A 144,179-nucleotide genomic window follows, 5' to 3' on the forward strand; every position below is an offset into this window, starting at 1 on the left:
TGGCAGAGGATTGTACGGGTTTTTATTCCATTCAAGTCTGTGGCAGAGACTTTTGTTTGTGCTGCGTACCGGTTGCTAGGTTAGTGAGAGAAACCTATCTGGGCGGGCAAAGATTCAGCTCTAAAAGGAGAGTACATTCATCTACAAGATTCCAATTCATAATACTACATCAAGAAAAGGTATTTGATCTTCCCTGCAACTCTTCTTCTACCTCTTTCCTGCTACTTCCTTCAGTTACTCTTATTAAAGCATCGGAAAAGATACTCAAGTGTCTGGTGTCTACACTGTCTGGTATTAAACTCAAGGGGACCCTAGACCCGGTTCTGATGAAATTGAGGTAACAAAGGTGACGGTAACAGCCCGCTTTAAACCAGCAGCTCCACCGTGAGTTAGTGCTACATATAGGATTAAGGTTTGAAGACTGGCTAGGCCACTCCAGGGCCTTAATGTGCTTCTTCTTAAGCCATTCCTTTGTTGTCTTGGCTGTGTGTTTTGGGTCATTGTCATGCTGGAATACCCATCCACGACCCATTTTTAATGCCCTGGCTGAGGGAAGGAGGTTCTCACCCAAGATTTGACAGTACATGGCCCCGTCCATTGTCCGTTTGATGCGGTAAAGTTGTCCTGTCCCCTTAGCAGAAAAACACCCCCAAAGCATAATGTTTCCACCTCCCTGTCTGACAGTGGGGATGGTGTTATTGGGGTCATAGGCAGCATAGGCGAGCCCTGTCTTGCAAGACGAACAGTAGAAAGATCACAGTTTCACAGTTTTAATGTAAAAAAAAATAGGAATTACACTCACAATGTACAGTATCTCACAAAAGTGAGTACACCCCTCACCTTTTTGTAAATATTTTAATATCTTTTCATGTGACAACACTGAAGAAATGACACTTTGCTACAATGTAAAGTAATGGGAGTACCGCGTGTATAACAGTGTAAATTTGCTGCCCCCTAAAAATAACTCAACACACAGCCATTAATGTCGAAACTGCTGGCAACAAAAGTGAGTACACCCCTAAGTGAAAATGTCCAAATTGGGCCCAATTAGACATTTTCCCTCCCCGGTGTTATGTGACTCGTGTTACAAGGTCTCAGGTGTGAATGGGGAGCAGGTGTGTTAAATTTTGTGTTATCGCTCTCTCTCATACTGGTCACTGGAAGTTCAATATGGCACCTCATGGCAAAGAATTGTTGCTCTACATAAATATGGCCTAGGCTATAAGAAGATTGCCAAGACCCTGAAACTCTGAGCTGCAGCACAGTGGCCAAGACCGTACAGAAGTTTAACAGGACAAGTTCCACTCAGAACAGGCCTCACCATGGTCAACCAAAGAAATTGGGTGCACCTGCTCAGCGTCATATCCAGAGGTTGTCTTTAGGAAATAGACATATGAGTGCTGCCAGCATTGCTGCAGAGGTTGAAGGGGTTGGGGTCAGCCTGTCAGTGCTCAGACTATACAAAGTACAAAGACAAGTGCATCTTGCCTACAGTCAAGCATGGTGGTGGGAGTGTCATGGCCTGGGGCTGCATGAGTGCTGCCGGCACTGGAGAGCTACAGTTAATTGAGGAAACCATGAACGCCAACATGTACTGTGACATACTGAAGCAGAGCATAATCCCCTTCCTTCGGAGACTGGACCGCAGGGCAGTATTCCAACATGATAACGACCCCAAACACACCTCCAAGATGACCACTGCCTTGCTAAAGAAGCTGAGGGTAAAGGTGATGGACTGGCCAAGCATGTCTCCAGACCTAAACCCTATTGAGCATCTGTGGGGCATCCTCGAATGGAAGGTGGATGATCGCAAGGTCTCTAACATCCACCAGCTCTGTGATGTCGTCATGGAGGAGTGGAAGAAGACTCCAGTGGCAACCTGTGAAGCTTTGGTGAACGCTATGCCCAAGAAGGTTAAGGCAGTGCTGGAAAATAATGGTGGCCACACAAAATATTGACACTTTGGGCCCAATTTGGACATTTTCACTTAGGGGTGTACTCACTTTTGGTGTCAGCAGTTTAGACAATAATGGCTGTGTGTTGAGTTATTTTGAAGGGACAGCAAATTTACACTGTTATTCAAGCTGTTCACTCACTACTTTACAATTGTAGCAAAGTGTCATTTCTTCAGTGTTCTCACATGAAAAGATATAATACACTTTTTTCAAAAATGTGATGGGTGTACTCACTTTTGTGAGATACTGTATATCCTGCATTAAGGAGTCTGGTACTCATCCATGTAAAGCCACTGGTGTATACAGTACTGTATGTGGCCAGAGGTCTGGGGGCGCTGGTGGCTCCCAGAGCTTCCTGGGGAACTCGGAAACACTCCCAGATGGGTGGGGCAGGCATAACACACATTCGGAGCACCCGGAAGTGTAAACAATCCCCAAGCATCTCCGAGTGTCTCTGAGTTCTCCAGGAAGAGCTGGGAGCCACCAGTGCCCACGGACCTCTGACCACATACAGTAATGTGTACACCAGCGGCTTTAATGTATACACCAGTGGCTTTACATGGATGAGCACCAGAATCGTTTATGCGGGATATTGTATTTAACATTGTGAGTGTAATTCCACTTTTTGCTTTACATTTAAACTTGAATCCTTCTTCTGCTCGTTTCCCCCCTGACCTTTTACAGCATACACTTTATACTGTACTGTATTTTGTATTGCCGTAATCATTTTTATATGAATAAATGGTTGTGGAACGAATCATCTGAGTTTCCATTATGGGGAATGCCGCACGTATTTGTTATTCAAAGTTTATCCTTCCCTGTTACCCTTCCCTATCCATTTTTTGCCAGGACATCCACTCTCAGGCTTGAGAGTATATGTTGTTGTTTTTTGCAGACTTCGAGGATGTAGTCTCCTTGGCAGGGGGAGAATGTAGCACCCTTGTCCTAAAACAGGACTACAGGTAAATTTAACTATGCTGGGTGGTAGTTAGCCTGGCTAATTTGAAGTTTTTATGGATCAAATGGGCTTCCTCCTAATCCTGTCTGGCTTCTCCGTTTACTCAGTAGGAAGCACTGTCGCCTCTGGCATTAGTATGATGAGCTACAGTAAAGTCAGGTTATGAATAAACATACCTTTCCCAGCCAATCAGACTGGCCGCTATGCATGCTGGGAGAAGGAATTTATTTGGAGAAAGTCAGGTGATCTAGGTCTTCTCCGCCCATACTGCGGTCTGGGTGGGTCTGTGAGGAACAGCTCCTGCTGGGTAGGCCTAAAGCCTGAGGCAAGACCATGTGTTCAAGGTTCTGCAAGGAAGAGCCTGCTTAGTACCTGGAGGAAATGCTGAGAGGGATGGAGTTCTAAGGAAGCAGCAGAGGTGACTCTTCATAAGCCAGGGACTATAAAGTGGCTGGGAGGACTTCAACAGAAAACTCATCCAAAGGAAACTGCGTATGGTGCAGTGAGTTAAGTTCAGTTGCTATAGGAGACAGCTTATGCTACAAAGTACAGATTTCTGGTTCCAGCCTAAGGGTCCTTTTCCCTGTACCGCTGTCTACCTTTCCTACATATTTTTGTCTAAGGAGTCTGCCAATCTGCTAGTTGCTGCTGCTTTTGACTAAGGGTGTCCTGTGCCCTACCCCTGTCTCCTACAATTTTCCTATGAGAAATAAAACTTCTCTTTGTTCAAGCATAAAAGTGACTGACGCCCATCTTTCTACCTTGTACATCACCCACAATGCCTAGTAACCTGCACCCTGAGGAGGAATGTCGGCCCTCCCTGTCTCTGGGGGTCACCACCAGGCCTCTGTAAATTGAGGGGGGGGGAGCTACATATAGGAGGTAAACTATAAAAGAAAAAGGGGGATTTACAGTGAAATATACAGACTGCTAATCTAATGTCAAGGTAAGTATCACAATTAGCTACAAATTACAAAATAGAGGGCTTACCATTTAATGATGTTAACGTGCACAGGAGCAGCCAAGTCTGCAGCATGTCAACATTGCAAACAAATGCTCAAGGGCTTAAAAGAAAATTGGGGGGAGTCATCTGGCTCTTCTTGTACCAATTAGAAAGCCACCAGATGGCTCCAAATCAAAAGTATCCTTGCAGAGGGAGCAGGGAGCATTATTTCCACCTCTGGTAGGGCAGGAAGACCACTACGAAGCTCCTCCTTCTCAAGGTGTCTCCTCTTCTTCTTCCAGCACATCACATCGATGCTGTCCTGCCATTTCTGGTCCTCCTGTGGCTGCACAGTAACTAGACATGAATGCTGGAAGGAAAGGGTGCCGACATGCACAAACAAACCAAAACTGATGTCATGAAGACACTAACAGTGCACACCCATAAAGGAAAGATGGAAAATTCCCTGGAGGTGCACAGAAAAATCAGGCATAAACCCCCTGCTCAACTCAAAAAGAAAGAGCATTCAGGGGCCATGGGTGCCAGGTGCCCCACAGTCAGATAATGCTGTCACATTTAAAGGGGACACACTACCCTTCTATATAGCAAAAGTGTTAACATTGCATGTAAGTACATATGTTCAATACAATCAACAAACTTGCATCCAGCTTATATCACATCAGCAGTGTAATAAATATTAGTACAAAACCATACCATAATAGCTAAAATACTCTGAGCAGCTTGCGGTGTTACTGAGCATCCATCTCGGGGCTTGACCAACATTACGCTCTATCTGAAACTTCTCTGAACAGTGTTTGATGTTTATCTTGCTTCTGATTACCAGCCACTCAATGGAACAATGATTGTGATGTAGATGATCTGCTATTTTTACAGCTATTTCTGGTGAGTGCAGTGTCAAAGGGGAGTGGTACTCACCTGGTGTGTCTTTGGTGGTTGGATTCACGGGACCAATAGTGAACATCCAGAGCCCAGTGTACCACACTAAGGACCCTAACTCTCCTAGAGACACTTCACGTATTTTATTAGTGGACTTGATTTGCTCACATGCTATCACTGAGTGTATTGATGTCATGTGAATGATAGACATTTGCATTCATTAATCTAAGACATTCATGCAATAACTCAAGAGGACGTCCCAGATAAGAAATAAGTCATCAATGTATCAAAGCCAGTTCAGGATGAGGGCACAATATACAGAAAAATCATCCAAACAAAGAAAAAGACATTCCTATACCCCCAGGTACAGATTGGCGTAGTATGGGGCACAACAAGTTCCCATAGCCACACCCTGTACCTGAAGGATGTGGGAACCATTAAACATAAAAACTTTGTGCTTCAAAATGAAAGCCAAGACATGGATAGCAAAGTCAAATACAGTCTGTGAATGTAGCGTACTTTGAGCAATAACGTTTTTAGTTACCTTAATACCCTAATTGTGGGGAATGGAATGGTATAAGGATTCCACTTCAATGGTCACCAGGATAGCATTAGAAGGAATATTCAAGTTTTCAAAAATTTGATGAAAATAATTGTGCCTTTGGTTCCATAAAATAATCAGTCTGCCAGGTAGGTTACAAATTATTTTGTGAAATTTGCAGGGTGTAGAATGATGGATTTCTGGGAGATTTATTGTATATAAACTCTCAAACTTCTTTGGTAATAATTCTATTATTGGGCGCATCCATGGTCAGGGACCAGAATTCTTGACTGAATTGAAAAATACAATCTTCTGAAATAGGGCAGTACCACTGCCTATTTTTAAGAATGTCTAAACACATTTTGTGATAGTCTTTCTGATCGATTATCACAGTATTACCATCCTTATCTGCAGCTTTTATGATTATGGATTTATTCAATTGTAATTTGTGTAAAGCCAATGATTGTTCGGGTTTTAAATTGGCATTGCATCCCAATGTACTCAAAATCTCCTCCACTGCCCTTGTGACACATTTTAAGAAAGCGGCTATATTGGAATTGGTATATACAGATGGGAATTTGTCAATTTTTTCTTGAATTTAAAGAATCAGAGACAAAAGTTTGCTCCTTAATCTGCAAGAATTCATCAAGATCAATCTGGTCAATCAAGTCGACAACATTAGATTCCTCATAAAGGAGAGAGAGGTCACTGAGAGTCTTTCTCAGAAGGGCCTTCCTCAGTGGCTCCATCATAGGACAAACTAAGAAATATCTTTCTGACAAAAAAGGTGTAGATCCTTTATTATATCAAATTTATTGATCGTTGTAGATTGGCAAAAACCTAAGCCAAGTGACAAAACCTCCAGATTTTCGGAGGATAGTGCATAGGAAGATAGATTCACTACATTTAGTTCTATTTATTGGATGGAGGTAGGGATTTCAAGTATGGTTCAATCCATTTGAGGGATTTGATAGGTTGTGTTTGATCCAAAAGAGTGTCTAGTAAAAACGAAGAAGGATAGTGAACAACCTGATGAGATTGCTTAGGTACAATGTCCAGTACTGTGGGGGTTGCACAGTCCCCGCTCATATTTGCCGTGGGAGCTGTATCTTGAGAAAGTGTGTGGGGAAAAAACATTACCTGTGTTTCCTGTCATCAAGTGAGAGGAATTAGAAGAATTCTCGGGATTTGAGGTGTTTTTTAGCAGAGTGACCAAAGCCCCAGTGATGTCATTTGCAAAGTTTTTTTTGTCTAGAGCATTTCTGTGAAATCTGTGAAGATATCGAATAGTCTGAGAGAGAAGACAGCTTTATCCAAACATGATTGTGAAACTTGTATATTTTAAACCCATCTACCTACCTGTCTACCTTTTAGTTGAACACCAACACTTTTTATCCTTCTTAACTGGGATGTTTTTTTTTTTTTAAATACCTTTAAATAATGTTTGAGTTTCTGCTCATATTCATCAAATTTAGTGTGTGAATGTAAAGGGTTTAAGGAAGACTGCATTTGTTGAATGTTCTTATCCAGATTTGCCATTTGTAACTTGTAATCATTGATTAGCAATGCCATCATATTTTTAATACAAATAGAAAGATCCTCTTCCCATTTTTAAGTTCATCTAAAACTTAAGGAATGTTTGTGAAGATTTGTATGTGTAGTCTTTTGGGATTGTATCCCTCTTTGTTATTATATTTTTCAAAGGTCTTGGGGTGCCAATGGAGGACAGATTTTTTTCTCCAAAACTTTATGTAAGCTAAAAAATAAAGAAGAAGGGGGCGGCAAATACCTGATATTTCTTTTAGGATCCAAACCCTAGAAGACCAAAATAAAACCAAAACGTCCCCAGTGATCACTGAACAATTAACCAAACTCAAATATGACCTCCGCTTAATCCTACTAGAGGACTTTGAAAAAGCTTCTAGGAGGCTAAAAATGTCCTACACTGCGAATGGTAACAAAGCAGGGAAATCACTAGCCACCCGCCCTAGAGGGCATAGACAGAAGACCAAAATTCTATATATTATCCATCCGGAGAACCAGTCTAAATTGTACCATCCCCAGGCCATCGCGGATGCTTTTAGCACCTACTATGGCTCACACTATAACTTAAAGCAAGACCCACACACCATCCAACTCACGTCCTCTATGATTACCAAATTTCTTGACAAAATTAAACTTCCACAACTTACGGAAGAACAACTAGGCACTTTAAACTCCCCATTGACAGCACTAGAAGTCTCTCAAACTATAGATTCATTGCCCAATAACAAGTCACCTGGACCAGACGGTTTCACAGGGGACTATTTCAAGACATTCAGAAACATACTGGCTCCAAATCTAACAGAGATATATAACCATGCCGCCTCCTCCTCCTTCTTCCCCTCTGAAATGCTCCAAGCAATGATTGTTGCATTGCCAAAGCCAGGGAAGGAACCTCACACACCACAAAATTTTCATCCCATCTCATTACTCAATAATGATTTGCAGATATATGCCAAATTGATCGCTGGTAGACTGGTGGATTTGCTACCATCCCTTATCCACCCAGATCAATCTGGATTTACAAATGGCCATCAAACAGCTGATGCTACTAGACGCCTGATCAATATTATTCACCTCGCCAATAAAACTAGAACGCCTTCTCTGCTCCTAGCTTTGGAGGCAGAGAAGGTGTTTGATAGAATCCATTGGGAGTACTTGGTACAGGTCATAAACGGATTTGGCTTTAAAGGCCAGATATTTCAGGCCATTATGTCACTATACACTAACATAGAATGACACTTCAACAGAGTCTGATGCAGCTGCAAACCCCAAAGTAAATATTACAAAAAAGAAAATGGAAATTCCTCGTGGGGTTTTTAAGCAGTAATTGTAAATCAAAAAGAAAATTCGTAAAAATATATTATATTTTATTAGCAAAATACTCCGAACATGATTTATATAATACAAAAGTTTAAAACATGAGCTCCGGTTTACATAATACAAGACACAATAGGTAAGTTCACAAATCAAGCGATAGATTATATCACAATGTGTTAAAGGGGGCATGCATATAACAATGCTACCTACAATATCAATTATGATTGTATTTATACTTTCCGATGTTGGAGAAAACCCCAATGCATTTCGACCTTATAGGGTCATGGTCTTCCTCAGGGGGTCCTTAAAGCTCTACAAGGACATCAAAAAGATCAAAATAATTTTTCTTAAGAGAATTTTTTAATATATCTATTATGTAGAGTTTAGAATAGTCACTTTATATTTACCCTCTATACCATAAGGGCTCGGTTATCTGGAGACATCTTTAAAAGCGTGAGAAAAAAAGCAGAAAAGCAGAAGAATCCCCCACTTGTGATCCTGGATTCTGTTAGATCGCCGTCCCTGCCTGCATCCCAGAGGGAAGACAAAGCTGACCCGTAGGGCTTGCGAATGGTCACAGATGAAGTGGCTCTCCCCCACAGACAGAGAAAGGGACGGGAGAACCAGAGCACCTGAAAATTTATCATGATAATAATTTTTTTTTTTTTAATATCTTATCTATAATTTAAGGTGTGTAAGGTTATATCAATATTCTAACCCAAGTGTACAGGTGTTGATATATAATATGTAAGAAGCAATGAGCAATCATTAGAAATATTTAAACACCAAAAAAAATGTATGTTGGTGTAATACATATTGCTGAGAATATAAATATCAATATACCTCATGAATTTATTTAAAAAGTGAGTGTCACATCATATTGTGACTGTATTTAAACCAAAACTGGAATGTGGTGCTAATAAAAGTAAGGCAAACGGTGCAAACTAGTTGGTAATGAAAGTGCAGCTTGCCAATGGTGAAAAGAAGACATGCAATATGCAGTCTTACCCCTGAAGAAAAAGGGGAAGGTTTTTACCAGGTTACAAGTAGTGGGAAAAAACAAGGCGTGCAATCCTCTTATCAAAGAGGATTGCTAAAATACAATAGTGCAAAAGCATACAGTGTGTTATAGTGAACAAATAAAAAAAATACCAAAAAATGTGTCAAAAAATATTGAGCACCACTAAATCAGTGAAGTGATCAATGATGATAGTGAAAAAATGATGGAAAAAACTAAAAAAGACACTGTGAGTGAAAGTGAAGTGAAACACTGAGCAATAGGTGCCACTCTGGGTTAATAAAGAGTGCAAGTGTAAGGTACATAATTATCATGGCAAGTGTATGAACAGCTGCCAAAAAATATTACAAAATCAATAAATTAAAAAAAATATATAAAAAAGTGAAAGTATCCCTGTGAGTCAAGTGCTAATGCTGAAAGAAAACAAGTGTGATACCTCAGCGATTCCAAAGGAAGTACTGAAGATATTTGACAATAGAGAGGTGAAACAAAGAAAAAAAACACACAAAAATCAATACCTAATGTCTGTAGTAAGAGATGTTTAAGTCACTATAGCGTCCAGCAGGGAATATCTAATATCTAATGGCCAAAATAGAAGGACATGTTCATGAAAGCCCTAAGTGAACAAAGGATAATTTGTCAAATAAATGACATGAGTTTTTCAGATAGATTAACAGTGGTGCAGCCTAACCCTCTGCTTCTATATATTCTTACCCGATAGCTTTGTTCGTTATCATGCTCGTGTCAGGGATCAGCTGAATGATCCCAGCAGAGAATATCCCTAGATATACTACCTGAGCGAGTAGGTAATTGCTAACAGGTACTCAAAGTAAACCCTGGGTCCATCCCTCCGGAGGGAGGGGCCGTGGGGAAGCATTGGTGTGTCCCCTCTGTGGCCATCCCGGAGTTCTGGTGAGCGAATTGCTCCGGACACCTCCGTCACCCCCGCCGTAAACAACGAGACTGGAGACAAAGCGCGCACCTGTGCGGTGAGAGCATCAGAGGCATCAGCCGGGAGGCCCCCCGCGCATGCGCGTGGCCTGAACTCCTAGTCCGGTGGTGGACACGGAACACCGCCGGCAGGTTTAAGAGCTCCACCTAGTGGTGGATGTTGAGACCATGGGTGTTGCTTGAAAGGGGAGATGTTGAAAAGTTCATCTCCCCACCCTGCCGGGAAGCTGCCGGATCAAAAATTGCACATCCCGAGACGCAGGGGGAGGACAACAGCAGCAATCCAGTGTCTGGGGGGAGAAAAAGAAGAAAGAAGAAAATAAAGTCACATGCATGGTTCGCCAATTGGATTTTACATCAATGTCCAAGAGTTAAACAGACTAATACAATTCTCAGTACATTTGTCATTTGTATTATATAATGAGCAAAAGAAAGAAAGAAGATACACTGTAAATACCATAACCAGAACAATGCACAAAAAACACATTCCCAAGGGTTTTTTTCAAAAGGAGGGGTTGCCAGGAGGGACAGATGAATACATGTTCATGGGGCCAAAAGGGATATTAAAATATTACAACAATGTCAGGAAAGAGGCAAGTACCAGTCTCGCCAATATCGCTGCCTTCCATCACACATGCACGGTAAAGCGGCACTCAGGCGCATCCCTGGGCACAATACAGCGAAACGGTTAATGCGCATGCGCAATTCAGCTAAACGGCCAATGTTTTGCGCAATTCAGCGAAACGGCTAATGCGCGTGTGCGCGATTCAGCATAACGGCGTACGCAATAGCGTGCACAACATGAGCCTTCCACTCTGTGCCATGACCAGATTGCTGGTTTGTCTTTCAGCTCCCCGTGTGTTTCCTGCTTTGTATCCTGATTCTTGATTACCTGTTCTGACCCGGATTGACCTTGACCTGCTCTGATCTCTACCTGCATCTCACCCTCGGCTTGCCTCTCGGACTTCTCCACTTGCTTACTGTGTTTGACCCTCGGCCTGTCTACGGATATTGCTTCCTGTCTCCAGTGATTTACCCTCAGCCTGCTCCTGGACTTTGCTATTGTCTTCAGTGCTGGACCCCTGGCTTGCTCACAGACCTTGCTTCCAGTCACCTGTGTTTGACCCTCGGCCTGCCTACGGACTTTTGCTATCAATCTTCAGTACTAGTCATCAGCCTGCTGACAGACCTGCTAACAGTCCTTTGCACTAGACTGTTTTTGCCTATCTAGAGACTCTTACTAGTCAATGGTGTTTGACCCCCAACCTGTTGTTGGATCAGCTGTTCATCCTCCTTCTTGAGCTTCAGCATCTTCCAGTCCTGCACAGCTGTCTCCCTGCCGGTGACCTTCACGCAAGACCTGCCCAGCCTGCTGGTGACTCGTGCCTCTTTGTGCCCTTCTCCCCCTGTACCATCTCCTGGATTGGAGTGCGCTTAGTCGCAAGAGGTTACCACCCTCAGCATCTCGGCCTCGGTGAGTACCCTTACCTGACAAACAATATATCATCATACTATAAACATATATATATGCATCTACATGTACCTATACCCCGCTGAATTCTTGTTACAGATTAGACAGCAAATACTATGTAGAGAAAAAGATATAGGTATCACAGACTACTTCCAATATGGGAAAATGGCAAGACAAGAGTAATATTTGGAAAGAGGGGGAGATATGTTTTCATACCATCTCTTCCTCCCCATTCCCTCCCTCAACTGTATCTTTCTAGCTAGTCTTCCCTGAATTAAAGCCCTTTAGGAAAGGAGTATATGAAATGGACTCGTTTAAGCCTGGATATGAGGTGGCCCCAAGTCTATATATCCACTTTTGCTCAATTTGTAAAAGCCTTTTGTTCCAATCGGCGCCTCTTCCCGGGATATGAATCCGGTCTAGGGGGCGAAGGCAATTTTGGGCATCCTATAATTATGTTGGGTAACCACATGTCTTCCCAGAGGGAGGTAGATATTACCTATTTACATGCTATAGACATGTTTAGATGTTCGACACCAGAATTTTTGCCTGGTTTTACCCACATAAAATGCGCCGCATTCGCAGGTCATCAAATAAACCACTGCGGGGGTCTGGCAGTTTACAAAATGTTTGGGTTTAAAGACATGAAGCTTTTTGCTTCTTACATATTATATATCAACACCTGTACACTTGGATTATGCCGCGTACACACGGTCGGACTTTTCGTCTACAAAAGTCCGACAGCCTGTCCGACAGACTTCCTGCGGACTTTCGGCGGACTTGCAGCAGACTTTCTAACGAACGGACTTGCCTACACACGACCACACAAAAGTCCGACGGATTCGTACGTGATGACGTACACCGGACTAAAATAAGGAAGTTCATAGCCAGTAGCCAATAGCTGCCCTAGCATGGGTTTTTGTCCGTCGGACTAGCACACAGACGAGCGGATTTCGGGGTCCGTCGTAGTTACGACGTAAAGATTTGAAGCATGTTTCAAATCTAAAGTCCGTCGGATTTGAGGCTGAAAAAGTCTGCTGAAAGTCCGGAGAAGCCCACACACGATCGGATTACCAGCCAGCTTTAGTCCGTCGGCGTCCGTTGGACTTTTGTAGACGAAAAGTCCGACCGTGTGTACGCGGCATTAGAATATTGATATAACCTTACAAACCTTAAATAAGATATTAAAAAAAAAAAATTATTATCATGATAAATTTTCAGGTGCTCTGGTTCTCCCATCCCTTTCTCTGTCTGTGGGGGGAGAGCCGCTGCATCTGTGACCATTCGCAAGCCCTACGTGTCAGCTTTGCCTTCCCTCTGTGACCATCCATCCACTTTTTGGGACCTCCAAACTGCCAATATATTGGCGTCATTCACCACCCCTTTTGCTGGTCTTTTATTCTCATTCCCTTTTTCTCCTTATTCCACACTGCATAGCTGGATCCTCTGAGTGGCACCATCCAGGAAACAGGCGATTCAATCCTGAGGGGACACAGACCAGGACGTGAGCGGCATAGTGTTCCATCAGCCGACAGTCTAGCGGCTCTCCTCAGCGAAGCCGAGCCCTTTCCTGCTCTGAACGGCATCTCAGCTGGGCTGCCGTCATCACCCACTGTCAGACGGAGGCTCGGCTCTCCTTCCTTGCAGCCAAGCGGCTTGTCGTTTCAATGCCGCACATGTGGAGCGGCATCCGGAGCCAGTGTGTCATCCCTTTGGGGATCGTACCCCACGTCCAGCGGGGATCCTACGGGTTGCCGGAGTGTTTCCCACACTTGGGTTCCACCACCCCCCTTCCCCTCCATCCTGTCACAGCTTGAGATGATGCAGCCTGATGGCTCTCCTGTTTTGACCCCTGTTGCTCCATGGACAGCCTGTCACTTTATCATATGTTTTTAATATTTTCCTTTCAAGTACTGTGTATCCAACGGACTGTGTTTATGAACTGCCTTTTATATGAACTGCCTTTATTAAATGATCACATCAGTTGGTTTATATCTCTGGCTGTTGCAGTCTGATTCCCTGATATCCAGAGCGCTGGACTATTTTTTGTTTTTTGTTGATTTGTGAACTTATCTATTGTGTCTCGTATTATGTAAACCGGAGCTCATGTTTTAAACTTTTGTATTATATAAATCATGTTCGGAGTATTTTGCTAATAAAATAAAATATATTTTTACAAATTTTCTTTTTGATTTACAATTGCTGCTTGAAAACCCCACAGGGAATTTCCATTTTCTTTTTTGTAATATTATGTCACTATACACTGCCCCTTTGGCCCAGGTCTATATCTCAGGTATACTTTCAACCCTTTTCAATAAAATAAATGGAACCCGCCAGGGGTGCCCACTGTCCGCACTAATTTTTAACGTACTCATGGAGCCTATTGCCGCATACATACGTCAACATCCTGAAATTTCAGGATTCTCAATTAATGGCAGGATACATACCATCAGTCTGTTCGCAGACGATATAATATTGATGCTTACTGATGTTACATCTTCTTTAGCTTTGGTACACCAAGCGTTGCAGATGTTCAATACATTATCTTACTATAAAGTTAATTAAATTAAATCATACATTCTAGGACTGGGTCTACCTAGTGAAGTAAAACATAGTATTAGCAATAAATTCCCCATAGTATTAGCAATAAATTTGGAAAGAAAAATGTATAGCATATTTAGGTATTACTCTCACTCCTCAAGTGTCTGACCTTGTCAAAGAAAACTATATACACTTCTTAAACCTCCTTTGGTTTTAAACTGGACAAATTAGGGAAATTTGAATTATCCTGGTCGGGCAGACTCGCTGCATTCAAAATGCAAGTTCTCCCACAACTCCTGTATTTATTCAGAACATTGCCCATACAAGCACTGAAATCCTTCTTACAGGCACAATCAGAACTGAATAGATTCTTATGGGTGGGGGAAAAAGCACATTGTGCCCTTAGCAGGCTTATCAAACATAAGAAAGCAGGAGGCGTAAGGCACACGAACATAAGAGACTACCATGCAGCAATCATAACTCAACTAAAAGGATGGTTTACCACACACCACAACACTCTCTGGGCTGAGCTTGAAATGTACCATAGTTACTACAGTATAGTAGTTATGGGAGGTAACTTATATAACTACCTTATAACCAACCCCTTCCGCCCATCCACAACACCCACAGTAGCCCCTACCCTACAGGCTTCTACAGAGGCCTGGCGCTACCTACACAAACCTCCAAAATTCCCGATAACAGCTATTTCACTCCTAATACCTGATATATCCTTGACTAACCGGTGCACCACCAAAGCTTTTCAATTGGAGGATTTGTTTGTAGGCCCAGCGCTTAAAACATTTAGAACACTACAACTTGAATATTCTATTCCCCCATCGGAGTTCTATAAATGTATCCGAATCTCCCACTTACTGAAACAAGCGCATCACCTACCTACCCTGGCAAGTAGCCTTATACTACACATCCACTAACACAAACACCAAAGACACGCCACTAATATATAATTATCTACAACACAGATAGGTATTCAGTAAAACATCCAATATACAAGCCTGGGAAAAGGACTTTGGGAAAGAATACACTCAGGACCAATGGAAGAAAGCCCTTAGTATAACATATTCATCTACCAGAAGTGCCAACCTGTGGGAACTGTGTCAAAAAATTATGTTGCGATGGTACCTCACCCCATATCGCATATCAAAATTCGCTCCTGGATCATCATCAGAATGCTGGAGGAACTGCAGGGGGGCTCAGGACACTACCGCACATACTATGGTCCTGTCCACATATTGAAAACTACTGGGCTTGCATCTTCACTATAACTGAGCAGGTTATAGGCATACAAGTTACACCTTCCTCGGGTATGGCACTTCTATCACTAGATATAGAGGACAATATTATCTTCTATACTTTTAGCAGCCCAACTTACCATAGTCAGACATTGGAAGGATAGCACACCTCTCAACTTGGCAGAAACCCTGCAAATAATAAGCAAACACAGTGCATATGAAATACAATTTGCATACAGTACAGGTAATCATCTGAAGATTACTGAACTTTGGTGCTCCTGGAAGAAGTGGAATCCACAGCGTATGGGGTCATCAGCTCCTAATATGAAAGCATGCATGGATAGCATGTGATAATTAAAGGATTGAAATTGTTGTTTCTTTTTGTTTCGGTTAACTGACATTTCATTTTTAATTTCTCTTACTTTTCACTGTTCATTTATCTTATGTTGAAGAAGTATATTGATTTTAACTAACAGCATGATATGGATCTAGATTATAACTGGAATTTGTGTCAACTAGCACATTATCTTCAACTGTACCCTACTGTACGTGGGACAGAGATAAGTAATATAAAAAATTGTTAACGTTTTCATATAATGAACCATGTCTGTTATGCAACAATAGTGGCTGGGACCAACCACTATAAACACAATATGTCTTGTACTTCTTACTTGTTTATGGAAAAACAATAAAAACTTAATGAAATTAAAAAATAAAGAAGAAAGGTCTGATTAAGGCTTGTCTTTTTCACCAAATAATTGCTGTTTATTAGACATCAGGTTGTACCATTCTGCTCCTTTAAAATCTGCCATTATAAAGGACTTCTGAGGGGAAAAAGCCTTGAAGTCACTAAGCTAAATTTGAATCATCCAAAGTAGGGTGATTACCACCCTAACTTTAACTAATTAATAGATTCAAATAGCAGTGACACAAAACGTGCCTTATCCCTAAACCTAAAGAACTTGTTAAGCAGAAACTATGGGGGAGATTTACAAAAACTGGTGCACACAGAATCTGGTGCAGTTGGGCATATTAACCAATTGGCTTCTAACTTTAGCTTGTTCAATTAAGCTCTGACAATAAAACCTGGAAGCTGATTGGCTACCACGCACAGCTGCAGCAGATTCTGTGTGCACCAGTTTTAGTAAATGTTCTCCTATAGGTGGGATTTTTTAGGCACTTAACATGTAACAGCAAAAATAAAATAAAAATAATAACAGTTTATTGTACAAATATTAAAATCAAAGACAGTAATAACAAAGCAGGATCTGATAAACCTAAATCAACCACCAATATATAAAGTCTGTAAATAAGCCTCAATGTGTTTTAATTCACGAAAGGTAATCTTTATAAGGGGGTTAGAAAAGGCTGAAAGCATGTTTTCCCAAATACTCTACTGTCAAGATTAAAATGTCTACAATTGATACACTAAAAAGGATGCAGCGATTATAACTTAAAAAAATATTTAGCATGCTTCTATTTAAAAAAATAAATGCAGGTTCAGAAGGCTTTCTGAAAAACGAAATAAAAAACAGTCCCGATTCCGCACATGGTTAGCAATTTTACAGTTCTTTCTTATTGCTGGGATGTAATAATATTAGCACCTCACTGTAGTTGTCCTAAAGTTAAAGATCTAAATCTTACGTTTATCAGTATTTTTACTCTCTAGCTTTATGTGGTTCTGTAGAATCCTGTAGTATGATAAAATGACAGCAAATTTTGGATAAAAAACTCAAGTGCTGCCAAGACTGTTTTACCATTTGTGATTCCTGCTGTAAGAGTTGTGATTAGGAACTTTAGGTCGATTTATTCACTTTGGTTTCAGTCTGATTTAACAGACTGTAGAAAATAGTTAGACCCATATTTTCTAAAGTATTATTAGTGAGGACACTTGTAGTTGGCTAGTGTCATATAAAGAATATAAAAAAAGTCAATTTCTTGAAGTAACAAATGTGAATGGTAACTCACATTGGCATAATGTAATCCCAGGGGAAGTCAGCTATGGAAGCATTTTTTTGTTGAGCTCTAACCAACAAAGATGCATGAAGGTGAACCATTTGGCAATGTATTTTTCTTTTGTTTGGTTTAAGGTAACATAGAAAACAAACTAAAGATAGAAATTAATGTATGTATTTAGAGATTTTATAAAAAAAACTTCTAATGTTGATTTGAATACCATTATTTTAAAGAACATCATACATTCAAATGTGGAATGTAATATAAGGAAATTACAGGGGGTCCCCGGGTTACGAACGAGATAGGGACTGTAGGTTTGTTCTTAAGTCGAATTTGTTTGTAAGTCGGAACAGTACCTTTTTTAAGTACAAATCCAGTCTCAGAGTCAGGAAGTGAGATTAAATCCATCTAATGAGGATACAGACAGTATAATTTTTTTTATTTTAATTATTCTTTACTTTTTTTAATTACTTTGTTATTTTTTTTTTAATTTAATTAATACTGTATTTCTTATTTTTTTTATTTTTTTATAAAAATTTTTTCACTTAACTTTATTGCTATCACACAGGAGAAAACAATTCCCTGTGTGATAGCAATTGGAGGTGACAGGTTCCCTTTATTGACCCTTGTCACCTCCTAGCACTGCTAGATTTTCTGTCAGAGCTGAGAGGGGAGGAGCACAGCTCTCCCCTCTCACTCTTTACATGGCGGCAGGGACAGGAGGAACAGGTACAGTACACTGCATATTAAGCATATTACAGTACTGCTCACAGGCTGTTACAGGCTGCTCACCTGATGGCACAGCAGGGAGATGGATAGATGCTGTGTCCAGGCAGGCCGGCCGCGAGGCACCTCCGCGGGGCAGCGCTCGTAGGAAAGACCGGGGATCCTGGAGGCTTCACTAGGCCGGACAAGGCCGCGGTGACGTCACTCGGGCCCCGTTCGTAAGTAGGGGTCGTTCGTAAGTCGGATGTTCGTAAGTCGGGGACCCCCTGTACATGGAAGGATCTTCAATTCTCTCTCATAAACTTTGGGCCTCCTACATTGCTTGACACAAAGAAATACAGCCATTCATATTCAGCGACTAATTTTATTTGTATGTTTGCGGTGTAAGTTAAAAACTTAAAGGGGTTGTAAACCCTTGTGTTTTTTCACCTTAATGCATCCTATGCATTAAAGTGAAAAGACACCTGGCAGTCACTAGCCCCCGTTTTACTTACCTGAGCCCCTTCATCTGTTCGGCGGGGATACGCTGTCCCTCTCTCCACTGGGTCCCGGCTCTTGATTGGATAGATTGATAGCAGAACAGCCATTGGCTCCCACTGCTGTCAATCAAATCCAATGATGCGGGCGCCGGGGCAGGGCCGAGTCCGGCATTCGTGTCTATGGACGTAAATGCTAGACTTGGGAGCGCCCCCGCACAGTAACCCCCTCAGGAGAGTGCTTCTCCTAGGGGGTTATCTGATGTGGGGAGGAGCCGAAAGAGCCGCCAGTGGGACCCCAGAAGAGGATGTTTGGGCCACTCTGTGCAAAACAAGCTGCACAGTGGAGGTATGACATGTTTGTTATTTTAAAAAAACAAAAAACAATCCTTTACAATCACTTTAGAATCCAAAGACTTCTGCTTGATAGAAATTGAAAATACATATTGTCTAGGACAAGGCCTTCCTGACCTACTCATATACTATTACACAACACATCTAGTCAGGAATATCAACTGGTGCCGCCATCAAGACTCTAAGTTGTGAATAGAGCAAACTACTTTCCAATTCCCCCTACAATGTATCCCCTCGCTAAACCCTAAGAATATTAATCCCTTCCCGCTGCCGCCACCTGGCCCTTTCAGAGCTTCCAAATCCTGGAAGGCGGAAGTGGGCTCTCGGGTCTTGTGACAGGCAATCACAGCAGTTACATGATCAGAAAGCTTATAATCAAAAGTATGTATTGGGGGCTTTTCGCTCCCCACCGGTGTCTGTGCTGGGAGCGCGCAGGGCATGCACTCTCAGCACAAAAAGTTGTTTACATAGAGCTGCATATATGCAGCCTCTCGGCGTTAAAACCCACCCACCAAGAGGCTGCATATATGCACCACATTGGTGGGAAGAGGTTAAATAACCTAATACTCATCCCACCATTGAACCCACCTTACAAGTAGTAGCAGCTTCCCATTTACTCCCTTCCATAACCTATAAAGTCATGGATATGATGCCAATATTGGTAACCCCAAATTTGAATCCAGTATGCACACTTCTCAGTAGTTCTCACTGATAAAATCCAATATGTTCCGTGTTAAAGATTTCAGAATACAGGACTAACCTAGATCTCTTGTGGAATCGAGCTTGCTCACCCAAACTCTCCTTCTTAGATGGGCTACATTACAATGATGTTACTTTTTGAACTGCTTGGAAAAGAAATACACTAAGCACACTACACCTATTTCTTTTGAGAACATATGCTCAGACAGGGGGCCACTACGCCATTCCATCTCACAAACATACCTTTTCTAGACCACACCCTCAGATTCACCTCTTTAACTGTTCCTTCAGAAATGGAAGAAAGACCTCCATGCACAGTTAACACCAGAACAAAGAGACAACATTTTATATTTCACATCTCACTCCATCTCCAATAAAACCCTGGAGTCAGATTATACACTTTCTAAACAGACTATACAAGCAAGTGTCCAACCTCTGTTGTAGATGTAAATGACAGAAGGGGAATCTCATGTATATTTTGGTCATGCTCAAAACAGAATCATTTCTGGAGCCAAGTAAAAGAGATTACTTATGAACTGACCAATATTGACTGTGGAGATAACTCCAGCACCTTTTTGCTACACCTAAATCATTTATCTAGAAAACATTGCTAACAATATCTACTGATCCACTCAGTAAATGTAGCTAGAGCATGTATACCTCTGTCTGGAGACAGGAATCACCCCTTACCATCCAACAATAGCTTTTCATTATTCCAGAAATCCACTGTATGGAAGATTTAATGTGGTATTAAACCCAAAACCAAAAATGTAATAAATTGCAGCTTATCAATTATTAGATGTGGTGGCTGAATTTGTTTTATTTTCTTAGGCTTTTCCCTCTGTTCTCGCCTGGTGATCTGGCCAGTAGCACACCTCCTGTATTATGGTGCCCCCACTATGGATGAAAGAGCACAGGGGGCATCTTTGGATAGTAGCATTGTCAATCTGAGGGAGAGGAGTGTTAGATGTACTAGTAGATTTGAATACACTAACAAATTGAAGCCAACCTCTAGCTAATACTTTAAAAGCAGCTACAGCAAACATTTTTTTCTTTTTTTGGGATAAAGGTTTTACGTAAATAAATACAAGCTGATCATGATAAGCATTCTGTCAGTGTTAAATGGTTTCTCTCATCCCTGTAACAGATACATTCTGCTGGAGAGCTTGTTCTTTTGAAAAACAACAGACTTATTGGCTGGATCACCAGATGAAAATAGAAGAAAGTGACCCTGTACCAATGTGCTAGCTGTGGCTAATCACAGCAATCACAATAGTAACCAATGAATCATGAATGAAACTGTAGCAAGCAATCACACTGTAAAAAAAAAAAAAATCCAGATCACCATTTATAATTATACCAAATTATAATTTTTTTTACACGCTGTCACCAGTCAGTGGCCCTAATCACCGACACCCAATCACAGTCTCCCTATTCACCATCATACCGCATGCCCCGGATCACTGCCACATCAGTCATATTATCTAATCGTAGCCACACAAGTCACAATGTCCCTGATTACTACCACACCGTTTACCATGTGCCTGATTACCGCCAAACCAGTCCCATTGTCCCTGATCATCACCAAACCACTTACAGTGTCCCTGATCACCACCACAGTCATCACAATGTCTTTAATCACCACAACAGCATAGTTTCACCACAAGGACTTGTTCACTTGTGTGATGCTTTCTGAAGAACCATCCATGTTTGGATCACTCTTCAGAAAGCGTCTGACAGGCAGTGAGTAGGCATTGTAGCTCCTCCTCACCACCTGCTTTAACCCCTTGGACCCCACACAAGCAACCCCATTCACTTGAATTGGTTAGGCTTAGTGGGTGTACAGAGGGTATATTACCTTCCACGGCTGCAAAGCATCACAGCCGTGGCATGTGTATGCTCTCATCCACTGCCTCTGAGGCTAAAGGGGGTAGCAGATGAGGAGGGGTAAAACCACCCCACAACCTCACTTATGAACAAGCCCTTATAACACAGCCAGTCACAGTCCTCTTATCACCACCACACCAGCAACAGTGTTCCTTATCACCCCCACACCAATGGCAGTGTCACCACACCAGTGTAAGTAAGCAATGACGTATCCGATTGCTGTTACACCAGTCCTAGTGTTACCAGATCAGTATAAGTCAGCAGAAATGTTCCTGGTTCCCACTGTCACCAGGTCAGTGTAAGCCAGCAACAGCGTTCCTAATCACCGCCACACCAGTGCAGTGTTGTCTCTGCCTGCCACCTGTACTAATCCTGGCCTGTTTATTGACATGTTTCTGCCTGTTGCCTGGACCAATCCTTTGCCTGTTTGCCTGTTTGCTGACCATGTCTCTGAACTGACACATCTGACTATGTTACTGTGAGGCACCAGTCCCAGCCATCTTCTGCGGATAACTGCACTCCTGGAACCACAAGAACTCTTTTGTTCCTCCTTTCATTAGCCTTCTGTACTTCCTGTACAATGAACATGGCATTCCTGGGGGCAGCCACATACCAGTAGGCTAGGCTTGCTTGGCTTATAGGAACAGGGACTGCTATAGATGACTTTACACTAAGCTATATTTGATGACCACCCATATAGAGGTCACCAGTTTTTATACAATTGGTTGATTTGTGTGATACACAAGATACAATGTCTGGTACATAATCAGTTCAGGCACTGAAAAAGTCTCACACATGTGGTATCTCCATACTCATAAGGAGTAGCAGAATATGTTTTGGGATGTAATTCTAAGTATGCCCATGCTGTGTGTGAGAAATATCTTATTAAACTGACAACTTTAATTTTAATTTTCATTTAGCATTTTCCAAAAACTGTGACAAAAAAATGAAGTCTTCAAAAGACTCACCATGACCATGCATCTTAATAAATACCTTGGCATGTTTACTTTCCAAAATGTGGTCATGGCCTCAGAAAATGTGAAAGGCAGTCAGGAAATTTGATAAATCAAGGCACTTAGAAGGCCTGGATGTGCTCCTTGGATTTTGGTCCCCTTTGTGTGGCTAGGCTGTAAAAAAGTCACACACATGCAGTATCCCCATACTCGGGAGGAGTAGCAGAATGTGTTTTAGGGTGTAAATCTAAGTATGCCTATGATGTGTGATAGAAATATCTTATTAATTGGCAATTTTGTGTAAGATACATTTTCATATTCTTTTCTGCATTTTTCCAAAAACTGGCAAAAATTACATTTTCAAAAGTCTCATTATGCCTCTTAAAAAATATCTTGAAGTATTTACTTTCCAAAATTGGGTAGGATTTTAATTTTAATTTTGTAGGAGTTTCCACTGTCCTGGTGTTCCAGGGCCTCCAAAAATGTGATAGGTAGTCAGGAAATTAGATGCAAAATTTACATGCAATTCATGCTCCTTGAAAGCCCAAAGGTGCTCTATGGATTTTTGGCCCCTCTACATTTAGGCTGTGAAAAAGTCTCACACATGTGGTATCCCATACTCAGGAGGCATAGCAGGAAGTGTTATGGGGTGTAATTATAAGTACGCCCACTGTGTGTAAGACATAACTTGTTAAAATGACAACATTTTTGAAAAAAAATATTAAATTTCTTAATTTTCCAAAAAATAACAAACAAACATTACAACTTCAAAAAAACTCTTACAAAAACCTCTTACTAAATACTTTGGACTATCAACTTTCCAAAACATGGTCATTTAGGAAGTATTTGTACTGCCCTGACATTTGAGGGGCTCAAGAATTTAGTCAGTCAGTCATAGTTTACAGACTCTAACCTTCACACAGACTAAATAATATACACGGATTTGGGTTATTTTTTTTTAGCATTATACGTTTTGGTCTAAATTTATGAAGAAATATGATTAATTTGCAAAAACAGAAACTAAGAAAATTGCAGCAAAAAAAACTGTAATAAAGCTCTCGCTGTCTCAAAAAAAATGGTAAATATGTATTTGGGCACAGTGTTGCATGACCGAGTGATTGTCATTTAAAGCGCGACAGCTCTGAAATCTTAAAAATGGCCTGGAAGGAAAGGGGTGTAAGTGTCCGACATTGAAGTGGTTAACAGCAGCACTACCATAGAGTTGAAAAATTTTGTAAAATGTGGTATCGTTGGACAGAATTTGTACCCTCTCAAGACTATAAGCAACCCTTAATGGATAGCCAGTGAATATTCCCCACAGAAAGCTAGTTCAGAAGGCGTGAAAAAGCTAGTTCAGAAGGCGTGTTTACCTTTAGCCCAGGTTCACACTGACAGCAGGAATAAAATCCTGCAAGTTCAGCTGAACTCGCACAATTTTATTCCCGCACTTCAGTCCCGACTTTGGGGGCGATTTCAGAGACATCTGTGCAGGTTGCTGCACAGATGTCTATGGAAATTGCTCCCCGAAGTCGCCATAAGTAGTACAGAAACTACTTTTGGGAATCGATGCGGAACCGCAAATGAGGCATCGAACTGATTCGGACGGTGCCATTGCTGGCAATTGCTGCCGATTTGGCATGCCATTTGACATGTCAAATGGCATGCAAATCGCTCCAATTTGAGCCTAGGCTAACCTGCATATTTTCCTCTATACCCTCTTTGCCTACCTCCTCCTTTTTCCTAGCACTCAGCATGGTTTGGTTAACCATAAATTGGTCCAAGTCGGCCCTGATGTTGTTGGACGGAGATCACGGGATAGTGCTCCCTGATCGCTGCCCCGTTCCTTTGGTCACTAGTTTCAAATACCTGGGCATACAAGTGGCGCCCAGGATTGGAGACTACTGCTCCCTAAACATTTATCCCTTGCTCTCTCGTTTTCGAGATAAAATAAACACCTGGAACAACCTGAAGATGTCCTTAGCAGGTAAGGCCAACTTAATTAAAATGATCCTAATGCCACAGTTGCTATACTTCTTACACAATACTCCGGTCATGGTTCCACTAAAAATTTTCAGAATAGTAAATACACTTTTCCGCCGGTTACTATGGAATAACAAAAACCCCAGAATTAAGCTAGAGCAGCTGCAGCAATCGAAGGACAACGGGGAGCTGGCAGTTCCCAACCCCTGGTTGTACTATATAGCGTCCCAATTGCAACAGCTGGTTGGCTCTATGGCTTCAGAACCAAGAGGCTCGTCGGCGCAGTTGATGTTGATAGCATCGGGGGCGGAGACCATTCCTATGGGCCTTGAGACACAGCTGTTTGCAAAGTCCAACAAACAGACCCCAACATTGTCACTTGTACAGAAAATTTGGAATAAGGTCCCACAGCTTCAGGGGGTGCAAGGCTTCACAGATTTCAGTCCAATATGGGGCAACCGCTCTTATACTGAGCTGGATAAATTACTACAAGGGCCTAGATGGCGTAAACACGGGGTAAAACTGCTATCACACATATTCGTGAACGGTAAACTACTTTCTTTTATAGAATTGCAGGTCAAATTTAACCTGCCGGATAACATGTTTTATTCCTACCTTCAGCTGCGACATGCGGTCCTTGCGCAGGGGGACGCGGGTGGATGGACACTGTCGCCCACTCCGGTGTTTCATGTGTTGCAGTCTAGTAGTGAGACCAAGGGAATTATATCTCAATGCTACCAGATGTTGTTAGCAAGACACTTGCGAGCCTACCCGTGCAATGCAATGTCTGCTTGGGAAGGGGACCTTGGCCAGATCACAGGGGAGCAGTGGGAGGAGGCCCTACAATCGGTATCCATGTGCTCCCTTAATGTTGCACAAAAGGTTTCCCAACTGTTTATAGCGTTAAGAGTGCACTATACCCCGAAAAAGTTATTTAACATGGACAGGACGGCAGACCCTCTATGTCCCCGTTGTCAGCATGATGGGGACCTTATTCACCTCCTGTGGAGATGCCCGAAGCTCCACCGATATTGGAGTGAAGTGATGGGCACGCTCAATGGGGTATTTCAGACGAAGGTTCCCATGGACCCCATGTGTTGTATACTGGGGGTCCTGGAGGAGGAGATCCCTGAGAAATCGATCAGGGTCACGTTCTCCAGAGCTTTATTCCAGGCCAGGAAACTTATACTCATGGGCTGGAAGTCTGTGGGGCCACCTACTAGTCGCTCCTGGGTGAAACACATGGGACAAACCCTCATAAGGGAAAAATATATATATCAACACAGAGGTTGCCCTAACAGGTTTGAACGAATTTGGTCCAAATGGCTAGACACACCAGGTTTAAGCCAGAGAGAGCTAGTGATGTCCAGGCTCCTAAAATCTCTTTAAACAGGACGAGGGGATGCAAGACAGTATATATAATATAAACTGTGTGGGCGGGGGGGTGGAGAAGGGGAAAAGGTGAATTTTTGTTGGCAGGAGAATTGCAATGGGCTGGATAGCTAAGTTGAAATAAATACTGTATGTATGTACATGAACAGAATATGAGATAACAATGTATCTGTAATTGCAAACCGAGTGCCGATTATTGTTGGTTAACATGTGAATGTTCAATAAAACCTTTTTTGATTTAAAAAAAAACAAAATGTAACTGACAAAAGGCCATAAAAACAATGCATGGACATGCACAGAACACGGGGTACAGCCAAGGCGTTTCAGGGCGCACCCCCTTAAAGCTAGGCTAGTCTTGTACCCCATGGGCAAGCACTTTTATAGGGAATGGTGGAATTGAAAATTGTATGTCAAAAGGAGCCATGCCCTCAAGGAGGTGGGAAAAGGAAAAAACAAACAAAAAACTTATATTAATACACATATATATATATATATATATATATATATATATATATATATATATATATACAGTATATATATATATACATATACATACACACATACATACACATATATACACATACACACATACAAATTCAGGAAGCGGATTCCCCTTGGTATTGAGCTGGTTCCCTGGGTTCTTGTAAGGTTCTTGTGTGATACTGGGTGTTCACTGATCGGCGCACTACAGCAAGGATGATCTTGCTAGCGCCTGCTGGGGTTTTTCCCCCGTTCCTGGCAATTCTGAAGCATCCCGTCGGGTGATCCTAGTGTGTGGTTTTTTGGACACCTCTGAGTGCCAAATTCTCCCCCCCCCTCCCCCCTCAGGCACTTCAGGCATGTAGAGGTGAGACTTGGATTGACCCAATTATCAATCCTGCATCCGCTTTTGTTTGTGTTCGTACACTTGTATTCATCTGACTAAATATAAATGAATGTGCAATATATCATGGATATATATGTATATATCATTATTTGTTTATTTGGGTATTCATGATGGAGTTTTTTGTTTTGTTTTTGGTTATAGGTTTTTGATATGGATTCTGTTGTTTTTTCATTAATGCAACTATTTGAATGTGTGTATGTGTATATATGTGTATGTATGTGTATGTATATGTATGTATGTATATATATATATATATATATATATATATATATACACATATATATATGTATTAATATAATTTTTTTTGTTTTGTTTTTTCCTTTTCCCACCCCCTTTTCAATTCCACCAATTTTCAATTCCACCATTCCCTACTATAAAAGTGCCCATGGTGTATGAGACTAGTCTAGCTCTGAGGAAGGGGGTGCGCCCCCGAATTATGCAGTCTTATGCAGAATTATGCTGCTCAAACATAAAATAATGAAAACAATGCTTTCATGATAATATACCATTTGTTTACACAAAAACAATTCCTAAAAAAATCTGCAAATCATCAGTTGAGCCAAACAAATGAGAAAAATGAATACAGCATGAAGAGAGAATTTCTCTGTATTTTTGGCAAATGCCCAAGTATCAGCCAAAGCTCTATAAAATGTAGGTTAGAATAATATTAAGCCTTCTCTGACAGGAAAAATACTACTGTCTTGGCTCCTGGTCTACAATCATTTAAACTGCCCTGCACATCCTGTATAGCTTCAGCAAACACATTTAAACTCTGTTCAGTGTGATTTGGAAAACAAATAACACCTGTTGGTAAGGCATCACGGTATCTAATTAAGTAGTAAATGAATTTAATGTTTAGTTACATAATTCCAAGACTAATCATTATTAAACTATTGGTTGCTTGAATTTTCTATATTTCTATTCAGCTGTATTTTCCAGTAATATGTATAAATAATGGTGATCTAGTAAAGGGCCCAATGTATATGCATGGACAAAATACAATTTAAAATAACATAATTGCAGATTGGGATCTACAAATAGTTACAGAATCCAGATCCATACCATGCAATATCACACTAGACATGTGCGGTTCATTTCATTCCCAATTAAAATTCAGCGAATTTTCATTTTTCGGAAATCCGGTTGTATCCGAACTTCCGAATGACAATAGTACTGAACTTTTCGAATTCGAATCGTTTTCAGATTCGAAAAGTTTTCAAATTCGAATAGTTTTCAAATTCTGAATTCGAAAAGTTTTCGAATTGGAATAGTTTTTGAATTTGAATCGTTTTCCAATTTCCACCTTACCTTGGGGTGTCTACTTTCCAAAAATGGTCATTTTGGGGAATTTATTTGTTCTGGCATGTCAATTTGATATGTGTTAAAATCAAAAGTAAGAGAAACAGTTTTTTGTATTTTTTCCCTTTATATAGTAAACAATAGAAAACCCAGTGGTTATGAAACAACATCAAAATGAGCTCTGTCTGTCTCAAGTAATTATATAATGTTATTTGCGTAAAGCGTGTTACATGATAAACTATTGTCAGTCAAACTATCACAGTACTGAAAGCTGAAAAATAACTTGGTAATCAAAGAGGTATTACAGGCTAGTATGGAATTATATCATCCAAGGAGACACTTATTTAAAGTAGGCATTTATAAAGAACATATATGCATTAAATAGCTAGGAAGCTTTACAAAATGAAGAGAACTGTTTTGAACAACTTTTTCAGTTGCCACCAATTCAGAGAATTATGTATTCATTTTGTATGTAAATGCCCTTTTATAAGCATTTTTGTTCTGAAAATATGGATTTTAGTTTATATTTAATACCTCAAAGTGGTTGTAAAGATAAAAGGTTTTTTACCTTAATGCATTCTCTGCATTAATGTAAAAACCTTTTAATAGTAGCTCCCCCTCTTGCCTAAATACTCACCTGAGCTTGATCTTAAACCAGCACTGTGTACATCTGCAGCAGCTCTGCTCCCCTCTCCCCTCACTCTCACAGGCTTGGTTGAGTGCAGCAGGAGTCATTGTCTTTTTCTGCTGTCAGTCAAAACCTGTGAGCAGAAAGCAGGGGGGAGGCTGAGCTGGGCACGAGTGTCTCCATAGGAAGCAGTTTCCTTTGGGGCATTCGGTAAGGGGGAGGAACCAGGAGCTCTGGCGGGGACCCCAGAATAGGAGGATCGGGGATGTTCTGTGCAAAACAATTGCACTGCGCAGGTAAGTATGACATATTTATTATTTTATTGGAAAAATGTAAACCTCTACAATCATTTCTACCATCTACAGTATTTTCTGCCCGAATGATTTTTATCATAGATCATCTAGCACAATTTAAAGCCAGACATAGATGGATGGAATCTCAACCAGTTCAGCAGGGACCAGGCCAGATTCGATCCATTTATTGGCAGGCTGAATGTACCAAAGTCGATCCATTGATCGACTTCAGTACAACCAGCCTGTCAGAATTTTTTTCATGTAATCACTGCCGCCGGCGGAACACAATAAGCGGACACTGACTGTGTTGATGGGGGAACCAAGCGACTTTATATCCTGCAAAGCATGGCTACAGGAAAGAAAATGTAATCATCTATGGCTTGTTTAAGTATACTAGAATTCTTTTTTGCTTGTTCTTAACCTATCCTAGAAAACTTTCTGCAATTAAATTAAAGTTATCTCTGCCCTCCACCTTGACCACAGGGAATAGACTGATAGATATTGTGTTATCTTTTTTCAAACGCATATGATAGGAAAGAGGGTGCACCCAAAAGTGTAACCAATTACAAATGTATATTACTGGGTATAGAATATCACATCCTAATATTGTCGTATGCCGAAATATATTCATAAATCCTATCTGATTTCCATAGATCTGTCTGGAAATAAAGGGTTGCAAGTGATATGCGATCCACCTTGGAATATGATTTTACAGTGCCTTGCAAAAGTATTCACCCTCCTTGGCTTTTTACCTATTTTGTTACATTACAGCCTTTAGTTCAATGTTTTTTTAATTTGAATTATATGTGATGGATCAGAACACAATAGTCTAAGTTGGTGAAGTAAAATTAGAAAAATATATACATAAAACTATTTTTCAGAAATAAAAAACTGATAATTGGCATGTGCGTATGTATTCACCCCCTTTGTTATGAAGCCCATAAAAAGCTCTGGTGCAACCAATTACCTTCAGAAATCACATAATTAGTGAAACGATGTCCACCTGTGTGCAATCTAAGTGTCACATGATGTGTCATTACATAAACACACCTTTTTGAAAGGTCCCAGGGGCTGCAACACCTAAGCAAGCGGCACCACTAACCAAACATGCCATGAAGACCAATGAACTCTTCAAACAAGTAAGGGACAATGTTGTTGAGAAGTACAAGTCAGGGTTAGGTTATAAAAAATATCTAAATCTTTGATGATCCCTAGGAGCACCATCAAATCTATCATAACCAAATGGAAAGAACATGGCACAACAGCAAACCTGCCAAGAGACGGCCGCACACCAAAACTCACGAACCGGGCAAGGAGGGCATTAATCAGAGAGGCAGCACAGAGACCTAAGGTAACCCTGGAGGGGCTGCAGAGTTCCACAGTGGAGACTGGAGTATCATAGGACGACAATAAGCCATACGCTTCATAGAGTTGGGCTTTATGGCAGAGTGGCCAGAAGAAAGCCATTACTTTCAGCAAAAAAACAAATGGCACGTTTTGAGTTTGCGAAAAGGCATGCAGGAAACTCCCAAAATATATGGAGGAAGGTGCTCTGGTCTGATGAGACTAAAATTGAACTTTTTGGCCATCAAAGAAAACGCTATGTCTGGCGAAACCCAACACATTACATCACCCAAAGAATACCATCCCCACAGTGAAACATGGTGGGGGCAGCATCATGCTGTGGGGATGTTTTTCAGCAGTCGGGATTGGGATGGTGCTAAATACAGGGATATTCTTGAGCAAAACCTGTACCACTCTGTGTGTGATTTGAGGCTAGGATGGAGGTTCACCTTCCAGCAGAACAATAACCCCAAACACACTGCTAAAGCAACACTTGAGTGGTTTTGAGCCCAGACCTCAATCCAATCCAAAATCTGTGGTCAGACTTAAAGATTGCTGTTCACGAGCGCAAACCATCCAACTTGAAGGGGCTGAAGTAGTTTTGCAAGGAGGAATGGGCAAAAATCCCAGTGGTAAAATGTGGCAAGCTTATAGAGACTTATCCAAAGCGACCTGGAGCTCTGATAGCCGCAAAAGGTGGTTCTACAAAGTATTGACTTTATGGGGGGTGAATAGTTATGCACATTGACTTTTTCTGTTTTTTTTTTTGCCCTATTTGTTGTTTGCTTCACAATAAATAAAAAAAAAAATCTTCAAAGTTGTGGGCATGTTCTGTAAATTAAATGATGCAAATCCTCAAACAATCCATGTTAATTCCAGGTTGTGAGGCAACAAAACACGAAAAATGCCAAGGGGTGAATACTTTTGCAAGGCACTGAATATCGCAGCCTCTATAATATACAGAGTAGGGATGAGCTTCGTGTTCGAGTCGAACCCATGTTCGACTCGAACATCGGCTGTTCGATCGTTCGTCGAATTGTGAACGATATGGGCCGTTCGCGCCAAATTCGTGTGGCGCGTCATGGCCCATAATTCACTGCGGCATCGCAGTGCATTGCTGGCTGATGATTGGCCAAGCATGCACTATGACCCGCATGCTTGGCCAATCACAGCGCCGCCTGAACAGAGAGCCATAATTGGCCAAAGCCAAGGAGGCTTTGGCCAATTATGGCTCAGGGGATTTAGTACACGCCCCACACTATATAAGGCCGCCTGCACGGCGGCCCTGTGTAGTGTGTGTTCCGGCATTCATTGAGAGAGAGAGAGAGAGAGAGAGAGAGAGACAGACAGTGACATTTGATTTGAGTTAGATAGATTAGGCAGAACAGTCAGTCAGTTAGCTGCACTTACAGTGTATTGTGTATATATATGCATCCCAGGTGTTGCATATATATATATACACTGTATTCAGTTTAGCTAGATCCGTTCTTGTTATCTTCCTACTGACAGGCAGGCTTGTCTTGTTACAGTATTTACAGCTACCTGAAGAAAATTACTGGTGTTCCTTTGATCCTATTAGTACCACAGTCAGGCAGCTAGACTATTTACAGTTAGTGCAGTGCGTCCTGCTCACAGTGTTCAGCTAGATCCGTTCCTGTTATCTTCTTACTGACAGGCAGGCTTGTCTTGTTACAGTATTTACAGCTACCTGAAGAAAATTACTGGTGTTCTTTTGATCCTATTAGTACCACAGTCAGGCAGCTAGACTATTTACAGTTAGTGCAGTGCGTCCTGCTCACAGTGTTCAGCTAAACCTACAAGTTAGTGTGGTGCGTCCACCTCACAGTGTTCAGCTAGATCCGTTCCTGTTATCTTCTTACTGACAGGCAGGCTTGTCTTGTTACAGTATGTACAGCTACCTGAAGAAAATTACTGGTGTTCTTTTGATCCTATTAGTACCACAGTCAGGCAGCTAGACTATTTACAGTTAGTGCAGTGCGTCCTGCTCACAGTGTTCAGCTAAACCTACAAGTTAGTGGGGTGCGTCCTGCTCACAGTGTTCAGCTAAACCTACAAGTTAGTGTGGTGCGTCCACCTCACAGTGTTCAGCTAAACCTACAAGTTAGTGCAGTGCGTCCTGCTCACAGTGTTCAGCTAGATCTGTTCCTGTTATCTTCTTACTGACAGGCAGGCTTGTCTTGTTACAGTATATACAGCTACCTGAAGAAAATTACTGGTGTTCTTTTGATCCTATTAGTACCACAGTCAGGCAGCTAGACTATTTACAGTTAGTGCAGTGCATCCTGCTCACAGTGTTCAGCTAAACCTACAAAAGTTAGTGGGTTGCGTCCTGCTCAGTGTTCAGATAAACCTTCAAGTTACTGCGGTGCGTCCTGCTCACAGTGTTCAGCTAGATCCGTTCCTGTTATCTTCTTACTGACAGGCAGGCTTGTCTTGTTACAGTATATACAGCTACCTGAAGAAAATTACTGGTGTTCTTTTGATCCTATTAGTACCACAGTCAGGCAGCTAGACTATTTACAGTTAGTGCAGTGCGTCCTGCTCACAGTGTTCAGCTAAACCTACAAAAGTTAGTGGGGTGCGTCCTGCTCACAGTGTTCAGCTAAACCTACAAGTTAGTGCAGTGTGTCCTGCTCACAGTGTTCAGCTAGATCCGTTCCTGTTATCTTCTTACTGACAGGCAGGCTTGTCTTGTTATAGTATATATACAGCTACCTGAAGAAAATTACTGGTGTTCTTTTGATCCTATTAGTACCACAGTCAGGCAGCTAGACTATTTACAGTTAGTGCAGTGCATCCTGCTCACAGTGTTCAGCTAAACCTACAAGTTAGTGGGGTGCATCCTGCTCACAGTGTTCAGCTAAACCTACAAGTTAGTGTGGTGCATCCACCTCACAGTGTTCAGCTAGATCCGTTCCTGTTATCTTCTTACTGACAGGCAGGCTTGTCTTGTTACAGTATATACAGCTACCTGAAGAAAATTACTGGTGTTCTTTTGATCCTATTAGTGCCACAGTCAGGCAGCTAGACTATTTACAGTTAGTGCAGTGCGTCCTGCTCACAGTGTTCAGCTAAACCTACAAGTTAGTGGGGTGCGTCCTGCTCACAGTGTTCAGCTAAACCTACAAGTTAGTGTGGTGCGTCCACCTCACAGTGTTCAGCTAAACCTACAAGTTAGTGTGGTGCGTCCTGCTCACAGTGTTCAGCTAGATCCGTTCCTGTTATCTTCCTACTGACAGGCAGGCTTGTCTTGTTACAGTATATACAGCTACCTGAAGAAAATTACTGGTGTTCTTTTGATCCTATTAGTACCACAGTCAGGCAGCTAGACTATTTACAGTTAGTGCAGTGCGTCCTGCTCACAGTGTTCAGCTAAACCTACAAGTTAGTGGGGTGCGTCCTGCTCACAGTGTTCAGCTAAACCTACAAGTTAGTGGGGTGCGTCCTGCTCACAGTGTTCAGCTAAACCTACAAGTTAGTGTGGTGCGTCCACCTCACAGTGTTCAGCTAAACCTACAAGTTAGTGTGGTGCATCCACCTCACAGTGTTCAGCTAAACCTACAAGTTAGTGGGGTGCGTCCTGCTCACAGTGTTCAGCTAAACCTACAAGTTAGTGGGGTGCGTCCACCTCACAGTGTTCAGCTAAAGCTACCTGTAGAAGGTTGGTGGTGTTCTCATACTACAGGCAGGCAGTTGATTTTGCTAGCTGCAGTATCAGTACATATATATATATATATATATATATATATATATATATATATACATATCCCAGCTTAGTGCAGCTACAGGCCTGGAAGGCCAAGAAGGAGAGGCAGACAGTCACAAGTCAATAAGAGAGGGCAAGCAGGCTCTGTGTCTAGTGCTGGTCATGGAGACGGTGCATCTTCATCAGCATGTGGCCGTGGGACACGCTTGGGCTTTTTTTCGGCAGCTGGCCGTGTTGAGCCACAACATGCGGAAGACTTGGTCGAGTGGATGACCAAGCCGTCCTCATCCTCCTCATCCTCTCTCACCCATGCCCAGGGTACTTTGTCTGGCAAAGCAGCGGCCTCTTCCCTCGGCTCAATGTCATCAGTGACTCCTTCCCTAGCCCCACCATGTCCTCCTGAGGAGTCCCTCGAACTGTTTGACCACAGTGTTGGGCACATGCTCCAGGAGGATGCCCAGCGTTTGGAAGGCTCTGATGATGATACTGAGCTCGATGAAGGCAGTAACATGAGCGCAGACAGAGGGGGTGCCCAAGAAGGACAGCAATCTGGCAGTCATGCTCCTCCTGCTGCAGCATACTGCCAGGTTTGCTCCAGTGATGAGGAGGGAGGGGATGATGAGGTCACTGACTCAACGTGGGTGCCTGATAGGAGAGAGGAGGAGGCGGCACATCACCAACGAGGCAGGATGCCCTCCAGGGGCCAGCCTAAGGGCAGCACATTGACTGCATCACATCCCAAAGCTCCACATGTGCAGGGCGCTGCAGTCTCTGCGCGTTATTCAAAAAGTTCTTTGGTGTGGGCCTTTTTTGAGACGAGTGCATCAGATCGCACCACTGCTATTTGCAACATATGTCTCAAGCGTATCTCGCGTGGCCAAAACATCTCCCGCTTGAGTACCACATGCTTGACCAGACATATGTTGACCTGCCATGCAGTTAGTTGGCAAGCGTATCTAAAAGACCCACACCAAAGAACAAAGAGGACCTCTCCTTGCTCCTCATCAGCTGAGATCTCCAACCCCACTATACCTTCAGTCCTCTCTGAGACCTGCACTGAGAGGAATGAAGGTGTAGAATTAGGTGTGTCACAGCCAAGTACTTGTGGGCAATCTGCTTTCAGTACACCGACGTCAGATTGTACCAGGCAAATTTCCCTGCCCCAGCTGCTGCACCGCTGAAAGAAGTTCACTCCCAGCCATCCACATGCCCAGCGGTTGAATGCTAGCTTGGCAAAATTGCTAGCACTTCAACTGCTGCCTTTTCAGTTGGTAGACTCTGCCCCCTTCCGTGAGTTTGTGGAATGTGCGGTTCCTCAGTGGCAGGTACCTAAACGCCACTTTTTCTCACGGAAGGCGATTCCGGCTCTCTACCAGCATGTGGAAGGCAAAGTCCATGCCTCGCTGGACAGGGCGGTCAGCGGTAAGGTGCATATTACCGCTGACTCATGGTCCAGCAGGCATGGACAGGGACGTTACTTAAGTTTCACGGCGCATTGGGTGACTCTGCTGGCAGCTGGGAAGGATGCAGGACAAGGTGCAGTAGTGTTGGAGGTTGTTCCGCCACCACACCTCCAAAATGCTAATGATTGTGACACACCTCTCTCCTCCACCCCCTCCTCTTCTTCTTCCTCCATGGCCTCTTCCTGTGCTTTGTCCTCGGAACCAGCAGTGCTCCATAGCCATTCAAGGGGCTACGCAAGTATGCAGGCCAAAAGATGCCAGGCGGTGCTTGAGCTGGTGTGCTTGGGGGACAGGAGCCACACTGGGGCAGAGGTTCTGTCAGCTCTGCAGGGGCAGGTTCAGAGGTGGTTGACGCCACGCCAACTTAAGGCAGGAATGGTGTTTTGTGACAATGGCACCAACCTCCTCTCTGCCCTCCAACAGGGACAAATGACCCATGTGCCCTGTTTGGCTCACGTCCTTAACTTGGTGGTGCAGCAGTTCTTGGGCAGGTACCCGGGCTTACAGGATGTCCTGAGGCAGGCCAGGAAAGTCTGTGTGCATTTCCGCCGGTCATATAATGCCAGTGCTCGGCTGACGGACCTCCAAAAGGAGTTTAACCTGCCCAAGAACCGCCTAATCTGTGACATGCCCACCAGGTGGAACTCAACGTTGGCCATGCTGCAGCGGCTGCACACGCAGCAGAGGGCCATCAATGAGTACCTGTGCGACTATGGCACCAGGACAGGGTCAGGGGAGCTTGTTTTTTTTCCCCATGCCAGTGGGCCATGATCAGGGATGCATGCACTGTCCTGTCACCATTTGAGGAGGCCACGAGGATGGTGAGCAGTGACAGTGCATGCATCAGTGACACTGTCCCCCTTGTCCACCTGTTGGAGCACACGCTGCGTGGAATAATGGACAGGGCACTTGAGGCAGAACAGAGGCAGGAAGAGGAGGACTTCCTTAGCTCTCAAGGCCCCCTTTATCCAGACAGTGTTTCTGCATGCCCGCCAATCACACAGGAAGAGGACAAGGAGGAGGAGGAGGAAGATTGTGTCAGTATGGAGGTGGAGCCTGGCACTCAGCATCAGCAGCAGTCTTTAAGGGATCAGTCCCAAGAAACACATGGACTTGTACGTGGCTGGGAGGAGGTGGCTGCGGACCATGTCGTCCTTAGTGACCCAGAGGACTCCGGACCGAATGCCTCAGCAAACCTACGCTGCATGGCCTCCCTGATACTGCAAAGCCTGCGTAAGGATCCTCGTATTCGTGGTATCAAGGAGAAGGACCAATACTGGCTGGCAACCCTCCTTGATCCACGTTACAAGGGTAAGGTTGCGGACCTTATCTTGCCATCGCAGATGGAGCAGAGGATGAAACATCTTCGGGAGGCCTTGCAGAAAGGTCTGTGCAACACGTTCCCAGAGACTGGGAGGTTACAAACTCCTGTGTTGCTGAGGCTTCGGTCAGTCAAAGAAGGAGCGGTGGAGAAGGTGGCCGTCTGACCGATGCGTTCAGACAATTTTTTGGTCCGCAGCCCCAAGGTATGATCGGTTCCACCAACCATCGCCAGCGTCTGTTTTACATGGTGCAGGAATACCTAGGGGCAAGATCAGACTTGGACACCTTTCCCACCGAAAATCCTCTGGGTTACTGGGTCTTGAGGATGGATCACTGGCCAGAGCTTGCACAGTATGCAATTGAGCTACTGGCCTGTCATGCATCCAGCGTTCTTTCGGAACGCACATTCAGTGCTGCTGGAGGCTTTGTAACCGATCACAGGGTGCGTCTGTCCACCGACTCGGTCGATCGACTGACCTTCATAAAAATGAATCAGTCTTGGATCACCACCAGCTACCAAGCACCTGATGCTGATGTAACCGAATAATTTTTTTTAAAATCTCAGATCCCTTCAAAGACTGCCTATGCTGATGCTGAGTGACTATCCCTGAGTAATTATCCTCTTCCTCCTCAATCATCACGCTGATAGCTTGAAAGAACATTTTTGGTTCTGGGCGCCACCACCAATGCCTAAGGCACAATTTTTCAGCCCCTGTTTAACAGTGGCGTGTGATTACAATTTTTGGTGCAATACTTTGCAGCAGGGCTCGTTCCTGCGTTCCAACTAGAGTGTCTGTGAAGGGTTGCAGTGTTGTGGCACCAGTGCCTAAGGCCCAATTTTTCTGCCCCTGTTTAACAGGGGCGTGTAATTACAATTTTTGATGCAATACTTTGCAGCAGGGCTCGTTCCTGCGTTCCAACTAGAGTGTCTGTGAGGGGTTGCAGTGTTGTAGCACCAGCACCAGTGCCTAAGGCCCAATTTTTCCGCCCCTGTTTAACAGGGGCGTCTAATTACAATTTTTGATGCAATACTTTGCAGCAGGGCTAGTTCCTGCATTCCAACTAGAGTGTCTGTGAGGGGTTGCAGTGTTGTAGCACCAGCACCAGTGCCTAAGGCCCAATTTTTCTGCCCCTGTTTAACAGGGGCGTGTAATTAGAATTTTTGATGCAATACTTTGCAGCAGGGCTCGTTCCTGCGTTCCAACTAGAGTGTCTGTGAGGGGTTGCAGTGTTGTAGCACCAGCACCAGTGCCTAAGGCACAATTTTTCTGCCCCTGTTTAACAGGGGCATGTAATTACAATTTTTGATGCAATACTTTGCAGCAGGGCTCGTTCCTGCGTTCCAACTAGAGTGTCTGTGAGGGGTTGCAGTGTTGTAGCACCAGCACCAGTGCCTAAGGCCCAATTTTTCTGCCCCTGTTTAACAGGGGCGTGTAATTACAATTTTTGATGCAATACTTTGCAGCAGGGCTTGTTCCTGCGTTCCAACTAGAGTGTCTGTGAGGGGTTGCAGTGTTGTGGCACCACCACCACCACCACCACCAAAGGCCCAATTTTTCTGCCCCTGTTCAACAGGGGCATGTAATTACAATTCTTGATCTAATATTTCACAGCAGGGCCCATTTCTGCACCCACCAAGAGCGAGTGAGGACTTACAGTGTTGTGGCACCAGCACCACCACCACCAAAGGCCCAGTTTTTCTGCCCCTGTTCAACAGGGGCATGTAAATTACAATTCTTGATCTAATATTTCACAGCAGGGCCCTGTGAGGGCTTACGTTGTTGTGGCCACAACAACACCTAAGGGCCAAATTTATGCTGAGTATATAGGGCAGACCCCTACTTTCAAACATCTAACTTACAAACGACTCCTACTTGCAAACGGAAGGAGACAACAGGAAGTGAGATGAAATCTACCCCTAGGAAGGGAAATTCTCTCCTGTAAGAGTTAATATGGGAAAAACATTTCTCCTTTCCACTGAAGCTTTCCAATCCTTGTTCCACAAAAAAACCCAAATTTTCAAAAAACATTTGTCATTGGGACAAAGAGTGAGGTGAAATCTTCTAAAGAGGAGGAAAGACAGCAAAACAAATGTCACAGGGGTGATAACCCTTCCCTATGTTTTCCAAAAAGCTTAAAAAAGATTTTTTGGCTGGAGCTAAACACGTTAAAAATGTACCCGTTCAAAATGACAAACAGATTCTACTTAACAACAAACCTACAGTCCCAGTCTTTTTTGCACCGCCTGTATACTGCTGTTCAGAGTATATAGAGCCTTGTGGCCCCACACCTTTCCTTATTTTAATTTGGGTGCAGGGTTCACCTTAATATCCATACAAGACCCAAAGGGCCTGGTAATGGACTGGGGGGTACCCATACCGTTTGTCTCACTGATTTTCATCCATATTGCCAGGACCCGACATTACATTAAACCCGCAAGCAGTTTTAAATGAGATTTTTTCCTTTAAAAATGACATTTGGTGCAGGGACTGTTCTAAACACGGGAAACACGCGCCACTTTACAGGCATACTATAGACACCCCCCAGGTACGATATTTAAAGGAATATTTCACTTTTTTTTTTTACTTTAACCATCATTAAAATCACTGCTCCCTAAAAAAACGGACGTTTTTAAAAGTTTTTTTTGCATTGATACATGTCCCCTGGGGTAGGACCCGGGTCCCCAAATCCTTTTTAGGACAATACCATGCAAATTAGCCTTTAAAATGAGCACTTTTGATTTCGAACGTTCGAGTCCCATAGACGTCAATGGGGTTCTAACGTTTGTGCGAATTTTCGGTCCGTTCGCAGGTTCTGGTGCGAACCGAATCGGGGGGTGTTCGGCTCATCCCTAATACAGAGTACAAAGACATGTGCTTTTAATGCCTGAGTGAGAAATAGAAATTCATAAGGTATAAAGTTACATTGCTTTCAGTAGATTATGCATTCAGAGTTTTTATTTTTTTTTTATAGCTTTCTATCTGTAATGGCCTTAAGTTGGTTAAGGTGAGGGAACATTTCTTTTTATGCATCAAAGTGTCTTAAAGGAGATGCACAAATAGATTTTGCTGGATTTGGGATTTACCATAACATGTTAAGATAAAATTAGGTTATTGGGATGTTTTTTTTTTGTTAGGCTATTTATGGGGTTGATACTGAAGGGATAAAGGCTGCTGATTAATCAAATGGTACAGTATATTTAATTTTCAAACTGAATGTTAGTTAATAATGTGAAAAAAAATGGATTTTGGCTAGCACAAGCAAGATTATTACATCTTCACCTTATCTAATATGTTGTACATTCATGACTGGCCAATATACATATTTAATTACAAATTACATGTAAGGGTTTTATCACAGCACAGGTCATTAAAGTGGTTTTAAAGCCTCATTATTTTTTTTACATTCAAGAATTCGATGCATGAAGATAAATTAACCTACAGTCAGGTCCATAAATATTGGTACATCAACACAATTCTAATCTTTTTGGCTATATACACCACCACAATGGGTTTGAAATGAAATGAACAAGATGCACTTTAACTGCAGACTTTCAGCTTTAATTTGAGGGTATTTACATCCAAATCAGGTGAACAGTGTAGGAATTACAACAGTTTGTATATGTGCCTCCCATTTTTTAAGGGACCAAAATAATGGCTGCTCAGCTGTTCCATGGCCAGGTGTGTGTTATTCCCTCATTATCCCATTTACAAGGAGCAGATAAAAGGTCCAGAGTTCATTTCAAGTGTGCTATTAGTGTTTGGAATCTGTTGCTGTCAACTATGAGATCCAAAGAGCTGTCACTATCAGTGAAGCAAGTCATCATTAGGCTGAAAAAACAAAACAAACCCATCAGAGAGAGAGCAAAAACATTAGGTGTGGCCAAATCAACTGTTTGGAACATCCTTAAAAAGAAAGAACGCACCAGTGAGCTCAGAAACACCAAAAGACCTGGAAGACCACGGAAAACAACTGTGGTGGATGACCGAAGAATTCTTTCCCTCGTGAAGAAAACACCCTTCACAACAGTTGGCCACATCAAGAACACTCTCCAGGAGGTAGGTGTATGTGTGTCAAAGTCAACAATCAAGAGAAGAGTTCACCAGAGTGAATACAGAGAGTTCACCACAAGATGTAAACCATTGGTGAGCCTCAAAAGCAGGAAGGCCAGATTAGAGTTTGCCAAACAACATCTAAAAAAGCCTTCACAGTTCTGGAACAACATCCTATGGACAGATGAGACCAAGATCAACTTGTACCAGAGTGATGGGAAGAGAAGAGTAGGGAGAAGGAAAGGAACTGCTCATGATCCAAAGCATACCATCTTATCAGTGAAGCATGGTGGTGGTAGTGTCATGGCGTGGGCATGTATGGCTGCCAATGGAACTGGTTCTCTTGTATTTATTGATGATGTGACTGCTGACAAAAGCAGCAGGATGAATTCTGAAGTGTTTTGGGCAATATTATCTGCTCATATTCAGCAAAATGCTTCAGAACTCATTGGACGGCGCTTCACAGTGCAGATGGACAATGACCCGAAGCATACTGCAAAAGCAACCAAAGAGTTTTTTAAGGGAAAGAAGTGGAATGTTATGCAATGGCCAAGTCAATCACCTGACCTGCATCTGACTGAGCATGCATTTCACTTGCTGAAGACAAAACTGAAAGGAAAATGCCCCAAGAACAAGCAGGAACCGAAGACAGTTGCAGTAGAGGGCTGGCAGAGCATCACCAGGGATGAAACCCAGCGTCTGGTGATGTCTATGCATTCCAGACTTCAGGCTGTAATTGACTGCAAAGGATTTGAAACCAAGTATTAAAAAGTGAAAGTTTGATGGATGATTGTTAATCTGTCCCATTACTTTTGGTCCCTTAAAAAGTGGGAGGCACATATACAAACTGCTGTAATTCCTACACTGTTCACCTGATTTGGATGTAAATGCCCTCAAATTAAAGCTGAAAGTCTGCAGTTAAAGCACATCTTGTTCGTTTCATTTCAAATCCATTGTGGTGGTGTATAGAGCCAAAAAGATTAGAATTGTGTCGATGTCCCAATATTTATGGACCTGACTGTATTACCTAACCGAGCCCCATCACGATCCACTCGCCTCTCTGGGGACTCTCACTCTCACTCTGGGGACTCTCACTCTTGATTGGCTGAGCCATTGGCTCCCGCTACTGACAAACTCAGTCAGTGAGCCAATGAGGAGACTGAGGGGATGGGGAGGGAGGGTACCTGAGAAGAGGATCTCTTTTTCAAGAGTGTGGCTAAAGACACTGAAAAAAATTATACAATCCTGTTGAAGATAAATAAATTGCAGCACCAAAAAACAATGAAACCAAACCTTATATCAATACATAATTTAAAGAATCTGTTAGTGCCAATAATAAATTTGATACGATGAGAAATCTTTCAGTGCACATAATTCAATAATGAAATCAATTTTCAAATACATATAAACTAATAAATCAATCAATCAATCAATTTAAAAAATAAAAGGTCCCCATATGTATAATCAATCAATACATATTCAGAAATGAAGTTTAAATAATGAATAAATAATGAACACAGTGTCCACAATCAATAAAGTGCATTCGTGCCTTTTACAAGTTGAAGAATTAAATGTCAGCTGTGAAGTGAATCCACAGATCCAGTGATCCCAGCACCAAAGGTAGGTAATATGCTTACAAGACCCACACCCTCTGACTGCATGTGTGTGACTGATCCCAGCATGGATGAATGCTCTCAGCACTTAAATCCCTCAACTTTATATCACAGACCCGACAATTCTTTGCTGCTCAACCCAGACACCCAACTCAGATCTCGCTCCTCACAGACAGTTCAATCATAAAGCACATAGAGGAAACAGGGAGGAGGCTCTCATAGTCTATTTAACCAGAAGATATTACTGAAGTATGAAATGTAAACAGCAACATTAGGGCTTGGTTCACACTACTGCAATGTGATTTTGACGCAATTTGCAGTGTGATTTTGTAGTGCGACTCTGATGTGACATTGGTTGCATTTTGGATATGGTTTGCATATTCTGTGGGACCATATAAAACTATAAATTGCACCAAGGTAGCACAAGACCCCTCACCAAATAGCATCACAGCTTTGCTACACTGATTTGAACAGGCACCATTGGAAGCAATGTTATTTTCATTCTCAGGCAATTTAGTGTGACCTAAGTTGCATCTAAAATCCCAACAGTGTGAACCAGGCCTAAAAAATCAAAGAATTAAAGCCAGCAAGAGCACTTACAAAGTTTCCACTGCCAAAAAGACAGCAGCATGGGGGGCTGGGCATACTGACAGACACACTCCTTTATATAACCTTGAGTCCTCCCTCAGGCAGAGTACTTATTCAACCACACTGCTGCTCAATTTTTTATCTCATATACAGTATAGGCAAAGCAGGCAGTATGTATATAAAACCAAACACAAAATGCAAACCGAGAGGAGTGTACAATAATATTAAATCAAAAGAATAACAAGTGTAATTAAAATCTATATAACTAGGGAGCGTGGCTTGCGCACGTACGAGATGGCAGCCTAAGCCTGGAGCTCTCATCAGCTGGATGGACAAAGACAGTGAAAGGGCAAAAAATCAGCCCCACCGAGACCAACAAGCAGCTCCCACACTCCCGCGAACTCCGCTGACCAGATGTCCCACAAGAGAAAGCAAGAAAGGTGCCTGCAGAAGCTCACAGCCTTCTTCCTCTGGCTTGCTATGCAGCAGGGAAGGAGACAAGATGGTGCTGCTGGAGCCATCACTGCACAGCACAGCCACCATCAGCCTACACTGACCTTCCAGACGATGATCCAGGGGAAATAGAGAGAGGCCCCATCTTCACCCTACAACTCTCCTCCGCTATCCCTGGTCTCCCAGAGCCCAGCAAAAGCAAGGATGAGAATGGATCCCTCACATCAGGCCGAGACTACAGTGAGTAAAGAACTGCATAATGAACATGTAATTTCCTCCCTGCAATCATCAATAGCTGCCATTCCTACTTCAGGACAGCCTGTACTAGATACCACAATGAAGGACATGCTCCTGTCACTGCAATCCTCTCTCATGACAAATCTATCCTCCCTGATTCATAAATTCTCTACAGATATGAGAGATAGAGTGCAGTACATGGAAAATAAAATGGAGGAATTCACTGACACAGTGAATGACCTGGTGGATGCATATATGGTACAAAAAGATGATACTATGTGGATCAAGGCAAAATTGGCGGACCTCGAAGACCGCTCTTGCCATGGGCGTAACTAGAAATCACAGGGTCCCATAGCAAAATGTTGTATGGACCCCCCCTGCAAACAGCCCCCTCCCACAAAAAAAATGAACTAATGCCATTGAACAACAGATTACCACACTCATGTGGCACCGTTCCCAGGCAACAGCTCATATTAATTTCGAACAACAAAACAAAAATTTGCCAATAAAATCTACAGGTTACATTCAGTACATTATAGTGTATGTAAAGTCAAAAAAGTTTTTTTCAAGTTTTGCACCCCCACAACTAACGCTCCAGGGCTTGTGGGGAAGAGGCCCTTGTCCTCATCTGCACGGGGACAAGGTGCTTTTCCGGGCACTGTGCAAAACAGATGACAGTCTGTCTCCCACTCCCTTTTGAAGAAGAAAGGTTTTCCGGCGCTCAGATCTTGTGATGTCAGGAATGGAATTGTATAATGATGGTTCTGATAGAACATTAATGTTAGAACAAAAAAGGGGGGGGCAGCCATCCTCAGAGGGTGTCCATAGCCTCTGTGAGCATAGTACTGAAAATGAAGGGGGGTGTGGAGGCGCCAACTCTGCTGAGACTGTTATATGGTGAAGGTGTAATACATACACTTACTGGTAAGTCAGTTCAGATGGGGTGGCGATGTCCATCAGGGGTTGTATTGTCCTGGGATGTGCTGGTGTGCAGGCTTCACTGGTGGTCCTTCACCTCAGGGGATGTTGGTTCCTGGTTGAGAGAGGCTTAACAGCAGTGTCCAGTTTGTGGAAGCTCCACGCTAACCACCCTGGAACCCGGAAGCGGACGTGATGTCAGTGGTGCACAGGAAGTGTCCAGACACAGATAGGAGATAATACAGGCTATGCGCTCGGGGCTCACAACTCCTTCTACTGGCCTGTTTGCTCTCAGGAGGAGAGTGACTTAAATGGAAGTACAGGACATCTGACTGATGGGATGAGGGCGGGAAGTCCGCGGCTGTGGAACCACAACAGCCAGTGGACCCGCATTGTGAAAACAAGGATGTAAAAAATAAACAATTAAAGATTGATAGTGGGAAAAAATATGTTCAGAATCAATAGCTTCATGTGCAAAAGAAAAAATGTTTTATTTAAAAAGGATCATTGATTTAATAAGCGACTATTATATAAAAAGAAAACTTTAATAAAAGATAGGAAAAAAAAAAAAAAAAAAGGAAAGTGTCATAAATGGGATTAAAAAATGCATAAGGATACATTGTTGGTGGACAATGGAGCACATTATGGGATAAAAGAGTAGAGGGGGATGGGGAAAAGTTTTTTATCCTCCAAGTTATGCCATATCCCAGGGTAACAGAAAATGAACCCAGTGGGAAATGTCTAAAAAAAGGGGACAAGGATTGATAGTCAAGGGTAAAAATATTGGTAAAAAAAAAAAAATATATATATATATATATATATTAGTAAAGGATATAGCGATAAAAAATATAAAATATGTAAAATATAAATATAGCGTGGGTCAAGCTACAATAAGGAGTGTGTCTCTATTTCTTCATTGAGTCCCCCCGGCGAAAGAGTGTTCAAGGAATATATCCAGTACGTTTCTTGCTGACATAAACGTTTAAAACGTTCTGCAGTCAGAAGATCTATGGGAATGGCCTCTATGACCCAGACTTTGAGGCCTTTGGTGGATTTTTGGTGTTCTTTCAGGAAATGGAGAGGGACACTATGTTTGTCACTGCCCTTTTCTATAAAGCGCCTGTGTTCGCCAAAATGTTGGCGTAAGGTGCGTATAGTCCTGCCCACATAAAACAGGCCACATGGGCAGGTCAGGCAGTATACCACGTATTCACTAGAGCAATTGTGGAATTCTTTTATTGTATATGTTTTTCCTTTGATGGTGAAGTATTTTTGCCCGTGGTTCACGAATTTACAGGTGAGGCATAATTTTTTCCGTCATTGATACATTCCCACTAGTGGAATGAGGGGAATATATGAGATTGAGGTAGATGGGGCATTTTTGATTTTACTAGGTGCTATTTTACTCTTTATGTTTTTTGCTTTGCAGTAGGATACCTTGGGTTGTTGGGTGAGAGAGGGGCCCAGGAATGGGTCTCTGAGCAGGATGCACCAATGTTTGGCTATGATGTTCTTCATTCTTTTATGACTGGTGGGTGCCCTTTGTCCTGGAATTTTTCTGAAAGGAGTATGCCTTCGTCTTTGGTGCAGTTTTGCCGAATTCTATGGAATTGACTTTTAGGTATATTTTGGATCCACCTTGGGTGGTGACAACTCTGGTAGTGGATGTAGGAATTTCCAGCAGTTGGTTTGACAAAGTTTGTGGCATGTATTTGGGATTCACTGTGGAAAAGTTCGAAGTCCAGGAAGGCTAATTTGTTAGAGTCTTGGACATGAGTGAAAGATAGCCCTAGGGAATTGTGGTTGCAATGCTCAACAAAGGGCTCCACACTCTCTTTTGGACCATCCCAGATTATTACAATATCATCGATGTAACGTCCGTAGTAGATGATATGAGCAGCAAAGGGATTGTTATATAGGACATACTGTAGTTCCCAATAGCCCATAGTCAAATTGGCATAGCTTGGAGCGAAATTGGCACCCATAGCAGTACCTTGGGATTGTAAACAAAATGTATGATCAAACTCAAAATAGTTATGTTCTACCTTCCTACCTCCTGTCCAGACTCCAGAGCCTCCTTATGCGCCAAAAATGATGTCCCTTCACAGGCGGGCTCGAGCGTTCTGCCCTGCCCACTCCGCTCCAGTTCACTCTACTCTCTGCTCCTGCTGTATGCGGCTGCGTGTGTTGGGACACTGCCGGACTCGCGGGGCCCGGGAGGCTTAACAGTAAACTTACATTCCTCATCCTCACCGGGCATAGTTGCCAACATTGTAAAAATGTATAGGGACACTTTTTTGTCTGTGGGCGGAGTCTTATTATAATTAGGGATGGGCCTAGTGAGGTTTGGCCTAGTATGGAAAGAAAAATGCGGCACTCGAAGCGCGCAGCCGGGAAAATGGGCGTGGTTTAAGTGTAATATTGGGCATGGCATAAAGGGGCGTGAATAAAAGCGGGTGTGGTTAGAGTCTGAGATGGATGAGGGATGGAGGGAGAAACAAAGGAAGAAAGAGAGAGAGAGAGGAAGGAAAAAAGAGGAATGGAGGGACAGCAGGCCCAGATCCTACACCACAATAGAAATATGTGTATTCCAAAAAGTTTAACCACTTGCTTACTGGGCACTTAAACCCCCCTGTCAGCGCGGGGAGAAAAAATAGCCGATTACCGACTCTGTTTACATCACATGATCAGCTGTCATTGGCTGACAGTTGATCATGTGGTAGGGGGTCGGAACTGACCCCTTACTCCGATCTGTGATCAGGCGAGTCTCATAGACTCGCTGATCACCGAGCGTGCTGTGCGCACCCTGCAAGGGGCGCGCAGGCCGCTAGTGCATGGGACAACGTCAATAGACGTAGTCCTGGAAATGTAGGTCTGCGGTGTTGCCGTCATTCGGCAATAGCGTGGATCTGAAGAGGTTAACAATAAGCAGATAAAGATACTCCAAACACCTGGTGTTAGAGCTTCAATCATGCCGGCACCATGGTTGTTATGGTGTCAGGATGATTGAAGCGCATTATTTCTATTACATTGTAATATAATTGTAATATAATATTTCTATTACATTGTGATATAAAATTAAATAGTTCAATTCACCATAATGCAGAATCAGAATCAGTGGGAGCTCTCAGCATGTTAGTTGCCACGTCGCCTGCCACCAGATGCCATCAGGTGTCCCCAGCGGAGTGCTTCCTTACATCTCAGGTGTCCCCAGCAGAGTACTTCCTTACATCTCAGGTATCAGGAAAGGTTCTCTCCGCTGGTAATATCGATCATTTGGCGTGCAGTACTGAGGCCCAATAGCAGGTGTCTCCTGGCAGTTTAGAGCTGTCAAAAGAGCTTTTCCCTGCTGGTATTATGTCATCTTTTGACCGCAGTACTGGCGTCCACCAGCGGAGGGATCCTGGCAGTGTAGAGCAGGTATTACCTTCACCTGACCTCGTTAGCAGTTATTGTATAAATACCCAGCAAGTGTACACACACCTTGCCCTGGTATTGTCCTTATGCCCTGACCTGCAGCCTGTTTACCTGTTATCCTGAACCCTGATCCCTGATTCCTGTATCCCGTATCCTGAACCTGTTATATCTGTTCCTGTATCCCTGGATCTTTGTCCTGCAGCCTGATCCCTTCCAACTTGTTCCCTGTCTGTTTACTCCTGGGCCCCCATCTACTGATCTCCTGTTTATGACTAGGGATGAGCGTCGTGTTCGAGTCGAACCCATGTTCGACTCGAACATCGTCTGTTCGATCACTCACTGAATTGCGAATGATATGGGCCGTTTGCGCCAAATTCGTGTGGCGTGTCACGGCCCATAATTCACTGCGGCATTGCAGTGCATTGCTGGCTGATGATTGGCCAAGCATGCACTATGACCTGCATGCTTGGCCAATCACAGCGCCATCAGTAGAGAGAGCTGTAATTGGCCAAAGCCAGGGTAGCTTTGGCAAATTATGGCTCAGGGGGTTTAAAACACGCCCCGCACTATATAAGGCCGCCTGCACAGCGGCCCTGTGTAGTGTGTTCCAGCGTGCTTAGAGAGAGTGAGAGACAGTGTCTTTTCATTTGAGTTAGCGTTAGTGTAGTTCAACCTCTGCACAGTGTTCAGCTAAAGCAACAAGTTAGTGTAGTGCGTCCTCCTCACAGTGTTCAGCTAAAGCTGCAAGTTAGTGTAGTGCATCCTCTGAACAGTGTTCAGCTAAAACTACAAGTTAGTGTAGTGTGACCTCTGCACAGTGTTCAGCTAAAGCTACAAGTTAGTGTAGTGCGTCCTCTGAACAGTGTTCAGCTAAAACTACAAGTTAGTGTAGTGTGACCTCTGCACAGCATTCAGCTAAAGCTACAAGTTAGTGTAGTGCGTCCTCTGAACAGTGTTCAGCTAAAAACTACAAGTTAGTGTAGTGCGACCTCTGCACAGTGTTCAGCTAAAGCTACAAGTTAGTGTAGTGCATCCTCTGAACAGTGTTCAGCTAAAGCTACAAGTTAGTGTAGTGCATTCTTCTCACAGTGTTCAGCTAAAGCTACAAGTTAGTGTAGTGCGACCTCTGCACAGTGTTCAGCTAAAGCTACCTGTAGAAGGTTGGTGGTGTTCTCCTGATCCTATCACTACCGCAGGCAGCTAAATAAGCTACAAGTTAGTTTTTTGCGAGCTCTGTACAGTGTTCACCTAAAGCTACCAGTCCAAAGTTGGTGGTGTTTTCCTGATCCTATCACTACCACAGACAGCTAAATAAGCTACAAGTTAGTTTTTTGCGAGCTCTGCACAGTGTTCACCTAAAGCTACCTGTGGAAGGTTGGTGGTGTTTTCCTGATCCTATCACTACCGCAGGCAGCTAAATAAGCTACCAGTTAGTTTTTTGCGAGCTCTGCACAGTGCTCAGCTAAAACTACAAGTTAGTGTAGTGCAAGCTCTGCACAGTGTTCAGCTAAAGCTACCTGTAGAAGGTTGATGGTGTTTTCCTGATCCTATCACTACTGCAGGCAGCTAAATAAGCTACAAGTTAGTGTAGTGCAAGCTCTGCACAATGTTCACCTAAAGCTACCTGTAGAAGGTTGGTGGTGTTTTCCTGATCCTATCACTACCGCAGGCAGCTAAATAAGCTACAAGTTAGTTTTTTGCGAGCTCTGCACAGTGTTCAGCTAAAGCTACCCGTAGAAGGCTGGTGGTGTTTTCCTGATCCTATCACTACCGCAGGCAGCTAAGTAAGCTACAAGTTAGTTTTTTGCGAGCTCTGCACAGTGTTCAGCTAAAACTACAAGTTAGTGTAGTGCAAGCTCTGCACAGTGTTCAGCTAAAGCTACCTGTAGAAGGTTTTCCTGATCCTATCACTACCGCAGGCAGCTAAATAAGCTACAAGTTAGTGTAGTGCAAGCTCTGCACAGTGTTCACCTAAAGCTACCTGTAGAAGGTTGGTGGTGTTTTCCTGATCCTATCACTACCACAGGCAGCTAAATAAGCTACAAGTTAGTTTTTTGCGAGCTCTGCACAGTGTTCAGCTAAAGCTACCCGTAGAAGGCTGGTGGTGTTTTCCTGATCCTATCACTACCGCGGGCAGCTAAGTAAGCTACAAGTTAGTTTTTTGCAAGCTCTGCACAGTGTTCACCTAAAGCTACCTGTCGAAGGTTGGTGTTTTTTTCCTGATCCTATCACTACCGCAGGCAGCTAAATAAGCTACATGTTAGTTTTTTGCGAGCTCTGCACAGTGTTCCCCTAAAGCTACCTGTCAAAGGTTGGTGGTGTTTTCCTGATCCTATAATTACCGCAGGCAGCTAAATAAGCTACAAGTTAGTTTTTTGCGAGCTCTGCACAGTGTTCACCTAAAGCTACCTGTAGAAGGTTGAGGGTGTTTTCCTGATCCTATCACTACCGCAAGCAGCTAAATAAGCTACAAGTTAGTTTTTTGCGAGCTCTGCACAGTGTTCACCTAAAGCTACCTGTCGAAGGTTGGTGGTATTTTCCTGATCCTATCACTACCGCAGGCAGCTAAATAAGCTACAAGTTAGTTTTTTGCGAGCTCTGCACAGTGTTCAGCTAAAGCTACCTGTCGAAGGTTGATGGTGTTCTCATACTACAGGCAGGCAGTTGATTTTGCTAGCTGCAGTATCATATATATATATATATATATATATATATATATATATATATATATATATCCCAGCTTAGTGCAGCTACAGGCCATTAGTATGTCTGGAAGGCCAACAAAGAGATGCAGACAGTCACAAGCCAATCAAAGAGGGCAAGCAGGCTCTGTGTCTAGAGGCACCAGTGCTGGTTGTGGAGACGGTGCATCCTCATCAGCACGTGGCCGTGGGACACGCTTGGCCTTCTTTTCGGCAGCTGGCCGCGTTGAGCCGCAACATGCGAAAGATTTGGTCGAGTGGATGACCAAGCCGTCCTCATCCTCCTCATCCTCTCTCACCCATACTTTGTCTGGCAAAGCAGCTGCCAACGCGGCCTCTTTCCTCGGCTCAATGGCATCAGTAACTCCTTCCCTAGCCCCACCATGTCCTCCTGAGGAGTCCCTCGAACTGTTTGACCACAGTGTTGGGTACATGCTCCAGGAGGATGCCCAGCGTTTAGAAGGCTCTGATGATGATACTGAGCTAGATGAAGGCAGTAACGTTAGCACGGACAGAGGGGGTGCCCAAGAAGGACAGCAATCTGGCAGTCATGCTCCCCCTGCTGCAGCATACTGCCAGGTTTGCTCCAGTGATGAGGAGGGAGGGGATGATGAGGTCACTGACTCAACGTGGGTGCCTGATAGGAGAGAGGAGGAGGAGGCACATCACCAACGAGGCAGGATGCCCTCCAGGGGCCAGCCTAAAGGCAGCACACTGACTGCATCACACCCCAAAGCTCCGCATGTGCAGGGCGCTGCTGTCTCTGCACATTATTCCAAAAGTTCTTTGGTGTGGGCCTTTTTTGAGACGAGTGCATCAGATCGCACCACTGCTATTTGCAACATATGTCTCAAACGTATCTCGCGTGGCCAAAACATCTCCCGCTTGGGCACCACATGCTTGACCAGACATATGTTGACCTGCCATGCAGTTCGTTGGCAAGGGTATCTAAAAGACCCACACCAAAGAACAAAGAGGACCTCTCCTTGCTCCTCATCATGTGAGATCTCCAACCCCACTATACCTTCAGTCCTCTCTGAGACCTGCATTGAGAGGAATGAAGGTGTAGAATTAGGTGTGTCACAGCCAAGTACTTGTGGGCAATCTGCTTTCAGTACACCAACGTCAGATTGTACCAGGCAAATTTCCCTGCCCCAGCTGCTGCACCGCTGAAAGAAGTTCGCTCCCAGCCATCCACATACCCAGCGGTTGAATGCTAGCTTGGCATAATTGCTAGCACTTCAACTGCTGCCTTTTCAGTTGGTAGACTCTGCCCCCTTCCGTGAGTTTGTGGAATGTGCGGTTCCTCAGTGGCAGGTACCCAAAAGCCACTTTTTCTCATGGAAGGCGATTCCGGCACTCTACCAGCATGTGGAAGGCAATGTCCATGCCTCGCTGGACAGGGCGGTCAGCGGTAAGGTGCATATTACCGCTGACTCAAGGTCCAGCAGGCATGAACAGGGACGTTACCTAAGTTTCACCGCGCATTGGGTGACTCTGCTGGCAGCTGGGAAGGATGCAGGACAAGGTGCAGTAGTGTTAGAGGTTGTTCCACCACCAGGCCTCCAAAATGCCACTACTAATGATTGTGACACACCTCTCTCCTCCACCCCCTCCTCTTCTTCTTCCTCCATGGCCTCTTCCTGTGCTTTGTCCTCAGAACCTGCGGTGCTCCATAGCCGTTCAAGGGGCTACGCATGTATGCAGGCCAAAAGATGCCATGCGGTGCTTGAGCTGGTGTGCTTGCGGGACAGGAGCCACACTGGGGCAGAGGTTCTGTCAGCTCTGCAGGGGCAGGTTCAGAGGTGGTTGATGAAACGCCAACTTAAGGCAGGAATGGTGGTTTGCGACAATGGCACCAACCTCCTCTCTGCCCTCCGACAGGGACAAATGACCCATGTGCCCTGTTTGGCTCACATCCTTAACTTGGTGGTGCAGCGGTTCTTGGGCAGGTACCCGGGCTTACAGGATGTCCTGAGGCAGGCCAGGAAAGTCTGTATGCATTTCCGCTGGTCATATAATGCCAGTGCTCGGCTGGCAGACCTCCAAAAGGAGTTTAACCTGCCCAAGAACTGCCTAATCTGTGACATGCCCACAGGTGGAACTCAACGTTGGCCATGCTGCAGTGGCTGCACACACAGCAGAGGGCCATCAATGAGTACCTGTGCGACTATGGCACCAGGACAGGGTCAGGGGAGCTTGTTTTTTTTCCCCATGCCAGTGGGCCATGATCAGAGATGCATGCACTGTCCTGTCACCATTTGAGGAGGCCACGAGGATGGTGAGCAGTGACAGTGCATGCATCAGTGACACTGTCCTCCTTGTCCACCTATTGGAGCACACGCTGCGTGGAATAATGGACAGGGCACTTGAGGAAGAGGAGGACTTCCTTAGCTCTCAAGGCCCCCTTTATCCAGACAGTGTTCCTGCGTGCCTGCCGATCACACAGGAAGAGGAGGAGGAGGAGGATTGTGTCAGTATGGAGGTGGAGCCTGGCACTCAGCATTAGCAGCAGTCTTTAAGGGATCAGTCCCAAGAAACACATGGACTTGTACGTGGCTGGGAGGAGGTGGCTGCGGACCATGTCGTCCTTAGTGACCCAGAGGACTCCGGACCGAATGCCTCAGCAAACCTACGCTGCATGGCCTCCCTGATCCTGCAAAGCCCGTGTAAGGATCCTCGTATTCGTAGTATCAAGGAGAAGGACCAATACTGGCTGGCAACCCTCCTTGATCCACTTTACAAGGGTAAGGTTGCAGACCTTATCTTGCCGTTTCAGAGGGAGCAGAGGATGAAACATCTTCGGGAGGCCTTGCAGAAAGGTCTGTGCAACACGTTCCCAGAGACTGGGAGGTTACAAACTCCTGTTTCTGGACAACGTGTTGCTGAGGCTTTGGTCAGTCAAAGAAGGAGCGGTGGAGAAGGTGGCCGTCTGACCGATGCGTTCAGACAATTTTTTAGTTCGCAGCCCCAAGGTATGATCGGTTCCAGCAACCATCGCCAGCGTCTGTTTTACATGGTGCAGGAATACCTAGGGGCAAGATCTAACTTGGACACCTTTCCCACCTAAAATCCTCTGGGTTACTGGGTCTTAAGGATGGATCACTGGCCAGAGCTTGCACAGTATGCAATTGAGCTACTGGCCTGTCCTTAACCCAGCGTTCTTTCGGAACGCACATTCAGTGCTGCTGGAGGCTTTGTAACCGATCACAGGGTGCGTCTGTCCACCGACTCGGTCGATCGACTGACCTTCATAAAAATAAATCAGTCTTGGATCACCACCAGCTACCAAGCACCTGATGCTGATGTAACCAAGTAATTTTTTTAAAATCTCAGATCCCTTCAAAGACTGCCTATGCTGATGCTGAGTGACTATCCTGAGTAATTATCCTCTTCCATTTTTGGTTCTGGGCGCCGCCACCAGTGCCTAAGGCCCAATTTTTCAGCCCCTGTTTAACAGGGGCATGTAATTACAATTTTTGATGCAATACTTTGCAGCAGGGCTCTGCGCCCACCAAGAGCGAGTGAGGACTTACAGTGTTGTGGCACCAGCACCACCACCACCACCAAAGGCCCAATTTTTCTGCCCCTGTTCAACAGGGGCATGTAATTACAATTCTTGATCTAATATTTCACAGCAGGGCCCTGTGAGGGCTTACAGTGTTGTGGCCACAACAACACCTAAGGCCCAAATTTCTGCTGAGTATGTAGGACAGGCCCCTACTTTCAAACATCCAACTTACAAGTGACTCCTACTTGCAAACGGAAGGAGACAACAGGAAGTGAGATGAAATCTACCCCTAGGAAGGTAAATTCTCTCCTGTAAGAGTTAATATGGGAAAAACATTTCTCCTTTCCACTGATGCTTTATCATCAATCCTTGTTTCACAAAAAAACCCAAATTTTCAAAAAACATTTGTCATTGGGACAAAAAGTGAGGTGAAATTTTCTGAAGAGGAGCACAGACAGCAAAACAAATGTCACAGGGGTGATAACCCTTCCCTATGTTTTCCAAAAAGCTTAAAATAGATTTTTTGGCTGGAGCTAAACACATTCAAAACTTACCAGTTCATAATTACAAACAGATTCTACTTAACAACAAACCTACAGTCCCTGTCTTGTTTGCACCGCCTGTATACTGCTGTTCAGAGTATATAGGGCCTGGTGGCCCCACGCCTTTCCTTTTTTTAATTTGGGTGCAAGGTTCCCCTTAATATCCATACAAGAGCCAAAGGGCCTGGTGATGGACTGGGGGGTACCCATGCTGTTTGTCTCACTGATTTTCATCCATATTGCCAGGACCCGACATTACATTAAAGCCGCAAGCAGTTTTAAATGACTTTTTTTCCCTTAAAATTGACATTTTGTGCAGGGACTAAGCACGGGAAACACGCGTCACTTTACAGGCATACTATAGACACCCCCCAGGTACAATATTTAAAGGAATAGTTCACTTTTTTTTTTTACTTTAAGCATCATTAAAATCACTGCTCCCGAAAAAACGGACGTTTTTAAAAGTTTTTTTTGCTTTGATACATGTCCCCTGGGGCAGGACCCGGGTCCCCAAACCCTTTTTAGGACAATACCATGCAAATTAGCCTTTAAAATGAGCACTTTTGATTTCGAACGTTCGAGTCCCATAGACGTCAATGGGGTTCTAACGTTCGTGCAAATTTTCGGTCCATTCACAGGTTCTGGTGCGAACCCGAACCTGGGGGGTGTTTGGCCTCCCTACATCTCAGGTGTCCCCAGCAGAGTGCTTTCTTACATCTCAGGTGTCCCCAGCGGAGTGCTTCCTTACATCTCAGGTGTCCCCAGCCCAGTGTTTCCTTACATCTCAGGTGTCACTGTCCCCAGCCAGTGGAGTGCTTCCTTACATCTCAGGTGTCCCCAGCGGAGTGTTTCCTTACATCTCAGGTGTCACTGTCCCCAGTCAGCAGAGTGCTTCCTTACATCTCAGGTGTCACTGTCCCCAGCCAGCGGAGTGCTTCCTTACATCTTAGGTCTCCCCAGCCGAGTGTTTCCTTACATCTCAGGTGTCACTGTCCCCAGCCAGCGGAGTGCCTCCTTACCTCTCAGGTGTTCCCAGTGGAGTGCTTCCTTACATCTCAGGTGTCCCCAGCGGAGTGCTTCCTTACATCTCAGGTGTCCCCAGTGGAGTGCCTCCCTACATCTCAAGTGTCCACAGCAGAGTGCTTCCTTACATCTCAGGTGTCACTGTCCCCAGCCAGTGGAGTACTTCCTTACATCTCAGGTGTCACTGTCCCCAGCCAGTGGAGTGCTTTCTTACATCTCAGGTGTCCCCAGCGGTGTGCTTCCCCACATCTCAGGTGTCACTGTCACCAGCCAGCGGAGTGCTTCCTTACATCTCAGGTGTCACTGTCCCCAGCCAGCGGAGTGCTTCCTTACATCTCAGGTATCACTGTCCCCAGCCAGCGAAGTGCTTCCTTACATCTCAGGTGTCACTGTCCCCAGCCAGTGGAGTGCTTCCTTACATCTCAGGTGTCCCCAGCGGAGTGCTTCCTTACATCTCAGGTGTCACTGTCCCCAGCCAGTGGAGTGCTTCCTTACATCTCAGGTGTCACTGTCCCCAGCCACCGAAGTGCTTCCTTACATCTCAGGCGACACTGTCGCCAGCCAGCGGAGTGCTTCTTTACATCTCAGGTGTCACTTTCCCCAGCCAGCGAAGTGCTTCCTTACATCTCAGGTGTCACTGTCCCCAACCAGCGGAGTGTTTCCTTACATCTCAGGTGTCACTGTCCCCAGCCAGCAGAGTGCTTCTTTACATCTCAGGTGTCACTGTCCCCAGCCAGCGGAGTGCTTCCTTACATCTCAGGTGTCACTGTCCCCAGCCAGGGGAGTGCTTCCTTACATCTCAAGTTCCCCCCCATTGAAGCCCTTCTATAGCCCAGGTGGCCGGCTACAATAGAAATTGAGCTGCGGCACCCCCCACTCCTTTCCAGAACAGATCACAGATGACAGACAGACTGGGGGCGGGCGGTGCCGCAGCTCTAACTCTTTCTAACTCGTCTGGTCTTCTGGAAAGTGGTGGCCGGCGGAGATATTATCTCCGCCGGTCATCGACCTCTAGCAGGGGTAAAAAATCATGAAAAAAGGTGAAAACTATTGGCGGCTATGACCATGCCCCACTCGGCTGCGGGCCCCATAGCACCCGCCTGGGTTGCTATGGTGGTAGTTCCGCCACTGGCTCTCGCTGCAACAACATTAAAATACATGGCATACCTGAATCCATTCCCCCCCGCAGAGCTACACAAATATGCTAGCACTGTGTTCTCCATGCTGCTACCCGAGTTATCGCCTGTTGAGCTCACTATTGACCGCATACATAGAATTCCTAAACCACACCACTTAGAAGAAGCAATCCACAGAGGTGTACTCCTGAGGATCCACTTCTACCAGGCCAAAGATCATATCTTATCTAGAGCAAGAGAACTAACCAAATTGCCAGCATCATATGCAGATATCCAGCTATTTGCTGATCTCTCACAATTTGTCTTGCAAATGAGAAGACAACTGAAAACGGTGACTAAAGCCCCTACCAATCATAATCTAACCTAAAAATGGCGTCACACGGCCACTATCCTGGTCACTTACAATGGAGTTCCTCACACACTATCAACAATTGAAGGAGGAATGAAGCTTCTCTATTTGTGGGGTATTATTCCAGAACTTCCGTGTAACACACCTGACGCCACAAGTCAACACAACTGCTGTCAACAGGGGAATAATCGTGGGAACCACAAATCAAAGTACAAATGAGCATTCTTGCCATTTACATAATAAGCTATAGCATGAAGTCCGGTCTGTCTTTATGCTCAACCAAACCCAGATTCTGAACTTTCCCTCCAAGTTTGGTCAGCACTTCACAAGAATTACATTTTGCTGACTTGTTTGTCTGTTTTATTTTACTTTTCTCCTTTTTGTCTGTCAAACTTTCTTGGTACTTAGATTCCAATAAGCTTCAGTACTAATATGACTGATTTCTGATTGGGACTCTAAAACAAAGTTAATACTGCAGCTGCAGGAACAGATTCACAGGACTCAATCACTGTGTTTAAAATGTCCATTCACTGAAAATGTATTATTACATGTTATTTTATACATAGATAAGAAAGGGGTGGTGTGAGATGTTAATAAAAACTAACAAATAGAAATATGTTATTAAAAGCTAACAAATAGAAATATATTATTAAAAACTAGCGAATAGAACAATTGCAAAAGTAAAACCTTGAGAAGGGAGGGGGGAGTAGAGAGCGTTTAGTAGGAGAAGTGTCTGTGTGTTAGGTGAAGGTTACAGAACACATTTCAGCAGTGAGAACAAAATGGAGTCTCTTGTGCTTAAATGAACAGTACAGTGAATGTCCATGTCATTTCCCCCCTTTTGTTTATTTGACACCATTCTTCTCCGCGTTACATTCAGCCGATTGCTGGTAACTCCTGTTACATTGGCAGAGAGACTGCGTCCTTTTCAGCTCTCTCCTAGCTTTCTCACAATAATGGGTTCATCAGGGCTGGTGGTACATTTGTTGGTACAGCGGGTAGTCACCCAGAGGCATAGCCTGATGAGGAAGTAAATAACAAATATGAGAAATAGGAACATCACAATGTAAGCTCCTAGTTTCTGTAACCATGTTGCTATGCCATATAAAAAATTACCAAAACCTCCTAAACCCTGAAAGGGGTTCCATCCATCTTTAGCAATATCTCTGGCCTTATTCTGTAGTTCTCTTATCTTAGCAAGATGCCCTTTAATAATGTCCTCATTATCAGAAATGTATATACAACAGTCAGTGCGAAATACCTTACACATCCCACCTTGAGCTGCAGTGAGATAATTTAGCATTAATCTGTGCTCTAATACTACTTTTTTAAGCTGAGCCATTTCTTCATTTAATAAACCTATATCAGTGGTAGTAAGGTTAATAATCTCATCTAAAATTCTAGTGTAATTATTTAGTCTTTTCATTGCTTCAATTCCCCATCCTGTCCAGGAAGGGAACCATGACCATGCCATGTCACCTTCAGTGAACAGCTCTCTTTTGAACACTAAAGGGTATTCTGGACTTTGATCTGGTCGCACTGTATCTTTGCGAACAGCCAAAGCAGGTACTAACTTCCCAATATAACATGTACCTGTAACATTAGTAGGAAGCCAGGCCTAAGCTTTATTTCCACATATATAATATAACCCTCTACGTATGGACGGTATGCCTGCTCCTAAAAAACTGGAAGCAATAACATGGAATCTCAGGTAACCGATATTTTCACATATTGGGAACTGTGAGCAATTTGTACTATAAAGGGTTCTATTTAATTCTGGATCTGGAATATAATAATATTGACCATAGTTTCCTCCATAAACTGTCATTCTTGCTCCGGTGCAATCTGAATTGCCCAACCGTGTACATTTAGTGTTAAACGGGCATGTAATGTTTAAACAAATCTGTGGAGTGTTTATCTGTTTTGAAACCATCAAAGTTACTAATCTGTGCTCATTAGCTGTGGAGACGATGTATGAGCCATTTATTCTGGTCCTGTTTAGATCAGTGAAATTGAGAGGCATTGCTATCATGGGTATTGTTCCTGTTTGGGGATGTAAGTGAGAACACACCCAGCAGTTACTAGCGTTGCTATGGGTTGCATACAATTTTAACATTTGGATGAAAGGGTTATTTTTCCATGTCTCAGTTCTCACAAACAACAAAAAGAAAAGAAACATTATCATCATTTTTTCAAAGAATATCATCACTTCAGAATTTTCTTGCAGTGACTGGCGTGAATCCAGGTGGGCTTTCCTTCCAACTTGACAGCAGAACCGGTTGTCAAAAGTACCAAATGTGGTCCGTCAAATTTTGGTTCTAGTGGCTTTCTGACATGTCGCTTGACGACCACCCAGTCACCTGGTTGGATTCTGTGAATACCTGAAACAGAGTCTGGGTCGGGGATAGATTTATAAACACCTTCATGTATTTTATTCAATGTTCTTTGCAAAATCTGAACATATTCTAACAGATTAGAGTGAGAAGCTTGCAACTGTTGGGGAAAATATAGCCCTGTTTTGGGTGGCCCTCCAAATAAAATCTCATAGGGAGACAGCCCATGTGGTTGTTTAGGGGTAGTTCGTACAGAATATAGGGCTAATGGCAAAGCTTCCACCCATCCTTTTCCTGTATCTGCTTTAATTTTTGCACATCTGTTTTTCAAAATTCCATTAAGTCTCTCAACTTTACCACTACTTTGTGGAGGATAAGGTGTATGGAAAGCTTGCTGTATGTGAAGGGCTTCCATTACCTCTTTCATTACTTCCCCAGTAAAATGGGTTCCTCTGTCACTCTCAATAGTTTCAGGAACTCCATATCTACACACTATTTCATTCAAAATTTTCTTTGCTGTTGTTTTTGCATTTCCTTTGGCTACTGGCCAGCTCTCGGGCAAACCTGAGAACATGTCAACACACACTAAAGCGAACTCATAGGTGCCTATTTTGAGCATCTGAATGTAGTCTATTTGAATTCTTTGGAAAGGGAAATCTGGCTTAGGAGAATGCTTTTGTGGAACATGGACAGGCCTCCCTGCATTGTGCAGAGCACAAGTGAGACATGAAGCACAAAACCTGGCTGCAAATGCACTAAATCCAGGTGCTATCCAATAGCAGTCAGTAAGTGCCACCATCGCGCCCTTAGCAAGATGACTGACGCCATGTGCCAGTTGTGCTAAAACTGGGTACAAACTCCTGGGAAGACACCACCTGTTGTCAGCGCCCCACAGGCCCTGCTGATTTTGGGTAGCATTACATTTGATCCACTTATCCTTCTCTTCATCAGGGGCCTGGTTCTGCAACTGAATTAGAGTTTCTACATCCCACTGCTCTTGATGAGGGGAATCTGTCCCCACTACCTGGGCAACCCCTACAGTGGGTGTGACTCCTAATGCCATAAGGGCAGCATCCTTTGCCGCTTGGTCCGCTAAAGCATTTCCTCTGGCTGTCATGTAATTTCCCCCTGCATGCCCTTTTACCTTCAAGATGGCAACTTCTGCTGGTTTCTGAAAAGCCTCAAATAGCCGCTCTATGAGTTTTGCATGTCTCACTGGCTTCGCTGCACTAGTCAGAAAGTTCTGTGCTTTCCAGATAGGCCCAAAATCGTGGGCTATTCCAAATGCATATCTGCTGTCAGTGTAAATGTTTCCCCTTTGATTCTCTAGGAGATGACATGCTTTGACTACAGCACACAACTCCACTTCCTGTGCTGACATCTGGGGTTTCAATGCTTTCTGAAGCAAAATGGTGTCTGTAGTGGTTACAGCAAACCCTGTGTGTGGCTGACCATCATCAGTGTAAAATCTGGAACCATCTACGAATAAGTGTGTGTCACAATCTGATAAGGGCTCATCTTTTGCTGGTGTGACAGAGGCCCTTTCTACCTCCATAAGAGCCATACAATCATGAGAAAAACTCTCAGGTTCTACATCAGTACCATTTGTTGCATCTTCCTCATCAATTATAGGAAGAAGGGTAGCCGGATTTAAAGTAACATATCGTTTGATTGTTAAATTCGATGGAGCAAAAAGAGCAGACTGGTACTTGTCAAATCTACTGGCAGACACATGTCTGGTATTTACTTGATTCATGATTTCCTGTACTGCATGTGGCACATACAGGATCAGAGCAGAATCTAGTACAAGCTCAGTTACTTTGTCTAGCAGCAAAATGCAGGCTGCTATGGCTCGCATACAACTGGGGGAGCCTTTGATGACAGGGTCTAATGAGGCTCATACATACATCACAGGCCTCTGTTTGTCTCCATGTAGCTGGGTGAGTACACCTGCAGCAAATCCATTGACTTCATGACAGAACAACGAGAAAGTCTTAGTATAGTCAGGAAGTCCAATGGCGGGAGCTTCAGACAAAATTTTAATAAGCTCCTTCATCTGCAATTCATTGTCCCATGTGAGTTTGAAATGGTTTCTAGTGGTAGCCTCATATAGAGGAGCCATAAGTTCTGATGCATTTGAAATCCAGTCCCTATAATATCCCACTAACCCCAGGAAGGCACGTAGTTGCCGTACATTTCTTGGCTTTTCAAAGTTTTGTAGAGTTTTAACTCCATCTGGGGTTAGGTGACGGATTCCATGTGAAATGCAGAGACCCAGGAAGATCACTTTCTCTTGGCAGTATTGTAGCTTATCTTTGCTAACTTTGTTGTTACTGTTATAGAGAAACATGAGAAGGCTTACTGTTTCTCTGCTACAAATGTCCTTTGTATCAGAACAAATAAGCAAATCGTCTATGTACTGAAGCAAAACTGTGTTTGGGTGTGAGGGGGACCATTGGTCCAATACTTGCTTTAACGCAGTATTATATTCAGAGGGGCTACTCACACAGCCTTGGGGCAATCTTGTCCATGCTAACTTTTGGGCATCATGGGTAAATGAAAAAAGGTGCCAGCAATCTGGGTGCAGGGGCACCGAAAAGAAAGCATTTGCAAGATCAATCACTGTAAAGCAGGTGCTGGAGGCAGGTATTCCACTTAGTAAAGTGCGGGGGTTGGGCATGATCGGGGTATCTGCCTCTATTATATTGTTAATGGCTCTTAAATCATGCACCGTGCGGTATGTCACCTGCCCACCCTTCTTGTCTGGCTTCTTTGCAATTGGAAACAGGGGTGTAGTGACCTGGGACTTAATTGGTACAACAACCCATGCTGCTTTCAGTTGAGTGATTTGATCCTTTATCCCCTCAGTCTGAGCAATACTCAGTGGGTACTGTTTAATCTGTGGGAGATGGGCTCCTGGTTTAATTTTTATCATGACTGGGGTGCAATCCAGCAGACCTACATCATATTTGCTGGTGGCCCATAATTCAGCGGGAATCACTTTCAATTCTGGTTGAAATTGCGGAGTGGAGTCCTGGATTAAAAATACTCCACAGGCAGAATTTAAAACTTCTCCTGAAAGACTACTGACCACTTGGTCTCCTGTAGGAGTGTGGTCTATGTTTGCTAAAATTTGGTTCAAAATGTCAGCTCCCAAAAGATTGGTAGGAACTGTGTCTGAAACTAACACTTTAGTGACAATTTCTGTTTGCTGTCCTAACCTGAGTTTAAGTGGCTTGGACTCAACCAAATCAGTAGAGGTCCCGGTTAGGCCAACACCAGAGATAACATTTGTAGATAATAATCCTGGAGGTAAGTCCTCTATATTAAAAACACTTCGGCTTGCGCCAGTATTAATTAAACAGGTTAATTCTGCTTCTCCTCCAGGATAGGTGAGTTCTTGTAAAAATACTTTTACTCTGGCCTCGGGACCATTGTCTCCCCTATTTAACATGATTGATACTGGCATGCCATTTTCCTATGCCTGATCCACTGCTTTTGGCAGAGAACTGGGATCAGCATGAGGTGCCTCTAAGCTCTTTTCCAGTCTATGGTCAGGAAGATGGCAGAATTTGGCTATGTGTCCTTCCCCATCACAATTGTAGCATATAATTGGTCCCCGATTGCCATGATTTCTGAAATTGCCTTTGCCTCTTCCTCTCTGCTTCCCCATGTACATAACCTTGGGTTTGCCGTCTTTTTGGTTAATCCTGTTTTCTATGGATAACAGGATAGGCAGGACGTCTCGAATAGACATATTGCCTGCCTCAGGCCTCGCTGTGAACAACTTTTCTTTCAACTGGGGTATTAAACCATCAAGAAACCTTTGTTTCACCAGTTGTGTAGATGGACAGTTTCTCCCGCCTTCTCTTCCTCTATTTTAATGCCTGCTTCCTCAGCCATATCGCTTAACCGCCTCCAATAAGCCCCTGCTGCTTCCTCTTTCCCTTGCTTAGCATTCAGAAATTCAGCATGTCTGGTTTGTCCATATATTTGGGGCAATTTTTCCTTCAATTTCTCACAAACCTCCCATCCACTAACCATCTTAGCTAGATTTTTGACGTCTACACCACATTCTTTAAGTATATAGCCAGACATGTTGCTTCCCACTGCTTTAACCACTTGCCGACCGCCTAACGCACATATACGGTGGCAGAATGGCACGGGCAGGCAGAATCACGTACCCGTACGTGATCTGCCTCCCGCGGGCGGGGGGTCCGATCGGACCCCCCCCGGTGCCAGCGGCGGTCGGCATTTGACTGGGAGCGTCGGGAGGCGAGGGGGAGACCATCCGATCGTGGCCCCCCCTCGCGATCGCTCCCAGCCAATCGGAATCCTCCCCTGCCTGTGTGTAGTTTCACACAGGCAGAGAATGTGATGTCATCTCTCCTCGGCTTGGCAGTTTCCGTCCCAGCGCCGAGGAGAGAAGACATGTAAGTGCACAACACACACACACAGTAAAACAGGCCAGGCATACTTTACACCCCCGATCCCCCCCCGATCTCCCCCCGATCCCCCCCCAATCACCCCCCCATCACAAACTGACAGCAAGCAGTATTTTTTTTTTCTGATTACTGCATGGTGTCAGTTTGTGACAGTTACAGTGTTAAGGCAGTGAGTATTACCCCCCTTTAGGTCTAGGATACCCCCCTAACCCCCCCTAATAAAGTTTTAACCCCTTGATCACCCCCTGTCACCAGTGTCACTAAGCGATCATTTTTCTGATCGCTGTATTAGTGTCGGCTGAGGAAGCTAGTTAGGGAGGTAAATATTTAGGTTCGCCGTCAGCGTTTTATAGCGACAGGGACCCCCACATACTACCTAATAAATGTTTTAACCCCTTGATTGCCCCCTAGTTAACCCTTTCACCACTGATCACCGTATAACTGTTATGGGTGATGCTGGTTAGTTCGTTTATTTTTTATAGTGTCAGGGCACCCGCCGTTTATTACCGAATAAAGGTTTAGCCCCCTGATCGCCCGGCGGTGATATGCGTCGCCCCAGGCAGCGTCAGATTAGTGCCAGTACCGCTAACACCCACGCACGCAGCATACGCCTCCCTTAGTGGTATAGTATCTGTACGGATCAATATCTGATCCGATCAGATCTATACTAGTGTCCCCAGCAGTTTAGGGTTCCCAAAAATGCAGTGTTAGCGGGATCAGCCCAGATACCCGCTAGCACCTGCGTTTTCCCCCTCTGCCCGGCCCAGCCCACCCAAGTGCAGTATCGATCGATCACTGTCACTTACAAAACACTAAACGCATAACTGCAGCGTTCACAGAGTCAGGCCTGATCCCTGCGATCGCTAACAGTTTTCTTGGTAGCGTTTTGGTGAACTGGCAAGCACCAGCCCCAGGCAGCGTCAGGTTAGCGCCAGTACCGCTAACACCCACGCACGCAGCATACACCTCCCTTAGTGGTATAGTATCTGAACGGATCAATATCTGATCCGATCAGATCTATACTAGCTTCCCCAGCAGTTTAGGGTTCCCAAACACGCAGTGTTAGCAGGATCAGCCCAGATACCTGCTAGCACCTGCGTTTTGCCCCTCCGCCCGGCCCAGCCCACCCAAGTGCAGTATCGATCGATCACTGTCACTTACAAAACACTAAACGCATAACTGCAGCGTTCGCAGAGTCAGGCCTGATCCCTGCGATCGCTAACAGTTTTTTTGGTAGCGTTTTGGTGAACTGGCAAGCACCAGCCCCAGGCAGCGTCAGGTTAGCGCCAGTACCGCTAACACCCACACACGCACCGTACACCTCCCTTAGTGGTATAGTATCTGATCGGATCAATATCTGATCTGATCAGATCTATACTAGCGTCCCTAGCAGTTTAAGGTTCCCACAAACGCAGTGTTAGCGGGATCAGCCCAGATACCTGCCAGCACCTGCGTTTTGCCCCTCCGCCCGGCCCAGCCCAGCCCACCCAAGTGCAGTATCGATCGATCACTGACACTTACAAAACACTAAACGCATAACTGCAGCGTTCGCAGAGTCAGGCCTGATCCCTGCGATCGCTAACAGTTTTTTTTGTAGCGTTTTGGTGAACTGGCAAGCACCAGCGGCCTAGTACACCCCGGTCGTAGTCAAACCAGCACTGCAGTAACACTTGGTGACGTGGCGAGTCCCATAAGTGCAGTTCAAGCTGGTGAGGTGGCAAGCACAAGTAGTGTCCCGCTGCCACCAAAAAGACAAACACAGGCCCGTCGTGCCCATAGTGCCCTTCCTGCTGCATTCGCCAATCCTAATTGGGAACCCACCGCTTCTGCAGCGCCCGTACTTCCCCCATTCACATCCCCAACCAAATGCAGTCGGCTGCATGAGAGGCATTTTCTTTATGTCCTCCCGAGTACCCCTACCCAGCGAACCCCCCCAAAAAAGATGTCGTGTCTGCAGCAAGCGCGGATATAGGCGTGACACCCGCTATTATTGTCCCTCCTGTCCTGACAATCCTGGTCTTTGCATTGGTGAATGTTTTGAACGCTACCATTCACTAGTTGAGTATTAGCGTAGGGTACAGCATTGCACAGACTAGGCACACTTTCACAGGGTCTCCCAAGATGCCATCGCATTTTGAGAGACCCGAACCTGGAACCGGTTACAGTTATAAAAGTTAGTTACAAAAAAAAGTGTAAAAAAAAAAAAAAACACATACAAAAATATAAAATAAAAAAAAATAGTTGTCGTTTTATTGTTCTCTCTCTCTCTCTATTCTCTCTCTATTGTTCTGCTCTTTTTTACTGTATTCTATTCTGTAATGTTTTATTGTTATTATGTTTTATCATGTTTGTTTTTCAGGTATGCAATTTTTTATACCTTACCGTTTACTGTGCTTTATTGTTAACCATTTTTTTGTCTTCAGGTACGCCATTCACGACTTTGAGTGGTTATACCAGAATGATGCCTGCAGGTTTAGGTATCATCTTGGTATCATTCTTTTCAGCCAGCGATCGGCTTTCATGTAAAAGCAATCCTAGCAGCTAATTAGCCTCTAGACTTCTTTTACAAGCAGTGGGAGGGAATGCCCCCCCAACGTCTTCTGTGTTTTTCTCTGGCTCTCCTGTCTCAACAGGGAACCTGAGAATGCAGCCGGTGATTCAGCCAGCTGACCATAGAGCTGATCAGAGACCAGAGTGGCTCCAAACATCTCTATGGCCTAAGAAACCGGAAGCTACGAGCATTTTATGACTTAGATTTCGCCGGATGTAAACAGCGCCATTGGGAAATTGGGAAAGCATTTTATCACACCGATCTTGGTGTGGTCAGATGCTTTGAGGGCAGAGGAGAAATCTAGGGTCTAATAGACCCCAATTTTTTCAAAAAAGAGTACCTGTCACTACCTATTGCTATGATAGGGGATATTTACATTCCCTGAGATAACAATAAAAATTATTTAAAAAAAAAAAAATGAAAGGAACAGTTTAAAAATAAGATAAAAAATTAATAATAATAAAGAAAAAAAAAAAAAAAAAAAAAAAAAACACCCCTGTCCCCCCTGCTCTCGCGCTAAGGCGAACGCAAGCCTCAGTCTGGCGTCAAATGTAAACAGCAATTGCACCATGCATGTGAGGTATCACCGCGAACGTCAGATCGAGGGCAGTAATTTTAGCAGTAGACTTCCTCTGTAAATCTAAAGTGGTAACCTGTAAAGGCTTTTAAAGGCTTTTAAAAATGTATTTAGTTTGTCGCCACTGCACGTTTGTGCGCAATTTTAAAGCATGTAATGTTTGGTATCCATGTACTCGGCCTAAGATCATCTTTTTTATTTCATCAAACATTTGGGCAATATAGTGTGTTTTAGTGCATTAAAATTTAAAAAAGTGTGTTTTTTCCCCAAAAAAATGCGTTTGAAAAATCGCTGCGCAAATACTGTGTGGAAAAAAAAAAATGAAACACCCACCATTTTAATCTGTAGGGCATTTGCTTTAAAAAAATATATAATGTTTGGGGGTTCAAAGTAATTTTCTTGCAAAGAAAAATTATTTTTTTATGTAATCAAAAAGTGTCAGAAAGGGCTTTGTCTTCAAGTGGTTAGAAGAGTGGGTGATGTGTGACATAAGCTTCTAGATGTTGTGCATAAAATGCCAGGACAGTTCAAAACCCCCCCAAATGACCCCATTTTGGAAAGTAGACACCCCAAGCTATTTGCTGAGAGGCATGTCGAGTCCATGAAATATTTTATATTGTGACACAAGTTGCGGGAAAGAGACAATTTTTTATTTTTTTTATTTTTTTTTGCGCAAAGTTGTCACTAAATGATATATTGCTCAAACATGCCATGGGAATATGTGAAATTACACCCCAAAATACATTCTGTTGCTTCTCCTGAGTACGGGGATACCACATGTGTGAGACTTTTTGGGAGCCTAGCCGCGTACGGGACCCCGAAAACCAAGCACCGCCTTCAGGCTTTCTAAGGCCGTAAATTTTTCATTTCACTCTTCACTGCCTATCACAGTTTCGGAGGCCATGGAATGCCCAGGTGGCAAAAAACCCCCCCAAATGACCCCATTTTGGAAAGTAGACACCCCAAGCTATTTGATGAGAGGTATAGTGAGTATTTTGCAGACCTCACTTTTTGTCACAAAGTTTTGAAAATTGAAAAAAGAAAAAAAAAATTTTTTTTTCTCGTCTTTCTTTATTTTCAAAAACAAATGAGAGCTGCAAAATACTCACCATGCCTCTCAGCAAATAGCTTGGGGTGTCTACTTTCCAAAATGGGGTCATTTGGGGGGGGTTTGTGCCACCTGGGCATTCCATGGCCTCCGAAACTGTGATAGGTAGTGAGGAGTAAAATCAAAAATGTACGTCCTTAGAAATCCTGAAGGCAGTGATTGGTTTTCGGGGCCCCGTACGCGGCTAGGCTCCCAAAAAGTCCCACACATGTGGTATCCCCATACTCAAGAGAAGCAGCTAAATGTATTTTGGGGTGCAATTCCACATATGCCCATGGCCTGTGTGAGCAATATATCATTTAGTGACAACTTTTTGTAATTTTTTTTTGTCATTATTCAATCACTTGGGACAAAAAAAATGAATATTCAATGGGCTCAACATGCCTCTCAGCAAATTCCTTGGGGTGTCTACTTTCCAAAATGGGGTCATTTGTGGGGGTTTTGTACTGCCCTGCCATTTTAGCACCTCAAGAAACGACATAGGCAGTCATAAATTAAAGGCTGTGTAAATTCCAGAAAATGTACCCTAGTTTGTAGGCGCTATAACTTTTGCGCAAACCAATAAATATACACTTATTGACATTTTTTCTACCAAAGACATATGGCCGAATACATTTTGGCCTAAATGTATGACTAAAATTGAGTTTATTGAATTTTTTTTAGAACAAAAAGTAGAAAATATCATTTTTTTTCAAAATTTTCGGTCTTTTTCCGTGTATAGCGCAAAAAATAAAAACGGCAGAGGTGATCAAATACCATCAAAAGAAAGCTCTATTTATGGGAAGAAAAGGACGCAAATTTCGTTTTGGTACAGCATTGCATGACCGCGCAATTAGCAGTTAAAGTGACGCAGTGCCGAATTGTAAAAAGTGCTCTGGTCAGGAAGGGGGTAAAACCTTCCGGGGCTGAAGTGGTTAATAAGAAGCTAATGAATGTCAGTAGCAGAAGCCTCATATGCTTCCTGTGCAGCACTAAGTTTGTTTGCAAACCCAATTGGAGTCTTTCTAGGATCTCCCAATCCCTCTAATATGGCTCTCATATCTTGAGGACTAAAAGGTACATGCCATTTAATTTGAGACTTACTGTCAACAGCATCGCCTTCAAAAACTAATTGGGTTCTGACAGGATAAACTGCAACAGATTGCTCTATGCCAGGGGCAGAAGAGCTGGCATCTCCCTTCCTTCTCTCTTCATCTTGCTGCCACAATTTGGAAATTATGGTTTGCTCCAGAAGTTCAGACTCTATCTCTCTTTCTCTGGCCAAAGCCTTAATTTCAGAGAGATCTAGTTTTGCATATGTGCCTTTTGATTTATGCCAATCATCTGTTTCTAGGATACGAGCCAAAATCCTCTTTGTAGGTTGATTTGGGGCTGTTAAACCTCTGCTCTCTACTATATTGCATAACTCATCTTTTGTGTGTTCCATGTAATCTAATTCTTTTTCTTTTGTGCGTGGACCCCTTAAAGCCAAACTGGCAGCCACATAAGGTGGGGGGTCCTCCTCTACAGAGTCTTCTGGCCAAATGTAGTAAATTTGGGCCGTACTTTTATTAAATATCTCCGTCAAGCCAGTTTGATTTGCTACCTTAGCTTCTGTCTCCCATGTGCAAGCTATTCTCCACGTTCCTTCACTGCACAGTAGTGGGCCATAATCGTGCAGAAAAGTTTGCCATACTTTTAAATTTAAAAGTCCCTTCAGATTTTAAAGGTTTAGCTGTTCCCTTTGTCCATTCTACCCATTTATCTAGGGGCTCAGTATAGGCGGAACCGTCCCTTCGGTTCATATATTCTCTAGCGCTTATCTTGCGCTGGGCATTTTCTGAAGGCCTCTCTCCCTTCATTCCCTTAATTAATTTAATGCCCATAATGAATGGCCAGTCTTTTCTACTTGTGCCTATACCCTCTTGCCTCTAAAACAAATAGTACAGCAAATCTGCAGATTTACAAGAATAGTCTCCACTTATCTACGTGGATAGAAGGGGTTTATGACAATAGACAAAACACTCATTAAGAGACCCTCCTCGTCTCTTCTCTTCTCTGTGAGTTTTATGTGACCCTACCATGCGCCTCTGACCCAGGTCGCCCACAAGGAGTCAACGCAGGGAACTGCAGAGGAGTTTCCCTATCCACTCACAGTCCAACCCGTGAAGGGGGACACATACACATTCACACACACACACACGTTACCCAACCAGAAAGGTCCGAGAGTGGTCTGGTTTCCTTGAGAACCGACAGATAGGATACATAGGAAAAGGCAGAAATATAGCAAGCTTAAGGGCAGCTTACCTAGCCAGCATTTGAGGTCTGCGTTTCCTGATGATCCCGATCGAAGCGCGGTTCCTTCTGGAGACTCTGCCAAACTCCTGGCTGGCTCGCCAAGCTGATATGACTGATTTCTGATTGGGACTCTAAAACAAAGTTAATACTGCAGCTGCAGGAACAGATTCACAGGACTCAATCACTGTATTTAAAATGTCCGTTCAGTGAAAATTTATTATTACATGTTATTTTATACATAGATAAGAAAGGGGTGGTGTGAGATGTTATTAAAAACTAACAAATAGAAATATATTATTAAAAACTAGTGAATAGAACAATTGCAAATGTAAAACCTTTAGAAGGGAGGGGGGAGTAGAGAGCGTTTAGTAGGAGAAGTGTCTGTGTGTTAGGTGAAGGTTACAGAACACATTTCAACAGTGAGAACAAAATGGAGTCTCTTGTGCTTAAATGAACAGTATAGTGAATGTCCATGTCAGTACTAAGTAACTACATGTCTACAATCCAATAATTGCCATGCCATTTAACGTTTAATAGAGACCTTGACAACCTAATACCTTCTCTGTCTCATTCGGAGCCTCCAAAAGAAGAACACCTCCAACAGCAGTCAGCAACTTCCTGAGAAAACCTTTGCCAACCGTAAGTTACTTTTTCCCAGATAAGGCACCAACACACACCAACATGTCCTTCGCTATAAAATCCCTGAATGAGAAAGGCTTGAACCATCCAGCAAAACGTACTTCCATGTGGAAAACAACTTTATTGCTTAAAGGGTAACTCCACTTTCGTGGGGAAAAAAAGAAAATAAAGAAAAAATAATATAGCACATATAATTCGGACAATAATCATATGGTGATTGAATGTTGTTAAAAACTACCTTAGCTTTTCAATCTGCAGCCATTGTAATTTTCTGAGCATACATTGCAATATGGCTACCTGGAGTTATTCTGTACACAGGATGTGTACTGACCACTCCCCAGAAACATTGTTTCCTGCTTGTGTGATGGGCTCACCAATTTTCCCAGAAGTCTGCCTAAGATACAAATCAGATTTTAGGCATCCCTTGCCACAGCTGACTGATAACTATGAAACCACCCCCATTGGACTCGCTCAGAACAGAGGGACAGACAAACACACATGGATTTCTTCAGAATAACAAAAGGTAGGAATCTGCAACAAAGTTAGTTATACTCTTGCAATGTACATAGATCACCCAGAGGGGAATGTTTTTTTCTCAACAAAAGTGGAGTTACGCTTTAATTGCGATATACTTTGCTTACAAGAAATGCATTTTGCTCAAGATGCAACCCTCCAGTGCCAACATAAACAATTTCCCCATACGTTCCCCATATATGCATGCTACTCACGGAAACAAAGGGGAGTGCTAATTGCCATACGAAGCACCATTTCCTTCCAACTTCAAAGTGCATTAATGACCCTGAAGGCTGCCATGTCATCTTGCTTTGCACAATAAATAATATTCAGTACACTTTAGTCTCCCTCAATGCTCCGATCAGCGTCAGATGTCATTTTTCAAAAAGACTCCAAACACAGTAAAAAGCCTACAACAGGGCCACCTGATGATATGTGGAGACTTTAACCTAGTTCCAGACCACAAAATAGATTCAACAGCCAGTCCTAAGAGACATGAATCCTCATTGAACAAATTCATAAATTCCAATTATCTATTTGATGTATGGAGGTGTTGTCACGCGAGTGAACGCGATTATACCTACTTATCACCGTGCCACAACACCTACTCGCATATTGACCTCTTCTTCTCTGACAAATGGTTGCTTCAAAATGTGTCAACCTCAGTGATTCACACTACCACCTGGTCAGATCATGCCCCTATCAGTTTCACCATAGTTGCCAAATCCTCTCAACCTAACTCATACTTATGGGAGCTCATCATTTCCTTCTCCAAACCCCTTGCTATTCAGCCTCCCTCAAACAGCAGCTAGAAGAATTTTTCACCATTAACTCAGAATCAGTATCTGACCCGATGGTGGTGTGGAATACCCACAGAGCCATTATTAGGGGTGTATTTATCCAACTGCCAAACAAGATATTTGGGGGGCACACCCTAAAAGATTCATTAAAGATGGTGCAGCCATAGGACCATAGAACAGAACAAAATATTACAGCGCACACATGCAAAAAAGACTTTTACCAAGGCAAGGCTTTAAAACAATTAAACATTTTCAAAAAACATTTTCAAAAGTGAACAGAGATGCCAGCAACACATATGAATAGAATCACAGATCTAGCAGAACCATTGTAGCAAGGAGCTAAGAATTGCACAAACAAAAGTCTGCAGGCTGGATCATGACAATCAGGTGAAAGTGGCCACTAGAATAGACACATTGAAAATGTTTAGTTCAAAGTCCTGGAACAAACTCGAGGTTACCAAGAATTGAGTCAAAGTGCGATAGGATGGGCAGAAGCTGAGTACAGTGAAAGGTTTCCCTGGATACTGCTAGCGTGCTCCCCAAAGTAGGGTGCCTGTGGAATTCAGATGGTAAAGGAGAAGAGATCCAGGGCCAACTTAATGCTGTGTCTATCGAGCCTTCCACTTACTTGTTGTAACGGGAGTCACTGTTGGGCGCAGGGTGACTAAGAAAAGAATGAACCCTGAGAATATGATTGGATTACTTAAAATGGGACAGTAATATTTATCCACAATATCTCCCAGGATATATGTAAAGACTATTCTTGGTTTGTTTGATTCTGAACTGGACATGTTAGTTGAGACAGCTGTTCACATTGGCCTCTAGAACTGGGTAGGAGCCGGACAGTCTACTCATACTATAGTTTGTTGCCTACTAGGCTGAGGAGGGAGAAGATCACTGTTTGTATTGTTAATTGTAATTAGCTCCTGCTATGGTGAGAAGGTGTCCTGTGTTTATACCAATGTGCGAAGCTCGGTGACCACAAGTCTGTCCTAAAGATCATGTCTCTGAGTCACCTAGTCTGGGTAAATGATTTAGTAAACTAGCTCATGTTAATTAGGTTTCTGGTTACAGTTGTATTGTTAGAGTAATATGAGCAGGAGGAGGGAACCTCCTCTTTAACTGTATATAAAGACTTGTAATTTTGGTTCTAATAAAGAGTCTAATTCCTGTTTGACCCTCTGTACAGAGCCTCGTATCATACTTGGGGGGAAGAATTATTCGTATGGGTTTCTTGTTCAGCTGATTGGAGTGTTTGGTAGCTGCCTTTGTGTTCAGAAATGGAATGTCCTAAACGGCTTTAACCCCTTTCATACTCGGGGTGTCATTACACTTGTCCACCCAGTGTTTCGCAGAACCATGACAGTGCCAAATAATAAGTCTAGTCAAATGTGTAGGCTTGGATGTCAAGGAGGCCCACTCCATCCGACACCTTGGGCAGCAATAGAGGTTGCAACTTGAGGCAAGGCTTTTTACACGACCAGAAATTCCATATCTATGATGTTCATTTTTCTGAAGAAGAGTGAAGGCAATCCAATTGGTAGGGCTTTAAATAAAAAGAGAACCTGGGGGAGAACCATCATTTTGAGCGCACTACAGTGGCCAAACCAGGTTAAGGTCAGTGTTTTTTCTATGCATTTAAGTCATCTTTAAGTCTCCAAAATAGGGGATCGAAATTTGAGGATTTCTGATCTTGGGGATCTGGTGTAATTTTGGTACCCAAATAACAGATGGAATCAGAAGCTCATGGAAATGGAAAATGAGGCCGGAGGGACTGAATTGTGGCTGTGTCTGAAGAGATATTGAGGGCTGAGGATTTTTTACATTATTTTGAAGTTGGAAAGGCACCCATAATCCTGCAGAGTCTGTAGCAGGTTCGGAAGAGTGGTAGTGGGCTCCATAAAAAAGAAGATCAAGTTGTCAGCAAAGGCTGCAACTTTATGAGTTCCAGAAGGTCTATAATAGATCCTACTTCACTTTAAGTCTGTGTGGTGAGTAACTTTTAAGCTCATAAACCCATCACATTTCCCCCTATAATGCCCCGTACACACGGTCGGATTTTCCAACAGAAAATGTGCGATCGGAGCATGTTGTCGGAAATTCCGACCGTGTGTGGGCTCCATCGGACTTTTTCCATTGGATTTTCTGACACACAAAGTTTGAGAGCAGGCTATAAAATTTTCCGACAACAAAATCCGATCGTGTCAATTCCGACCGTGTGTGGCCAATTCTGACGCACAAAGTGCCACGCATGCTCAGAAGAAATTCCGAGATGGAACAGCTCGGTCTGGTAAAATTAGCGTTCGGAATGCATAGAGCACTTTCGTCATGCTGCAATGTAAAAAATGGTTTAATACAGCGCACGCTCTTCTTCTTTATAATGTGAGAAGAATGAAGTAGTTTTGCTGCTCATATTCACACAGAGTTCTCACAAACTTCTTTCTTTATTATTTATTGTGATTGCCTCAATATATTTTGATTTGTCACATCTGACCAAATTTGTTTTTTGTATTTCTTTTTGGTTTTGTATTTTTTTCAAGGCTGATGTTTTTTTTTTTTTTTTTTAATTGGTTTTACTCCATTATATTTTTGGGTGTGTTTTGTGTGTCGTTACCACAACACCATTATTATCTTGTATTATTTAATCTCAAGAAGGTTGTTTGGTGTTGGCGTCCCTTGTTACTTTCACATTATATTTTTGAAATGTACCTGAATCCTCACAAACAAACTGTCCTTTTTGAATTAAAACACACATAGGCGAGTACAATTTAACCAAAAATTCCTTTATTAAGGGCTCAGAACCAAACAAAAAGGGAGGCAACGCTGGATAAACATCATAAATTGGCGAAGCCTTGGACCCCCAGGGCACACATCAATTATTTTACAGCAAAATTGGTGGCCTGAGGAGTCCATATCTAAGGGAGTGCAGTCTGATCCAGAAGTCTCAGAGATCCTGAAAGCAGCAGATGACATCTGTGTCCCCAGGCTGTGGTACTACAAGAGGCTGCATCTTTTGCCAGACCAGACTGAACCCAGGTCATCACTCTCTGGTCTTCCTTCCATGCTTCCTTCCCGGCTGTGGCTCTGGTGTTGGAGATGTGGCAGGAGGAGGAGTAGAACCTGGAGGAGGAGGAGTAGGACCTGGAGGAGGAAGAGGAGGAGTAGGACCTGGAGGAGGAGGACCTGGAGGAGGAGGAAGAGGAGGAGGACTATGTGTGAGGTCACAAATGTGGGTAGCACATGTTATTTGGCCCCTCAACCCCTTATTGAGAGCTTCCAAAATTAAGAACTCACACAGGAGTCGTTGGCCCTCCTCCATCTGCATCATTTTGCAGGCAGTTAGGCCAGCAAAGTCCTCCTCCACAGTGTGGGGGGTTCTCAGGGCCTCTGTAGCCTTCCAAAAGAGGCCTATGGCAGCCTCCTCCAGGTTACTCCTCTTCCTGCCACTTTGTCTTTGAAGGTGGAGGGTAGGGACCTGGGTATCGGGCAGCCTGCTTGGCCCGGCCACCTCCTGGCTGAGACTTCCCTGTGTATGAAAAAGGGACATGGTTTTAGTTTTTGCTTCATCAATCACAATCATAAATTAGCAATCCAAACTAACATATATTTAACATCATTGATTGGACAACCAGAAATATTTAGAAGAATGCTATACCTGGCTCAAGCTGGGCTCCTCCACATGTTGCTGCCTGGAAGGCCCAGGTTGGGCATCAGAAGCCTCAGCTGGGGGGGAAGGAAGCGTGGAAGGAAGAGTGGAGATTGCTGGCCTGGGTTCAGTCTGACCTGCCAGAAAATGCAGTCTGTCATAGTACCACAGCCTGGGGGACATAAATGTCATCTGCAGCTCCTGATCTCTGGGAATCCTGGACCTTCTTGTGCTCCCTTAGATAAGTGCTCCTCAGGCCACCAATTAGGATCTAAATTACAACAAATTATCCAGCGCTGCCTTCCTCTTTGTTTGGTTCTTATAATCAGGGTGGTTTATCTGCCATAGACAGGGCAGCTCCCTGAACATATCAATGAAGATTGGCATAAAGTCCTTATCTTTCAAGATATCCATTTTCACTGCAAGACACTACACAAGACAAACCCTAATGCCTAAAGTCTTCTAAACTTGTGCAAATACAGGCCTCAATCTAGAAGCAGTATAGGCCCAATGTTAAATCTTACCTTCACAATCACGATCGGTGCCTCCGTTACTCCTTCCTCCGCTCACAGATCGTACATACTACGCACGCGTGTTACGCTTTATGGACACTGCGCATGCGTGAAACTCTGCCCGCCCCTGACGTTCTTTCTAGTCTATTCCCTGCCCCTTCTCATTCAGGACAGTGGGGGAAGAGCACATGGCGGAGTCAGAGCAGGTGTCTGATAATTACACCAACGAGGAGGAGGGGGAGGAAAGCCTGGATGCAGAAACGTCCCGATTCAGAAGGAGACGATTTAAGGCCTCAAATATGTCCTTTGGGGAGATGTTGAAGATGGTCGACATCCTGAAGAGGGCCGACTATGATGGGAAGTATGGACCTTACCCCAACCCCAATGTCCGAAAGGCCAAGATCATGGCGAAAGTGGTCAAGAGTCTGCACCGGAATTTCGGGGTACGACGATCAAAAGATCAGCTCAGGAAGCGGTGGTCAGACCTCAAATTAAGAGAGCACGAGCAGTACAGAAAGATCCGGAGAGTGCTGCAAAAAAGTAAGTAGTTGTGCTGTGTTCCTATTCTTTATGTTTATTACGTTCGTGCTGCTCCATGTGCTTTTCTTAACTGTTATCCCGTTTAAAATGGCAACTTTCATGTTCAAGGGCACATTATTCGTCCGTATCAAACATTGTTCATTCGGCCTAGAAAATACCATTGTTTTGGCCATATGCATTTGCCCACATTTTTTATGGCCTACTTGTCTGCAAATAATTTGGTTGTGTAGATGGGTTTGTAACTAGAATGAAATGCAAACTAGATTCTGTGTAAGGAGAGGACACTCAGCAGCAGTTTTCACATCTGGACGCTGGAGCACTAGTGTGGGACACAAGAACACCGTTTTTATTAGGGGGTCCCACACAGGTGCTCCAGTGTATACTATAGGGGTGTCTCCATCTGTGAAGCTTGTGCAATACAGGTAAAGTATTGAAGCTTGACAAAGGGCACTAAAAATTCTACATCTTGGAACTCTGCCAAAATAGACAATTGTACCCCACTTCCAAGCAAGGTTTCATATTCCTATGTCTGCCATGAAATATCTGTGTGCTAAGTGTACCTATTTTTTTTACATAGGGGAGAAAAGACTCGGAGGACACCCCTCATCCAAGGAGACCACAGACCCCCCACCTCTGGAAGGAGGGGAAATCCACCCAAGCCAAGCAGAGCAGGAGGAGGAAGACGTGGTGGAAATTGTCACCACATCAGGTGAGTGTCTTGCGACCACAGGCTCAGGTAAGAGATGGATGCCGGCATATTTTTAATACATGGTGTGTTTTTGTTTCTATCTTTTTAGGTGATTGTGATGTTGGGGATCCAGGGCATTTCACCTCGGAAAGTGCACAGATCCTGATTGGGGTGATCATGGGGTGTAATAGGGACTTGGAAAACATCCTGAAAAACATCAATGATGTTCAACAAAAAATGAAGAACATCATTGATGTTTTAGGGAGAGTTTAAAACCCCTCGAAATCCCTATTTTTTGGGGGGCTTTTTGTGACGTAAAAATTTTTACCATTTTTTGACATATTTGAGAAAAGCCAAATTTTAAATAGGCACACAGTGTGTCAACATGTGCTATCTGCCATCACGGGAGATCAATGGACGCGTTTTGAGGGTGCAACCCCTTCCTCAATAATAAAGTAGCTGTGAGGAAGGGGTTGCACCCACAAAACACATCCCTTGATCCCCCGTGATGGCAGCTAGCACATGTTGACATTCGGCAATTGGTGTGCATCTTCAAAATTTGGCTTTTCTAGGGGTGACTTCACCCCATCTGAACGCAATATCAAACACAGTTTGTAAATACTCATGTCTGATATTGCCTTCAAGTTCTACCAAATCTGAACTTTGTAAGTTCAAGATTTGTGTCTTTCTTGTTGGTTTTAAACATGCCTGTTTTATCTTAAATGGACATTTCTATTTTTTCTAATGTGACCCCAAAAATTGTTATACAACAAACATGTTGGTTTATTTTAAAAACCTTTTCTAAATGCACATGTGATTGTGCTGGTATTAAAAAGATTGTTAATCAAGAATGTGTGGATTATTGTTTCAACGCTCCAACACTTTTGTTGTGCTCTAATTGGTGTTTTCACTGACAATGGGGGTTATTTCCTAAGGGAAAATCCACTTTGCACTACAAGTGCAGTTTCAAGTGCACTTGTAGTGGAAAGTGTCTTTGCCTTTAGTAAATAACACCCAACAATGCATTGTAATGTTACACAATCATGCCATTTTCAGGACTCACCACATTTCTGTCAGGGTCAGCTAAAAGAAACACAAGCAGTAAATGTCACCAAAGATTTTAGTAGGTAATTTTTTTTTTTATTTGAAAAAGGTTTCAGACATTGTCTGGCATATTGATAGCCCCCCTACCCGGAAAGTATTCAAGGTATCTTAGAAGGACATCACGGGCACTCAGGGGGGGAAGCCAAGACGGCCACTTTCAAGCGCTGTCAGGGTTGGTTCATTTTGAATTCCAGCCTCAGGCCCAACTGAGCCAGCATAGTTGGCAGAATGTTTCCCTAAAAAATTGTGGAGAACAGAGCATGCCAGGATGATATGATTCAGTTTGTACTCCGCCATGTGTATGGGTGTAAGAAATAGGCGGAACCGGCTGGCCATGGCCAGCCGGTAATTAAAAACCCTCTGGTCCGGGGTGAGGGTCCTCATCGGGAATGGCCGCATAAGATGGTCCCCTAGCGCAAACGCTTCATCTGCAACGAAGATGAATAGGAGTCCTTCCACATTGTCTTCTGGAGGTGGCAAGTCCAAGCTGCCATTCTGGAGACGCCTGTAGAACTCCATCTGGGCAATGACTCCACCATCGGACATCCGGCTATTCTTCCCCACGTCCACATACAGGAACTCGTAAGTAACCGACACCACTGCCAACATCACAATACTATTGAACCCCTTATAGTTGAAATAGTATGACCCCGAGTTGGGTGGTGGGACAATGCGGACGTGTTTCACATCAATTGCCCCTCCACAGCTAGGAAAGTCCCACCGCTGGGCAAAGTGGGAGGCCACAGTCTGCCATTTCTGTGGCGTGGAAGGAAACTGTGGAGTCAAACAAGAAAAAAAATTACTGTATTTATTGGCGTATAACACTCGCTTTTTCACCATGAAAATTGGGTGCAAATGGCGTGTGCGTGTTATACGCCAATACTTCAATTTTAGCTGCCTCGGAGGGGGGTGGGATGAGCGCCATCAGATTACATACAGTGAGAAACTCCTGTTTACTTGGTGGCTTCTGTAATAGGAAGTCCCGTCTCCTGGGCCGCCATTGGACCACTGTTCTGTCTATCATAGGAGATTCTCACTGTATGTAATCTGTCGGCGCTTATCCCGTCCCCCCTCCCTGTCCCCTCTAGGCTGCAGATGGGCATCGATCAGGCTGCACTGATGGCAATGGTGAGGCTGCTGCATTGATGTGGACTGGTGAGGCTGCATTGATGTGGACTGATGAGGCTGCATTGATGGCACTTGTGATACTGCAGATGGGCATTGATCAGGCAGAATTGATGGCAATGGTGAGGCTGCAGATGGGCACTGACCCTTATTTTGCTTCAAAGTTCCTTATTTAAAATTTTAGTTTTTTTCCTGAAACTTCCCTCTTAAAATGAATGTGCGTGTTATACGCCTATGCGTGTTATACGCCGATAAATACGGTAGTCATTTTGCACATAAACAGGGAAGGCAGATTAGACACAAACATTCTTGGTCAACATCAAGATAACATTTATTTGAGGGAGTTTTTAAAGACCAAAGTATAAGGTACACCTATCAGATTCCCCCTCCCCCACCCCCTCTCATGGGCCATTTCTAACATTATGGGGGGGGACTCTTGGACAGGTAACCCTCTCCACTTCATTGAGAGATGAATGCCTAAATAATGGGTATTACTTTGGCCATCCCCTCCTTAGTTACACTATTGGCAGCCCACTGGACAGGTAAGAAGTGTCATAATACAAAGATATAAATACACATTGTACACATTTGAGCACATTTGGACATTCTGCTATTACCTGTCAAGATAATAATAGTATACAAAAACTTTTAACAGTACCAATTCAAAAGAGCCAACTTCCCTAAACTACAAACCTTGCTAAAAGGCATAAATTGGGATAAAATTTTAGGAACAAAGAATACAGAGGAGAGATGGGTTTGCTTTAAGAGCATATTAAATAAGGGCATTAGCCAATGTATCCCATTGGGTAATAAATTTAAAAGAGCGAACAAACATCCTGGATGGCTTAACTCCAATGTAAAAATGCATATAAAAGCAAAGGAGAAGGCCTTCAAAAAATACAAGGTTGAGGGATCATCCACAGCATTCAGAATTTATAAAGAATGCAATAAGAAATGTAAGGGTGCAATTAGGATGGCTAAGATAGAACATGAAAGACACATAGCGGAGGAGAGCAAAAAAAATCCCAAGAAATTCTTTAAGTATGTAAACAGTAAAAAAGGGAGGACAGACCATATTGGCCCCATAAAGAATGAGGAAGGACATCTGGTTACAAAGGATGGGGAGATGGCAGAGGTATTGAATTTATTCTTCTCCTCAGTCTTCACGAGTGAATCGGGGGGCTTCAGTAACCAAAACTGCAGTGTTTATCCTCATGACACAACACAGGAAGCACCTACATGGTTAACAGAGGACGGAATTAAAATTAGACTTGAGAAACTTAACATTAATAAATCACCGGGACCAGATGGCTTGCATCCGAGGGTACTTAGGGAACTCAGTCAGGTGATTGCCAGACCGTTGTTCCTAATTTTTACAGACAGTCTATTGACTGGAATGGTACCAGCTGATTGGAGAAAAGCCAATGTAGCACCAATATTTAAAAAGGGCCCAAAAAACATCCCTGGGAATTACAGACCAGTTAGCCTAACATCAATAGTATGTAAACTCTTGGAGGGGATGATAAGGGACTATATACAAGATTTTAGTAATAAGAATGATATCATTAGCAGTAATCAGCATGGATTCATGAAGAATCGTTCTTGCCAAACCAATCTATTAACCTTCTATGAGGAGGTGAGTTGCCATCTAGATAAAGGAAGGCCCGTAGACGTGGTGTATCTGGATTTTGCAAAAGCATTTGACACAGTTCCCCATAAACCTTTACTGTACAAAATAAGGTGCGTTGGCATGGACCATAGGGTGAGTACATGGATTGAAAACTGGCTACAAGGGCGTGTTCAGAGGGTGGTGATAAATGGGGAGTACTCAGAATGGTCAGGGGTGGGTAGTGGGGTCTCCCAGGGGTCTGTGCTGGGACCAATCCTATTTAATTTGTTCATAAACGACCTGGAGGATGGGATAAACAGTTCCATCTCTGTATTTGCAGACGATACTAAGCTAAGCAGGGCAATAACTTCTCCGCAGGATGTGGAAATCTTGCAAAAAGACCTGAACAAATTAATGGGGTGGGCGACTACATGGCAAATGAGGTTCAATGTAGAAAAATGTAAAATAATGCATTTGGGTGGCAAAAATATGAATGCAATCTATACACTGGGGGGAGAACCTCTGGGGGAATCTAGGATGGAAAAGGACTTGGGGGTCCTAGTGGATGATAGGCTCAGCAATGGCATGCAATGCCAAGCTGCTGCTAATAAAGCAAACAGAATATTGGCATGCATTAAAAGGGGGATCAACTGCAGAGATAAAACGATAATTCTCCCGCTCTACAAGACTCTGGTCCGGCCGCACCTGGAGTATGCTGTCCAGTTCTGGGCACCAGTCCTCAGGAGGGACGTACTGGAAATGGAGCGAGTACAAAGAAGGGCAACAAAGCTAATAAAGGGTCTGGAGGATCTTAGTTATGAGGAAAGGTTGCGAGCACTGAACTTATTCTCTCTGGAGAAGAGACGCTTGAGAGGGGATATGATTTCAATTTACAAATACTGTACTGGTGACCCCACAATAGGGATAAAACTTTTTCGCAGAAGAGAGTTTAATAAGACTCGTGGCCACTCATTACAATTAGAAGAAAAGAGGTTTAACCTTAAACTACGTAGAGGGTTCTTTACTGTAAGAGCGGCAAGGATGTGGAATTCCCTTCCACAGGCGGTGGTCTCAGCGGGGAGCATTGATAGCTTCAAGAAACTATTAGATAATCACCTGAATGACCGCAATATACAGGGATATGTAATGTAATACTGACACATAATCACACACATAGGTTGGACTTGATGGACTTGTGTCTTTTTTCAACCTCACCTACTATGTAACTATGTAACTATGTAACATTTGAAAGTATACAGGCAGGCCCTTGCACTACATGCTTTGGGGAATTCATCCATAAATCTGACCACAAAAGAGATGGGTATAGTGTGTATGGGTTTGGCAAAGTCAGCAGATAGATGATTGAGGATAGATAGAGAATTTTTATCAGCTGACTTAGCAGTTGGGGGGAGGGAGGGTTCCAAATGATTTGGGGACCCCAAAAAAAAGCCTCTGGCACTCTGCCTGGATTTAAAGCACAAATCACATTTAAAAACATTTTAGGGGGTGTTTGGGGTAAAGCACTACTATGGAGCTGATAAAATACATTGTTAAGTCACTACATGAGGTGAATATAGGGCCAGGAGATCATGCTGGGGAGGTAAGGGAAGGCAAAAAAAAAATTAAAGAAAAATCCAGCATGCATGAGGACAAAGGGGACATTCACAGCATATTACAATCATGGTAATTAGGGAATGAGGAAAGAAATACAATATATTATCAAACATTAAATACAATAAAATGTGATATTAAAGGATAAATCTTACCTTAATATACTCCTTCTGCAGGACCTGGATGATAGCAGAACAGGTCTCTGGGATAATGATCCCCAGAGCCTGGGGGGAGATGCCTGTTGAGAACTTCAAGTCCTGCAGACTTCTCCCCGTCGCCAAGTACCACAGGGTGGCGACGAGCCTCTGCTCCGGAGTGATGGCTTGCCTCATGCAGGTATCCTGCCTGCTGATATAAGGGGTCAGCAAAGCCAACAAACGGTGAAATACGGGGTCCGTCATCCGGAGAAATTTCCTGAAATCATCAGGATTATTCTCACAGATCTCACGGAGCAAAGGCATGTGACAGAACTGGTCACACTGAAGCAACCAATTCTTGGTCCATGAACTCCTCCCCACCCTGTTCATGGACTGGACTTGTGTCAAGGTCAGGACCCCAACACCAAGCCCCCGCACAGCACGAACTCTACGAGGAGTACGTATACGCAACATGGCTAGAAAATGGTCGGCTGCTCAGAACGAAGTAACAAAACGTACTGAAGAACAGCAAGGCCTGTGACGAGCGACCTGAAAAACAATAAGGAATGAACAAAAACACAATGACAGAGTCATGCATCACTTGCTGCACGCACTGAAGAGCAGATACAAACCCACAAGCACAAACTAAACAGCAGAAAACGATCTGAAAACCACGAGTCTGAGAAAGCGCGAATCATCTCTCACCAAACTTTTACTAACACGAGATTAGCAAAAGGAGCCCAAAGGGTGCCGCTCTTGGTTCTGAACTGGCCTTTTCTAGTCTCGTCGTACGTGGTGTATGTCACCGCGTTCTTTGCGATCGGAAATTCCGACAACTTTGTGCGACCGTGTGTACGCAAAACAAGTTTGAGCCAACATCCGTTGGAAAAAAATCCATGGATTTTGTTGTCGGAATGTCCGATCAATGTCCAATCATGTGTACGGGGCATTAGTATTTATAATATTTTTTTTTATATCTATACAAATAAATGGGTCATTTTACAAGGTGATCGATTACAATTACTTTAGTGTACCTCTCTAATAATATTATGTCCCACCATACACGGAATTCAGATCTCATTACATTTTTCAAATGCACAAACATGCCTTGTATATTATCTCTGATCTTAGAGAATACATAATCATTTTTATTAGCTGTATACATTTAACTACACTTCTTATTCTTTTCATTTTATAGTCATGGTAGTCCTTTCTGGGTTTGTATTTTTTTTTTGTTTTTATATACACACTGCCTGCTTTGTCTATAAAAAATTGAGCAGCAATGCAGTATTGATGAATAAGTATTCAGCTCGACGGAGGAGTAATCATTATATAAAGGAATGTATCTGTCAGTATGCCCAGCTTCTAATGATGTTGGGTTGGATGACTTAGGGGGCATAGCCTCTGTCCATTTCTGCAAGTACATCAACTGGGATCCCACTATATTAGATTCATAGGGATTGACAAGCTGGACCTCCTTGGAGAGGTTGTAACAAAACTGGGGAAGTTTCCAAAAGAAAATATAGTGAGTTTATAAGCTTAAACATTACTCCCCACATGGACTTAAAGTGTTTCATAGATAAAAAATACTTTTATTGTTCCCAATCTATGTAACTGGTATCTTCTTCTAATTTACATTCATCTATATGTCTTTATATTTGTGTATTGTATATTTGTTGTATGTTGTTATATGTTTTTCTGTGTTCTCAATCTACCCCATCGCATTTTAAACTATACCATTTTTTTATCAGTTACATACATTTTTATTTGTTATATATATTTTAACTACACTAATTATACTTTTGATTTTATAATTATGGTACTCCCCTCTAGGTTTGCATTTTGTGTTTTATATACATACTGTACCTCCTGCTTTGTTTATACTATATATGAGATCAAAAATTGAGCAGCTATGTGGATGAAAAACTATTCCGCTCAAGGGAGGAGTAATGGTTATATAAAGGAGTGTATCTGTCAGTATGCCCAGCCCTTAATAATGTCCTGCTTTTGATAATTTTGCACAGAGATGTCAAAATGCATCAAGCTGAGAGCACGGCAGAGCTGTGCGTCACTTCCGGCCCAGAGAGTGGAATAAACGCCAGGTAACTGGCAGCGTCCATTACTCTTGACGTAGAGTCCGTTTTTCACGAAATAGTGGTGCTTTTTATCTTTATTTTTATTCTTAGTTTTATACTATCAACCTTTATTAGCTTTTTACCTTGTAAAATGCCTTATGAAAATAAATCACCAAAGGATTTTACACCATGAGGAGCTTTCACTCCATTTATTGTATACCTGAATAACACGGTTTTGAAGCTCTGGGACCATCAGTGGAGGTTATCTGTACCAGTGGAAGCCATCAGAGGACACCGCAGTGGGATAGGTCTCCCAAAAAGAGACCTAAAAGCCCAGCAGGCTTTCCTTACTATAAGGTAGGGGAGTCAATAAAATCTGGTGAGTGTGGAGTGTTTACATTCTTTCACGTGAACGGAGCATGACAGCACTTTATTACACAGCGAAGAGACTTTTTTGCACAAAAATTATATTTGCACTATATTGTCACTTTATATCAATTTAAAACATAGATTGATTGTATATGATATCATAGAACAGTTCTTTTGCACTAAATATTTTTGTTTTGGGATTTTGTAATTGCCATTATATATTGACAAACATTGGTTATAGCAATATCTTCACAGTATACATTATTATAGAAGTGGTATCATTAATTAGCTTATGGTGTAGCAAGCGCTGTCTGTATATTTATTTATGGCCCTAATCATAGGCCTAAACAGTAAGTGATTAAAATATTAACAGCATGAGGGAATTGTCCTCTTATTGGAAGATTCATCTTCACCTCTGGTGACAACTGAAAACTTCAAAATTTTGGATTTTCATATTACTTTCTGTTTCGGGGACAATGTTCCTCACCATATATAGAGAGGGTGAATCTACCTAGACAGGGGTTCTAAACCTTCCATTCGCTAAAACTAGAATAAACTGTTTCTCCTATATATGCATTTTAAGTTTGTTTAAATTCCAGGAAAGGAAACATGTAGGTGGATGGAAGCTTCCACTCTCTAAAATCTGAGACAGCATCTAATTGGTTGCTAATAATAACACCTGTACTTACATTTGTTATACTAATGGACATAAAGGATAAATAAAGAAAATCTAAAGTGTATGTAAAGTGAAACCCATTTTTTTTAGTTTTGCAGTTCGGAGGGGTTTAAACTCATCAGGCTTTTTTTTTTTTTTTTGTCGGTTGCTACTGAGATTTCTTTTCACTTCTTGTCACGGAGGTGCAACCAAAAATTCAAGGAAATCTTCCAAAAATTAGGGTAATTCCTATCTTAGACAGCTGTCTCCTCCTCCTCCTCTACTCCTGTTGCTCTAAAGACAACTCTAAAATTTAGAATTTCTCCTTACTTGTTGTTTCAGTAATTATGGTCAAATAGAGAACGTGAATCTGCACAACGGGGACACAGACAACAAAAATAAATTTGACTGAAGTTTTATCCTTTACACTCACTCTTTGACGAAAAAATAATTATTATATTCTAACAGAATATCATAATGTTTAATGCTGCTTAGAAGCCTTAAAGACTCACATTTACAGTAACTACCTCCCCAATAATCACAAGAGTTAACCTGTACATCTGCTATCATAGTCTGGCTTTCAATTAAAATGACTCCAAGTACACAAGAATCATCACAATTAACAAATCGGTACACACAACAGATGTTAAGTGTGTTGTTAGATCAGTGCTTCTAAACATCAGTCCTTAGTGGTCACACATAGGCCAGGGTTGAAGTATCTTTTATATTTCAGCACAGGTGGCTCAGTTAATAAGAGAACTGTAAACTGATGCACAAAGTTTAGTTGAAAATAGCTAAAATCTGGTATGATTAAAACATTAAGCCGTCAGTCTGAGCACAAATCAGCCTATTGCTAGATGAAATATAGCAGCAGTAGCTAAGTTTCCTAATTGCATAAACTATATACAGTCAATCTACTTATATCATGAGACTTTTTCAAAATGTGCATTCCTCTTTAATGGCACAGTTGCTGTCCTCTCTAAAAGCACAGTTGCATGACCTCAGGACAGGACTATGCACTGCTTGCTCAACAATTCATACAACATATTTAAAATTAAAGTAGAAACTCAAAATGTCAATCAATAATGTAACAAGACAGTGGTTAATTCTAATCATACCAATTTCTCTCTGTGATCTCCTAATATCTAGGCACTATAGTATCTTTCCAAATTTCACTTAGAACATCTCAAACTTTATTCTGAACTATTTATGAAGAGAGAGAACATACATTATATATGCTATCAGTCCAAAAGTCAGTAAAGCACTCATCATTCTCTAAACGTATCCTTCTTTTTAAATCTTTCAAGAAGTCTAGGAGATCATCATGAAAAAAAAATTCCTTCAAAGAACCGCTTTTGTAGTAGGTGAGAGTGTGAATCCACCAACTCTGCTTGTTCAATTTGTTAATATGTTAAGTGATTTCTTTTTTTTTTGGCAAATAGCTTCTTCTTATAGCTTGTTAAAACTGGAATATAAAATGTAATAATAGTACAGTTACAGTTCACAGCAATCTCTGTTGTAAGGTTTATCTTGTCTGGGTATTGAGTTACACAAGATATATATGTAGTTAAACCTGGTGGTGATTAACTACAGATCTCAAGCCCTATGAATTTTTCTTTGCTTTGCTATTCTATCTTTATAAAGGGCATTTCCAGGAAAGCTGAATATTCCCTGTTTCTTCTGGGCCCCTTCTTCTTATGATGTCTCAGGTAAGAGAACACTAAACATAGATTTATTTGCAGTGTTAGCTCGTAAAATTTACCATTATTGTACAACCTTAAAATTAAATTTTTCCATACTGTATTTTGCCAATCAGATGCCAGTTTGCTAAGAAAGTAAGGTTTCTGAGTATCAGTTTGAAAGAAACATTTTTTTCTGAGTAGATAATTGCAAGTGCAAAGGTAAACATTTGGCAAACAGGCATAAAGCTGATATAAATGTGTGAATACATTTCCCATAGCCTTGTCATGCTTGTCAGGTGGCTTCTATGCAAATTATAAACTTTTCAGCTTTTTGAGTAACGATTCGACTCATAGGACAATAATGTAGCATCATCATGCTGGTACACTGCCCAATAAGTAGAAAGGTGACAATGGGAACTACAATACTGAAATACAACATTGTGGTATCAACTGACTAGATAAGCAGTATGGCAGGAGTGTGTGAATCAGAAGACTAAACAGAATTCAAATATTTTTCTCAAATAAAGCAGTTTACAAATGTTATATCTTAACTGTCTACTTGACTGTTTGGGTCAAATAGATTTAGAAATTCACAGGATGATTGACAAACAGTGCCAGATTACCAAATAGACAGAGTAAGCACCAGCCTATGGGCCCCATGCTTTTTAAAGTCCACGTAACAGCAGTTCAAAATTGTATTGCTTTGTTCTTGAAAGAAAATTACAATGAAGCTTTCTTAAATTGTTTACAAAAGGTAGAAAAAATTAATCAGCTCAAAGAAATGAAAACTTTATATTAAAGACTCTATAGAAAAAAGACTGTATTAATGTAATGTACGCGATAACAGCTTAAAGTACATAAGCCAAAGACATCAGGCTCACATTACAGTTTGTCTCTCAACCACTTGCCGACCGTGCTATAGCCGAATGACGGCTTCAGCGTGGTCGGCTAGTTCTGAGAAGGCGTCTATTGACTTCCTCCCGTGCTCATGCTTTTTGCACGCCCCCAGCCGATAGTGTCCATGATGGCTGGGTCCTCGGGACCCAGCGCATCACGAATTGGGGTAAAGGGCTAATCACAGCAGCCCTTTACCACATGTTTGCTCCATCCAATGACGGAGCGATCACTTTGTCAACAAACTGGCGTCATTTCCGGTTCAGCTCTCTCACGCTGCTGCACTGTCTCTCTCCTCTCCTCACATGCTGTATCGATTGGTGTGGGGAGAGGAGGGAGACAGTGCAGCAGCGTGAGTGGGCTGGTTTTGGAGTGCCCACAGTGCTCATACGTGCCTCATCAGTGCTCATCCATGCCTTACCCGTGCTGATCAGTGCTTATCCATGCCTCATCCGTGCCCATCAGTGCTCATCCATGCCTCGTCCATGCCCATCAGTGCTCACCCATGCCTCATCCATTCCCATCCATGCCTCATCCATGCCCATAAGTTCTCATCCGTGCCTCATCCATGCCTCCATCAGTGCTCATCCATGCCTCATCTGTACCCATCAGTGCTCATCCATGCCCATCAGTGCTCATCCATGCCTCATCTGTGCCACATCAGTGCTCATCCGTGCCACATCAGTGCTCATCCATGCCTCATCCATGCCACATCAGTGCTCATTTGTGCCCATTAATAATCAGTGCTCAGTTATGCCTCATCCATGCCACATCCATGCTCATCCGTGCCACATCAGTGCTCATCTGTGCCACATCAGTGCTCATCTGTGCCACATCAGTGCCATCACAGTGCTCATCCCTGCCACATCAGTGCTCACCTGTGCCCATCAATAATCAGTGCTCATCTGTGCCTCATCTGTGCCACATCAGTACTTATCTGTGCCACATCAGTGCTCATCCGTGCTACATCTGTGCCACATCAGTGCTCATCCGTGCCTCATCCATGGCACATCAGTGCTCATTCGTGCCCATTAATAATCAGTGCTCAATTATGCCTCAACCATGCCACATCAGTGCTCATCCGTGCCTCCCCCGTGCTCATCAGGGCTCGTCTGTGCCCATCAGTGCTCATCCATGCCTCATCTGTGCCCATCAGTGCTCATCCATGCCTCATCTGTGCTCATCAGTGCTCATCCGTGCCCATCCATGCCTCATCTGTGCCCATCAGTGCTCATCCATGCCTCATCCATGCCCATCAGTGCCCATCCATGCCTCATCCATGCACATCCATGCCTTACCCATGCCCGTAAGTGCTCATCCATGCCTCATCCATGCCCATCAGTGCTCAGCTATGCCTCATCCATGCCCATCAGTGCTCATCCATGCCTCATCCGTGCCCATCTGTGTTCACACATACTGCATCCATGCCCATTAGTGCTCATCCATGCCTCATCTGTGCTCATCCATGGCACATCAATGCTCATCCGTGCCACATCAGTGCTCATCTGTGCCATATCAATGCCATCACAGTGCTCATCCCTGCCACATCAGTGCTCACCTGTGCCCATCAATAATCAGTGCTCATCTGTGCCTCATCTGTGCTACATCAGTACTTACCTGTGCCACATCAGTGCTCATCCGTGCCACATCAGTGCTCTGTGCCTCATCAGTGCTTATCCATGCCTCATCCATGCCCATCCATACTCACCCGTGTCTCATCTATGCCACATCAGTGCTCATCCGTGCCACATCGGTGCTCATCCATGCTGCCCACATCGTCATTAAGTATGAGGCTGGGTGTGTTAAAAATTTATAATAACCTGTTCATCCCCAGAGTATAGACCAGTCAAAAGTACAAACTAGGGTTTGGCTGCATCATCAGCTATGGTATTTTTAGTTATAGAAGCATATACTATATATACCAGTGGTTAATATATTATATTAGAATAATGGGTGCAAATTATAATCAAAAGACATTGATGGATACACTTATGATTCTTAGCAAAGGAATGCCCAAGAAAAATGAATACAGAATAAGGGTGTCAGGGGTGGGCTCAGCCCTTCCTTCTCTGAGCTGGCTGCTCAGCTGTCGGCTAATTGCCAGCTCCTATCTCTCCACAGTGACTCACCTGTTGATGATATCCTGCTCATCAGTCCTGCCTACTTAAGCCGTCCAGCCCAGATGATCTCTGCCTTTGCCTTGGTCAACATCACAGAGACAGATTCCTGTTAAAGACTTGCTTGGCTGACATTCCTTCTGGCTCCAGATCCTGCTTGCTGTTCCACTACGCTGTTCCCTGGCTCCCTGACTTTCTGGTTTGTCTGACTATCCGTTCCGGTTACCGAACTTTGGCTTTGTTTTGACTACGTTTGTTCTATTTACTTTGGTTATTAAACAAGTGTGATTTAACTGTACTTCTGTCTCGGTTTGATTTATGGTTTCTTACAGTAGGCGAAGGCCATGAATTCGGAAGATGCAGTCAATCCACTAGTTGGTAATATGTTTTCCAGATTGGATGAGTAGGATCACTGCATGGATCAGTTTGCCATGGCGTTACAAATGCTCCTGAGTTGCACTGCTCACCTGGAATCTCCCACTGTGAGAGAGCCTTGGCCTGGGCGAACCCTCTGGGACCCAATGGGAGTTGCAAAAACCTGTTGTCTTGAGTAGGGATGAGCTTGATGTTCGGGTCAAACATACGTTCGACTCGAACATTGGGTGTTCGCCCATTCGCCAAAGAGCGAACATTATGGGGCGTTCATGGCAAATTTGAGCGGCGTGGAATGCCCCATAATGCACTGCGAGATCGCAGTGCATTGCTGTATAATGAGGGTGCAGGGTGCCTTTGGCCAATCATGGCTCAGGGGGACTAAGTCCATGCCCCACACTATATACGGCTGCTTACACGGCTACAGTGTGTAGTGTTGTTGGTGTGAACAAAGAGAAAGCTTGATTTAGCAGGCAGGTTATTCAGTTAGTGGCAGTGTATTTGATATATATATATATATATATATATATATATATATATATATATATACATATATACTCTGCATCCAGTGTAACCTATATCTTCAGTGCATTCCGTAGTGTTTATATATATATATATATATATATACTTCAGGCGGTGTACACAGTATCTAATACAGTGTGTACAATGCAGTGTCTACTACACTTCTGGTGGTGTACACAGTATAAAATACAGTGCAGCCGTTGTACAGTATCTAATACAGTGCAGGCGGTGTACACAGTATCTAATACGGTGTGTACAGTTTCTACTACACTTCTGGTGGTGTACACAGTACAAAATACAGTGCAGCCGTAGTACAGTGGCTAATACAGTGCAGGCAGTGTACACAGTATCTAATACAGTGTGTACAGTTTATACTACACTTCTGGTGGTGTACACAGTACACAATACAGTGCAGCCATAGTACAGTTGCTAATACAGTGCAGGCAGTATTCACAGTATATAATACAGTGTGTACAGTTTCTACTACACGTCTGGTGGTGTACACAGTACTCAATACAGTGAAGCCTTAGTACAGTTGCTAATACGGTGCAGGTGGTGTACACAGTATCTAATACAGTGTGTACAGTTTCTACTACACTTCTGGTGGTGTACACATTACACAATACAGTGCAGCTGTAGTACAGTTGCTAATACAGTGCAGGCGGTGTACACAGTATCTAATACAGTTTCTACAGTTTCTACTACACTTCTGGTGGTGTACAAAGTACACAATTCACTGCAGCCATAGTACAGTTGCTAATACAGTGCAGGCGGTGTACACAGTATCTAATACAGTGTGTACAGTTTCTACTACACTTCTGGTGGTGTACACAGTACACAATACAGTGCAGCCATAGTACAGTTGCTAATACAGTGAAGGCGGTGTACACAGTATCTATTACAGTGTGTACAGTTTCTACTACACTTCTGGTGATGTACACTAAAAAAACAGTGCAGCCGTTGTACAGTTTTTTTTTTCCTTTCAATATGTTTTATTACTTTTGTAACGTAAACATACAATAAGCCGTAGAAAATAATACAACGGTATAATGATATATAGGGTTTGGATAGCTGAGAGTACATTGAGATAATGTGCTGAGGGCATGGTATCAGAGGTTAGCGTATTGAACTTATAAAATGTGTCAAATGCTATTAAACAGGTTCTAACTGCTAAAAGAGTCTATAAGAGCGGCGCTAAAATAGATGATGTTAAAATAGTGAGTCCGAGGCAAAGGGAGGAATGTTCCAGTCACCGGTAGAAGTGCATAGATGTAGAAGCACTCAACACCACGTTGTAAAGTAATCTGCTTACCAGAAGGCAGAGAAAGCTAGGAGTGTAATTTAATCCACGGCTCATCCAGCATGTTGGCCTCCACAATATAACCTCAAGGATTGGAACAGCAATATCCAGATAACATTCACACCCGATATAATTTCTCCAGGGATTCACATCAAAAGTACAGTACAGGCTCTCAGCAAACCGATCAGCAATGCTGTTCTCAAGCTGGCACTCATACACTCACGGCCCACTGTTCTGTCTCCAAGGCCGTCCGACCTGTCAGCACATGAATCCCACTTGATCCTTGTGTATGTATAGACTTATAAAGGAGGCCATGCGATCCGCAAGGATTTTTGTTAGAATTTTCATATCGTTATTTATTAGCGATATGGGCCTATAGTTTCTTACCTCGCCTTGGTCCTTGTGGGGTTTGGGAATTACGGATATGTAAGCCGAATTGAGGTGTTTTCTAGAGGTTTCCAGTTTGTTTTAGTGTTAAAGAAATGTGTAGGGGGCTGGGCTAGCGTCTGTGCAAACGATTTATAGTAAGGTACCTTTCTTTAGACGTTTAATGACATCTAGCACTTCCTCTACTGTGATCGGGGACTCTAGGACATCTCGGTGTCTAGATTCCAACTTCGGGATTGGTATTGAGTCTAAGAAGTAGGACTCATACTCCTGGTTGCCTGCGCTGTATAATTTCTCATAGAAACGGTGAAAGGTTTCCATGATGTGTTGTGGGTTGGTGGTGTGGTGATTACCTGTGACGCGTATTTTGGGTAGGGTCCGTTGTCTGGATTGGGGTGTCAATTTGGCCACCAGTATCGATCCAATGGTGTCCCTTTGGTGATGAAATTTTGTTCCACTCCATCGGATGTGTTTTTCAGCTTTAGATGTGAGGGCTAGATTTAGGGATAGACGTGAGGCATCAAGTTTGTCTATGGGGACCTGTTTGGAGTCTCATTTGTGGAGTTTTCGCAGAGATTAAATTCTGTCTCTAGCCTTCTCTAGTCTATCTATATCAATCGTGTGCTCCTTTTTCACTTGGGTGGACAGTTGAATCAATTTGCCCCAGATGGTGGCCTTGTGGGCTGCCCAAAGGGATGAGTTGAGCTGAAAATATTCTTTAATGGCCTTTTCAATTTCTGTGGCCCTGATGGGGTCACTAAGTAGGGATTTGTTTAGTCTCCATTGCAAGAGGTTGAGCCTGTTGAAGCTGCTTTTTAGTGAGAGGAGAACTATGGAGTGGTCTGACCAAGCCCTGTCCCTTATGGATGACTTAATCATGGCCGGGGTGTTAGCTGTAGAAGTAAAGATGTGGTCAATCCTACCATATAATTGATGTAGGTGGGAGTAGTGTGTGTAGTCTCGTTTGTTTGGATTTAGTTCCCTCCACGCATCCATTAGGCCGTGATGGTGTATCAATTTGGCTATTTTAAGGCTCAGTTTAGGTGGACGAATGAGCTGGCAGCCTGGGGGTCTGGTCTTGTCTAGGCCCTGATCGAGGGACTCGTTCCAGTCTCCCCCATATATGACAGTTCCACTTACCATAGGGGTCAATTTTTTGAGCATAGCCTGGAAAAATATCATTTGGCCCTGATTGGGTGCAAAGTAGGAGACAAACGAGTAAAGTTGATTATCTATTGTGCCTTTTATAAGGATAAACCTACCCTCTGGGTCCCTGTGTTCCATTTGTGGTGTGAACTTACAGTTCTTGGATATTAGGATCGCCACTCCTTTGGTTTTGTCCTCAGCGTTAGCTAAGAAAAACACAGGAAATTTGGCATGTAGGAAGGAAGGACTGTACTGCCTCGCAAAATGTGTCTCTTGGAGTAGGACATTGTCGATTTTTTGGGAATGCATATACTGTAAGATTTTTCTGCACCTGACCGGGGAATTCATCCCCTGCACGTTGTGTGAAGCAACCCACAGGGGAGGAGAGGGAATAGTGTTGTCAGCCATCAAGCAGGGGTAAAAGGCCCTCTGTTGCCACCAAGTCACCTACCTTAGAGACTTTCGTGGATCTAATCAGGCATCCCCTCCAGTGAGATTCACACTTCCTGGTCCGGGCAGCATGAGCAGCAGGGTCCCGGAGTCTGGCAAAGCAGGAAGAGAAGAGAATGTTAGTAGAGGAAAGCAGAAATGGAAAAGACAGAAGAAGAAGGGAAGAGCCTTCTAGAGGCTCAGGCAGACAGAAGCAGTGCACTGACTTACTGTCCATACAGTATACATTAGACTCAGCCTCTGCTTGAGAGGCTGAGGTCTTACCGGATGGCCTTGGGAAAGCCAAAACCAATGGGGCGCAACATCGAATCACCCCAGCCGAGGCACACCTAAACCAGTAGTTGTAAAAACTTTAAAGAGAAAAACTACTGACTATGACTCTGATGTCGTATAAAGTAAACTACGTTGGACCCTTGTGATGGTACGTAGAGGGGATAGGGAAGAGGGGAAATGGAGTGCCACGATAACATAGCATGTGGATTAGGGGAGGGAGGGATGGGGAAATTGGGTTATTCAGGGGGAGTACTGAGTGGGAGATCCAGAGTCAAGAGTATGGGAGTTTGTGAGGACTCTTTGATTTAAGTCCCACCTATATAACATTGGATCCTTGCTTTGGAAAGCCTGGACAGGGTCAGGCTTGGGGTATAGGGAGTCCTGGGTCCGTTCTAGTATCTATGAGTTCCTGTGGAAAAATTGTTATAACAATCAAAAGCAGTTCAAACTAATAAGCTTGTGGAGATGAGAAAAACTTGGGTTCAAGTTGAGGTGGCGTTTCGGGAAGGCACAATGTGCAACACAGCTGAAAACAAAGCCTGGACAGGCCTGGAGAAGAAGAGACGTGTGTATAGGCAGTCCTCTTGAGGTTTCAGGGGGGCTTTCCTTCCGTGGAGCTCTTGAAGTTGGACTTGTTCCATACCGGTGAGATGGGGCTGGAGGGTGCTTGTCGTTTCGTGGCTCCCAAGTGGAGATTCGGAGGGGTCTGTGGCGGGTCTAAGGTGATCAGTTTCAGGCCCAACAGTATTTTCTCTCCTTCCTGGAGGTTGGAGCAGGAGTAGGTTCTGGATCTGAAGTTGAATTTGAGGGCAAATGGGAAAGTCCACCAATATTTAATTTCTTTTTGAGTAAGGACTGCTAGCAGGGGTTTTAGAGCCTGTCTTTTTTGGATGGTTGATGGAGAAATGTCCGCAAAGATTTGGATAGCGTGATTTTGGCAGAGGAGAGGGGCCTGCTTTCGGGATCTCTTCATTACCTCTTCTTTTATCATGTAAAAATGAGGTTTCACCACAATATCTTTAGGGGCTCCATCCTTTCTCGGGGGTCCAAGGGCCCTGTGTGCCCTGTCGAGCTCAAGTTTATGTGGGGGGATGTCCGGGATAAGGTCTTTGATGGGGCCTTGTACTGCTGCCGTTATGTCGGTAATTGACTATGGGAGCCCCCTAATCCTGAAGTTATATCGTCTCGAATGATTTTCGAGATTGTCTATTTTGGACAGGGCTTCTTCCAGTTGTTCCTGTAAGACCTGAATGTGACCTGAATTTTGATTGGTCCTGGCAACTGTATTATCCAGCTTGTGTTCTATGGCCTCTATCCTGTCTCCCAACCTCTGAAAATCTGCCTTAATGTCCCCGGTTATTTTGGCAGCTGTGGTGGTGAGCCCCCTATCCAGCAGTTCTGACAATTTGTTGAAGAGATCAGTTGATAAGGGAGTCTGAGGTACCCTGTGTGGAATGGTATGGAGAGGCCTGGTAGGTCTCATTAGGCCTCATGGGTGACAACATATAGTCCTCCACTGTGCGACTTATGAGAGACTCTGTGGAGGTGGGAGAGGGTGCCCCGTCGTGTCGGTTACTCACTGTGTATACAGCGGGCAGCAGCAGTGGGCTGTAAGGTAATTCTTAAGTGAGTTCCTCCTCCATGTCAGCTCCTGTGAGTGTTGTGCCCATGCTGCGGCTGCCATCTTGGATCCCAGCGGCTCCGTGATCGGGTCGAATCATGGCCTCAGGTCCCGGTTAGCCGATCCTCTGGGCATGGATCCGCTCCCGGGTGTTCCCCCCCGCTAGTGGGGTGGTCCGGAGTTGTCCCGGTGGTCGCAATCGGACGTTGTATGTGCCGTTATGCCGGGGGGATGCGGAGCTCCAGGCTCAGGTGGCCATCTTGGAGTCCTCCTCGTATGCTCTGTACAGTTTCTAATACAGTGCAGGCGGTGTACACAGTATCTAATACAGTGTGTACAGTTTCTACTACATGTCTGGTTGTGTACACAGTACACAATACACTACAACAGTAGTACAGCTGCTAATACAGTGCAGGGGGTGTACACAGTATCTAATACAGTTTGTACAGTGTCTATTACACTTCTGGTGGTGTACATAGTACACAATGCAGTGCAGCCATAGTACAGTTGCTAATACAGTGCAGGCAGTGTACACAGTATCCAATACAGTGTAGTGTGGTGTTGCAAAACAAAATATACATCATGTCCGGTAGGCCACCAGGGAGAGGCAGATGCTCACAGGCCACTAAAAGAGGGCAAGCAGCCTCTGTGTCTACAGTCAACAGTGCTGGTCGTGGACATGGTGCAACCTCTGCAGGTGGCCGTGGGGCACGCTTGTCCTATTTTTCTACTGCTGGCCGTGTTATTGAGCTAGAACATGCAGAAGAGTTGATGGAGTGGATAACAAAGCATCATCCTCCTCATCCTCTGTCACCCAGGCTCAGAGTAGTTTGCCTTCCAACACAGCTGCCAAAGTGGCCTTATCCACCGGCTCCTTGTCCACAGTCACTCCTTCCGTAGCCCCACCATCATGCACGGAGGAATCCCCAGAATTATTTGACCACAGTGTTGGTACATGCTGCTGGAGAATGCGCAGCGATTTGAAGGCTCCGATGTTGGTTCCCAGGTTGAGGAAGGGAGTAACATGAGCCTAGAGAGAGCGAGTGCCCAAGAAGGACAAGAAACTGGCAGTCATGTTCCCCAGCTGCAGCATACTGCCAAGTTTGTTCCAGTGACGAGGAGGGAGGGGATGATGAGGTCACAGAATGTACTTGGGTGCCTGAGAGAAGAGAGGAGGAGGAGGATGCACAACTCCAACGAGGATGTCCTCTAGGGGGCAGCTTAAGGGCAGCCACCCTATTGCATTACACCGCAGAGCTCTACAGGTGCAGGGCACTGCTGACTCCCCACTGACTTTTAAAAGTTCCTTGGTGGGGGCCTTTTTCGACTTGTGTGCAGCAGATCGCACCGTTGCTGTTTGCAACCTATATCTAAAGCAGATCAAGCGTGGCCAGAACAGCAGCCGCTTGGGCGCCACATGCTTGACCAGACATATGACGAATTGCCATGCAGTCCATTGGCAACAGCACTTGAAAGACCCACATCAAAGAAAAAGGCGGACTTCTCCTTGCTCCTCATCTGGGATCACCAACCCTACTATACCTCCAGTCCTCTCAAAAACCTGCGCTGAGAAGAATGAAATTATAGCAATAGGTGTCCCAAGTACTTGCAGCCAATCTGTTAGCAGTACACCACCATCTGATTTTATCAGGCAAATTTCCCTACCCCAGTTGCTGAACCGTAAAAAGAAATTCAGTTCCATCCATCCACATGCTCAGCATCTAAATGCTAGCTTGGCCAAATTGCTAGCACTGCAACTGCTGCCTTTTCAGCTGGTAGACTCTGCCCCCTTTTGTGAATTTGTGGAATGTGCTGTACCTCAGTGGCAGGTTCCAAAACGCCATTTCCTTTTTCACGGAAGGCTAATCCGGCTCTCTACCGACATGTGGAAGGCAATATTTTGGCCTCGTTGGACAGGGCATTTGGCAGTAAGGTGCATATTACTGCTGACTCATGGTCCAGCAGGCATGTGCTTTACCTTTCCTTTCCCGGAGCACTGGATAACTCTGCTGGCAGCTGGGAAGGATGCAGGACAGGGTTCAGTGTTGTTGGAGCTTGTTCTGCCACCACACTTCCAAAATGCTAGTGGTGATTCTGCCACAGCTCTCTCCTCCACCTGCAGATTTGTCCTCTGAACCAGTGGTGCTCCATAAGCGTTCAGGGGGCTACGCAAGCAGTCATGCCATGCGGTGCTTGAGTTAGTCTGCCTAGGGGACAGGAGCCACACTGGGGCAGAGATTCTATCAGCTCTGCAGGGGCAGGCTCAGAGGTGGTTGATGCCATGCCAGCTTCAGCCAGGAATGGTTGTATGCGACAATGGCACCAATCTTTTCTCTGCCCTCCTACAGGGACACTTGACCCATGTTCCATGTTTGGCACACATCCTGAATTTGATAGTGTAGCAGTTCTTGAGCAGGTACCCAGGCTCACAGGATCTCCGGAGGCAGACCAGAAAAGTCTGTGGTCATTTCCGCTGGTCATACAATGCCAGCGCTTGGCTGGCTGGCATTCAAAGGCAATGCAACCTTCCCACCAACCGCCTCCTTTTTTCCACCAGGTGGAACTCAACATTGGCAATGCTGCAGCAGCTGCACACACAGCAGAGGGCCATCAATGAGTACCTGTGTGAGTATGGCACCCGGACAGGGTCATGGGAGCTTGGCTTCTTTTCACCATGCCAGTGGCTACTGATCAAGGATGCATGCACAGTCCTGTCACCATTTGAGGAGGCCACAAGGATGGTGAGCAGCGACAATGCATGCATCAGTGACACTGTTCCTCTAGTCTTCCTGTTGGAGCACACGCTTTGTGATATCATGGACAGGGCACTTGAGGCAGAACAGCGGGAGGAAAAGGAGGACTTCCTTATCTCTCAAGGCCCCCTTTATCCAGATAGCATTCCTGTGGGCCTGCCAAACACACAGGAAGAAGAGGAGGAGGAAGAGGAGGATTGTGTCAGCATGGATGTGGAGGATAACACTCAGCAGCAGCCTTCAAGGGATGGTTTTCAGTCCCCAGAAACCCAAGGTGTTGTACGTGGCTGGGAGGAGGTATTTACAGATCATGTGATCCTTAGTGACCCAGAGGACTCAGAATCGAATGCCTCTGCAAACTCACGCTGCATGGCCTCCCTGATTCTGCAAAGCCTGCAAAAGGACCCTAGGATTCATGGGATCAAGGAAAGGGATCATTACTGGCTGGCTACAAGTGTAAGGTTGCAGAACTCATCCTGCCTTTGCAGAGGAAGCAGAGGATGAAACATCTTCAGGAGGCCTTGAAGAAAGGTTTGTGAAACGCATTTCCAGACCCTGGGAGCTTACAATTTCCTGGTGCTGGACAGCGTGTTGCTGAGGCTTCGTTCAGTCAGAGGAAGAGCGGTGGAGAAGGTGGCCAGCTGACCGATGCTTTTAAACAATTTTTCAGTCCTCAGCGTCAAGGTCTGATCGGTTCAAGCAACCATCACCAGCGTCTGTATTACATGGTGCAGGAATATCTTGGGGTAAGAGCAGTGTTGGAGACCTTTCCAACAGAGCATGCACTGGGTTACTGGGTCTTGAGGATGGACCAATGGCCAGAACTAGCTCAATATGCAATTGAGCTACTGGCCTGTCCTGCATCCAGCATGCTTTCTGATTGCACATTCAGTTCTGCTGGAGGGTTTGTAACGGATCAAAGAGTGCACCTGTCCACAGACTCCATTGATAGGCTCACATTCATAAAAATGAATCAGTCTTGGATCAGCAGCTATCAAGCACCTGATGCTGATGTAACTGATTGAATTTGCTATGGATCTGGGATTCCTTGAAGACTGCCTATGCTGACTATCCTATTCCTCCTCAATCTTGATGATGCTAGCTTCCAACAAAATTTGTGGTTTAGGGCACCACTACCATCCAAGGCCAAATTTTTCTGACCCTGTTTAACAGGGGCATGTAATTACAATTTTTGATCTAATATTTCACAGCAGGGCCCTTTCCTGCGCCCAACAAGAGTATCTGTGAGGGGTTACAGTGCTGTGGCACCAACACCCAAGGCCCAATGTTTCTGCCCCTGTTTAACAGGGGCATGTAATTATAATTTTTGATCTAATATTTCAATGCAGGGCCCATTCCTGCGCCCAACAAGAGTATCTGTGAGGGGTTACAGTGTTGTGGCACCACCACCACCACCACCAAAGGCCCAATTTTTCTTCCCCTGTTTAACAGGGGCATGTAATTACAATTCTTGATATAATATTTCACAACGGCGCCTGTTCCTGTACCCACCAAGAGTAACTGTGATGGCTTACAGTGTTCTTGTACCACCACCACCAAAGGCCCAATTTTTCTGCCCCTGTTTAACAGGGGCATGTAATTACAATTTTTGATATAGTATTTCACAGCAGGGCCCATTCCTGCACCCATCAACATACCAAGTTACCTGTGAGGGCTTACAGTGGCTAGGCAGGTCACTTTTTGAAGTCTTTTCCTACCCGTCCAGGGAACGCCCAAACCTTGAGGTCCTTAGGTGATGTTGTTTTGTCCCCAGTTATCCAGAAGGATAAGCCCCTGGTTTTGCTTACCCTTTCTTGTGCTGAGTCATCCCTCAAGATACAGGCTCTAATTGACTCTGGGGCTGCAGGCCTGTTCATTGATGATGCCTTTGTATCGAAGCACTCAGCTTCAGCTGCGTGACACTCCACTTGCCATTGAGGCTCTTGACAGGAGACCTCTACAGCCTGCCCATGTGACTCATGAGACTCATGTTCCGTTGCATGGTAGTAGGGGCTCTTCACCATGAGATAATCCAATTCTAAGTTATTTACTCACCTAAGTTTCCGCTGGTTATTGGTTATTCTTGGTTACAGAGGCACAACCCCTCTTTTGATTCCTTCCATGCTGAGGTTCTCTCCTGGTTGCCACAATGTAGTAAGACATGCTTCCAGAAGGTAGCCAAGGTCCTTTGCACCTCTTATCAAGCCGGTAGTTTGCCTCCACACCGGTCATATAATTGCGCAATTGACCTTCAACCTGGTGCCATACCCCCTCGTGGCCGGGTTTACCCGTTGTCGGTCTTGGAGGATGAGGCCATGGAGGAGTATGTTGCAGATGCACTTTCTCGAGGTTTCATCCGCAAATCCTTGTCTCCTGCTGGTGCAGGTTTCTTCTTTGTGAAGAAGAAGAAGAGTGGTGATCTGGGACCTTGTATTGATTATAGGCGTCTCAATCATTTCACGATTAAGAATTCCTATCCGATTTCGTTGATTATGGAGTTATTTGACCGCCTCAAGGGAGCAACAATTTTCAAGAAGCTTGATTTGAGAGGGGCATACAATCTCGTGGGGATTAAGGAGGGCGACAAGTGGAAAACAGGCCATTATGAGAACCTCGTAATGCCTGTTGGTCTTTGTAATGCCCTGTCAGTTTTCCAGGAATTTATCAACAATGTCCTCTGAGATTTGTTGCAGTTATGTGTGGTGGTTTATCTCATTGATATCCTCATATTTTTCAAGTCCCTGGAGAGCCACTACTCAGATGTCTGTCGTATGCTTCAGAAACTAAGAGAGAACAATCTCTATTGTAAATTGGAGAAGTGCGAATTCCATCATGAACAGATTAAATTTCTGGGTTCTGTCATTTCCACTGCTGGTTTTTCAATGGACCCAGAGAAACTTTCAGCAGTCCTACCAGTGGTGACTGGTGCTCAAAAATTTTGGGGTGACGCAAACAAACTGAAAATAAAGCATCAGTTGCAGCCTCACTGTACCATCAAACTCAGCCACTGTGCACATCAAACACAGCCACTGTGCCCATCAAATGCTGCCACTGTGCCATCAAATGCTCCCACTGTGCCATCAAATGCTCCCACTGTGCCCATCAAATGCTCCCACTGTGCCATCAAATGCTCCCACTGTGCCTATCAAATGCTGCCACTGTGCCCCCCCCGCCCGCCGTCTGCCCAGCACTTACCCTGTCTCGGTGTGGCAGTGGGTGACAGCGGCGAACGATGAGCAGTTTCCTCCATGTCCTCTATATCTCCTCCCTTCCTCCCTACGATTGGACACCTGATAGGCATCCAATCACATCGCCTGTCATTTCAGCCACTCAGGTGAGGGGTAACAGGCCCAAGCACCTGATTGGTGGAGAGACGGTTCAGTGTTAGGAAAGCGAATATCTATTCACTTTTCTTTTTTATTTGCTTTTTTTTTTTTTATATATATATTTCTTCAACAACAAGAGCAGCCGCTCATGACAGTAATCTATACATCACATAGTTCCTTATTATCATATGTTATAGAAATATGTATATCTAAAGGTAATTAACAAAAGTATAAAGGTAACAAGTTAACAAGATGATATCTAGCTCAACATAACAGGTCTCGCCTACCCCAATTGGGTTCAAGCTGTAAGCATAGATCAGCTATCACACTGTTATATTCATTATGGAAGATATAGTTTCTTCTTAAACTTTAATTTGAGGTAGTTAACTATAAAACTACAAGTTACACTTTTTTAGATAGTTAGAAGCTCTAGAGTAGTCCATCCCAGCTTGCCATTTTATTTTTAAGTTTTCTTTCGCTTTTCTAACACAGCTGAGTGAACTGCGAGTGGCAAGCATGACACTCACTGTTTACCTTTTTTGACGCCTATTAGAGCCTAATCAGGTGCTAAAAAAAATACCCCGCTGCTGTAATTCAGGCGCCCGGTGCCCGAAAAGGGGCCGGGGGCCAGAATAGGGGGTGACAGCAGCGGCCATAGATAGATTTATGCAATGCATGAATCTATCTATTGGTGATAGAGGGGTGACTGGAGAGAGGGGGCAGTGCCCGTGTGCCCTTATGTTCGCACTGCCACTGAGTCCTACAGTGGCCCTGACCCATGGGTTTACGTCCTCTGCAGCATTTTCTTGGCTTTGCCAACTATTATTTATTCGTAACTTCTTGTCTCTGGTCAAGCCCCTGACTGATATGACCAGAAAGGGCGGTAACCCACAGAGTTGGTCTCCAGTGTCCATTAAGGCCTTTGAGAGTCTCAAGGCTACCTTTGTTTCTGCTCCTGTGTTGGCACATCCTGATCCTACGTTACCTTTTATTCTTGAGGTTGATGTTTCTGAGACTGGAGTTGGCGCCCTTCTGTTTCACTGTCCTACCTCTGAGAGTGCTTTGCATCCTTGTGGCTAGTTTTTCAAGAAATTGTCACCTGCGGAGTGCAATTACGAGATTGGTGACAAAGTGCTGGAGATTGGAGACATCTCCTCAAAGGTACCACTGTGCCGGTTCTCATTCTTACTGACCATAACATACTCACATTCTTGTCTGAGGCTAAATGCCTCTCTCTCAGAAGGGCGCGATGGGCTCTTTTCTTGTCAAGTTTCAATGACATTGTCTCATTCTTACCTGGTACTAAGAATGTAAGGGCTGACGCTTTGTCATGACAATTTTCCTCCACTTCCATGATGCAGTTGGTTCCTGTGATTCCTCCTGATCGTATTCTGGCTATGGTTCGCACCAGTCTCATTTCTCCTTTAGGTGACAAAATTCTTGCTGCTCAGGTCCATGCTCCTCCTGAGAAACCTTGAGACCACAGCTTTGTCCCAGAGAGTCTCCATACTGCCGTCTTCCAGACTTACCATCCTCCCAAGGCTGCTGGCCACCCTGGGAAGAATCAACTCTTTTGGGCCATTTCCCAACAATTCTGGTGGCCTAGTCTACGTGCTGATGTAACCACCTTCATAGCTGCCTGTTCCGTGTGTGATCAGAATAAGACTCCACGACACCTTCCAGTGGGCCTCCTACAACCCATACCCAATGGAGAGAGGCCCTAGACCCACCTGTCTATGGATTTCATTGTGGAATAACCCAACTCCCAGGGCAACACAGTTATCCTTATGAAGGTCGGACCTCTTACCGTGGGCGGAGTTTGCTCACAATAGTGCCTTGAATTCTGCTTCCCGATTGTCCCCGTTTATGGAGAACTATGGTTTCCAACCTGCCATGTTGCCTGACTCTTTTGTTCCATAGAGTATTCTTGCATTAGAGGAGCATCTCCATCGTCTTCGTTCCACTTGGGCACAAGTCCAGGAGGCTTTGCGACTTGCTAATGATAGGTACAGACTTCATTCTTACCACAGATGCCTGCCTGCGCCTTCCTACCATTTGGGGACAGAGCTTGGCTATCATCTTGCAACCTCCAACTTCGTGTTCCCTCTCTAAAGTTCGCACCTCGGTTTATTTGGGCCTTTCCGTATTCTTCACAGAATTAACCCAGTGGCTTACGCATTAGACCTTCCTTCTAATATGCTTATCTCAAATGTATTTCATGTCTCCTTATTAAAACCTTTGGGCTGCAACTGCTTTACCACCTCGTGCCACGTCCTCACCCTGTACAGGTTGAGAACCATGAGGAGTATGAAGTACAGTCCATTGATGACTCCCTTAGGTTCGGTGGGCACATATAGTAGCTTGTGCATTGGAAAGGTTACGGTCCGGAGGAACGCTCTTGGGTCTCATCCTCAGATGTACATGCCCCTGTCCTCCTTCGTGATTTCCATAGACATTTTCCCCTCAAGCCTGGTGGTCCTCTGAGGGTGAGGGGTCACGGAGGAGTGGGTACTGTCAGGGCTGGGCTCAGCCCTTACTTCTATGAGTTGGCTGCTCAGATGTCGGCTAATTGCCAGCTCCTATCTCTACACAGTGACTCACCTGTTGATGATATCCTGCTCGTCAGTCCTGCCTACTTAAGCCACCCATCCCAGATGATCTCTGCCTTCGCCTTGGTCATTATCATTATCATTATCCTGCGTTCCTGTTAAAGACTTGCTTGGCTGACATTCCTTTTGGGATTATTTTGGAAAACAGCTTTTACTACAATGAGGTCAGCTTTAACCAAAATAATGTAGTGTATCCACTTGATAAATAGTCTACTCTTTCAATGACACCAGAGTCTGTCTTTGTAATTTATAGCTTCAGTTGAGCTTCGTTCATCACATTGTGCAAGGAAATGTGTTTACACTCTTTGCCATTCTTGTCAGAACCTTTTTCTTATTTTAATCTCATTGTTCTGTACCATATCCATCTCTTTTCCCATAAAATGAGTGGAATGTGCACAGAAAGAATGAAATTCACTGTACATATCATCACTACACCTGTATACCATTCAATGCAAATTGAGAGCGTTCTTGCCCCAATTTGAAGATTACTTTTTTCTTTAACTCATAAAATATCATTGCCAGGATTATTAATCTACTTTATAGATGGCATCATATTTGAAAGGATATACAAAACAATACACGTCTTAGTTATGTCTTTTGGCGTATTCTCAATACAATGCCTAAATGAGAAGATACATTTTTTCAACAACCACCTCCCTTTTTCTTAAGCTTGGAAGGCTATTGGATAAACTTGATACTCACCTAGGTTTCAAAAGTTCTTCAACTCCAGAGGTCGTTCTTTTGGGTGTTCTTGATGAGTTTTACCACTTTCACACATGCACACTGTATTTTGACAGATTCTCAGGACAGAAAAGTCATTCTACTTAAGTGAAAGAACTTTACACCTTCATCACTATTGCAAGTTTTCTATCAAGTTAAAATGGAACTACCTAATTTAAAATTTATCTATACTGGAATTGCATGTCCTGACATACAGTTGTGCTCATGAGTAGGGATGAGCCGAACACCCCCCGGTTCAGTTTGCAGCAGAACATGCGAATAGGCCAAAAATTTGGCCATTAAAGTCTGTGGGACTCAAACGTGAAAAATCAAAAGTGCTAATTTTAAAGGCTTATATGCAAGTTGTTGCCATAAAAAGTGTTTGGGGACCTGGGTCCTGCCCCAGGAGACATGTATCAATGCAAAAAAAGTTTTAAAAACTGCATTTTTTTCGGGAGCAGTGATTTTAATCATGCTTAAAGTGAAACATTAAAAATGAAATATTCCTTTAAATATCATGCCTGGAGGGCATGTAGTCTGCCTGTAAAGCAGCACATCTTTCCCATGTTTCTAACAGTACCACAGCAAAATTACATTTCTAAAGGAAAAAATGTATTTAAAACTGTTTGCGGCTGTAATGTATTGTCGGATCCCAGCAATATAGATAAAAATCATTGAAAAAAATGGTGTGGGTTCCCCCCAGTCCATTACCAGGCTCTTTGGGTCTCGTAAGAATATTAAGGGGAACCCTGCACCAAAAATACCAAAAACAAATAGCGTGGATGTCCCCCCAAAATCAGGCCCTTCAGATCCGGTATGGATATTAAGGGGAACCAATGGCGAAAAATTGAAAAAATGGCATGGGGGTCCCCCAGGCTTCCAGGCACTATATACTCTGAACAGCAGTATATATACTATACGGCCTCCCCTATATACTCTGAAGAAAAATTGGGCCTTAAGTGTTGGTGGTCCCAGAACACTGTAACCCCTCACAGTTACTCTTGTTGGGCACAGGAATGGGCCCTGCTGTGAAATATTAGATCAAAAAATTGGAATTACATGGCCCTGTTAAACAGGGGCAGAAAAATTGGGCCTTTGGTTTTGGTGGTGCCAGAACACTGTAACCCCTCACAGTTACTCTTGTTGGGCGCAGGAATGGGCCCTGCTGTTAAAAATTATATCAGAAATTGTAATTACATGCCCCTGTTAAACAGGGGCAGAAAAATTGGGCCTTTGGTTTTGGTTGGCACCAGAACACTGTAACTCCTGTACAGGACGCCAAGGTTGGGTCCTGGACGGGTACTCTATCACCAATATTTGGGGTGTGATAGTATTCAGGGGGTCACCCAGAATGGGTAAAGGAATTCCCGGGAATAGCGTTAATCAGGAGAGGACTGACTCACAGTTCTCTCTGTGTTTAATAGAGAGATATTTGGGACCCAGAATTTCGGAGGCTCTGAAGTGATATTCGGGTGGGAAAGAGCCTCCACCCCTGACTACAGGGATTCCAGCACACACGGGGTTAAGAGCCTCCAGGAAGCAGCTCTTCAAGACAGGAAGTAGTGCTAGGAGTGGTGGTAAGGAGGAGATGGTGAATACATCTGTCTTGGAGAGCCGTGAGTTTGCTGGAGGCTGCTAAAATAATCAACAAGGACTGTTAAAACCTTGGGATAAAGATCCATCCACAAACTGTAGGTGCCTTTTTACTTTTACTTTGTGCTGAAGATAAGCAGTCTTTATTTTGTATTTTTGCTTGTGTGCTGCTGGAAGCCTTATTTTGATTTACTGTAACAATATTGTGTCCAAAATAAATATTTAAACACTAATAGCGCTTATATATTCTGAAAGTCTTTCAAACTTGATACACAGTCCACTTTTGACAAAATAGGCAGCCAAAATGTGAGAAAGATGAAGGAAAATCCGCTCCAAAAGAGAAATGTTCAGGGTAAATTATAATTAATTACTCCAGACGATTAACCATCACCGCAATGCTTGAATGACAATCCCCAAAAGAAATTTACTTACCAGATATAACTGGATTTATTGCATAGCTCTGGGTATGTTGTTATCAGCAAGCCTCTGTGAATCTTCATCTAATATTAGTGGGAAGGTGTGTGGATGTCAGGTGGATAAAATCAGCAATCACTGCATCTTTCCATCTGTATATTGCTCGTGACAAGCAAGAAAATAAGGATGCACATAGCGTAATCCAATTTTCCAAAAGGTATGCTCATTTAATAAACCCTCATAGATGTACACTTACAATAAAAACATAAGTTAAAAGCATAAGTAAAATTTTACTTGTGAAGTCGCTCCCTCCTGATGTACTTCTTCACCGCTACAGTGAGGGCCTGATCACGCAGCAACTCATGCCATTGAATCAAGCTGTCGGCTCTCCAGTTTACCTGACCCGGGATCACCGCTGTCTCGGTGAAGAGGTACATCAGGAGGGAGCGACTTCACAAGTATAAGCTAGTAGTGTTTAATTATTTATTTTGGACACAATTTTGTTACATTGTTTTTTATTATAGTAGCAGCTTGGTTGATATTGTATCTTCACCGTGAGCACTGAGGGAGTGATATCTATAGTTGTTTGATTATTTCTCAATTTTTGTCAGTTTATTTTGATAAGTTGCTAAAAATATAAGCCTTTTTGTTTAAAGTTTACCGGCTTTGCACTCAGTCCTGTGGAGCTACAATTCCCCAAACTTTACACCTCTCACAGATACTCTTGTTGGGTGCAGGAATAGGTCCTGCTTAACTATTATTTCAAAAATTGTAATTACATGCCCCTGTTAAACAGGGACAGAAAAATTGGGCCTTGGGTGGTGGTGGTGACACAACACTGTAACCCCTCACAGATACTCTTGTTGGGCGCAGGAACAGGCCCTGCTGTGAAATATTATATTAAAAATCTATCGAATGTAATAGTGTCCCATCATAGACTAACCTTCTTTTCCATGTTATGGCCAAGTTTTCTCATTAAACTTTCAACATTTCCAGATTTTTACGCATTAACAGCATTGAATACATCATCTAGATTGACTTTCCTTTGTTCAACAAAGGTGAATATATCCATGACTGCAGCAAGGCGGATGTGAAACAAGAAAATAAAGTGTGTGGGGTGCTCTCGCTCTATCACTAAATGAAAACACTAAACAGCTGCAAGCACCAATATGCTAATCCGTAGCATAAACAAAATGTGTATAAGAGATGATGCTGCGCTATAAATTAATTAAATAAATATGAACAAAATAAACCAGAATAAACACAATACCATGTTAAACTGAGTGCTAAATAAAGTGAAAAAAATTGTGTAACAAAAAGTCCAATACATGTGTGTATTACGTGCAGCATACACACAAAGAGTGACTGGTGTCTCTTCTTTCAGTGCTGAAACACACAGCCAAACTTGAGTGAATTCTTTCTTCAGTGCAGTGACACCTCTGTGCTCGATGGCCTCTCATCTTACAGTTGTGGATTAACAGTAGGGATGAGCTTCGAGTTCGAGTCGAACTCATGTTCGACTCGAACATTGGCTGTTCGCAAGTTCACCGAACAGCGAACAATTTGGGGTGTTCGCGGCAAATTCGAATGCCGCGGAACACCCTTTAAAAGTCTATGGGAGAAATCAAAAGTGCTAATTTTAAAGGCTAATATGCAAGTTATTGTCATAAAAAGTGTTTGGGGACCTGGGTCCTGCCCCAGGGGACATGGATCAATGCAAAAAAAAGTTTTAAAAACGGCCGTTTTTTCAGGAGCAGTGATTTTAATAATACTTAAAGTCAATCAATAAAAGTGTAATATCCCTTTAAATTTCGTACCTGGGGGGTGTCTATAGTGTGCCTGTAAAGGGGCGCATGTTTCCTGTGTTTAGAACAGTCTGACAGCAAAATGACATTTTGAAGGAAAAAACTCATTTAAAACTACCCGCGGCTATTGCATTGCCGACAATACACATAGAAGTTCATTGATAAAAACGGCATGGGAATTCCCCAAAGGGGAACCCCGAACCAAAATTAAAAAAAAAAATGACGTGGGGGTCCCCCTAAATTCCATACCAGGCCCTTCAGGTCTGGTATGGATATTAAGGGGAACCCCGGCCAAAATTAAAAAAAAAAAATGACGTGGGGTTCCCCCTAAATTCCATACCAGACCCTTCAGGTCTGGTATGGATTTTAAGGGGAACCCCGCGCCAAAAAAAAAAGAAAAAACGGCGTGGGGTCCCCCCAAAAATCCATACCAGACCCTTATCCGAGCACGCAACCTGGCAGGCCGCAGGAAAAGAGGGGGGGACAAGAGTGCGGCCCCCCCTCCCTCCTGAACCGTACCAGGCCACATGCCCTCAACATTGGGAGGGTGCTTTGGGGTAGCCCCCCAAAACACCTTGTCCCCATGTTGATGAGGACAAGGGCCTCATCCCCACAACCCTGGCCGGTGGTTGTGGGGGTCTGCGGGCGGGGGGCTTATCGGAATCTGGAAGCCCCCTTTAACAAGGTGACCCCCAGATCCCGGCCCCCCCCCTGTGTGAAATGGTAAGGGGGTACATAAGTACCCCTACCATTTCACGAAAAAAGTGTCAAAAATGTTAAAAATGACAAGAGACAGTTTTTGACAATTCCTTTATTTAAATGCTTCTTCTTTCTTCTATCTTGCTTCATCTTCTGGTTCTTCTGGCTCTTCTGGTTCTTCTGGTTCTTCCTCCGGCGTTCTCGTCCAGCATCTCCTCCGCGGCGTCTTCTGTCTTCTTCTCCTCGGGCCGCTCCGCACCCATGGCATGGGGGGGAGGCTCCCGCTCTTCTCTTCTTCTCTTCTTCTTTTCTTCTTTTCTTCTTTTCTTCTCTTCTTCTCTTCTTCTTCATTTTCTTCTCCGGGCCGCTCCGCAATCCATGCTGACATGGAGGGAGGCTCCCGCTGTGTGACGAAGCTCCTCGTCTGACAGTTCTTAAATAACGGGGGGGGGCGGGGCCAACCCGGTGACCCCGCCCCCCTCTGACGCACGGTGACTTGACGGGACTTCCCTGTGGCATTCCCCGTGACGTCACAGGGAAGTCCCGTCAAGTCACCGTGCGTCAGAGGGGGGCGGGGTCACCGGGTGGCCCCGCCCCCCCCGTTATTTAAGAACTGTCAGACGAGGAGCGCCGTCACACAGCGGGAGCCTCCCTCCATGTCAGCATGGATTGCGGAGCGGCCCGGAGAAAAAAATAAAGAAGAAGAGAAGAAGAGAAGAAAAGAAGAAAAGAAGAAAAGAAGAAGAGAAGAAGAGAAGAGCGGGAGCCTCCCCCCCATGCCATGGGTGCGGAGCGGCCCGAGGAGAAGAAGACAGAAGACGCCGCGGAGGAGATGCTGGACGAGAACGCCGGAGGAAGAACCAGAAGAACCAGAAGAGCCAGAAGAACCAGAAGATGAAGCAAGATAGAAGAAAGAAGAAGCCTTTAAATAAAGGAATTGTCAAAAACTGTCTCTTGTCATTTTTAACATTTTTGACACTTTTTTCGTGAAATGGTAGGGGTACTTATGTACCCCCTTACCATTTCACACAGGGGGGGGGCCGGGATCTGGGGGTCACCTTGTTAAAGGGGGCTTCCAGATTCCGATAAGCCCCCCGCCCGCAGACCCCCACAACCACCGGCCAGGGTTGTGGGGATGAGGCCCTTGTCCTCATCAACATGGGGACAAGGTGTTTTGGGGGGCTACCCCAAAGCACCCTCCCAATGTTGAGGGCATGTGGCCTGGTACGGTTCAGGAGGGAGGGGGGGCCGCACTCTTGTCCCCCCTCTTTTCCTGCGGCCTGCCAGGTTGCGTGCTCGGATAAGGGTCTGGTATGGATTTTTGGGGGGACCCCACGCCGTTTTTTTTTTTTTTTTTGGCGCGGGGTTCCCCTTAAAATCCATACCAGACCTGAAGGGTCTGGTATGGAATTTAGGGGGAACCCCACGTCATTTTTTTTTTTTAATTTTGGCCGGGGTTCCCCTTAATATCCATACCAGACCTGAAGGGCCTGGTATGGAATTTAGGGGGACCCCCACGTCATTTTTTTTTTTTAAGTTTGGTTCGGGGTTCCCCTTTGGGGAATTCCCATGCCGTTTTTATCAATGAACTTCTATGTGTATTGTCGGCAATGCAATAGCCGCGAGTAGTTTTAAATGAGTTTTTTCCTTCAAAATGTCATTTTGCTGTCAGACTGTTCTAAACACAGGAAACATGCGCCCCTTTACAGGCACACTATAGACACCCCCCAGGTACGAAATTTAAAGGGATATTACACTTTTATTGTTTGACTTTAAGCATTATTAAAATCACTGCTCCTGAAAAAACGGCCGTTTTTAAAACTTTTTTTTGCATCGATCCATGTCCCCTGGGGCAGGACCCAGGTCCCCAAACACTTTTTATGACAATAACTTGCATATAAGCCTTGAAAATTAGCACTTTTGATTATTCATGTTCGTGTCCCATAGACTTTAACGGTGTTCGCATGTTCGAACGAACTTTTTTCCTGTTCGCATGTTCTGGTGCGAACCGAACAGGGGGGTGTTCGGCTCATCCCTAATTAACAGCATAAGCAGACATAATTGCTGGGCCTCCCATGGCTAAGGTGAACAATTCAGTTGATCTCACGACTGTAAAATTCCCAAGCGGTTATTCTTATGCCCTGTACACACGGTCGGATTTTCCGATGGAAAATGTGCAATCGGAGCTTGTTGTCGGAAATTCCAACTGTGTGTGCGGTCCATCGGACTTTTTCCATCAGAATTTCCGACACACAAAGTTTGAGAGCAGGCTATAAAATTTTCCGACAACAAAATCCGTTCCTGTAAATTCCGACCGTGTGTGGACAATTCCGACGCACAAAGTGCCACGCATGCTCAGAATAAATTCCGAGACGGAACTGCTCGGTCAGGTAAAATTAGCGTTCGTAATGGATATAGCACTTTCGTCACGCTGCAATGTTTTAAATTGTTTAATGCAGCGCACTCTCTTCTTCTTTATAATGCTAGAAGAATAAAGTTGTTTTTGCTGCTCATATTCACACAGACTTCTCACAAACTTCTTTCTTTATTATTTATCGCAATTTCATGAATATAATAATTTGATTTGTCTCCCGAAAAGTTTTTTTTTTTTAATGTTTTTAGATTTTGTATTTTTTTTTTTAGTTTTTTAAATCCTGATCTCCTGTTTTTTTTTATATTTTTTTTTAACTCCAGAATAGTTTTGGATGTGTTTTGTGTGTCAAGTTTGTGTCAAGTTTGTGTGTCACACGATTATTATCTTGTAATCTCAAGGACATTGTTTGGTGTTGGTGTCTCTTGTTAATTTCACATGTATTTTTGAAATGTACCTCCCTCCTCACAAACAAACTGTCCTTTTTGAAGGTAATATTAAAAAATTATTATTAAAAAAAAAAAAAAAACTTTATTAAGGGGTCCTAACCAAAGAAAGAGGGAGGCAACGCTGGAGAAACAGCAGAAATTGTTGAAGCCTTTGGCCCCCAGGGCAGGCTGTGGTCATACAAGAGCCTGCATCTTTTGTCAGACCAGACTGAACCCAGGCCATCACTTTCTTGTCTTCCTTTCTCTCTTGCTTCCAGGCTGTGTCTGTGGTGTTGGAGTTGTGGCAGGAGGAGGAGGAGGAGGATGATGCAACTCACACAGGTGGGTATTGGGTGTGATTTGGCCCCTCACCCCCTTAGTTAATGTTTTATAAATGATTTCCTCACACATGAGGTGTTGTCCCTCCTGCATGTCCGGCAGTTTGGTGGCAGCCATGCAGGCAAAGGCCTTTTCGTGAGTGGGGGTGGCTCTGAGGGACGCAGAAGCCCCCATAATCAGCCTAAGTGCTGACTCCTCCACGTTACTCCCCTTCCTGGGTCTTTTGTTTGGAAGGCGGAGGGGAGGAACCTGGGATTCTGTGAGGCTCCTACTGGGCCTCCTCCTGGCTGCCACTTACCCCGGCCACCTCCTGGCTGCCACTAACCCCTGCCTCCTCCTGGCTGCCACATTCCACAGCCTCCTCCTGTGTGCCACATTCCACAGCCTCCTCCTGGCTGAGGTCTTCCTGTGTATGAAAAAGGGACATAGTTTTAGTTTTTTCTTCGTCAATCACACACAATTTTCATCTCATGACTGTTGCAAATTGAATGTTAACCAAATATAACAGACTATCATTCTGAGCCCAGCATTTTTCATTCTTGTCCCAATTATTTTTGCTCACTACTGTCTATTGATATGTAAAACACTTTATTAAATCAGCAATTAGTGATCAATAATAACTTCTAGTAAACATCATTTATTTATTGACCAGAAATATGTAGAACAATGCTATACCTGGCTCAAGCTGGGCTCCTCCACTTCTTCCTGGCTGGAAGTCCCAGGTTGGACATCGGAAGCCTCAGCTGGGGTGGAAGATAGGGTGGAAGGGAAAGTGGAAGGAAGGGTTGAGAGGTATTCCCTGACTTCAGTCTGGTCTGACAGAAATCGCAGTCTCTCATAGTACCACAGCCTGGGGACATAAATGTCATCTGCTGCAGCTCCGAAACTCTGGGAATCCTGGACCTTCTTGTGCTCCCTAAGATAAGTGCTCCTCAGGCCACCAATTTTAGCTTTTAAATAGGGGATGGTTGCTGTGGGGACCACCGGCTTCACCAACTCCAGCAGTTTCTCCAGCGCTGCCTGCCTCTTTTGTTTATGATTATAATGAGGGTGTTTGACCTGCCACAGACAGGGCAGCTCCCTGTATTTGTCTATGAACAGGGGGAAGAAGTTGTGGCCATTGAAGCCATCCATTTTATCTGCAATACACAAGACAAACCCTAATGTCAGGCTAAAGTCTCCTAATCTTGTCCCAATACAGGCCCTTAATCTATAAGCAGTATAAGTTAAAATTGTACCTTCGTTATCACGATCAGCGCTTCCGATACTCCTTCCTCCGCTCACAGATCATACGTACGATGCAAGCGTGTTACGCTTTATATACACTGCGCATGCGTGAAACTCCACCCGCCCCTGACATTCTTTTTAGTCTATTACCCACCCCTTCTCTTTCGGCACAGTGGGGTTGAGCACATGGCGGAGACACAACAGGTGCATGATAGAGGAGGAGGAAAGGCTTCAACAGCAACGAGGAGGAGGAGGAAAGGCCAGAGCCATAAATGTCACGATCCCGGAGGAGAAGATTTAAGGCATCAAATATGGCCTTTGTTGAGATGGTGAAGATGGTGGACATATTGAAGAGGGCCGACTATGACGGGAAGTATGGACCTTACCCCAACCCAAATGTGAGGAAGGCCAAGATCATGGTGAAAGTTGTGAGTCTGTAGAAGAATTTTGGGGAACGGTGATCCAAGGATCAACTGAGGAAGTGGTGGTCGGACCTTAAATTAAGGGAGTACGATCAGTATAGAAGGATCAGGAGAGTGCTGCAAAAAAGTAAGTAGTTGTCCTGTGTTCCTATTCTTTATTTTTATTATGTACATGCTGCTCCATGTGCTTTTCTTTACTGTTGTACAGTTTTTAAAATGGCAACTTTCGGGGGCAGGAGGCGGAGCCTAGCGGAGCAGACATGCATTGTTAGAGCTCCACACCGCTGAGGAGAGAAGAGAAGGACAAAGCGGAGCCTGCAGGCTCAAAAGGTATCCATTTGAACCTTTTTGCCCCAGGGAACAAACTGTGAAAGTTTGGGCAGGAAATATGGTACTGGGAGGAAACCGTGGCAGAAATAAAAATCACCTCACAAAGAGCTCACAGGCACTCACTGCAGCTGAAGCAGCTCCAGTCACCTCACAATATACAGCACCAGGGCGCTCTCACAGACAGAAAATGTCACAGCAAGACTCTCCATTTGAGTCAGATACAGAACAAATCCTCTCACAAACTTCTCCACAAGCCTCCTCAGCATCCCCAGTAATATTATTACAATTTGAAAAGATGCTTCATAAGGCTTTAAAACAAACCTCAGACCAAATAACAAAAAGCCTAACCAAAGAAATAAGAGAGCTGGGAAACCGCACCGCAGCCTTAGAAATAAAAATGGATGAAATTGAAATTACAACCCAAGAAAATATAACAGAATTGGAACAATTAAAAAAAGAGAATTTAATACTTCAAACTAAGCTCGAAGATTACGAAAATAGAGCCAGACGTTCAAACTTGCGCATAAGGGGAATACCTGAAACTGTGACAGACCTGCGATCTACTATTACTGCTCTATTAGAAGAACTAAAGCCAGATATCCCTATTGAACGTTTAGAACTGGACAGAGTACACAGAGCCCTCACAGACAAAAAGAAAGATGGACCCCCACGTGATATAATCACAAAATTTCATTATTACAGAAGGAAAGAACAAATACTAATTGCTGCAAGAGAAAAAAAGGAACTTAATTTTCAAGGACACAATTATCAAATTTTTGCTGACCTATCCCAACTTACTATTACTAAAAGACGATCCATGAAACCCCAACTAATGGAACTGCAACGCCACAACATTATGTATCAATGGGGCTTCCCCTTTTCAGTCAGATTTAACTACCAAGGTACAATTTACAGAAGCAGATCAGCAGATGAACTACAACAAACCCTTTTAAAATTAAATCTGACAGAACCCACAAGCAGCAACACTCCCACACGCAGAAGAATGGCATCATCTTCACCTTCAGGCAGCACCCAGAAAATTTCAGAACAAAATGGGAATCATCATTCTCACAAAAGAGGCCGTTATGCCACATCATCCATAGACCAAGAAGATTCAATGGACTGACATCCTAATTCCTGATATCTCTTCATTTATTATACTAAGAGATGGTTCTCTATAAAAAATCTATATTTATAACTGAATGTAACTGCATTCTGATAGTCACACACTGTGTGGGATCATGTTACATTCCAGTTATATTTCTTATTACTTCTGATTCATATAGCCTTAGAATATATAAGTGAAATAAGGAAATTCTTGTTCAGTTATATATTATCAGGTAATAACAATAGATTTATTACTTTTTAGGACAAATATGTTCAATAATCCAGAAGTAATGGAAGCTTTTTCTTTCTTTTCTTAGAACAAATATATTATTACCTAACTAGTTCCTAGAATTATGTTTTTGTTTATTCTAATCTGAAGCAATACAACCTCAATTTTATGAGTTAACATATCTAAATAGTTGCATATGAATAAAATATGTAATTGTTTACTCTAAAAGGGTTAAAATCCCCAAATAATTCAAACTATCTTCATCAATACCAAAGTTATTAACAGTACCTTTCTAACTGAATTATTTAGCCTAGGGCAAGACTAACCATATACAACCACCCTGGAATAAATAATTTCAACAAAAACTATATTCTGCACTCCAATTAATGAAACATCATTTTGATGTCTTTTGACATAGCACTTCTCTCCTGTAAGCGGAAGATCCGTGTACCCCCATTAGCCCTCCTCATTCTCCCAACCATATTATGTGGGAGTGTGACGAAGGCACTTATTCCCCTGAGAGAGATATTTATTCTCTTTCACGGGTAAATTGTGATTACTTGCAAAAAATAATTTATACAATGTATCATCTAATCTCATATGTTTTTTGTTTACTCTTTACTCCAGAATTCACTGGTTTCTTTTCTATCTATTCATCTCTTCAGTCCACACAGGCTGATCTGCGCAGTCAGCTCTGCATAACAAAAAGTAAGTCAAAACTATTTGATCTATTGCCATGGCACCACTGAATATACTTTCCCTGAATGTTCAGGGAATAAATGTCCCTCAAAAAAGGACCAAAGCCTTCCGTACTTTCCATAACAAGAAGGCTCACATAGTATGCCTCCAAGAAACACACTTCACCAAAGATTCTACTCCAAAATATATTTCTCCTTTTTATCAACAAATTTACACGGCTTCTGCCTGTACCAAGCAAAGGGGAACTCTAATTGCATTTCACCGATCCACACCATTCACCTTATCATCAGAAATTAAAGACCCAGAAGGTAGATACCTTATACTCATGGGTTATATAATGGATACAGCAATCACGGTGATTTCCTACTACGCTCCTAGCAAACAACCTACACCATTCCTCTCACATATATTACAAGTGATTAATACACACAAAATAGGAACAGTGATAATGTGTGGGGATTCGAACCAGGTCCTCCTCCCATTTCTAGATAAATCACCTTTTACACTATCCAAAATAACCTCTAGATTACCTTTTTCTCAACTTCTTTCCAAATACAATCTGGTAGATTCGTGGAGAGAAAGTAACCCAATGAAAAAGAAATTCACTTATTTCTCGCACCCTCATCAAACCTTCACCAGAATAGATCATATTTTTCTAACAATAGGAATGATACCAGAAATTATTGCATCAGATATAATTCCGATTCCGTGGTCTGACCATAATGCAGTATACACTACTATAGCCTCAGCCATACCAAAAGTGCATGACCCAACGTGGTACTTACCGGGCATAATGCTCAAACACCCACTACATCAGATGGCCATTGAACAAGCTTTAAAGGAATACATATCAATTAATAATACAACAGACATCTCCCCAATAACACTGTGGGAAGCTCATAAGCCTGTCTTGCGTGGTACAATACAAAGACAAATGGCACTATTTAAACGGGAACGCAAAAATCTAGCAAAAAAACTAGAACTCAATTTTAATGCAGCCTACATATCATTTCAAGATAATCCATCTCAGAGTACAAAATCTCATCTGGAAAAATCTAGATTGGAATACGATCTATTTCTCACTGAGTCAGTTGATAAATCCCTCAAACGCTCCAAACACAATTTCTACATGAATACAAACAAACCAGGTACATATTTGGCTCGGGCATTAAATTCAACTAACAAATCTTTCAAACCAATACGTTTGAAATTATCAAAAAATGTTTACACTTGTAATCCAGTTAAAATAGTCCATAAATTTCACTCACATCTCGCAACTTTATACAAGACAAACAATGAATTTAATCCTACAGAGGCTGAATCCTTCTTCTCAAAAATAACCTTACCTGAGTTATCTCAGAATCAAAAAAGCAGTTTAGATGAGCCTATAACTATAGATGAAGTTGATAACGCCATAAAAGACCTAAAACTTAACAAAAGACCAGGCCCAGACGGCTACTCGGCTTTATACTATAAAACATTCTCAGAAATACTCTCTCCCATTCTCACTGAAACTTTTAACAAACTTCTAGATGGACATCCTTTTCGGCAAGAAACACTAATGGCAATTGTTTGTATGATCCCAAAACCCCTTTCTGATGATACTTCCTGTGTGAATTATCGGCCTATCTCTCTGTTAAACCTCGATATTAAATTATTAGCAAAAATAATAGCAAAACGCCTCAATAGCATTATAGGAAAATTAATACATAGAGATCAAGTAGGCTTCATGCCAAATAGACAGGCAGGCGATAATATACGCAGGGCAGTGTTATTGGCACATATTGCTAAAAAACGGAAAATCCCTTTATGTCTTCTATCTCTCGATATTAAGAGGGCATTTGACACAGTATCCTGGCAATATATGCAATATTCATTACAAAAATGGGGTTTTGGACCCCACTTTTTAACATGGATCAAAGCATTATATAATAAACCCAAAGCCTATATAAAATAAGCTGGATACAAATCTGAAGCCTTTAATATTGAAAGAGGTATCCGACAGGGTTGCCCATTATCTCCCTTATTATTTGCCCTTATACTCGAACCCATGGCCCAATACATCAGAACAAACCAAACTATAACTGGCATTGAAGTAGGAGGTATTACACACAAATTATGTATATTTGCAGACGATATATTACTTTTTCTATCATCACCACAGGTCTCTGGTCCTAACTTAATACCAGCTCTTGATGGATTTGCAGCCCTATCCGGCCTTATGATTAATCCTAAGAAATGCCTAGTGCTTAATATTTCACTCACAAACATGGAATTGATCCCGGCTAGGGCTGCACTCCCATTCACATGGGCAGAAAAATCAATCCCATATCTTGGAATTCATTTAACAGCATCTCATTCTGACTTATTCTCAACCAATTATCCTCCTGTATTAAGACAGATCACAAATCTAATAAAACAATGGTCGCAACTTCCTTTATCCTGGATAGGGAAGATTAATGCAATCAAAATGACTATTCTACCCAAATTGCTTTATCTATTCAGAGTCCTCCCTATTCCAATTCCTTCCTATTTTTTGAGAATAGTACAAAAAAGAGCAACTTCGTTTATATGGGGCTCTTCTAAACCACGTATACCTATACACACACTACATCTTCCCAAAAATAAAGGAGGCCTGGGATACCCTAATTTTACTAACTACTACAGAGCAGCACATTTGGCCAGTCTGTCCAAATACCATGCAAAACAGGAAATCCCATTATGGGTATTTATAGAGGCTTCAGAAAATGACCCTCTATTAATATCAAATTTATTATGGCTTGATCCTAAAGACCGCTTTAAAATTCATAATCCCATAACTAAACACTTCTTATCTCTCTGGGATAAATTAAAAACCAAATATCAGTTACAATCTCCACACAATCCTTTCCTTTCTTTTATCAGAAATCCGGCCTTTTATCCGGCATGGATCTACCCAAATTCTTTTAAAGCTTGGACAACATCAGGCATTCAGACACTAAATGACTTCATAGCATCTAAATCATTCCTTTCATTCCCATCGCTTAGAGAAAAATATGATCTACCAAACTCTGAGATATTTAGATATCTCCAAATCAAAAATTTCTATACACCATTCCTAAAGGGGGATACACCATTATCCCAATTATCCATTTTTGAATCAATCTGTACAAAAGATCCATTTGCTAAAGGTACAATTTCATCACTTTATAATCAATTATATGGAGTAGCAAATCTTAATAGACCCTCTTACGTTCAGAGGTGGGAGGAGGACCTGGGACGAACTTTAGAAGACATGGACTGGTCTAACATATGGCTCACATCTAAGTCATCTTCACCCAACATCTTAGCACTGGAGACAAATTATAAAGTCCTAACTCGCTGGTACCTTGTACCCGCTAGAGTGGCAAAATATTCACCTAATACCTCAGCTCTTTGTTTTCGAGGATGCCCAGAAATAGGCACATATTTACACATATGGTGGACGTGCCCAGTAATCCAAACCTTCTGGAAGGAAGTCTTCGTGATTGCATCTAAAATATTTAAAAAAATAATACAACCAGATCCATATTTAACTTTACTTAATCTAAAACAGGAATGGTTAACACTCTCTCAATTCAAACTTATGATCCAACTAATAACGGCTGCAAAACAAACAGTGGCCAAGGCATGGAAATCTCCTACACTAGCAGAAACAATTCACAGAATGAATAATACAATGTCCCATGCTAAGATGGAAGCCATCGATCAAAATCAAATTCCAAAATTTGAAAAACTTTGGCATCCTTGGATAAAACAACAGTTCCTGTCAAACTTCAATGACTCTGTCCTGTTGCCATGGTGACAGATTAAATGACTTACAGAGATACCCATTCTAAGGCTTCAAAGAGAACTAAAAAGAATAATAAACTGACGAGCGGGACAACCTTGTGGACCATACCTCTACCTTTCAACCCTTTTTCTTCTTTCTCTTTCCTTTTCTCCACCTTACGATTAAAGCTCATTATCAGAATTTATTTGACCTATATACACTCTACTTGTAAACAATATGTATAGTAGGTATAAATCATTTAAATACCTACAAAAGTAACTAAGGAAATGATATATATCTTTAATTTAGGTTTACGTGAACCCAATGTTTAATATTTGAAATTTCATGATACTTACCTATATAAACCCTACTGTAAAACAATGAGCTTACTTTATAGATCCTTGTAAACTTACTTTATGTATCTTTATAACATTGTATACTCAATAAACTTCTTTTGACAAGGTAAAATGGCAACTTTCATGTTCATGGACACATTACTCGTTCGTAGGAAACATTGTTCGTTCAGCCACTAAAACACCATGTTTTGGCCAGATGCAGTTCAATACATTTTTTCTGGCCTACTTCTCTTAAAATAAGTTTGTTGGCTAGATGGGTTTGTAACTAGAATGAAATGCAAACTAGATTCTGTGTAAGGAGAGGACACTCAGCAGCTGTTTACACATCTGGATGCTGGAGCACTAGTGTGGGACACAAGAACACCCTTTTTATTAGGGGGCCCACACAGGTGCTCCAGTGGATACTATAGGGTTGTCTCCATCTGTGAAGCTTGCAGAAAACACGTAAGTATTCAAGCTTGACAAAGGACAAAAATATTTCTTCATCTTGGAACTCTGCCAAAACAGACAATTGTACAACACTTCCAAGCAATGTTTCATATTCCTATTTCTGCCATCACATATCTGTGTGCTAAGCATAGCTATTTTTTTGATATAGGAGAGAAAAGACTTGGAGGACACCACTCATCAGAGGAGACCACGGACCCCCCACCTCAGGAAGAAGGGGAAATCCCCCAAACCCAACCAGAGAAAGAGGAGGGAGACGTTATAGAAATTGTCACCACAACAGGTGAGTGTCTGCGACCACAACTTCAGGTAAGAGATGGATGCCTGCATATTTATAATACATGGTGTGTTTTTTTTGTTTTTTGTTTTAGGTGATCGTGATGTTGTGGAAGAGGAATGTCATTTCACAAGTGAAAGTGCCCAGATACTCATCGGGGAGATAATGGGGTGTAGTACGGATTTAGAAAACATAAAGCAAAACATCAATGATGTTCAAAACAAAATGAAGAACATCATTGATGTTTTAGGGAGAATATAAAACACCCAGAAATCCCTAAATTACTTCTGTTTTTTTGTTTTTATGACTAATTATTGACATATTATAGAAAAGCCAAATTTGAAGATGCACACAGTGTGTCAATATGTGCTACCTGCCATCACGGGAGTTCAATATACACGTTTTGTGGGTGCAACCCCTTCCTCAATAATAAAGTAGATGAGAGGAAGGGGTTGCACCCACAAAACACCTCCCTTGATCCCCCTTGATGGCAGCTAGCACATTTTGACATTAGGCAATTTGTGTGCATCTTCTAAATTTGGCTTTTCCAGGGGTGACTTCAACCCATCTGCTGAACGCAATATCAAACACAGTTTATAAATACTCATGTCTGATATTGCCTTCACTTTCTATAAAAGTTGAACTTTGTAAGTTCCAGAGTTGTGTATTTTTTATGGTTTTAATAATGCCTGTTTTACCTTAACCTCCCTGGCGGTTTTCCCGAGTGTGGCTCGGGGTTAAAATTCAGTACCATTAGCGGTAACCCCGAGCCACACTCGGGATCGCATTGCAAGATCCTGGGGCGGCGTTACTTACCTTGTCCCCGGGATCCTGCGATGTCACCCGCAGTGTCCGAGGGCTCCGTCTTCCTCCGAAGCCTCTCCGTGCCAGGCTCCGTTCCCTGCGAGCGGCGCGACGCACGGGGGCGGAGCCTGGCGGCAAATTAAAAAAAAAGGAAAAATCATAACACATACAGTACTGTAATCTTACAGATTACAGTACTGTATGAAATGATTTCACATCCCTTTTGTCCCCAGTGCTTTGTCCAATGCCCTGCATGCAGTTTTATATGATATATACTGTTCTTTCTGCCTGGAAACTGGAGATTGTCCATAGCAACCAAAAAGTGTCACTTTACGTCAAAAGTGGCTTTAGACCATCTAGAAAACAGCGATAGTAAATTAGAACACTTGCAGAATTGAGCGATAGTGAATTGTGGGGAAATTTATTTTATTACTATTTTTTTTTTTTTTTTAATTATTTATTTTTATTTATTATATTATAATTTATGTTTTTGTGTTTCAAACTTTATCATACCCGGGATATCTACTAGACTCTGGTTTGGACAGATTTAAATGTGTTATTGTTAAGATTTACAGACCTACAATATAAAACGCCAAATTTCCATGCAAAATAATGGTACCGCTTTCAGCACCTAAAATCCGAAATAATCATACCGCCAGGGAGGTTAAAAGGCCATTTCTACTTATTAATGTGACCTAAAAAATTGTTATACAACAAACATGTTGGTTTGTTCAAAAACACTTTTAGAAACGCATATGTGATTGTGCTTTGATTAAAAAGATTGATAATCAACAATGTGTGGCTTCTTCTTTCAATGCTCAAAAGCAGTTTTTGGAGTAAAGTTGTTGTTTTCAGTGGCAATGGAGGTTATTTACTAAAGGAAAATTCACTTTTCACTACAAGTGCAGTTTCAGTGCAGTCTCAAGTGCACTTGTAGTGCAAAGTGTATTTTCCTTTAGTAAATAACACCCAGCAGTGGTTTCCAATTTTACACAATCACGCCATTTTCAGGATTCCACAAATTTCGGTCATAGTGTTGAAAATTATTAATATTTTTGTCAGTAATGCATTACATACATTCACAAAAAAACAAGGTGTGTGTGTGTAGCAGACCCACAACATAATAATAATAGTTAGCCGAAGAAGAGATTGTCACCTCATATGTCAACGAAATTTAGTTTGCACTGTTGAAGAAAAAGGCCAAAAAATTAGAACATTAATAAAAGATAACCGAGGAGACAGCTAAAAGAAAGCCCCCCCCCCGATGGGCCATTTAAAAAAATTTAGAGGGGGGTGTTTTGGACAGGTAACCCTCTCCACTTCATTGAAATATGATATCAAAAATTGTAATTACACGCCCCTGTTAAACAGGGGCAGAAACATTGGGCCTTGGGTGTTGGTGGTGGTGCCACAGCACTGTAACCCCTCACAGATACTCTTGTTGGGCACAGGAACAGGCCCTGCTGTGAAATATTAGATCAAAAATTGTAATTACATGCCCCTGTTAAAAAGGGGCAGAAAAATTAGGCCTTGGGTGGTGGTGCCCTAAACTAAAAATATTGTTGGAAGCTAGCATCATCAAGACTGAGGAGGAATAGAATAGTAAGCATAGGCAGTCTTCAAGGGATCCCAGGTCCATAGCAAAATCAATCAGTTACATCAGCATCAGGTGCTTGATAGCTGCTGATTCAAGACTGATACATTTTTATGAATATGAGCCTATCAACGGAGTCTGTGGACAGGCGCACTCTTTGATCCATTACAAACCCTCCAGCAACACGAATGTGCATTCAGAAAGCACGCTGGATGCAGGACAGGCCAGTAGCTTGATTGCATATTGAGCAAGTTCTGGCCAGTGGTCCATCCTCAAGACCCAGTAACCCAGTGGAGGCTCTGTTGGAAAGGTCTCCAACTCTGCTCTTGCCCCTAGATATTCCTTCACCATATAATGCAGACACTGGCAATGGTTTCGTAAAACTGTTCAGACCTTGGCGCTGAGGACTGAAAAATTGTTTAAAGGCATCGATCTTCTCCACCACTCTTCCTCTGAATGAACGAAGCCTCAGCAACACGTTGTTCAGCACCAGGAAGTGGTAACCTCCCAGGGTCTGGAAATGCATTACACAAACCTTTCTTCAAGATCTCCTGTAGATGTTTCATCCTCTGCTCCCTCTGCGAAGGCAGGAGGAGTTCTGCAACTTTACCCTTGTAACGTGGATCAAGAAAGGTTGCCAGCCAGTAATGATCCCTCTCCTTGATACCACGAATCCTAGGGTCCTTTCGCAGGCTTTGCAGAATAAGGGAGGCCATGCAGCGTAGGTTTGCAGAGGCATTTGATTCCTTTGGGTCACTAAGGATCGCATTATCCGTAACTACCTCCTCCCAGTCACGTACAACTCCTTGGATTTCTGGGGACTGAAAACCATCCCTGGAAGGCTGCTGCTGAGTGTTATCCTCTACATCTATACTGACACAATCCTCCTCCTCTTCTTCCTGTGTGTTTGGCGGGCCCGCAGGAATGCGGCCTTGAGGGGAAAGGAAGTCCTCCTCTTCCTCCTGCTGTTCTGCCTCAAGTGCCCTGTCCATGATTCCACAAAGCGTGTGCTCCAGCAGGAAGACTAGAGGGACAGTGTCACTGATGCATGCATTACCGCTGCCCACCATCCTTGTGGCCTCCTCAAATAGTGACAGGACAGTGCATGCATTCTTGATCAGTAGCCACTGGCATGGCAAAAAGAAACCAAGCTCCCCTGACCCTGTCCTGGTGCCATACTCACACAGGTACTCATTGATGGCCCTCTGCTGCGCATGCAGCTGCTGCAGCATTGCCAATGTTGAGTTCCACCTGGTGGGCATGTCACAAATTAGGTGGTTAGTGGGCAGCTTGCATTCCTTTTGAATGTCAGCCAGCTGAGCACTGGCATTATATGACCAGCGGAAATGACCACAGACTTTTATGGACTGTTTTAGGAGATCTTGTAAGCCTGGGTACTTGGTCAAGAATCACTGCACCACCAAATTCAGGAGGTGTGCCAAACATGGAACATGGGTCAAGTGTCTCTGTTGGAGGGCGGAGAGAAGGTCGGTGCCATTGTCATATACAATCATTCCTGGCTGAAGCTGGCATGGCGTCAACCACCTCTGAGCCTGCCCCTGCAGAGCTGACAGAATCTCTGCCCCAGAAGTGTGGCTCCTGTCCCCTAGGCAGACCAACTCAAGCACCGCATAGCAATTTTTAGCCTGACAGCTTGTGTAGCCCATTGAATGCTTACGGAGCACTGCTGGTTCAGAGGACAAATCTGCAGAAGAAGGCATAGAGGAAGAAGAAGGAGAGGGGTGGAGAAGAGAGCTGTGGCAAAATCATTACTAGCATTTTGGAGGCGTGGTGGCAGAATAAGATCCAACACTGAACCCTGTCCTGCAGCATTCCCAGCTGCCAGCAGAGTTACCCAGTGCCCCATTAAGGAAAGGTAACGTCCCTGCCCATGTGTCAGGGAAAGCCCTCTTGCAAATACCCCAGCAAACTAAAGTTTAAAGGAATGCCTGTGCATAAAAGCGTCATCCGGCGCTCGTGCGCGCGCAATAGCGCCAATAGCGCTAATAGACTAACGCGCATGCGCAATAGCGCCAATAGCGCTAATAGGCGTACGCGCATGCGCAATAGCGCCAATAGCGGCACACGGGCGGGTGCGCACGCGCGCGCCCCCTGTAACAGCACTTGGCGCCAAAGGAGGCTATTTAAAGGGGACTGTTCCACTGCTGCCTTGCTGTCCAGTCTACAGCGTTCCTGAAGACCCCTACTGCCCTGTTACTTTGTATTTGCTACCTGATACCTGCTGGACTGTTCCTGACTACTCTGTTTTCTGCCCGCCCTGATCTCAGCTTTTGGACTTGACTACTCTCCTGGATTTACCTTCTGTACCTGATCTGCCCGCCAGTGTCTGACCCGGCTTGCCTGTACCCTGCTGTCTACATCCTGCTGCTGGACTACAAAACACCTCCCGGCTGTCTACATCCTGCTGCTGGACTACAAGACACCTCCCTGCTTTCTTCATCCTGCTGCTGGACTACAAGACACCTCCCGGCTGTCTACATCCTGCTGCTGGACTACAAGACACCTCCCTGCTGTCTTCATCCTGCTGCTGGACTACAAGACACCTCCCTGCAGTCTACATCCTGCTGCTGGACTACAAGACACCTCCCTGCTGTCTTCATCCTGCTGCTGTACTACAAGACACCTCCCTGTTGTCTACATCCCGCTGCTGGACTACAGGTCACCTCCCTGCTGCCTACATCCTGCTGCCGGACTATAGGACACCTTCCAGCTGACTACCTGATTCAGCTCCCTGCTCCAGCCTTCCAGTCAGGCACTTGTGCCCCTTCACACTCTCGAGCCCCTGTCATCACTACCAGGGGTTCCCGAGTCGGAGGTATACGAGAGGCCGTTCCCTGCATTCCGGGCTCTACTTACCAGGTACGTGACACCATGCTAACTGAACCATGAGTCAGCAGTAATATGAACCTTACTGCTGACCGCCCTGTCCAACGATGCCAAAACATTGCCTTCCACATGCCAGTAGAGAGCAGGAATTGGCTTCCGTGAAAGGAAATGGCGTTTTGGAACCTGCCACTGAGGTACAGCACATTCCACAAATTTAGAGTCTACCAGCTGAAAAGGCAGCAGTTGCAGCGCTAGCAATTTGGCCAAGCTAGTATTTAGATGCTGAGCACATGGATGACTGGAAACAAATTTATTTATTCAGCAACTGGGGTAGGGAAATTTGCCTGCTAAAATCAATTGGTGGTGTACTGCTAGCAGATTGGCTGCAAGTACTTGGGACATCTATTGCTATACCTTCATTCCTCTCAGTGCAGGTTTTTGAGAGGACTGGAGGTATAGTAGGGTTGGAGATCCTAGATGAGGAGCAAGGAGAATGGACCTTCATGGCAAGTCGTCATATGTCTGCATAAAAGGCCCACACCAAGGAACTTTTAAAAGTCAGCGGGGAGTCAGCAGTGCCCTGCACCTGTGGACCCCTGTGGTGTGATGCAATCAGGTGGCTGCCCTTAAGCTTCCCCCTAGAGGACATCCTGCCTCATTGGAGTTGTGCCTCTCAGGCACCCAAGTACAATCCTCATCATCCCCTCCCTCATCGTCACTGGAGCAAACTTGGCAGCATGCTGCAGCTGGGGGAACATGACTGCCAGTTTCTTGTCCTTCTGTGGCACCTCCTCTCTCTAGGCTCAGGTTACTCCCTTCCTCAACCTGTCAACCAACATCAGAGCCTTCAAATCGCTGCGCATCCTCCAGCAGCATATAACCGACACTGTGGTCAAATAATTCTGGGGACTCCTCCATGCATGATGGTAGGGCTACAGAAGGAGTGACTCTGGACAAGGAGCAGGTTGAATAGGCTGCTTTGGCAGCTGCATTGGAAGGCAAACTACTCTGAGCCTTGGTGACAGAGGATGAGGAGGATGAGGACGGCTTTGTTATCCACTCCATCAACTCTTCTGCATGTTGTGGCTCAATAACACGGCCAGCAGCAGAAAAAAAGGACAAGCATGCCCCACGGCCACCTCCAGAGGATGCACCATGTCCACGACCACCACTGTTGACTGTAGACACAGAGGATGCTTGCCCCCTTTTTTTTCTGGACTCCTCTGTCAGGAGTCCAGAAACGCAATGACACACACACTAATTACACACTAATTACAAGCAAACAGATCACAGGTGAAGATGGTTACCTTTAATAGCCATTCAAACCCCTTTGTGTCAACTTGTGTGCATATTATCAGGCCAAAATCACCAGGGTATGTAAACTTTTGATCAGGGTCATTTGGGTAGATTCTGTTGCCCTTATAATTGAAAAATAGTAAACACTTGATATTTGATTGATAATAAATGGCTTCAGCCAAACACTAACCATGAGTGAAAGAAAAGTTTTTGTGTTATCATTCATATTCATTCGTATCATTCATATTCTCCAAAAAATGGCCAAGAGATCATAAAGCAGCCCTGGTCCTCTTCTTCTCAGGTCCCTTGCTGGCACTCTTGGCCCCTCCCTCCTGCCAAATGCCCCCAGAGCAAGCAGTTTGAAATGGGGGCACCTGAGCAGGCTTGTTCACACACAGAGCCATGGCTCAACCCACCCCCTCTCTCTCCTCATTGGCTCACTGGCTGTGATTGACAGCAGTGGGAGCCATTGGCTGTTTCAGCCAATGAGGAGGGCGAATCCCCAGAGAGCTTATTGACAGCAGTGGGAGCCATTGGCTGTTTCAGCCAATATGAAGGGAGAATCCCCAGAGAGCCGAGGCTCTCGTGCACATCGAGGATTGAGATGGGGTTCAGATAAGTAATTGGGGGATCCATGGAGTGGATGAAGGTAAAAAACATTGAGCCTAGAACTACTTTAACCTCTTGCCGACCAGCCACCGCAGTTATACTGGGGCAAGCTGGCTTGGCTGCGTGAATTGCCGTAGTTGTACAAGGTTCTGTGCACGCACATGCCGATTGCCCAGCGGGGGAGCCAATCAGCGGGTCTGGTGGACTCGATGTCCTCTGGCCACCCGTGATCATTCCTCACAGAGACAGAACGGGGACCTGCCGAAGTAAACAAGGCAGATCTCCGTTCTGACAGTGGATCTTTGTGTTGTTCCAGGCAGCCCATCCCCCCACACAGTTAGAAACACACAGTTAACCCATTGATTGCCCATGATGGTAACCCCTTCCCTACCAGTGTCATTAGTGCAATATCAGTGCATATTTTTAGCACTGATCACTGTAATAATGTCACAGGTTCCCAAAAAAGTGTAAAAAATGTCAGCTAGGTATCCCATCTGTCCACTGCAATGTCGCAGTCCTGTCACAGTTACCAAAAAAAAAAAAAAACAAACATACATAATTACCTCCATGCTGCTGCTCTAAGTCTGAGAACTGAGTGATCCTATGGCCACTGATCACTCAGTTACATAGTTACATAGTTAGTCAGGTTGAAAAAAGTCCATCTAGTTTAACCAATAAAAATAAAACTGGGGGGGGACTGGGGGGAAACCGAACCGTTACAACAACTACAACCATTACAGTTACAAATAAAAGTGAAAAGTGAACAAAAAAGGAAAAAAAAAATTAAAAAAAAAAAAAAATATATATATATCTATATATAGATATCTATCTATCTATCTATGTAGATATATATATATATCCATTTTTAAAGCATGCCGTGTTTGGTATCCATGTACTTGGCATAAGATTATATTTTTTATTTCATCAAACATTTGGGCAATATAGTGTGTTTTAGTGCATTAAAATTTGAAAAAGTGTGTTTTTCCCCAAAAAATTGCATTTGAAAAATCGCTGCCCAAATACTGTGTGAAAAGTATATATAATGTTTTGGGGGTTCAAAGTAATTTTCTTGCAAAAAAATTATATTTTTTCATGTAAACAAAAAGTGTCAGAAAGAGCTTTGTCTTCAAGTGGTTAGAAGAGTTGGTGATATGTGACATAAGCTTCTAAATGTTGTGCATAAAATGCCAGGACAGTTCAACCCCCTCCCCCCCAAATTACCCCATTTTGGAAAGAAGACACTTCAAGCTTTTTGCTGAGAGGCATGTTGTGTCCATGGAATATTTGATATTTTACCACAAGTTTCGGGAAAATTCAAAAAAATTTTTTTTTTACACAAAGTTGTCACTAAATGATATATTGTTCAAATATGGCATGGTTATATGTGGGATTACACCCCAAAATACATTCTGCTGCTTCTCCTGAGTTGTGGGGGTCTGCGGGCGGGGGGCTTATCGAAATCTGGAAGCCCCCTTTAATAAGGGGACCCCCAGATCCCGGCCTCCCCCCCCTGTGTGAAATGGTAACGGGGTACAAATGTACCCCTACCATTTCACAAAAAAAGTGTCAAAATGGTACAAATGACAAAACACGGCTTGGGACAAGTCCTTTATTAAAAAATGAAAAAATAAAAATGTCCCACGAAATCCATTCATCTTCTTCTCTCGCTTTATTGTTGGAAGTTGATATAAATCTATCTAGACCCCTCATAGCCTCAGAGACCTCTCTGCATGCCCTGCATTTGCGGCATGCAAAAAAAAAAAAAAAACATCTCTGTCCCAAAAAAGAGGCTGGCCTACTAGGAGGGTCCAACACCTTTTTTTTACCACCGTGTCATCAAAACTAGGTGACTAGGGTAATACATTTTTGAAAGTTTTGTCTAGACATAAAATATGCCAATGGGCCTTAAAAATTGACACAATTTCACTATACTGGGATTGGAACAATGAGATGAAACCCCATTCATGACTAGTGTTAGTCCTCGCTGGTATCACATCTTTCAAACAGTCCTCTCCTCAACAATCGCATCTAACTGTGGCAGACTATATCCCTTCTCTATAAATCTGTCTGTTAATACTTCAGACTGGGCAAGATAGTCATCCACAGTTGAGCAATTTCGTTTTACCCGCATTGCTTGGCCCTTAGGAATATTCCTCAGCCGTAAAGGGTGATGGCCACTTTGGAGAGGTAAAAACTATTGAATTTAATCGGCTTTATGCACTAATATGATGTAAGGACATATGCTGTTTTATTTATGTGTTATGTAAATTTTTTATGGTACTTTGGATGTATTATGAATTTAGGTCTTAATAGACCAATGTATTGTGTTATGCAGAGGTAAGTTAGTATTCTGTGTTATATGCAGACTAGCGCAGGTTGATTGCAGTGCTATGTATACCAGTTCCTCTGTAGTGTATTGACGGCCGTTGCATGTGCCCTTTAAGAGATTGGGACGGCCGCGCGCTGGGATAGTCAACCTGGGTTGTAGTCTGTAGACATAAATACCAGAGCTACGCTCCATAAGACTACGCCCTCAGATGAAGTCATGATGATGAAAAACTTCAGTGCGTGACCTTACGGGGAACGGCAGTGACGTTTTGCGTTCCACAGCCAGGAAGAGACAACTGGAAGTAAGCGGTGGACGCCAGCTTCTTAGTATTGGTGTCTTTCATGTTAAATCCTGTGCTGCAAGTAATGCTACAGTGTGTAGCATTGGATACTGCTGGATTGTATTAAAGTGTGTCAGTGGAAATTGTAATAAAAGGATTTTAAATGGAATTACGCTATTTGGAGCCCTTTCTTTCCCATATCCGAGCACACGGTGGAGACTATTTGCAGTGCTGACATTATCCATGAAGGAGGATGACAGTCATTTAAAAACATTCCAACGCTTGATGTTTTTAACTCTCTGGTGAGTGTGAACCCTTAGGGGGAGTGTGACGCACGGTTTGAGGATCTCTGGTGTGAGGTGCACTTCAACAGATTCTAAATTTATACCACCATCTGTATCTTTTGGACTGGCTATCACCCTCTGCTATACATCTTTTCTCATATGTGAATATCGTATGAAAGCTGGTCATAACAATCAATGACAGTAGCGCTGCTATGGTGTATATATAGGTACCTATTGAGGTGCCTGTGGACATTTACTATTTTTTATTTACACAGTATATACAGATGAGCCAATCCCGGTGAGCGATGTATTTTTTTAATGAATACAGAGTCTGCTCGGATTGGCATAACAACCTCTGATAATCCAAGCAAGCTACATACAGTAGCCTGCTCAGATTGGCTTTGAGAGTCAGAGAGGAGGGGGAGGGGGCTGATGATGTTACAGCCTCTGCCAATCCAAGCAGGCTTTGTATTCATTAATAGAATACATCGCTCGCTGTGATTGGCTCAGTGTGCTATGGCTCCAGCTCCAGCAAGAAGAAAGAAATATGAAGCCTCGGAAGGGGGTCATCTTATACGATGAGTATAGGCAAAAACTGTAAAAAAAAACTATAAAATTAGGGGGTCATCTTAAATGCCCATGCCCCTTATACACCAGAAAATACGGTATATGTTTTTAGAATTAGAACTTTATTGTATAAAATAAGTTAGAACTATCCTCTGAAGAGTTATCTATTAATATCACCAGAATAATACTTAATGAGATAGATTTAACAGGTGTATTCTTTCTACAAAAACTAGGTTACTTTAATTATCTTTCACATTTTTTTCTGTACTGAACATACCATATGTTTTCCAATTTACCTAAATAAACATGCAGTGCTGTGATTTTCTAACATCTGTTCCTATTTTATAACTGCAATGCTGCACTTTTTAAATAAACTTTTATTAACAAAATGTAGTATGTACAGCCAGGCAAACTTAATAAATGTACAGTAACTCTAGCACATCCTGAACTGTAAAGTAAACGGTGCACACTATAATTTAGCAACAATTTACATACTTCTTGACACTTGGGCATAATTTAAAAAAAGGTTTGGGTATTCTTGGGGTAATTCTATGTTTTTGCATTGAGAAATAATTAGATCATAAAGCACAATTTCCAGACTTCACAAACATGTATTTCAACCTATATACTGTAAGCTTTTTTGGTTGAACAATAGAACAGTACAGTATGCAGTCTGACATGTGATTTGATATAAGAAAGACAGAGCAAGCATGGCACACTTGTAATGTTGTATAAAATGCTTATATATTCAACCACCCCAATACTGGACACGTTTACTGCACAGGCCATTTCTAGGTTTTTTTTACTCAGTCATGCAATACTGTACTCAAATTTTTATAATTTTTAATACATATAAAGCTTTCTTTTGGTAGTATTTAATCACCACTGGGTTTTTTTTTTAAATGAAAAAGTACTAACGTTATTTTAGAAAAAAGCATGTTTTCTTTGATAGAAATAACCAAACTCAGTGTATATTATTCAGTCTGTGTGAAAGTTGTAGAGTCTACAAACTATAGTGCATATATTTGAAAATGGATCAGTCCTGATGTACTGACTGCCTATCTCATTTCTTGAGGTCCTAAAATGCCAGGACAGTACAGTTGACCCCTTTTTGGAAAGTAGGCAGCCCAAGGTGTTTAGTAAGAGGGACGGTGAGTTATTTAAAGTTGCCATTCTTTCACATTTTTTTGGAAAATTAAGAAATTAAATAAAATTTGTATTTTTTCTGTCTTTTTAGCAAGTTGTCATTTTAACAAGTTATGTCTCAAACACAGCATAGGCATACTTAGAATTATACCCCAGAACACATTCTGCTATGCCTCCCGAGTATGAGAATACCACATGTATCTACAGGCATACCCCACTTTTAAGTACACAATGGGGTTTATTTACTAAAGCTGGAAAATGCAAAATCAGGCTCACTTCTGCACTGTAATTCGCTGTGCTTGGTGGACAGTGGTCATAGATCATGTCACTGCATGCCCCAAGGGGCACACAAGGCACATGAGCAGGAGGACGTACCCATACATCCTCCCAGGAAAACAGAGCATCCACCCCTCCATTTATCTTCATTGGCCAGGCAGAAAGTGGTTAAAGATAACTGTCATCAGCGACATATGTGGTTAGCCACTGCTAAGTTGGCTATTTACTTATAAGAAAAAAAAAGAAAACGAATGTTCAGTAATCTATCTTGTTCAAAAGTATTTATATGGACTTGAAATGTATAAGTATGGCAAATATAATTGCACATGGTGTGCATAAATATGTAGACACTCCTTATATGACTGATGTTGCTTTTCCATGAATAGTCTAGAATTTCAGAACAAATGTCACATTAATCACATTTCACCATTAACTTGGATTGCTAAAACTATTATACATCTGACAACCTTAAGCAGCATGAAGAATTTTATCATACTGTTTAATAGGAGTAACCTCTACGCATTGATTGATATGATTTACCCACTGTTTTTTATACTGCTTGAAGCAGTTGTAAAACCATTCACTAAAATCAAATATATTCTTTAACATCTTATTATAATTCTAAAAGTAAAGTAATTGTCAATCTTAATATATGTGCAGCTTTTAAAAAAATAGTGAATCCGGTGATCTTGTCATGAATGTTCATGAAGGTGGTGTCTACTACTTAAACTATATATGTGTATAATTTCATGTGATTCATTATTGATTGGTTGTGCATATTGATTGCACTTTTTTACATCAATCATTTTTAATTGATTGTATTTGGTATTTATATTGATTGCACCCTTTGCACATTGTTTATGTCCATTTTGCACTTTATTGAAGTTGAACTGTTTGATGACAAATGAAATTTAACTTATTTATAGTTTAATTATTTTTTTACTCATTTTATAGCACAGCAGATTTCACACATAATACTCATTACACACACCTCAGTACTTGCAGCTTAATATTTTATACATTTTCCAGCATGACCATTCAAGAGAAGCCAATTGTTAGGAATAGGCTCGATTCACATCCATGCATGTTGCTTTTGAGCCTTTCTGCATTTTTGTAACTGTGTTATTACCGCAATTTTGCTGTGATTTGCGTTTTCCTATTTGTGTCTTTTTTTTTTTTTTTTTTTACATTCACTGTATATAGCTGGTTGCTAAGGAGCGGGTCGGGAAGCCAGCCACAGCGTCCTTAGCAACTTAGCCCACTGTCTGGCATCTCTTGTGTAGCCTTGTGATGTCACAAGGGGCGGGCTCTTTAGGTGACGTCATTGGATGGCCACATATGTGATGTCAGACAGCAGGGGACGTCACAACGGAGGAAGACAGCATCAGGATAAGAGAATCTTTTTTGTTTTCAGCAGGCAACCAGTGGCGAGGAAGAAGACAGCGGTGGCAAAGAAAACGATAGTGGCGGCTCGAAAGGCAGTAGTGCTGGAGAAGACAGCTCCGGGAGAGGCATTGGTGGGAGAAGACGGCTTGGGGAGAAGACAGAGCTATTTTTTAAATAAAGGACTTGTTTTTTTTTTTACATTTCACTGCTTTTTTGGTAGAGGTACGGTGTAACCAGTACCCATTTACATAGGGGGGTGGGATCTGGGGGCCCCCTTGTAAAATTCTGGTAAGCCCCCCACCCGCAGACCCCAGCCAACGGCCAGGGTTGTCGGGCAGAGGTCCTTGTCCCCATCAACATGGAGCAAGGTGCTTTGGGGTGGGGGGTGCAGAGCCCCCCTGCCCCAAAGCACCCACCCCCCACATTGAGGGCATGCGGCCTGGTATGGTTCAGGAGGGGGGGCACTCGCTTGTCCCCTTCCTTTCCTTACCTGCCGGGCTGCATGCTCAGATAAGGATCTGGTATGGATTTTGGGGGGACCCCATTCAATTTGTTTTTTTATTTTGGCGTGGGGGGTGTCCCCTCCAGATCCATACCAGACCAAAGGCCTTAGTATGGACTAGGGGGACCCCATGTCATTTTTTTCATGAATTTTTTTGCTGGCAAATTCTTTTTTTACCTTGCAGCTGATGGTGACTTATCAGTTTCTAACAGATGGCTTCCAGATCCGCTCCTTAGCAGCCAGCTATATACAGTGAACGTAAAAAAAAAAAGACAAAAATCGCAAAATGCAAATCGCAGCAATATCGCACTAAAAACACAGAAAGCACTGCAAAAATGCTCAAAAGCAACATTAGGACCTGGGCTTGAACCTGGAACCTCTGGTGTGTCTGGCGGTGACTCTGCTTGCTGAGCCACCTGGAATGCTGGACAGCTCTTTGGACAGTTCCTTGGATAGTTCCTTAGACAATTCCTTGAATGATCTTGTCTTGAATCTTGTTTACCTTGAACCTTGAACCCTTTGCTCCTCCCATGAACTTCCCGATTTAAGCCATGTCTCTGCACTTCCTGGTCGCCAGAATATTGTGCCTTCACCAGCCAATATCTTGCTCCTGTCTCTCCTGCTGCCGATCGTATTTTCGCTACCATTCGTTACCAACATTTGGCTCATTCCTCGACTACGCTTCTGCTGAATCCCAACCTGCAACTATTTGTTACCGTCTTTTGGCTTGTTTTTCAACTACGCTTCTGCTTGATCCCTACCTGCTATATCTGCTACCGAACCCTGGCTTGCTCACCTCCTGGTGGGGCTATCCTGAGGACCGCAACCTGACACTAACACGCAGCAAAGCCCATTGGGAGCTCTGGTGAATACCGGTTAGTGCTTAGACCCAACACCTCGGGTGAACCCGTGTCATCAGCCAGGGTGACCTGTGTGAATACCTGCTCTGCTTCTTTAGCTACTGGCCTCTGAGCCTGACTCTAGACCGTGACATACATAGATGTGAATCGAGTCTAAAGGCAGAAGGTTTTTTTTATCTTAATGCATTCTATGCATAATGATAAAAAACCTTCTGTGTGCAGCAGCCCCCCCTTATACTTACCTGAGCCCCATCTCGATCCAGCGATGTTGCGCAAGAGACTCGGCTATCCAGGACTCTCCCTCCTGATTGGCTGTGACACACAGCCGGTGCCATTGGCTGCTGCCAATCAAAGTCAGTGAGCCAATGAGGAGAGAAAGGGGGCAGGGTTGAGCTCTGTGTCTGAGGTGCACTAAGCAGGAGGGAGGGGCCAGGAGCTCAGGCGAGGGACCTGAGAAGAGGGTGATCTGGGCTGCTCTGCGCAAAACCACTGCAACTGAGCAGATAAATATAACATGTTTGTTATTTTTAAACAAAAAAAAACAAGGCTTTAGTATCACTTAAAGATTAGCCATCCTCTAAGGCCAGCCATAGCCTGAGCAAACTTCTTTCCTGCAATCATGGGTGGCAGTTGTTATTGATTTCATGTTACTTTGTTCTTTGTTCTTGCCCCAGTTTTTCTGAGGATAAGACTTTTTTACTACATTTAATACTAACATATGTATTGGTTGTTACACAATGGGGGTGGGCAATGCATGTTAAGATATACAGTATGGTCTGTGCATATTCATGAATTGTTTGTTATTCTTTTTTTATTTTTGTAGAAGTGTTTTTATGAATGTGACTAATTTCTCTGAACGCGTAAATCCTTGTGGGGCCTGAGGAAGCCGGATATCGGCAAAACGTGCAGACCTCTTCTAAGGCTTCTAAGGCTAGACCTCTTCTAAGGCTGAATATGAGGTATCATCTTAATATGTCATTTATTTCTGATGTCTTTGAATGTTATATTTTAATTTTAAATTACTGTATATTTAATAAAATTGTGAACTTTTATATAATATAGTGTTTGTTTGTTTGTTTGTTTGCAGTGACTAACAGTGGTATAATTTGTTTTACCCTTAGGTGGGAAGGGGTTAAACATACAGGCTCTGTGGCTGTATCCTTCCATCAATACCCAATGAATTACTGACCAAAAACGAGCATGATCATGTTACTTGCATTTGCTTGTACCCATTGAGTGACTCACTAAACAAAAAGTTTACAGTTTTGGGTTTGCACCTTCAAAAATGTAGTCATCATGCTTTCCCTGTTTACATTTGTTGAATTTATTTTCCTCTCAAGTTTTTAAGTAATTCTGTACCTTTCTGTAAAAAACAAATAAAGTTCAATGCAAAACAGGTGCTCTAAGGTAATTAAGCTTACCTACCATACCACACTAATCATCCCCAGTATTTCTGGGTATAGGGGAACACATGACATTCCTCCTTTCTTTACATAATACATTGTTCTGTGTCTAAATGTGGCCATTTGTTATGCCCTATCACTATCATATAGGAGCCAGTAGGAACTGGCTGAGTCTTAAGCAGGGTTAAGGAATCCGCCATCAAGCAGAAACATACATAGCAATCTCAGGGTCCTCTGAAGGTAGACAAAGGAAGTGGAAATAATGAAAAAAAGTTACATTTGTGCTGTATGGGCAAATGCATGTTCACTTTAATGTATCTGTCATTTTTTTTTTTTTTTTGCTCAGACTGTGACTTGATGTTGGGTGATTCATATTTTCAGAATAATAATTTCCAAGGTTGCTTTCTGTTGGAAAAATAAACAAACCTTCATAACAAAGCGTTCTGAAATTTATAATCACAGCAGTTATTTAAAATTAAAACTGCATTGCAAACTGTATTGATTTAGTCAAAGAGTGTTAAATGAGAATTTATTTATACCATTGCATAGCCAGAAGCACTGCATAGGGAAATTTTCTAAAATGTCTGCAGTCTATGACTTTGTAGAGTTTCTAGACATACTCCAATTTCAATTATCTCAGCAACCCAGGAACAGTGGGAATGCTGACTACACATATATGTCTACTATTCATCTGACTTTGTAATAAGCTTCAAGGGACAAAAAGTGGCTACAAAAGTTTAGATTGTTTTAGCATATCCTTTAATGACTAGCCTGATGATGGATTACATTACAAGACTGGAAAAGGTATTCTATAGAGATATTTCTGGAAACACAATCTGGAATAGTCTGCTGCAGACAAAGCTAGAGATATGTAGACTTTTGTATCACCTTACATTAATAGTAATGCTGCATACAAATAAAAAGACTTATTGATGTTTGAGGCTTCTTACCTAATTTCACCTTTTATAGCAATTATATTTGCTAATGTAAGTAGAATGTACATTTATAGTCACAGTTGCCTTTGTTTGTTGTAAAAGTCTTTATTGAAAACCAAAAATTATATATTGCTGACATACATTTCTTTATTTTCTTGCTAACTGAATTTTGGGATTTGGGTAGGCAATGGAGTTGATTTACTAAAAATAAATAGGCTGCTCACTTTTCAAGGGAAATTGCTCTTAGCAGAAGAATTTTCACCAGAGCCTAGTGAATGTGGTGAGATTTCACTCTGCAACAATCACATGCAACAACAATTTAAAAAAAAATGATTTTTGTTCATACAAAACTGATTGGATGATGGAAGTCAGCAGAGCTTCACCACATTCACTAAGCTCTTGGATAATTCCCTTGCAAAGTGCATTGCCTTCTTGCCTTTAGTAAAACAACCTCTTCATATCTATGACATGTATTAGAATTAAAATATATTCACACAAAATACAAATGAATGGTTGCATTGCACCTTTTGTCAGGTTGAGTCATGTCCTGCAGTCTATAACCCTGAAATGATCTTTTTTCTTTTATATAATTGAGGGCTTCCCTGAAGATGCTGACAGTAAATACAGGTAAAGGTCTAATGCCGGGTACACACGGGCAGACTTTTCGGCATCAAAGGTCCGACGGTCTTTCCGACGGACTTTCGAACGAACGGATTTGCCACACCAAAGTCCGACAGATTCGTATGTGATGACGTACGACTAGACTAAAATAAGGAAGTTGATAGCCATTAGCCAACAGCTTCCCTAGCATTGGTTTTCATCCGTCGGACTAGCATACAGACTAGTGGATTTTTCGGCTGGACTCGAGTCTGTTGGAAAGATTTGAAACATGTTCCAAATCTAAAGTCCGTCTGATTTTCGGCCGAAAAAGTCCGCTGCAGGTCTGATGAAGCCCACACATGGTCAAATTGTCCGATGGATTTGTTACGTCGGACAAGCTTGGTTGAAAAGTCCGCCCATGTGTACATGGCATAAGAGATGGGTCTGATGTGGGGAAGAGACAGCTAATGGAGATTTATAAGAAGGCAGTTTCATTATGACAGTACACATGCTCACCATCTCTTAGATGAACCCAATCTTCGCTCATGGCATCGTAGCTGTAAGACTCTATCTGCCGACTTTTTCTAGTTTCTTGATACAGTCCCAGGTTTTTTTTGTTAATTCTTTATTTATTTTTTGCAGGACACATTTAGTATGTTAATGACAAATAAGGCATCAAAATGGCAATAAACATTTGTTTATACCATATTGGACAGAAATACAATAACTGACCTGTACATTTACAATTGAGATAAACCCATTTAAACTGTGGGATATAAGCCTCATCGATCAGAAAGATATTCCTGCCTTGCCCGGCCATTGCCTATCATCCTGTGTTTTCAGAGTTGTCCATAAGTTAAATGCATGTGTGTCCCAGTGTAAAGCCCTGAGTGCAAATTTTGTCAGTTCTAGGCTTTTAACATTGCAATTAATTCTAAATATTTATGTTTATATTATGTATTTGTTATCAGGGCATTTGTAAATACTGTGTCATGTTTAATTGCAATAATATTTTAGAATAGTGTCATATGAACACTATTTAATTAGGACATCATAATTTATAATAATAATAATTTAATTGCCTTTTGTTTTTTGTTTTTCTCACTTATTTGATGTAATTTTTCATGTAGCTCTTATGAGCATCCTGCTATAAATGCCTTACTAAAGCAATCTTAATACTATGATGCATTACCTTAGTACATTAGTCTCCCATGCTTCGAGACTAAACAGTAATATCTCCAAAATCAGATATTATTTAGGTACCCAAACCTTTTAAAACGTTAAAAGGAACATATATTGGTACTTGTACCATCAGATTGCTTATTATAGTTTCTTCTTTTGTAATTTTATTATATTTTATCTTATTTTCTGTTTGCTTATATTATTTTGTAATTTCTTGGAAAAAAATAAAAAGGACATTAAAAGTAAAGGACACCATAATGTGGACACAGTGGGTTGATTTACTAAGCCAATTAGTCTGGTCACTTTGGAAGAGAATTTGCACGTGTCAAGTAACTTTTCCTTAGCTTAGTGATTGAAGCAAAGCTCTGCTGACTTCCATCATCCAATCACATGGTGATTGGATATTTCTTAAAAACTGCATATTCATCACATTCACAAACCTAACACAAATGTATCCAGTCGGGTGTCAGCAGACTGTGATACACCCCAGTGGTAAAGTGTACAATTTTTATTGGTAGATTTGGCAATCCAGTGTCACATAAACATCCACATATTGCATCGTCTTCTGAGCTGAATCATTTAAAGGCTTTTGAAAAAACAAAGAAATGTTTCACATTAGAATTAGCAGTGTTTCCACTTAAGGAGAACACTTTACAGAATGCTGCTTCCTCTTTAAAACAGTAAATATAATTAGCAAAGATAAATGTTCATGCTTTACAAATTATGTTGTTTGTTATTTCAATTAGTTGTTTTAAAAGTGTGAGCATCAGTTTATGAGCTTCTCTTCAATGCCAGAAGGTAGAAAGGAAGATCCATCTGTTAAATAAAAGTGAGACACCTTGAAATTTGCCAATTCCAGAATGATAGGGGCTGGTATCGCACCAACATTTCTCAATTGCACTAGCTTTGCCAGTTTAGCTTCAAGCTCCCTTTGGCTCATTTATATAATAAAGGAATCCAAATGTTATTTTATAAAGGCATTTGTGTATAATGTTGCACATGTTGTACAATATTTAACTTGAAAATTAAAAGAAAATGTGTCATAAAATGAATAATATTTTAGTGATCTAGTGACATACATCTACAGTAATTTTACAATATAGATGAACTGCTTACTGAACCTGCTACAATTAGTTAAAAAAATAATAATATTACTCATTATCCTATAACAGTGACATGGATCACACTCACACACATATACAGTTGCATTCAAAAGTTTGCATACCCTTGGAGAATTAATACAGTATGTACCATTTTTAAAGAAAACATGAGTGAGCAGGCAAAAAAAAATTATTTTATTTCTTATGGGATTCATATTCAATTGTAGGTCCTAACAGAATGGCACAATCATAGAACACAACATTGGAACAAGCAAACAAATGAAATGTTCAAAAGTCTGCAAAACCTAATGCCACGTACACACGAGCGGATTTCTCATCTGAAAAAGATATGACGGCTATTCCGACGGGATTCCGCTCAAGTTTGCCTTGCATACACACAGTCACGCAAAAGTTCGCTGAAATTACGACTGTCAAGAACACGGTGACGTACAACACTACGACGAGCCGAGAAAATGAAGTTCAATGCTTCCGAGCATGCTTTGAATTGTTTCCGAGCATGCGTAGGGATTTTGCGCAGAATTCCACCAGCAAAAGACCGGTGGAGCATACACACGGTCGCATTTTCTGATGAAAAGCTCTCATCGGTGTTTGCGGGCCGAAATTCTGTTTGTGTGTACACAGCATTAGTTCTTAATACTGTGTATTGCCCCTTTAGCATCAATGACAACATGCAGTCTTCTTTAATATATGTCTATGAGGCCCCAAATGTTTGCAGGTGGTATAGCTGCCCATTTGTCCTGGCAAAATGCCTTCAGGTCATGCACAGTCTTTGGCCCTCTTGCATGAACCATGCATTTGATAACCCCCCAGAGTGGCTTGATAATA

The sequence above is a fragment of the Aquarana catesbeiana genome, linkage group LG01, assembly GCF_042186555.1.
Source record: "Aquarana catesbeiana isolate 2022-GZ linkage group LG01, ASM4218655v1, whole genome shotgun sequence".
Lineage (NCBI taxonomy): Eukaryota > Metazoa > Chordata > Amphibia > Anura > Ranidae > Aquarana > Aquarana catesbeiana.